The sequence below is a fragment of the Anguilla rostrata genome, chromosome 10 (genome assembly GCF_018555375.3).
Source record: "Anguilla rostrata isolate EN2019 chromosome 10, ASM1855537v3, whole genome shotgun sequence".
Classification (NCBI taxonomy): Eukaryota; Metazoa; Chordata; class Actinopteri; order Anguilliformes; family Anguillidae; genus Anguilla; species Anguilla rostrata.
This window is the reverse complement of record NC_057942.1, coordinates 37,024,313-37,129,001: the sequence shown is the minus strand read 5'-3', so window position 1 is coordinate 37,129,001 and position 104,689 is coordinate 37,024,313. Positions and strand designations below refer to the sequence as shown.

The 104,689-nt window shown below is 43.6% G+C and overlaps 7 protein-coding genes and 1 long non-coding RNA gene across 9 annotated transcripts; 5 read left to right on the top strand and 3 right to left on the bottom strand.

The window, feature by feature from the left end:
- Positions 1 to 6,412: 6,412 nt before the first annotated feature.
- LOC135264525 (uncharacterized) lies at positions 6,413 to 8,749 on the bottom strand. Its single transcript, XR_010332719.1, has 2 exons — positions 8,464 to 8,749; positions 6,413 to 6,578 (listed from the first exon to the last, which is right to left on the bottom strand). It is a non-coding gene; the product is annotated as an uncharacterized LOC135264525 (long non-coding RNA).
- A 5,848-nt stretch (positions 8,750 to 14,597) lies between these two features.
- On the top strand, positions 14,598 to 27,223 carry tmc1 (transmembrane channel-like 1). The gene is made up of 19 exons (XM_064296851.1): positions 14,598 to 15,030; positions 15,561 to 15,755; positions 16,314 to 16,404; positions 16,996 to 17,077; positions 17,344 to 17,450; positions 17,659 to 17,757; positions 18,099 to 18,241; positions 18,682 to 18,826; positions 18,969 to 19,163; positions 19,255 to 19,434; positions 19,632 to 19,784; positions 20,184 to 20,312; positions 20,641 to 20,708; positions 21,348 to 21,530; positions 21,585 to 21,611; positions 21,988 to 22,140; positions 22,442 to 22,520; positions 23,099 to 23,222; positions 23,478 to 27,223. The coding sequence occupies exons 1-19, from the start codon at positions 14,615 to 14,617 to the stop codon at positions 23,696 to 23,698; spliced, it is 2,790 nt and encodes a 929-aa protein (XP_064152921.1). The 5' UTR covers positions 14,598 to 14,614; the 3' UTR covers positions 23,699 to 27,223.
- Positions 27,224 to 27,292: 69 nt separating this feature from the next.
- Positions 27,293 to 41,926, top strand: tmc2b (transmembrane channel-like 2b). Its single transcript, XM_064296849.1, has 20 exons — positions 27,293 to 28,649; positions 29,096 to 29,137; positions 29,464 to 29,998; positions 30,733 to 30,885; positions 32,532 to 32,622; positions 33,015 to 33,096; positions 33,542 to 33,648; positions 34,237 to 34,335; positions 34,659 to 34,801; positions 35,190 to 35,337; positions 35,756 to 35,950; positions 36,740 to 36,919; positions 37,350 to 37,508; positions 37,744 to 37,872; positions 38,814 to 38,881; positions 39,164 to 39,403; positions 39,539 to 39,664; positions 39,826 to 39,904; positions 40,624 to 40,747; positions 41,178 to 41,926. Exons 1-20 carry the CDS (start codon positions 28,607 to 28,609, stop codon positions 41,420 to 41,422), a joined length of 2,988 nt encoding a protein of 995 aa, XP_064152919.1. The 5' UTR covers positions 27,293 to 28,606; the 3' UTR covers positions 41,423 to 41,926.
- Positions 41,927 to 42,111: 185 nt separating this feature from the next.
- Positions 42,112 to 55,016, bottom strand: LOC135233384 (aldehyde dehydrogenase 1A1-like). The gene is made up of 14 exons (XM_064296850.1): positions 54,894 to 55,016; positions 52,576 to 52,691; positions 50,491 to 50,595; positions 48,642 to 48,782; positions 48,086 to 48,211; positions 47,514 to 47,570; positions 46,253 to 46,381; positions 45,662 to 45,775; positions 45,457 to 45,559; positions 44,964 to 45,148; positions 44,019 to 44,183; positions 43,725 to 43,882; positions 43,241 to 43,315; positions 42,112 to 43,033 (listed from the first exon to the last, which is right to left on the bottom strand). Exons 1-14 carry the CDS (start codon positions 54,946 to 54,948, stop codon positions 42,961 to 42,963), a joined length of 1,602 nt encoding a protein of 533 aa, XP_064152920.1. The 5' UTR covers positions 54,949 to 55,016; the 3' UTR covers positions 42,112 to 42,960.
- Positions 55,017 to 60,228: 5,212 nt separating this feature from the next.
- On the top strand, positions 60,229 to 67,976 carry LOC135233382 (cytochrome P450 1A1). The gene is made up of 7 exons (XM_064296847.1): positions 60,229 to 60,541; positions 61,657 to 62,520; positions 63,144 to 63,267; positions 64,158 to 64,247; positions 65,118 to 65,241; positions 65,374 to 65,460; positions 66,145 to 67,976. Exons 2-7 carry the CDS (start codon positions 61,669 to 61,671, stop codon positions 66,425 to 66,427), a joined length of 1,560 nt encoding a protein of 519 aa, XP_064152917.1. The 5' UTR covers positions 60,229 to 60,541; positions 61,657 to 61,668; the 3' UTR covers positions 66,428 to 67,976.
- A 1,703-nt stretch (positions 67,977 to 69,679) lies between these two features.
- LOC135264501 (uncharacterized) lies at positions 69,680 to 85,975 on the bottom strand. Its single transcript, XM_064353220.1, has 23 exons — positions 85,606 to 85,975; positions 84,706 to 84,838; positions 83,668 to 83,862; positions 80,678 to 80,791; positions 80,228 to 80,331; positions 79,381 to 79,473; positions 79,005 to 79,127; positions 78,582 to 78,674; positions 78,312 to 78,372; positions 77,894 to 78,033; positions 77,357 to 77,587; positions 76,802 to 76,965; positions 76,319 to 76,437; positions 75,596 to 75,669; positions 74,952 to 75,041; positions 73,967 to 74,066; positions 73,641 to 73,833; positions 72,437 to 72,617; positions 72,198 to 72,257; positions 71,305 to 71,517; positions 70,740 to 70,942; positions 70,290 to 70,368; positions 69,680 to 69,954 (listed from the first exon to the last, which is right to left on the bottom strand). The coding sequence occupies exons 2-23, from the start codon at positions 84,803 to 84,805 to the stop codon at positions 69,907 to 69,909; spliced, it is 2,778 nt and encodes a 925-aa protein (XP_064209290.1). The 5' UTR covers positions 84,806 to 84,838; positions 85,606 to 85,975; the 3' UTR covers positions 69,680 to 69,906.
- A 1,460-nt stretch (positions 85,976 to 87,435) lies between these two features.
- anxa1a (annexin A1a) lies at positions 87,436 to 96,641 on the top strand. 2 transcript variants are annotated; one of them, XM_064296846.1, is made up of 13 exons: positions 87,436 to 87,583; positions 88,880 to 88,965; positions 89,602 to 89,689; positions 89,974 to 90,068; positions 90,877 to 90,990; positions 92,447 to 92,537; positions 93,060 to 93,139; positions 93,329 to 93,385; positions 93,491 to 93,584; positions 93,758 to 93,853; positions 95,167 to 95,225; positions 95,932 to 96,054; positions 96,441 to 96,641. In XM_064296846.1, the coding sequence occupies exons 2-13, from the start codon at positions 88,906 to 88,908 to the stop codon at positions 96,492 to 96,494; spliced, it is 1,011 nt and encodes a 336-aa protein (XP_064152916.1). In that variant the 5' UTR covers positions 87,436 to 87,583; positions 88,880 to 88,905; the 3' UTR covers positions 96,495 to 96,641. The 2 variants fall into 2 exon arrangements, with proteins under 2 accessions (XP_064152916.1, XP_064152915.1); XM_064296845.1 differs by having other exon boundaries at positions 88,880 to 88,980; positions 89,614 to 89,689.
- A 2,101-nt stretch (positions 96,642 to 98,742) lies between these two features.
- Positions 98,743 to 101,760, top strand: LOC135233375 (hibernation-specific plasma protein HP-55-like). The gene is made up of 5 exons (XM_064296834.1): positions 98,743 to 98,789; positions 99,313 to 100,074; positions 100,277 to 100,544; positions 101,122 to 101,269; positions 101,540 to 101,760. Exons 2-5 carry the CDS (start codon positions 99,315 to 99,317, stop codon positions 101,741 to 101,743), a joined length of 1,380 nt encoding a protein of 459 aa, XP_064152904.1. The 5' UTR covers positions 98,743 to 98,789; positions 99,313 to 99,314; the 3' UTR covers positions 101,744 to 101,760.
- Positions 101,761 to 104,689: the final 2,929 nt, after the last annotated feature.

Below are 104,689 nucleotides of genomic sequence, written 5' to 3'. Positions count from 1 at the left end.
TGAATTATGTTCAGTGATTTTGTTTAACCTTAAGCCACTGTGTATTTAGGGTGAATACATGAGAAAGACGTAAAAGCACTGCAGTTGGTTTTTTTGTGGGTTTGATGTACTCCACTACACCTCTTGATTTGTGTTATATATTCCCCATCAATATATGTTAACCAATTATTGTATTTTCCTATAAGACAGAGGTAACACTATATTCAAGGTACTTGCACATATTGGAGTCTTGAGCAAAGGTTGGTATTCTTGTATTTTATATTTCTACACCCACTAATCATTCATTAATTCACTAATTATGTTGTCTGATCCAGGACACCCTGTATTTAAGATTCATAGTGTAGTACATGACTAATGTATTCCTCACACTTACTATTGAGAGTGCTTGATTAATGCCCTTGTTATTACCCACAAGGCATGACCGTTCCTCAGAACAGATTGATATGTTTACCTTTCCGTCAACTTTTCAAGCTTGTCATGTGCCTCTTCCTTGAGTGGGTGCCACTATCATAGCAGTGTAGTGGTCTGAAATTCCTGAGAGGTAGAGTAACTCCAGACTTTCAGGGGCTCCTCTGCTTTTTCACAGGAGGGGGGGGGGGGGGGGGGGGGGGTGCAGCGGTGGGGGTTAGGCCAACGGAGGAAAAACAGATCTGGTTAGGCAAGTTCGAGCCTGCTGTCTATCTAGCAATATAGAATTTCCATCAGGTTATTTGACAGTGGCCCCTCGTTGGGAAACACCCGCACAGGCACAGTTGTTTCGGGCTCCTGGAAAGTTCTTTCACAATATATTCCAGGAGATTTACTGGAGATGTACTTTTTTTAACTACATGCAGTAGCATGCACTTGACTATTTCCTGTACTGTATATACATTTTTATTTTTTAATTTGGGCTTCTTTTGAAGTGTGTAATGTCACAATTTCATTTATGTTCTGCCCCAGAAGGCATATTTCGATACTTCTTTACTGCAAAGATGATTATTTTCCGCAGAGTAAGCAAATGCAGCCCATCTGTCTGCTGCAGTTTTACAAGCAGCCATGACTGCTGGCTACAAGCTCCCCCCCCCCTCCACCCATGGGAGATGGCTAATTAGCATTAAAAGGTATTCTCAGGCAATGCATTTGCCTCAAAAGTCTCCCGCTGTTCAGAAGTTGGAAACAGCACACGTGTAAGAGGATAGAGTAAACACAGCCGAGGGGGGGCGGGGGGGGGTCCAGCAAAATCACAATACAGTCCACAGAGCGAGTAGGGGCGAGGTGTTCTCTGTTTCTACTTGTTTCCGAACAGCTGTGACCTGTGGCCCAGTTGCCTGTGCAGCCCGTTTGAAGTTATTCTGGTTATACGGCCTATGAGTCCGCAAAACACGACACCTCAGGCCAACCCCCCCCCCACACCCCCCGCTCGGCGGGCATGTCCTTTCCATCACTGCCTGTCATTCTTTTGTTGCAGCCCCTCAAAAAGCTCTCTCTCTCTCTCTCTCTCTCTGAGGGGCGAGGTCAGTCAAAATTTGTGTTGATGATCTGGGAAAAGGGGTTTTTTTAAAAAATCTATACATATATATTTGAAGTATTTGTGTTTGGAGTAGTGTGTTTCATACTGTGTGTATTGGTGTTCTTTTTTGGTTCTTTTTATTATCAATATTATTTTTATTATTTTATTTTATTCTACTGTATTGAATTGACAATGATGTTCCAATAAAGGAGCATCAGAGTCTCTCTCTCTCTCTCTCTCTCTTTGTCACTCAGTCTCTGCTCACATGTCTTTCGCTCACTCAGCTGTTATGTGTCATCACAGGCTACTTTGTGATGTGAATCAGACGGGGCAGCAAACAAAACAAGCTGTCGAACTGCTACGCCCCTTCTCTCAGCAGCTGTTAATGCTGCTTTGTGGCCAGTGGCATGGGTAAACATGACCGTTCGTGTGTGTTTGTGTGTGTTTGTGTGTGTGTTTGTGTTTGTGTAAGATACTTGGCTACAACTGCAAAAACAATTTAGGCTGGGTGTGATTCTGTCCAGCATTACACTCTAGACAGATGTGAACTAGCTGTTTCTCAGGAGATATCATCTGTTTTGGTAGCAACACCAGGTGAAGGGAGGTGGGGGGGGGGGGTGACATCACTGCACCCTAATGGAACCAAACGGCACTATGGGAGTGTGATGAATGTAATGTTGACAGTGCACTTCTAATTATATTGGTGACTCTTAATGCTTCCGCAACGCCACTAATTTATGCATAGCCCATAATGACTGAAAAGAATGTATCTCGCAAAAGACAGGTGGCCCAAATGAATGACCTCGCTCACAAAGTCTACTATTGTCTCACTGCCTATGTACAGTATGCAATATTTGTACAGGGCACGGAGTGGGGTGTAGCATGAGGGCTGTGGGGAGGTGGTGGGGGAGGGGTGCAGGTGGGGGGGGGGGGTACTTGGCACAGTGTGGTTTGTAGCACAAGGTGCAGGGCTGTGCAGAGGTATTCCACGGTGACATTCCAGTTCCTGCAGAGGCCTAAAATTCTGGACAGCTCTGCCGGTGTGTCACAGGTCAGGCCAAGGGGCTGGCGGACGGGGGAGGATAGCGGGGTGTCGTGTGAAACCGCCTTCAGCAGCACCGTCGTTAATGGGATGTAGCCTTGAGAGCTGGAGAAACGCTTAGCCATTTACATAAGCTGTAGCGGACAGCGTGAGCTGTTTAGCGCATGTGAAACTCAGACCCCGCCCTGTCTGAAGAGAGCAGGATTTCCCTTTCTCTTCAGGCCCCCGCTAGACTGACCCTGAGGCTTGAGCGGGGTGACGAACTGCGATCCACCGCCGGATTACGGGGTGGTGGGGGGGGGGGTCAAGGGTACCGTCTAATCAACGGGGTATTCTAGGAAACGCGCTAAGTCAGGCCCGATATTCCTCAACCTCCCCTAACCCTCAGCTGACACCCCCCGGGCCCCTACCTCAAGCCCTCCTCGACCTGGAATTCCCTTCGCGGGCACCCCGGGACAGGTGGAACCTGTCTCCAGCCGAGGGAACCCGTCGCGCTTTTTTTTTTGCGTCTCCGCGGGTTACGCCGCATTCCGAAGCAGCCGATCACCCGCTGACTGGCGTCTCCGAGCTCCTCCGCCTGTGCAGGTAGCCTCCCGCGGGTGATTCACGCGGCAAAGCCCCGGCGATGATGTCAGGGAGCCGTCTGATAACCTGAGGGACAGGGTGCCGGTGACGATCGCGGCCTGCCAACTGGTTTTCTGACCTGCTCACCTGGATTTTTCGGTTTGCTCGGTTGTTTGTTTGTGGAAAAAACAGCCTGTCGGTTTGAAACCTGACAGATCAGCAGATGAGCCATATCACTGCGTCATAACAGCCGACTTAAATATTTTACTATTGTTTTGATTTGGGGAGGATATAAATTCAGTATTGGTTCGACAATTGCTCAGTAACTACAAACAATATTCAGCAATAAATATCAAATATTATCCAACATAATAAATATACAGATACAAAACTATTTGTTTGAAAAATGTCAACACATATGATGTCAATAATTGTGCTGTAAACTGAGTTAATGTTTGTACAGGGGCCTGACCAATAAAAAGCAGCATGCGTTTCACCTGACCAATCAGGCGCAGCAGGGCTTTATCATATTATTGCGCGTGCAGCTGCTTGAAGGCCAGGGTCCACACCAGGCCTGTGGCGGGATGCTAGGTCCGCAGAGCGAGGACTCGCATTACATTGCATTAAGACTGCATTTATTTGGCAGACGCTTTTATCCAAAACGACGTACAATAAGTGCATACCTAAGGTGAGTGCACTCTCCAGGCTTCTGCACTGTTCTGTAATGCCGTTGGCTGGCTGCATCTGCTCATGGGGCTCTCTCAGTGCACTCGTGGCCAAGCTCCAGATGAACACAAACAGAGAAAAGCCCCTTCGGGTAAAAGTTTAGTGGGGGGGAGATTAAATCTAAAGAAAGTTCAACCCCGCAAACAGAAAGCCAATTTCATACCAACAAACAGACTTTGCTCACAGCAAGTCGTGTTTCCCCCAACTGAATCATGGCGGAGCCTCTTCCATTCACCATTACACAGGAACCGCAGCCCTGCAGGTCTGAGCTGAAGCCTCACAGTGTGTCAGAACATGCACAGAAACCCCTAACTGTGGTAAGAAATTTCCGAACAGTGTGTAAGCGCGCTTCGGTTTGACCTGTTTCCTGTACTCATTCATGTGAGTGACTCAGTCTTGTCGCTGTGGCATGGTTGGCGGTAACTGAGAAGTGGGTGAGGAAGTTTGTGAAAGAGCCCATGCATGTGGATCCTGCTTTGTTCTCCTTTCCACCCACCCCCAACACACATACACACACACACTTCCTTTCCCTATGCCCCCCCCGAATGGCTTTCCTCTCTACCTCTGATTGGCTTTCTGCCGTGTCCCTCTGAGAGGCTTATATCTGAGAGGTCAAAGATTAACTGCACTCTCCCTACTCTTGGTTACACAGCAGGATGTGTGTAGTAAAGTGGCGTGTGTGCATGTGTGAGTGTATGTGAGAGTGTGCATGTGTATGCATGTGTGTATATGTATATATGAGACTGTATCTGAGTGTATGTATGTCAGAGTGTGTTTGTGAGAGTGTGTGTATATTCGTGGGTGTATGTGTGAGAGCGTTTGTGAGTGTGTGTATGCAAGGGTGTGAGAGAGAGAGAGGGGGAGAAAGGGGGGAGAGAGAGAAAGAGAGAGAGTGGATTGTGTGTGGATAGTTGAATAACAGTGCTCTTGTTGCTCCTGTAAGCAGCAGCGGTGGGAGCAGATGTCCATGCTCTGCTTTGTTTATATTTCCTCACGTGCAGTCGGCCTGGCCACGTGCACGAGCTCCTGTAGCAGCCTGGTCTCTTTCACCAGCCCCCCCATACAGTAAGACTGAGGGGCCCACTGCAATAACAAGCCCGCAGCCCCAGGGACCTGGAGTTGCAGGCTTAGCCTACCATTAGACCCTAAAAACAAATGCCTCTTACACAGACTGTCCTGCATGGGCAAGACCAAATTGAAAACAATAATGCTTCATTATTGACTCATTTGGAGATTTTTGGTTATCATGCCACAACAAAAAGACAGTATAATCTTTAGAAAGCACATATTATCTGTTGGATTAGGAAAGGATGATCAAAGCTCTTTCATAATATGAACAATCAGAGAGGGCTCGCAGAAAAGACTGGAAGGATACAGATGCATTAGAAGTGGTTAATTCGCTCAAATGCACGGTGGCACGTGCTTTAACGTGCTACTTTTGCAATCATTACTATCTCCAGGCGGTTAGCATTCCGAACATTTCACAACACCGCAACGAAAGTTCGCGCCTCTGCTTCCAGCACACCCAGGTACTTTTGTACGAACCAGTCAGGTAACAGAACACGCCGGTATCACAGAAGCAGCGCGTGAGTAATATCCGAAACTACCGTGGCGTCACTGTTTTCTTTTTTTTTTTCGCGCAAAGGGCCTCTTTTGTTAGCGCGTGCACGCAACACGAGGCAAAGCACGCGTTGAAAAACGTATGTTCCATGTACCGCTGTCCAGTCCCAGCTTCCAGTCATCGATTCTTTTATTTATGCCGCGCAGGAATAAGAGGCTTCTGTTCTTCCTATTCAGAACCGAGGGTCAATGAGAAGTCGCCGGGCCGTTAATAGCTGGTAGCTCTGCTGAATCAAGATAAAGAAAATTACAGCTTCATTAAAAGCTGGCAGCTCTATAGGCTATGGCCCCGAGATTTCAAAAGTTTTAAATAAAACATTTAAAGCTGTTTTCTTGATTGGCTGCCTTGGCAGATGTTCAAAATGTTTATTTAGTTCCCTGATTCAGACTCACATCAAAACATGGACGTTTCTGGTCCCAGGGATTCTCATTGGTTACGTGGATGCATGCATGTGGTTTGATATAGTTGATTCAGGTTTGGAAATTAACTGGAATGACGACGTGCATTGTATCTTCTGAGATGAAAGTTTAGAGTCCGTTTTGCCTTACACCCATCATTAACTCTCTCAACCATCCCTTTGAAACTGTGTGCAAATATAGAAATCCTTTTTTGTGTGTTGATCGTTGATTGTTGATCAGTCCCTATCTTCAATTTGTGCATTGAGCAAATCCACCTTGATTTTTGCTCTTTCAATGGACTTGTAATAATTAAAGTTTTTAAATTATTTAAAGTTGTTTTATGAATTTGTTACATCAGACTGTGGTCAGGGAGAGATACTTTAATCCTCTGCGCTAGAGACAAGGGTCTTTCAAAACTTGTATTTGCCTCTTTTCATAAACGCAAGGGACCTGTTCAAGCCCACACTGAGGTTGACTAAAATGGTCAAAACAGTGCCATTTTCACTGGTTTTGCTTCACATATGTTACAGTCAGTTCCTGACGAGTCACCACATAAAGCAAGAAAAACCATGTGCTTATAAAAGAGATGAATTTATTTACAAAAAGAAATAGTTATATTAACAAAGGGCAAAAAATAGAACATCGGCAGCATGGAACCCAGAGGGTTGCCATGGATTGAATCCTGTCTTGGACATCATGGGGCTCCTCATAAAAGGCTTCCTTCAGGTGCTGCCAATCCTGAAATTAAAGAAAAGCACAAAACATGGGAAAGCAAGACACCCGCACACTACTAGGGGCACCAGTGAGAGGGCACTTTAATTTGTGAGATCGACAAGAATACGTTGCCATAATAAACATCCATGGCCAACCAGGGCTGGGAGCATGTTTGGCTGTAATATGCACTTCATCCTGTTTTTCTTTGGAAAATAACTCAATCTGTGTTCAGTGTTAATGAAATTCATGTTCCAGAGAATTCCAGCTGAAACCGATTACTCTCTGTCAGCTCGTTTCTTCTCTGCTCAGTGCACCTCTCGTATATTTCCATGTCTTCCCGGCAGGTTCCAACGTAAAGGGACTTGCCGTTTGCTGAAGGGGTCATGGAGGGATAGTATCCCAGTTTAAAGGTATCCCAGCATTCACAGGGTTCACTCTTAGCCCCAGGTGGAGACAGATCAATCATGTTGTCAAAACACCTCACCTGACTTTATCTGAAGAATCCTTACCTGACCGTATGTGCAGACACCTGACCTGACCTTGTGTGCAGAGTCCTTACCTGACATCATCTGAAGACTGAAATAAATGTTGTAAACCTAGCAGTGGTCCAGAGGAAACGTTCAGTAATGTAGAAAATGCCAGAAAAAAAATGAAACATATTCATCATAGGATTTCATATTTTTGGACATTCTCTGCTGTGTTGATAACGATGATGGATTGTGTTCATATGACAGCTTACACTGCCTCCTGATGTTAACGTACTTTTCAGTGAAGGGGCGGGACTATACTTCAACCTCCAATCAAACGTGTAACACTCACCTGGGTGCCACTCAGCGGCCATGATGAAAAGATAACGTCAAGTAGCTACTTATAATATAGACTGAATGTAGTGTTGATACCCTACACATCGGGTACAGGTAAACATGTGAAAACAACAATCAATAAAGGCCAACCAAGCAACAGTTCAGAAGAAGCATTGACAGTGTCAATAGAAAGGTCAGTGACCAGGCAATAAAATCCGCTATATAGATTAGGTCCTAGTGGATGGATTTATCGGGAGAATAAGCCATTTGGAAGAATCTAAGTGCAGGCAAGACAACGACCGCTGTTTCTAGTTTGCGCTATTTAGGGGCGTAATTAAATGCCAGCTCGTTTGTCTTCCGGTAAACCCCCCGCTGTCTCCACGAATCCACCTCAGCTTGCGACATGAGAACTGCCTGAACCGCCACGATGAGGCCAGTGCTGATGCGGAGCCTGGTAACTTGGAAAAAGGAAGAAGTGATCGATAGCATGGAGCCGTCTGTCCCGTCGCTGGGCCAAAGCGGATCGGGTTGCGCTGAGAAGCTACCCTCGCCTCCCCGTGCAGAACGTTTCCTCTGCTCCTGCTATTTTTAGTGCAGGAACTCAATCTGGTGCCCCTGGCCACCTGTGAGAATTTTAAACCGTCATAATATGTTACTGCTTCCTTAGTCCCCATATACAGTACATATGCAGCGTGTGTGTGTATTTGAGGTGTCAGAGAGAACCAAGCCAGGTAATCACTACCAGTCTCTACATAAATGAAAGGTAAAATATCAGAAGCGATAAACATTGTGCAACGACATTTCTATTAATTGCTGGGATTTTTACTGAGTGCTTTCAGGTGCTTCCCAGAAAGTTGCTCTTAAAAAAAAAGAAAAAATCGCCATCCTGATTGAGAGTGCATAGTGCCCTCCTGTGGCCAATTTTGGGCACTGCATGTTTTGAACACAAAGAGAAGAGCGCGATTTGACGAGCAAACACTGATTCACCAGATCACTGGGTCTCGTGGGATTAGGGTCAAGTTAACCTTGATAGGACCAACACTGAAAAGGAACAACATTAGCAAAAAGTTTCATGTTTTTCCTTTTTTAAAAATTCCTTCACTCACTGAGATCAGCATATGATTTTCATCACTCCTGGTTTCCAGTTGATGTCTGGCTCCAAGGAGCATCTTTGAGACCCCGTTCAAAAACGATTTGGGCATGCTCAAAAAGCAGAATGTTCTGTTATGATTGGAAGAGTCATTGGGAGACATTTTGTGTGCATGTTGTGAGGGCCGGGGTGGTGGTGGGGTAACACAGCATTAAGTAAAACTATGTAATTTGCTGCATGCAGTGGTCTTCTCAGTCACCACACCTACAACAATCAGTAACCAGATGTTAATTTTTGTCCAGTTTCTGTTTTGAAACCTTTGCTCTTGAGTATGTCCCACGTGCTTCCTAATTCCCAGGAACTCTGGGTAATCCAAAACACAAAAGGCTCAGTTCACTTCACTGAGATGCCTGCAGGGCTTTTCAAGTAAGCTCTTTCTAGGAAGTGGTTTGCCTGTGGATGTGAGGCTGAGAGGAGAGACGTTATTTCCACATATTGGATTAGAGATCATGTTTCTGCAGGTTGTCACCTAGCTCCTCCCTCACTTTGAGGTATTCAATCAGCTGCTTCATTCTGACTGTTGAATTGACCCTCCTCCCCAGGTACTACAGGGGAGCTATGCCAATCCAGAGGAGAATGGTGTCTGGATGATGATAGTGGTAACCTGTGGGTGCCTGATGTGCAGTAATAACCCACGGAACCTAGGCTTAAAAACACACTTCCCATGATGAGATGGAACCAGTTGTGGCCTCCAGCACTGGGTTCCCAGAAAAAGTGGCACAGCCTGACCTGGATTCAAACATGCAAAACCTGTGATGGCACACCTTATGCCTTTGATGTCTTGTTGACTAAGCCGTTCAGGAGCTTGGCCTTACATGTTAAATTTAGTCTCTCACTCTTGTTTTCTCTCTCTCCCTCTCTTTCCCCTCCAGTGGATCGGTTTCCTTATGTGCCTGCGCCACCATTACGGCATCATCCTTTTGGCAAAGTCCTTGGTGCGCACTTCACCGCTCCCGCCCCCACACCCCATTCCAAAAATAAATAAATAAATAAATTCATAAAAGAACGCAAAGAAAAATCCCAATGAATAATTGAAGCGCAGTGAAATTGCGCTCTCCTCGGGTTTCTCCCGGTATTGTCCGGCATTGTCGCCCTATTAGCGCTAGTGAAAGGTCGCTGGGGTAAAAGTAAGCTGCTCGGGTTAAACGCTCATTACACGCGAGGTCGAGGGACCGTACCGGCTTTTCAGGGAAACGGTCTATCGGCGAAGGCCCAGGTGGAGGGCAATCCGGGACGATGCCGCACCAGAAGCTCATCACAGCCGAGAGCGACGGTAACGTTTCGACGTCTATTCGGTTTATTCGTCCAGTATCGATTTTAAAACATCTGATAACAGGCTATACTAGCACTCATGTTTAATTCTCGATCCCTTGCATTCCGTACGCGCTTCAATTCCCTGGGTTGTCTTTGCGAATCAGAATTGAGTGCGATAAGCTACCTGGTTAAGGTGACAACAAATCAAAATGGACGGATTTATTGATTAAATTCGATCTTGTCATTTTAGATGACAAGATCGAATTTACTTGTGTTCACCTTCTCTGTCTGTGGGATTCTTGGCTACCAATATTTTCTATTTTATGTCAGTCAGGAAGCTTATTGCTACTCTGCAGATAGACTATCAGAGATGATTTAACACTGCCAGAGTTGAATTAACACTAGAAATTTTGCCGGAGGAGCAGTCTCTCTCCCGCTCCCTCTCTACATATACATATGTGCGGGTGTATGTGTGTGTGAAAACATGTACCATATCCAGTCTGCTATATTGTACATGTACCAGTATCCATGTTGTCAGATGTGAAATTGTGCATATCAGTCATGTGACAGGGAAGAGAAAAAATGACTGGAATCCATTTACAGTAAAAGTTGATTTGCTTATGGAATTATCATATCCAGTATTGCTTGATATTAAAATTTCCAATATGACGCGAGGTTGCTTTTCTATTTATAATAATAACAGGTCATATTTATTGTGGCATTCTGAGACCAAAACATGAACTTAACAACCTTGTTTCTGAGTATGAGTCAATGGCTCTTCTGTCAGCTGTGAAATGATAATGGAGGGCGAAGCACTGTGCCAGGATTGATAATGATGTTGGACAAATTGGTTTTTCTGTTCTTGAGGCGCAGTCAATATGAGCTGCGGCGTGCGACCCAGAGCTGTTATTATCTCCAGTGTTCGCCCTTTCTGAGCTGGAGCTGATGAAAAGCCTGATTACGGTCAGATCCGTGACTGAAAGAAAGTGACCTTTGCCCTTTGACCTCCAGCACCCAACCCCCCCCTTTGAACATGCACATACACATACACATACACATATACACACACACACACACAGGTTCGCAAATTGGCCATGGATTATTCAACACACACACACACACACACACACACACACACACACACACACACTGGTTCGCAAAATTGGCCATGGATTATTCAACAGCCCCCCCCCCCCCTTGTCGTTAATACCCTCACTGGTCACAACTGAAGCCGTGTTGTACTGTGGGGGCGTATGAATCGGCTGTGTCTCACTAATGGCTGTGTTTTGCTGCTTGTATTATGGAGCACAGCACAGACAGTTATACTGCAGGTGAATTAATCTCTCACCCAAGGTCCCAATGAGAAGCACCCTGAAAATATAATCGTGTGTGCAAATGAGTACAAAAAATGCGTTGGTGCTGGTGGCACCAGTATCCTGTTTCCTTTAATCTGTCCTTTTTGTAATGACTGTCTACGACCCACTGGCTATAATAACGGGAAGGGGGGTGGGGTGGGGGGGGAATAACAGAACACTTCAACCCTCTCAGTTTCAAATATCAGCAACATTGACTTCATGTCCTCACCTTTCGGTTTCTTAACACATGAAATCCTTGAAGGCTTGAGAGCTCATATTTTATAAAACGTCTTCAAGCTGGAGGACTGATCTGGGATCAGTTTTTCCTTTTAGCGCATCCTGGATAAGGCTAGGATATGAAAATGGAAAACCTGATCCCAGACCAGCACTCCTGTTCTTATCTGTTTCTTGAATATCCTCCTAAGACCTGGCAATACATTTTTGTCCCCTGTAGGGGACATGAGTCTCTGGCCTTAGTCTCAAGTACCATGTATTCTGCTGTGTTAAAACCTACACTACATGGGGCATTTAATAAAAATAAAATAGTATTTTTGAAAATATTTTCACTGCAGCAGGTTTTTGTCATACAAGACACTTGTATAATGTCAAAAAAAAATAAATAAACTACTTTTTCTGCTGGGTGTCAACAGGATATCAGATATGGGCCCAGAACTGAAACAAACTTTCCAGAATATTTTAAAATGCACAAAGTTCAGAACTGGTGAGAAACATGCAAAAACTTCATCTGGGAATTCTATACATTTTTGCATTTGAATAATAGAATAGAAGACCAGAAGTAGCACTGAAGTTGCTGTTTTCTTATGTGCTAATGCATTTCGATTTTATAAAATAACCTTGACAAATGGAGGCGTCAGTCTGTGAAATGTTCTAATCAGACAGTGAAAAGATCAGCCTGAGGAAGTGATTGAAGTCTTTATCAAAGCTTAAAGGACATGCATAACTGCATAGGCGGCGTTGTCCCTGCTATTTGATGAGCATTTCACAGTAGCCTTCGCACATGATGTTCTCAAAACATTCTTTAAACTGTTAGGTGCTGTGGCAGATTCAAGAAGGCCATATATCACAATGGACCTTTATGCCTGAACTTAATGGTTGACCGATTCTGTTAAAATTACATTACCAGCGTACTGTATCATAAAAATCACCTAACTGCCATTTGAGGTAGGAACACATCGTTTGTGATTTCAAAATGAAATGAAATTGAATAAAACATTAATATTAAAATGGTAATAGAGCAAAGGGACATTTTTGCCATAAACAAATAATCACCATAACTTGTTCTTCCTTTTCTCTCTCTCTCTCTCTCTCTCTCTCTTTGCAGTCAGCATCGAGGTGGACAGCGATGCCAACCCTGCAGAGATCGGTGAGTTGAATTAGCATGATTAGATCAGAAGCACGTCCTATGTTACCATGCCCTACTTTTCCACTGTGTGACATTTTATTTTTATTTTTTTCACTAATTACCACTGATTTTTGTTCCACATGTGAGGGCAGGGTATATTCTGGGACAGACAGTGCAGACTGACTGGGATAGATAATTTATTTTGACCCTTGTTCTGTCCTCCCCTGCAGTCACAGTGACCTGTTTCTGTCCTGCTGGGCTTGGAAGTCATAGTATAATGTCATTGCCAGTTTTGTTCATATTACTAACGCATAATGATTGATTGAGCTTCCAGGACACTGTATTGGACACTTCAAATTTAAGCATGCTTATGGTGGACACACATGCAGTCATATCCATATCCATTACTGAATATACACACATGCACATATCCATTACTGAATATACACACATGCACAAGTGTGTGCACATACACGCATTAACAACTGAACATACACATGTGTATGCTGGTGAACACACACACACACACGCACACACAGGCACACACACAGAATACTGCTTTAATAGCACATTTAATTCCTTAAGCAAGTGCTTAAGAAGCCAGTTGATCACATTGTATCAGAGAAAAAGCATTTGTATCAAGGTAAATCTTCATATTCATAAAAAAATAAGGTAAATTTCACTTTTTATCCCTTTGGAATGGCAGGCTCTTCCGATTGTGATGTCATATCTAGGCCATATCCATTCACGATGGGGGGGGTCTATCTTTTATCCCGGACAGTGGCTACGCAGTGTCACAAAAGAAATCTGATCCGCGTACAATGACAGGAACTTACGACTTGTCACCCGCGGGGCTGTTTTGGCCCCGTGCCAGAGCAGTCTCGGGTAGCCAGGTCTGACTTCTGTGTCTCCACACGTCTCAAAGAAACCAACATCTCTCCACGCCCCCGGGCCAACAAGGAAAGATGACACGTTGAAGGTTTTCACGTAATTCAAATCTGTGATCTTCTTCCACATAAAAACATATGATGCGGGTTGCAGCCCTGTCATTCATTCTGAACAAACCGGTTGGGTTGGTATAATAGGTGTCTTCTGCTGGTGTCCATACAGGTGAACGCATCATAGAATGATTGATATCCATGTCAATCCACGATTGGTTCTCAAGTGTGCCCAACAAGAAAACACCAAATTAATGATAATAAGTTTAAGCTTTTTTTAGACAAGTTGTATTTGTTTTAAAACACAGAAGGACCCAGGAATGTAGGTCCTCTTGTTATAAAATTCTCCATCCGGTTTTGGGTCTGTAAGGTCCCTCCTGCAACATAACATAGTCATGTCTATCTGTGGCAAACGTTTTAAGCTGTGAAGACCGTGAATGAGTGTGACTGCATGTTGACTGGCTTTGGCTGCCTCTGTTGGTACTGCAATGCCTCTGATGAGGTCCAGTGTAGTGTTATATTGCTTATGAGTCCCCTAAGGCCAAACAGATGAACTTTTTATGCAAATGTAATGATGCATTAATGAAGACTTTGGAATTAGAATAAGAATGAGACTTTCCAGATCCGCTTCACATCGGTCTCTATGTCAGGAAAAAACCAGCAGATTTAACTTTCTAAATGACTCCAGGTGTGTCAGCACAGGAGTGGGAATTTTATTAAATAGCTTCATCTGTATGTTAATGGACAACAAATATTGACCTGAGGTCCTCTAATTAGTTTTTATTCAATTTAAATTTTACATTTTGTTTCTCTCTTCCCTTGATTTCTTTCCTCACCTTTTTCCCCTTTATATGCATACCTGTGGAGTGAAGAGCTGTTAATATTCTCTCCTAGTTCGTGCAAAGAGCTTCTCATGGATTCTTATTTTGTGGTATTTTTTATAGTAACTTCATATGTCAGGTTCATAACCTTACGATGCCCACCAGGAACCTTGTGCTGAACTGTAATGGGAACCTCCTGCTGCTTGCTTATTGGATGGGCTAATGGCCTGTTTCTTGTGACATTATCTCAGTTTGAAATGTGGTTGTCACCCAGCATATCATGAGGCCTGATGTTGGAGCTGTAGTCTGATGCTGAGATGTTAAAGGCCCATGCTTTCTTTCTGATACAGAAGTGGATTCAGAAGAAGAGCGGGAGATGGAGAGGGAGAGGGAGAGAGAGAGAGAGGGGGAGAGGGAGAGAGAGCGCAAATCACCCAGGAAAGGGAATTCACGTGGTGGGAAAGGAGCCAAAGGAGAGAAGGAGAAAACAAGGGAACATAGAGTCAAGAAAAAGAAGGCAAAGGAAGGGAAGATGAGAGATGAGGAATGGGAAGGAGAGGAGGAGACCCCCAAACGCAGGAAGAACCGCAAGAACGAGAAAACCAAGAAACAGAAAGAGGACAAGAAAGAAGATGAAGACGGAAAGTCCAGGAGGAAGAACACCAAGGACCGGCGAGCTAAGAGGGATGAGGAGAAGGAGAGAGAGAAAGAGAGTAAGGAAGCAAAAGAGAAGGATGAAAAGAAGGACAAGGACAGAAAAAAGAAGAAAAAGAAGAGAAGAGTGGTGACAAGGTAAGGGTGGATTTCTGTACTTGCACAAGTGTAGGGTTTCAGCTAAGGCGCTAGGCTAATGGAGGCCCAGGTGCAGTCCAACCTCAAGAGGCACTGTCTCCAGCTTTGTGGGGTAAATTTAAACAGATGTGTTTCACAAGGATTCTTTCACATGACATTTTGCTATTAAGCATCAGTAAATTCTGACCACAGTGAACAGACAAAAAACAGAACCACTTACCTAAACCACCCAGTTAAACACATAAAACGTGTTTTATATCCAGGGATCATAAACTCCAGTCCTGCAGGGCTGCAGTGTCTGTTTTTGTTGTTTCTTTACAACAAGCAGCCTATTTTGGTGTGTGGACCTTTAGCCTTAAGCACTGAAGTTGAATACACTGAAAAACAGCGGCCATTGTGGCTCTCCAGGACTGGAACTTCATGGTTAAGTCATTTCTCAGATGCTGAAAATTAAGAATGAAGAGCATCGCACTGTGATTGGATCTCAGCCTGGACGCACAAACACTGACATCATGCTGCAACCTCTGCAGCTCAGAATCTGAGGAGTCTTCTGAAGAGGACGAGGAGGAAGAGGAGGAAGAGGAGTCATCTGAGGAAGAAGAGGGAGTGACGCTCTCCCCAGAAGAGCTGGAGGCGCTTAAAGAGGCGGTGGAGGAGAGGAAGAAGACCATCGCCACGCTAAGAGCCAAACCCTTGCCCATGAGGAAGAAGCTGGTGACCCTGAGGTGAGACAGGAAATGAATCCAGCCTGGGTGGGACTCCCATCTCCATGGTGATTCAGTGTAGAGTGGTGATTTGTTAAATGCAGTTTTTTCTTAGTCGCTTTCCAAACAGCCTCTGCCAAATGTGTGAATTGTACATCATAATTGTAACATCCTTCTGAACTGAGCCTGCATGCTGATATCTCTCACTGTGCTTGGTGCTGTATACCTGATGTTACCTGCTGCCCATACACCTGCAGGTTTACCATGTGTACCGTATGTATTCATCACGCATTCTTAAGATCCAGGCGATTGTAATGTATAGTAATGTAATCATGAAACCATTCACATGGTCACATGGTTCGGAGGTGACCGGCTGACTGGCTGACCCTTTCCATGTGCGATCGCCCTTCTGGGTCACTTTGTCTGACCATACCGGCCTTCCAGGAGTGTAAGGTCATTCCGGTGTCTTCCCCAATGCCTGCTTAATAAAAGCACCCTAAATGTAACGTGATCTTGTTGCGGCGGCCATGTTCGGCCCTGAAGGATGGCAGCTTACGGCGCAAGTTTGTTCTCTTCCAGGGAATCCCAGGAGTTTGTGGAGAAATACGAGGGCGCTCTTGGCATGGGCAAGGGCAGGAAGCTGTACGCTTACAAAGTCAGGATGGTGAAGGTGGGAACCCTCCATTTAATATAAACAGATTTTATATTTCTGTCTGCTCTTTGTGCGAGAAAAGAGGGCGTGTTTTCCAGGGATAGAGCGTGCGATTCTATTGGTGGATACATGACTGACTGTATGCAGCTGCCACGTTTTTTGTCATTCACCAGTGAATAGGAACATTGTGGGGCACCAAGGTTTGGCAGGCCTGAGGAAGGAAGCCATTATGAGAAAATGGTGGCACTTCCTGTCTGTTCCCCGTCTTCTGCGGTTCTGAAGTGGCACTGATTAGTATGCAGGGACAACTTCCTCCGACACCAGGCTATTTGGTTTCTGCCCATCAATGGTGCATGCTGGGAAGTGTTTCTTATAACAGTTCATTAAGTGGGGGAGTGTTCAAAATCCAGTTCTCTACTTGCCCTGTCTGTGATCTGAAACAATGTCAGTTTTTACAGCAAATGAACACACACTCTAGAATATGTTGGCCATGTGTGCCCTTAAAGGAGTTCTGATTTCCAAGCAGTTAAATAGTGGTTGTATTTGTAATTGTTGTACGAGAGCGCCATCTATTGGTAAAAAGTGTGCCATTGCTGTATTCATTTACAGAAATGTATGAAGTTTCGGAGAGATTTTGAGAACTTCAGAACTGCCTGCATTCCCTGGGAAATGAAAATAAAGGAGATTGAAAGTAAGCTTAATTAAAGCCTTAATTGCAGTTACCCTTTTTTAACTAGGTTTCAGAGTGAGACAGACACTCCTGAATTGACCAAAGAGGTAATGACTGGCTGGACAGTTCTTGTATGTACAGCGAAATTTATATTGGCATCCAATACAAATAATTTTCCACTAGAGCCTATGTTTAATATTCCAGCTAACCCTCAGATATTGATGTTTTCCAATGGGACATGTTTGCCTTTTGAAGAATCTAAAATGGTGGAAATACTCCCTGTCTAGGCCATTTTGGCTCCTCGGTTGCCTCTTATTTCATCTTCTTGCGCTGGATGTACGGCATCAACATGATTTTGTTTGGGCTGACCTTTGGCCTTGTCATGGTGCCTGAGGTAAGAACATAAGAGCATTCTATGGATTATCTCTGCTGAAATAAATCTCTGTTTAAATATTTTGAAAACTCTGTTTTGGATGAGCTTATGTTTACCAACTATTACTACCACAAAATGCAAAAAAATTGTGTTTATATTTCTCAGGATTGGAGGTATTCTAATGAGTATAGAAGAGAGGGTGTTTTTTAAAGTCATGTGATCTGCCCAGGCACTGATGGGAAAGCCGTATGGCAGCATGCCCAGGAAGACCGTGCCCCGGGCTGAGGAGAACAGCGCCATGGACTTTGCCGTTCTGTGGGACTTTGGGGTGAGCACCGTCCAATGGCATCCTCACTGACCCCTACTGTCCAATAGCATCCATATCACCTCCTTCCACTGTCCAATATCATCTACATCATCTCCTCCCACTGTCCAATAGCACCAAAATCATCTCCTTCCACTGTCCAACTCCTTGTTTGCTTATATGGACAGCAGTAGGTCTTTAATAGGCTTTAGCAGGGAAAGAGCAGAATTGTCTTGCCCTTTAACACCATGGAATTAATTTTAAAAGTGTTTTGAAAAGCACTTAAAGATTTATGAATACCATTGCTTGTGGCTCAGATGTTAATGGAGGCTTATGTTGCCTGTCTGTCTGTCTGTCTGTGCCAGGGCTATGCCCAGTACTCTGTCCTGTTCTATGGGTTCTATAACAGCCAGCGTGCTATTGGCTGGCTCAAGTTCCGCATGCCCCTGTCCTACTTCCTGGTTGGAGTGGGGACTGTGGCCTACAGCTACATGGTGGTTATAAGAACGTGAGTACCTGTCACATCCCATGGGATGGTACGGCTTGTGTCTGACCTGCTGTGTTGTGTTGAACCACAAATCCTTGCTGTACTTCACTGCACAACAAAAGATATGATTATCCCACTAAGATAAAGATTAAGGGGAGGACCACTGAGCTACAGACAAATGGTCAGGGGTTATTCACTGGGTTCCTGCTCAGGAGCATGCTCCTTGATGTCTCTGAACTCTGCAAAGGTGTCAGAGAAATTAAACTGGGCTTGGAGGTTGCTGGTTCGATTCCCAGGTGGGGCATTACCGTGTCTCCTCTGAGTTAAGGCACTTTAACCTGATTGCCTCGACTAATATCTGACTGTATAAATAGAAGAACGGCAGCTATGGAAGCCACTCTAGATCAACTGGAGCTACTGCTAACTGCCTAAATATAAGGTAAATGCATGTCGCTTCGTAGCATGGCGCGGAACGCCAATGAGGAAATGGGCGGGGACGACACCAGCTTCAACTTCAGCTGGAAGCTGTTTACCAGCTGGGATTACCTCATCGGTAACCCGGAAACCGCTGACAACAAGTTCGCCTCCATCACCACCAGCTTTAAGGTATAGCTGTGAGTGGCCCCTTTCACCCTGGTGCTAAAGTAAGAGGTGTAAAATATAGCACAAAGCTGGAGGTACCCATGTGGAGAAGTCTTGTGTGTCCAGCTCTTGTTTCTCAGGGTCATTTCTGGGGTCGTTTTCCCAGGAGTCCATCGTGGAGGAGCAGGAGAGTCACAAGGATGAGAACATTCACCTGACCCGCTTCCTGCGGGTGCTGGCCAACTTCCTGGTCCTGTGCTGTCTGGCAGGAAGTGGCTATCTCATCTACTTTGTGGTCAGGAGGTCACAGAAGTTTGCCTTGGAGGGCCTGGAGAACCACAGCTGGTGGGAAAGGAACGAGGTAAAGAGTCATTTACATCCGCTTATCATTTATATCTGCGCACCTTCTTCTGCTGATGCGAGACTGCGTGTGCATGTGTGTGATGTCGCAGGTAAACATGGTGATGTCACTGTTGGGCATGTTCTGCCCGATGCTGTTCGACGTGATCAGCACTCTGGAGAACTACCACCCCCGCATCGCCCTCCAGTGGCAGCTGGGACGGATCTTCGCCCTCTTCCTCGGCAACCTCTACACCTTCATCATCGCCCTGATGGATGAGATCAACCTCAAGGTGCACCCGCTCTGTGTGTCACCCCAAAATATGATAGCATGATTATATGGTCAAAATATGATGTCACCCCAGGCTATGACACTGGTGCCCCTGGCCCCAAACACATAGCATGGGAGCCAGACCTCTGCAGCTGTCGCTAACAGGCTAGCTTGGGCATTATTCTTATCTGTGCATTAATCTCCTTTTGTGCTCTGCAGAGACAGGAAGAGGAAGTGGTCAAGTTGAACATGACTGTTTGGCAGACCAGTCTGTACAACGGAACGCTGTCGGCCAACAGCACTGTTCCCCCGGTAACCGTGGCCCCTGCCGACGTCCCCAGGGGCCCCTGCTGGGAGACGATGGTGGGACAGGTAATGCACGTGACAGGTGTTACACGCAGGCAATAAGATGTGTAATGGTGTCGCGATTATGTAATGAGCTTATATGGCATGTTATGAGCATGCTGTATATGTTGGGGCATGTTTTCTGAGAGTAGTGGGCCAATCACAACACGTTACACACTGTAAAGCACTTTACAGTGAAGCATGGAAGCTCACCGCAGGAAGCACTTATGTAGCGCCAAGGAAAAAGTAACCCTCTTTGATATTTTTAAATAATGAATATGAAAAACATGAGGTTATTTTAACTTTATATGATAAGAAACTGCAAAGTGTACCTGCACAGGTGTGTGAATGCTCTCAGTTTGGACAGAGGTGAGTGCCTCTCTGACCGTCTGTGTTTGCATTGACCCTGTCTTTCTGTACGGACAGGAGTTTGTTCGGCTCATCATATCGGACACGATGACCACGTACATCACGCTGCTGATCGGTGACTTCCTGCGGGCCGTCTGCGTCCGCTTCCTCAACTACTGCTGGTGCTGGGACCTGGAGTACGGCTTTGTGAGTCCTACAGACCGCCACAGACCACTACAGACATCTATAGGAAACACACTAGTACAAGATTGTTTCAGGCAGTTAAGGAGCACTACGGACCACTACAGATAACAGTATAAAATGGCATGCATGTGTGCACAAATTGCTACAGATCACTACTGGAAACAAACAGTGACTTGATGTACACTCTTATTCATGAGTTTTGGATAAGAACTAGATAGCATTATATGACATGTATATAAGATATGAAATACATGAAATATAAGATATTTATCGTATGAAGGAGAGTCTGTGTGTGATTTGGGGTCCTTGTCTCTTTTTTCCCAAATGAAAGCCGTCCTACTCAGAGTTTGATGTCAGCGGGAACGTGCTGGGGCTGATATTCAACCAAGGGATGATCTGGTAGGAATGTATGCTGGGTCGACTATCCCCAAACTACAAACACCGCTCATGCTGGGTCAACCATCCCAAAACCACACACAGTCCTCACTCTGGGTTAACAGACCAAAATACCTAATACCTGTATGACTCTGGGTACATGGGGTAGAGTCAGGGGGTGTGGCTGACAGGTGCTGGGGGGGGGGGTGGTTGGATGGGGAGACCATAGGGCAATCTGTCTTTAAGATAAAAAAAAAATAGCAAGAGCAGGAGGAAAACATTACTTGCGATGAGAGACAGGGACATCCAGTCCCAGACATAGAAAGAAAAAATCAATTTGAGTGGTAGCCAGTTTTTTCTGCGCCTGTCTGTTGCCATGGAAATACTTTGATTGACAGCATTTGTCTGTGCCCTCCGTTGCCCTGGTAGCTGCTTGATTGGCTGTGCCTCCCGGTGGTCTGTGCTTTTGCCTCCTCTCTGTATTACCATGGAAACCGCCTCTGAGTGATGGCTCTCTCTCTCTCTCTCTCTGTGGTGTTTATGTGTGTGTGTATGTATGCGCGTGTTTGTGTGCGTGTGTGTGTGCATGTTTGTGTGCGTACGTGTGTGTGTGTGTTTGTATGTGTGCGTACATGTGCGTGTATGTGTGTGAGCGCGGCTCAGGATGGGTGCGTTCTACGCCCCCTGCCTGCCTGCACTGAACGTGCTGCGGCTGCACGTCTCCATGTACCTGCAGTGCTGGGCCGTCATGAGCTGCAACGTCCCGCAGGAGAGGGTCTTCAAGGCCTCCGGGTCCAACAACTTCTACATGGCCATGCTGCTGGTCATCCTCTTCTGCACGCTGCTGCATCTAACCTGCTCATACGCCTCCTGATGCGCCCTTCGTCCCATCATCACCAGCCCCACCATCTACCTACTATGCTCACCATGTCATAGCCCCCTTCAGGTCACACTAATCAATCACCGAGCACATCCACCATCTTACTCTACTTATGCTCACCATTTGTTCCATAGCCCCTCATTCAGGCCAGACAAGCCAGTCACAGAACGTAACTACCATGTTGCTGTACACACACTGTCATCATACCATGAAAGCCAAACTAGTCAATCTCTGAATACACTCACCACGCAGTTTACCTCAACGCCATTATCTTCATACCCCACACGTTTCCAAATGAATATCTCAGATCAGAACATATCAGCCGTCTTCTTTGCATGTACACCATTGTGTCAAACAAAATTTATGTAAGTTTCATGTTTTTGCTGTAATATTGGAATAGTGCTCACGGTTGTGTCAACACACCTGTTCCTTCCCCCTTCCCTCTTTCAGTGGGAAGAACCGTATGTTCGACGTGATCCAGGAAACCCTGGAGAACGATTTTCCCGTGTGGTTCGGAAAGGTGTTCAGCTACGCCTCGAACCCGGGACTGATCCTCCCTTTCATTCTGCTCATGGTGTGAGTGCGCTTTAGACAGCCAACCAGGAGCCAGAAATAAGACATGTGACCAGCACGGGCACATCCAATTGGCAGAGCACTGTAAAACATTTTATGAAGGGGCATTTTATAAAGGGGCTTTACTTGTGTCGGTTACCGTGGGTTTTTTATTCATACACTTTGTAATGTAATAGTAGCATTTGAGTAACAGACATCTCCTGTGCATACCTCATAAATCCATCAACTGAAAAATTATGCTGTCATACTGTATTTTTTCAAGGTATATGATATATATATATATTTTTTTTTTTAATGTTTGCAGTTTAGCCATTTATTATCTGCAGTCCACATCCAAGACCTACAAGACCGCCAATGTGGAGCTAAAGAAGAAGCTTCAGGCCGTAAGTCATATTAACACACCATCGCGTTAACTCATGGATCAACAAACACAGACTAAAATATTTGCAGCTGAACTCTGATGCAAACTTAAAGCGCACAAAAGTTATATTAGCATTTTATATAATTTATAGTTATGTTTAGATCTTACACTTGAAGAATATCAGTACATGTTCAGTGTCTTAATGCTCAAGGCTTTTGGTTCAACAGATCCAAAAATGACTCACCTGAGTGATTGCCTGATCAAAAGTCCTTTCAGTGTTCTCTTTGGTTTTCAAGTACCCAGATTTACCAACAGGGGGCAGTCCTAACATAGTCATAACAAAGTCTGCCCATTCCGCACAGAAAAGATTGTCAGTTGGTCTCCAAAATTCCTCCAATCAGTCATAGCTTGTTGCACTTGTCACATGCAGTTTTATTTCTACACTGTAAGTAGGCACATGTAATCCAATAATTTAAATATTCTTTGCAAAAACCTAAGCTTTCCTGAAATAAGCAGTTTGATGTACACTTAGTACACGGTGAGCCACAAAGGGCCAGTGTATGGGAATAGAGGACTGATGTTCCAACGGCTTGTCCCCAGCAAAATGAGGAGAACAAGAAGAAGAACAAGAAGGCTGCCTTAAAGGCCGCGAGCGAGCTGGATGAAGCAAGAAACGCTGCCTCCTGTAGGCAGGAGGAGAACAATGCATCACTGAACAATAGAGGTGAGAGGCACCTATGAGTCTCATTTTGCTTTATTTAAATCTAAATGTGTACTTTTAGTTTAGGTTATACACTAAAACTGCAGTGTAGTCTGATATTCTATATAGTTTATGAAAATGGCTAATTTTAGGATTTTATTAAAATTGTTGTTATATGTTTGCCCTCTCCTCCCTATCCTTTGAATTTCCTCACTCCCTACTTCTCTCTTTCCCTCTTTCTCTCTCTCTCTCACCCCTCTCTCATTCTCTCTCTGACAGGGAACAGGAGAGAGAGCGAGAGATGCGAGCAGGACCAATCGAGGCAGCAGCTCCACCCCTCAAATGAGCGAGGGGGACGTCCCTCCGGAGCCCCGCCCTCCCGTGGCCCCGCCACCCGGCCGCCGCCTCCCCGTGGTCCCGGAGCGCAGGGGTACCTCCCCGGAAACCCGCGCCCGCTGGAACCCAGAATGCAACGGGGCCAAAACTCATACAGACGCTGACAGGTGTGACGCAGTCAAGGAGACGGGACACGATTTCAGGTGCTTTACGGGAACAGAAATGCTCTGCTTAGGTGATCTGGTGAAGACTGCGGGCTTCCAGATCACTGCCCCGACTCCTCCTTTTGAAAACACTAAAGAACAACAGAAGTATATTTGAAAAGCATATTTATCTTTTTATGTATCTATTTTTATAAGGAAGATACCATATTGAAAACTGTTCGTATTTTGGCAGTGTTTGTGTATGTACCCACTACATATTCAAAAATTTTTATCTGTAAATGTAAGAGCTCTTATTGGTGTACTGGGAGTCAGCGTCATGGCTGTCGATACACTTTTAGCAGGAATATGCACTGGGTGAGGACTGCAGGTAGGGGGCAGTCTTTTCTGCATTGTGCAAATCATTGTTCTTCTGAGGGACATGGGAAACATGTATCCTCCACCTACACCAGTAACACAGAGAGATAGAGCTGTCTCAATGTGTCTTCTCTTATCAAAAGCACAATGGAATTTTACAGGGCCATGGGAGTTGGCGACGATTTCATAATTTGCGCAGTTTGTATCACGGCTTGTACTTCATGCAGTGGAAAAACAAGGGGGCTTCAGGTGTGCGATTTACGATTTTATTTTGAGCCCCTGTTCCTACCCCCAGCCTCACACTCGTCCTTACCTGCCCCTTCACCAAGTGACAGAATTAGCAGGTGTGTTCGTCCAGGTACCTGAGTTGGGGGTACAAAGCCTGAACCATGAATTATTCATAGAGGAAATGGACTCCCTTGAAGCCTTCCTTTACATTGCAGCGTTTTAGTTAAGGAACCTGCATTAGAATAATGGAATTGGTTGAATATTTCAAAAGCCAATGTATCACTTGGCTGGGGCAGATAAGATCAGGTCACGGCAGGGAATGCTGCTAGTTGGCCACTAAGAAGTGCTGTCCAGTCCTGACTGAATAAGCCCAGTACATAACCGATCTGGTGGGGACTGTGATGTTTTTCATTTGGATGCTGAAAGGCAGGCCCTGCTCGTCTGTACTAATTATAGATCATGTGACACACTTTAAAGTGTTGAACACTTAACCCATTGTGTTCTGTCTTTCCCAAAGTGGCTGTCTATTAGGTTTTAAATGACTCCATTGACCACATTCTCCATGCTGTGTACAATCAGCACACCCTGAGGAACTTTTGGTACTAGTGCTCATGGGAAATGAAGTCCATTGTCAGCAGTTGTGTTGTACTTTGACACAAGCTCTGGACCAGACCTCCCTTGGGCATCAATGGAACATTTTGTCTGTTGAATTCAGCCCAGGCCAGGACCTCCCATGCAAATGAGAAACAAGCTGAGCGCGCTCGCATGCTCTAACGAACGAATGACATTTGGTCTCCGCTCTCAACATGGCATGGCTCCAGCTTTGCGGTAAGGGCAGCCAGTGGCTATGGAACCCAAGGACTAGCTCATGTGGTTCTTGTCAGTCAACTCCAGACAGGCGTGGCCAAGGGATCACGTCTTCCTTGTTGATTCTCCAATAAGATGAGATCGGATGTCCCAGGAGCAAAGCCTGCCCCTCTTTGCACTGATTGGAGTTTGTCTAACATTACATATATTTGGCAGCTAGAGTGACGTACAAGAAGTGCATATTGAAGGTCATTGGAACAACTACAAAACACAAGTCCGATAAGGTACTCATTATGTAACAGTTATCCATAGCCGTGAACACAATAAGTCCACTTCACACGGTAAGCATAGGCTAGGTCAGAGAGTAATATTAAGTCAAACTAGGAGGCAACGAGCCACAACATCAAGATAATGATACAAGTGCAATATAAGTGCTGTATGGAGGTGCATGTAATATGAAAGTGGTACACGAGGTACATGTGTTCCATAAAAGTGTTACAGATTGGAAGGGCCCTGTAGAGTGGGGATAGTTAGGTATAGTCTGAAGAGATGCGTCTTCAGACCATGGTGGAAAATGGTCAATGACTGAGAGGTTCGCAGAGGACCAGGGAGTTTGTTTCACCACTGGGGAGCTAGGGTGGAGAAGCTTTGTGGTTGGGTCGAGCGAGACCCATTTACCTGGATGGCACGAGTCCCTTGCATAGCCAGGCCCGTTCGATCCCCTGTGATGATTGACACCTGTCACTCAACATAAGGAAGCATAGCCGTATGTCAGTTTTATCACTGCCCCTCCAGAGGGGTAGCAGTCAATTTCATTTTTATGCAGCACATTCTGTGCAGAGTCATTTCCCCAAAAGATATATATAGCACGTTACATTTACCCAAATGCAGTTTAATTTCGCAAACAAAATGGACACTTACCAAGCTGTATTTTCTCATTTCAGACAACTTTATCATTTTGACATTATAGTTGGTCAAGTAATTCCATTAATAATTTAATGTTCATATAAAATTTATCACTGGTAATCATTAAGTATTTACTTTCAGCTGTGTCACCTGAGAACTTAAGAGGAAGTTTTTTTGTATGTGAAAGACAGATCAAAGATTACTTCACTGAGATTAAAATGCGGCTGTCAACACTAAAATTCATTGAAAACATAAAATTATCAATGTTGACACGCTAAAATAAATGGAAAGAACGTGTCCATGCATCATTTGAATAATTGTTTTTAATTTGGCATGTCATTTATTTTTGCATGCCAACAGCATTGTTGTATAATGGTTATATGCGCTGCTTTTGTGCGCCTAGAGTAAGTACACTACTTAACCTGAACTGTTTCAGTTCATATCCAGCTGTATTTATAGACTGTGTAAAATAATTAATCCAAAAGTTCCTCACTACGAGCGTTTGCTAAACGTAATATTTAGTAAATGTAATTAAAAGTGTTTGTGTCCATTTTAAGCAAAGTTATGCCTATTTGAACAAGTCCTAAACAAAAAGTATTAAAATTTTAAGCATGTTGGCATGAAGCAGGACATGTATGTTGCCTTATAATTGTTGGAATGTCTGTTGCCTTTTATTCGAGGAGAAATCGGAATTTATTTACATGGTTCAATTTTTATGTGAAAATGTATTCAATTTGCTGCATTACATGCTGCATTATTTGTTTTCTATGCGTGGCACGGCCTGCATCAGTAGTTTTCTGTTAACGTTTGTCCTTGCTGGGGTGCCAGGGCTGGCCTGGCACCCGCAAGCCGTCTCCTCGTGTCAGCGTCAACACGATGATAACACCTGCGCATCGCGATCTCACTTACGGGGTTATCTGTCGTTATAGTGTATCGTTTGTCACTTAGTTGACGTCTTTAACAGCGAGCGAAAAACCTAGACTACGTCGCATCCAAGAATTGAGATTGCGTACACTGCATCCCAAAAAATGTTAAGGACATAAGAGTAAAACAGCATTTGAAGAGAGGAACAGGCCATTCATTCCACTTATTGCTCATTTGAAGAACGAATGGCCTTGCCGTAGAAAATTTAAGGTGACGTCAACCGACTAAATGTAGGTTACATGAAAATATGGAGCGATTTGTGGGAGACTTGAATTGTGGATTATAGGATCAGGGTGGTTTTCTCGGGAACTGGAGAAGGACAGTGGGTGGGTGGTAAAGGGATTACAGAAGTGGACTGAAGTGGCAGGGTCGGGTTTCACGTTGATACCAGGCATAATTTGAGCAAGTGCAACGGCTTTGGTAGCATAGCATTAGTGGACAGGGTTCCTGTTTCTTTCCATTATTAATCAGGTCAGGTTGGACATGTTGCTCTGTCGAGAAACATGGGTTGGTCTAAATTAAATAGAGCACAGGTATAAAGAATATTACATGATGTTAAAAAAAAAAACTGAACTGATATATGGACTCTAATTTCAATCATGTTGCCTACAATGTGTTTAATGTAAGCTACTCGAAACATCAATACCAAAATTCTTCCCCCCACTGCGCAAAAATAATCAACCATTTATGATAATTATATGCCCCTTCATGTCTAAGCTTTTATTCAGTCTTTAAAATGTAACCACCTGTTCTATGGTTTGTAGGGCTGGTGTCCCTTGTAGCCTACTCATGATTGCGGGCAATACTGGGCACATGGATGCGAAGGTTTTGGTTGACAAACAAATCATTGGTTAAGATTTCTAAGGGGAAACTTTATACCTGGGTTTCTGCCAGCTGCGCTACGTTTCCAGCGTGGACATGATCTTTATGATGTAATGGATGCCAGTCCATTGTGCTCTGAAAGGACTCCTTTTAATCGGAAATCACGTCTACTTTCCATTACCACTGTGTGCGTTTGTGTTTCTCTCTCTTTCTCTTTTTCTCTCTCTCTCTCTCTCTCTGTGCGTGAGAGAGATATTCTGTGTGTATGTTTGTGCATGTGGGTATGTGTTTGTGCATGTGTGTGTGAGAGAGTGAGATTGTTTACGTGTTTGTATGTGTGTGTGTGTGTGTGTGTGTTTGTGTGTGCATGTGTGAGGAGAGAGAGAATAATTGTGTGCATGACTGCATGTGCTTTTGTGTGTGTGTGTGGGTGTTTGTGTGTGTGTGTGTGAGAGAGAGAGAGAGAGAGAGAGAGAGAGAGAGAGATTGTGTACTGTGCATGTGCATGTGTGAGGATGCTAATTGCCTACCTGTGTTTGAGCAGCAGTGTGTATGGATTTACGCATGTCTGCGTGCGTCACTCTGGTCACCTGTGCACTGGAAACCTCTGCGTGGTCTTTCATTTCAGGGCCCCTCCATTTCACATTCCCTTTTGTTTCACAACCGAACGCGGCTCAGATTATCATCTCCGTTGCCACGGCATTGGAGTCGTCGCCGTGGAGACACTGCGGCCAAACCCTAAACAGCAGGTGTGTCCGGGGCAAGTGAGCACATCGCATTCTCTTTGCGCCGCGAGTTCCCCTGTCAGTCAGTCTCAGCGTCCCCCTCATCCCGCCATCCCGCCATCCCGCGTGAAGCTGCGCAACGATGCCGCGAAGGAAAAGTGAAATCGAAATACGAATGGAAGAGGGTACGTACCATCTACACAGCAAAATGTCCTGTGCTAATTTAACTCTTAACAGAGTACATATGGTCCCATTTCGGGACCAGGGCAAGAGCCACGTGTACTCTGTAAGAGTTGATTTAACACTGGGCATTTTACTGTGTAAAGACATTTTTACATATGCCATTCTGTTTATTTTCTCTGTAAGTAAAGTTGAGAATAATCAGTGTACAGAAAAGTCAAGACACTGGTACTTCTTAGGCATCCTGCCTGCCTGATTATATTGTGTGTGAGGGTTATGGGTTTAAATCCATTTGAAAACACCAGAGTGTGTGCATCCTACAGGAACGAGTCTATTCCGCTGCTTGTTTGATGAGTATTTACAGCAGCGTCATGTCTTGTAATGTGTATTATATGATCACAGATGTATGTCGCTTGTGGTATTTGCTAACAACATGTTTTCTGAACCCCAGTTGGAATGGAAATTGATGGACAGGTGGAGAGCGAGGATGAAGGTGAGTTTATCTGAGTTTTAATTGGACAGGATGAGTGTTTTGAGATGGATTATGCTATGAATTACGCTGGTCAAATCTGGTCATGTATATTTATATTGACTTGGTAGGGCTGATAGGGTAAGCGACATAGAGCTTGGCGTAATGAGAAACATGGACAGATGTGTAGCATAATGGATACGCAGCTGTGCTTGTGGTTTTACATATTCTACATTTATACAGCTGGATATTTAAGTATCTTGAGTACAACAGCAGTGCTCCACCTGGGTTTTGACCCTGTGTGTGTGTGTGCGTGTGTGCGTGTGTGTGTGCGTGTGTGTGTACGACAGAGGAACCTGAAAGAAGAGTGAGGCCAAACAGGAGGCAACAGAGAGCCTCTCCGGCGGCTGGCAGGAACAATAAACCCGCGGGACGCAGGGGCAGGAGGGACCAGAGCGAGGAGGAGGAGGAGGAGGAAGAGGACCCGCCAAGGAGGAGAAAAGTTAGCAGGAAGAAATCCGCCAAGGCGCAGGACAGCGAGGAGGATGAGGAGGAGGATGAGGACCCGCCAAGGAGGAGAAAAGTTAGCAGGAAGAAATCCGCCAAGGCGCAGGACAGCGAGGAGGATGAGGAGAGCGGGGGCGAGCAGCGAAACAGGAGGAAGGGCAAGAAAGGGACCGGCAAGAAGAAGAAGGGGGCGCAGGACAGCGAAGATGAGAGCGAGGAAGAGGAGAAACCAAAGAAGGGGAGGAACGCGAAAGGAGGCAGCAAGAGAGAGAAGGAGGAGCAGAACAAGAGGGAGAAGACAGGACAGGGGGACGCCAAGGGGAAGGGGAAGGACAGAGGGAACGAGAAAGATAAGAAAAAGAAAAACGATCTCAGCAGGTGCAGTATCTTGTAACCCCGCCTTCCCTCCCCATGCCACACGCAGCAGGCCTGCAGGTGAATCCCAGACGCCTCAGCTCCGGGCCTCATGGGCCCTGTTAGACCGCAGAGGAACAGGCTCTGCCTCTCTCTGCTTTTAGGATGTGTGACCGGGCTTCAGTGAGTACATGAGTGAGTGAGTGAGTGAGTGAGTGAATGACATTTAGAATGTGTGTGGGAGTGTGTATGTTAGTGAAAGACTGAACATGTGAGTAAGTGAGTGAGTGAGTGAATGACATTTAGAATGTGTGTGGGAGCGTGTATGTTCATGAGTGAGTGAGTAGCCTATGTGAGGGAGTGAATGAGTAGGTGAGATTTAGAATGTGTGTGGGAGTGAGTATGTTAGTGAAAGACTGAACATGTGAGTAGGAGTGAGTGAGTGAATGACATTTAGCAATGTGTGTGGGAGCGTGTATGTTCATGAGTGAGTGAGTAGCCTATGTGAGGGAGTGAATGAGTAGGTGAGATTTAGAATGTGTGTGGGAGTGAGTCTGTTAGTGAATCAGTGTGTGAGTCAGTGAGTGAGTGAGTGAGACAGTCAGTCCGTCAGTCCGTCAGTCAGTCTGTGTGTCAGTGAGTCAGTGAGTCTCATGGGCTGTGTAGTCGTAGTCCGAGTATCGAAATGAACTCTTGAGAGAAACCCATCTGGGGCTGCAGTGGTCTCACCCCGCTCTGTGGCGCCTCTCTCCCGCCAGCTCCTCCGACTCGGACGGGGAGTCGGACGAGGAGGAGTCGCTGTCGGAGGGGGAGATGGCGCGGCTGAAGGAGGAGGTGGAGGAGAAGAAGAAGCTCATCTCCAACATGAGGAACAAGCCCTGGCGCATGAAGAGGAGGCTCAAGTGCTTAAAGTAACGGCTCTGTCCTGTCCCCTCTCACCACTGTCCTGCTAGCTGTTACCGCCATCCTGTTGCCCCTCTGACCAAAACACCTATTCGCCTCCCCCTGCCCCTCTATATACAGCCATCAATAGCTATAGAATTAGCACAGGTGACTTTGTTTTCTGCACTGTTTCAGTGTAAAATTCAGTCTTCTTTCAAACAAAGCCCAGCAGAAGAGAGGCTAACAGTTTTTTCTCCAGTACATTCACTGTTAATTGCTGCTTAACTAAAACAATCAAATTAAATTAATTAACTAAAATATTGCTAAATTAGTATTAAAGGCAAAATAAGTCTATTTAATAACTGTTTAAGCTGGTCTTAAGCAGTTTTGTGGTGCCGGCCCATGACCAAAGCCTTGATTGATCCGTTGCGAGGTTATGATATTGATGAATGCAGGGATGAGCCCAGTCTTATCTGCAGGCTGAAGTAGGGCTGGGCGAGGTTTCGCCTGAGATACTTTACACCTGCGAGCTCTCCCTCGTGTGCCTTCGCCTTAAAGGTGTTACCTGACAGATACCCAGCCCGCTAATGCTAAAAGCCTTCTGTTCGATTGTTATCTGCCCGTGATCCTGAGGTTACTGCGTCACCGTTGTAAAAACGTTGCGAGAACGCTTGCAGAACGCTGGGAGAACTGTTAGCAGGATGCTCGGGGTGAACAGAGCTAGTCCTGCACATAGGAAATTAAATGAAGAGCCAGCAGTTCATCAACGCACAGGCATTTTGTAAGATAGCTCTCTTGGAGACAGGCTTGTCATTTAATGAAAATGCCACTGTTGACATAATTGGAAACACGCAACTTGTTTATTAAGCAGTATTTTTAAGCGAATGTTTGGAACAAAATGTTGACAGAGGGGAATGACTGAGTGTCAGAGTCATGAAAGTCATTGTACTCACACTTAACACAAAGTATATATAGAGCATATATAACACCTTCATTAGCATGGTATATATATAAATATCTTTATAAATTATTCACAAGTTTTTGTGTGGAAATGTGAAGGGCTGAAATGAAGTCAGTTGACCTGGTGCTTATGTCACGTCTGAAAATGACATCTAACATAACTCACGGGGTCTTCCTTAACAAAGCCCTTGTTTCTCTTATGAATTAAATATGAAGCTGTCACGTCTTGTTAATGGTGTCGTACATGGCTCATGAATGCTTTAAGGACTGATTACGTAATGTAAACTTGTCCACAGAGGTTTATTTTAAAACTCTGCGTGATTACATTCATAAGGTTATATTTCTCATCTCTATGCTGCTTGTTTTATGCCTGCAATCTCTAAACCATGTTTTAAGAAATACCACCATAAGATCACCCTGTAAAACTGCTTGTGGGAGACCGACACAATAAAATGTTCAATGTTAAATTAACTCTTACAGAGTACGTATGGCCCCCATTGGACTCATATGTACTCTGTTAGAGCTGAATTAACACATGACATTTTATAGTGTAGATGAGCTGAATGACGCATTTTCATCATTAAACAACGCTTTGGGGTCCCGCATATTCTGATTACTTGCTTCCGCTCACTGGTTGCTACATGACCAGTTGTTATGGTTTATGTTTATTGAGAGATAGAAACTTGAAGTTTTTTTTTTTGCACTGTCCTTTCAGAGAAGCTCAGCAGTTTGTGGAGAAGTTCGAAGGGGCTTTGGGAAAAGGAAAAGGGAGGAAGCTCTACGCCTACAAAGTGATGATGACAAAGGTGAGCTCCCCGCAGTTTCAGTCGTTTACCTACAATCTTCTACTGCCCTTTCAGTTGTTATTAAAGTGCTCACCTCGTTTAATAGTACATGTTAACAACATTGCACTATAATTTAAAAAATCTGAAGTATGAGAGTGTCTAGCGTTAAGAAACCCAACAGCCATTGTAGAACTGTAATACTAAGGTGAAAGAAAAAAAAAATCCAAAATAATACTAAAGATAAAAGTGAAAAAATGAGTGACGAGAATTTAAGAAGTATGTCTAAATTAAGGATTACTAATACACAACTGTTCTACCCAGTAGTTGTTCTGTGACTGATTGTTTGAATCACCATGCTTTGGTACTGCTGTTGTCAGGCTGTTAAATCCAGTTGTTTTCCCCTTTCCTTTCAGAAATGGATCAAGTTCAACAGAGATTTTGAAAATTTTAAGACGGCATGCATTCCCTGGGAAAGAAAAATCAAAGAAGTTGAAAGTGAGTGTTCAGCAAAAGAAAATGGAGTTTAAAGCAGGAGGTCGAATTTATTCAGATGAGTAAGTAGCTGATGGAATGTAAGATAAGATAAGATATACTTTATTGAAACCCCGTGGGGTAATTTGTCCTCTGCATTTTGACCCATCCTAGTTACTTAGGAGTGCCACAGTGCAGCACTTAGGGGACCGACTCCAGTTCTGACGCCAGAGCCTTGGTCAAGGGCACCTAACATGCATGTCTTTGAGCGTGGGAGGAAACCGGAGTACCCGGAGTAAACCCACGCGAATACAGGGAGAACATGCAAACTCTGCGCAGAAAGGCCCCAAGCTGAGATTCGAACCTACGACCTTCTTGCTGTGAGGCGACAGTGCTAACCACTGTGCCACCGTGTCTGCCCGTGTGACATCTCACTCCGCTTGTCCGGCTGTTTCTCTGCTCTCTGCAGGCCATTTTGGCTCCTCTGTTGCCTCCTACTTCCTGTTCCTCCGGTGGATGTACGGGATGAACCTAGTCCTCTTCGGCTTCATGTTCGGCCTGGTCGTGATCCCTGAGGTGACGTGCAATAATAATCCCGTCTTTAAAAAAATGTCCTGTTTTCCCCTCATTGGCATGAAATGCTGCCTGAACATTCTTCATTTGTGAATAAACAAAGATACTCAAATATTACATGTACCCCATTCAAGCACTTTTGGTCATTTGTATTTGTCCTAATATTGTAGCTTGTTCTTCTACCTAGTTTAGCTTGGCATAAGTTAGGTCAGAATAGTGTTCACCGAACTGTGTTCTTGGCTTGAAATAGCTGTACAAAATTAGTTTCATACCTTATTGAACCTGTGTTTTGTAGTTGTCCATGACCATGAAATGCACTTTTGTATGTCGCTTTGGATAAAAGCGTCTGATAAATAAATGTAATGTAATGTAAATATGTTTGTTCAGTTACCAGTTAACGAGTTACCATGACCATGGTTATAACTTGGTTTGATGAATCGGGTGTTTTACTGACTGGCTATAACCAAAACCTTCCCCATATTTGCCTTCCAGACTGGATCGCTCTACTCTTGACAGCTCAATAGACTTGGGCTAGTCAGGCTGAATGGCCTGTCCTTGTCGTTAAACTCAGCTGTGTTTCTGTGCTTGCAGTTGTTGATGGGGCTTCCACACGGAACCATTCCCAGGAAGACGGTGCCCAGGGAAGAGCAGGCCAGAGCCATGGACTTCTCTGTCCTCTTAGATTTTGGTGTGAGGATCGTAACCTAGTGGCTCTACTTAAGTTTATGGTTCTATCATTATTATTATTATTTTTTCAGCAGAAAGAATTATTTGATTTTGACATCCCAGAAATGTAAAGTTTTCTGAACAGTTTTTATTACTTGATCACTGGGTATATATTAATATGAAGTGTTTTTTTGCATGTAATTTCTTATTTAATAAATAATTTCAGTGAGGTAACGTTCAAATATTAGTTTGGTTAGTTACATGTTTTTCTCCAATATGAAAAACATGTGTTGTTGTCATGACATGACTGGAATATACTGACCTAATCATTTAATTTTCCCCCACAGGGTTATTGCAAGTATTCTGTTCTGTTTTACGGTTTCTATAACGACCAGAGAACGATCGGCTTCCTGAAGTTCCGGCTCCCTCTGTCCTACCTGCTGGTGGGAGTCGGGTCCTTTGGATACAGCCTCATGGTTGTGATCAGAACGTAAGTGCCAGTAATTACAGGGGCGGGGATTCTGTCTTCCCAATATGGTGTCCTTCTGTGTTCTGGCACTAAATCCCAAAAGCGTTTCTGTTCTTCCTTGCAGACCCACATTAGATATGAACCTGCAGCCTCTGCACTTACTGGCCACGTGTTTTTCCTTCTTTTCTTATACTGCATTTATCATTTTCACAGCTGGTTATTGACTGAAGCAGTTCAGGATTATGACCCTTGCTTAAGAGTGCAACGGCAATGCTGTGTCTGGGATTTGAACCTGCAGCCTCTGAGAAACACCGCACTGCTCCCTGTGCATTTCCTAGCATCACACACAAATTATGCTTCATCCCGCACTAATTTCAGTGTTCTCTGCCCGTACCCCCCCCCCCCCCAGCATGGCTAAGAACTCTAACGAGGGGGGAGACGGAGGGGAGGACAGCGCCTTCACCTTCGCCTGGAAGCTCTTCACCAGCTGGGATTACCTCATCGGCAACGCCGAGACGGCCGACAACAAGTTCGCGTCCATCACCACCAGCTTCAAGGTAGCGGCGCCAACGCCGGGAACGCACAGTTCGTACCCCGCTGAGACGGCGGACATTTTTAAAAAAAGGAGAAACGGCGCCCGTGGGCATTGACCTTTAGATTAATGTGTTCCAGACCCTGAGATCCTGCATATTGGGCTTGATTGGGGGTTTTTTTTTTTTTGCTCTACTTTTGATTCCTTCACTCTGTAAAAGCATGCAAATGGCACGATACAAAACCAAGGATGGATTGACTAGTCGATGCTTCTGTGTGTTTGTTTTGTAGCCGAGCTCCCTGACCTGAATTCACTGAAAAAAAAGACTCCATTGGATTTACTCTGAATTAAACAATGCAATATTTCGATAAATTATTTTTCCTTAATTGTGCCAATTCTTTATAATGATGACCTTTGTTTGTTTTATTTGTAAATGGCCATAGGAATCTATTGTGGACGAACAAGAGAACCAGAAGGATGAAAATATCCATCTACGGAGGTTCCTGCGTGTTCTGGCCAACGTCCTGATAATCTGTAGCCTGGGAGGAAGTGGCTACCTCATCTACTATGTGGTGAAAAGGTCACAGGAGTTCGCCGACATGGATGCGGATCAGCTGACCTGGTTACAGAAGAACGAGGTAAAAGAAAATCATGACATCACTTCCCCCAACGCTGTTCTGAGCACCCCTGCGTGCACTGGCACTTTCTTCTTCCTGGCAGAACTTTGTCCCCAGAGCTTTTTTCCTGGTTCTTGGTCAGCAGCTGTGGTGATGTTGCATGTGCACTCTCTCTGGCCTGGTGGTGTTCTTAGCCAGGTCTATGTCGCTTTGCACCCTTGCGTTTACTCAGGTGTATGTGCTTATTTGTTCCTGCATTGTACGTTGTTGTGGTTTGGAGTGTCTGCTAAATTAAGCTAATATCATGTCTAAAGAGCTGTTAATGGAGAATCTGTGTAAAGATACAGTGTAAAATTAAGATAAACATATAGTATAGTATAGTATAGTATAGTATAGTATAGTATACTATAGCATTCTTGATTATTGTGTTATTGGCTGTTAATGCCACAGCACACAGGCTTCCTGGGGAAAGCCCTGAGTTGCGTCACATTTCAGAAATGATACTGTCATATTTCCATACAGAGAGTCTCAGCAGATGGCAGTGTTGGATCAAATTCACTTTTCAAAGAAAGACTCAGCTTCTTTTAAGCAGTCCAAGTACTCAAACATCTTTTTCCTCAGCACGTCAAGGTCCAAAAGTATTTTCTATGATTTAGATGTGAAGAATCAGAATGCGTACGAGTCTGTGTAAAAACCAAAAAAAATCTATAAAACAAAAAAAGAACAGATAATTTCCAAAATAATGTTGTGAATAGTATTGTTTTGTTTAGCTATTCTTAAAAGTAAGACCTTTTTTTTTTTTACTTCCAGGTTGAGTTTGTGATGTCACTGCTGGGGCTGGTGTGCCCGCCCCTTTTCGAGACGATCGCTGAGCTGGAGGAGTACCATCCCCGCATCGCCCTCAAGTGGCAGCTGGCGCGCATCTTCGCCCTCTTCCTGGGAAACCTCTACACCTTCCTCTTCGCCCTTTTCGACGAAGTGAACGCCAAGGTAACGAGGGCGCGTACAAACGAAGGGGGTCGGTGGCTTTGTCGCTCACCCGGGCTCACCTGGGCTGTCACTCAACCGGGCTGTGCCAAGTCAACCGGTGGGAGAGTCCATAATAATGAGGTGTGCGCTGGGGACATGCCAGGTAGCCTTCTGCTGTGTAGCCTGTTGTCAAAAACACTGACAGCCCTCAGAAATGCATATTCAAATAAGACGTGTAGATATAACTGAAAAATAAAATGGAGTAGAACTTTTTTGGCGTATAACTTCACATGAATAGTAGAACTTTGCTCCATAAAGCCTGCATACCGCAGCTATAAGCATGACATAAGGCCTGTCATAACCACTCATAACCACTCTCATATGTGGGAAGGGGTGTTTTCCTGATGTTTTTGTAAGATTGCGTTTTTTTTGGATGTTCTTTTCTTTCAAGCTGGAGAAGGAGAAGTCGATCAAAAACGCCACCGTCTGGGCACTGAACGAGTACTACGCCAATTACTCGCTGCACTACAACACCACGGACGTCCCGCCGCCCGACATCGACCCTGCCGACGTCATCCGCGGACCGTGCTGGGAGACCGCCGTTGGCATAGTAATGCTCGTTGGACCTTTCCCAGAATACACTGGATTGTAGTTCCCACGGTTCATACCTAATGATGTGTACATAGTGTTTTTGGTGCAATATTCAAAAATCTGTTAAATGGGACAGGTGTACATGCAAAACCTTGTAACTCTCCCCATTGTATTTTTGAACAAAGGATTTGCGATGTATTCTTACAAGTGTGATGTTTCTGTGAAAGTTTCATTTCAAATGTTTTCTTTTGCAGGAATTTGTGAAGCTGACCGTTTCTGACATCCAGGTGACGTACCTGACCATCCTGATCGGGGACTTCCTGCGGGCCCTGATTGTGCGCTTCCTGAACTACTGCTGGTGCTGGGACTTGGAGGCCGGATTCGTACGTGAGACGCGCCGAGACACGTCGCCCTTCACCCTTCACCCTCAATCTGCTCACCCTCCCTTTCCCCCCAAAATACCCACAAGTACCACTTCCTTTTTACAGCAGTGATATTCAGGTCTTAGTGACAGACAAATACTGTCATTATCTTTGTTAGCTTCATTTTCTGTCTGAGGGACAGAATTCTGACTTTAATTAGCGTTTGGTTTGTTTGTTTGCCAGTTGGTTTGGCAGTTTGATTTGCTGGTTTGGCAATGTGATTAGCTGTTTCTGCAGGTTGATTGCCACTTTTTCCTGCAGACAAGCATATTTGAATTTATTGTGAATTGCATGGACATCACGAAACACTGATTCCTAATTTCTGTTATTTACGTGATCTTTAAAAAAAATTGCGTATATTATTTTGTCTGGGTATCTTCACCTAAACCTTTCAGTGCATCAGAAGCTTACTTTGTGTGTGTGTGTGTGTGCGCGTGCATGCGTGTGTGTGTGTGTGTGTGTGTGTGTGCATGTGTGTACATGTGTGTGTGTGTATCCCTACCCCCCCCCCCTCCCCGGGTCCATTGTCCATGTCATTCAATACTGTGGGGTGACATCTGGCAGAGTACAGAGGCCAGCTGATCCCTCACGTCCAAGCTGACACAAGACACTGTCAGGTACAGGTAATTAAAGAGAGAGAGAGAGAGAGAGCGGGAGAGAGGGGAAGAGAGAGAGAGAGAGAGAGGGTGAAGAAGAGGAAAGGAGAGAGAGGCAGCTTGCAAATCTCTCAGAACCAAATAAAATTAAAAATTTTCTGTGTGACAAATTCTTCTTCTTCAAACTTACTTACCGCACCTTTAATCATCCATTTTAAACCAGTTGAGCAGGGCAATTAAAATAAATGATCGGAAGTAGTGTAATGTTACATTAACAGATATATGTTTGTTTCTGAACTGTTCTAGCCATCGTATGGAGAGTTTGATATCAGTGGCAATGTACTTGGACTCATCTTCAACCAAGGGATGATTTGGTAAGTATATATATTTTAAAAGACATGTAAATTTCACATAAACATATGTGTGTATGTGTGTGTGTAAATACAACACCACAGGATAGTACTAATGATTTGTTTTCTGGAAACTTTTGTTGGATGTTTCTAGGTCTTCTTACAGAGACAGTGTGTGACAAAGACAATTTATGGAAAAATAGGAAAAAATAGGAAGATTAGGAAAGCTTCTATCTGGCTGATGCAGGGCAGCCATTTTGTCCCGGGTCGTGTCCATCACAGAACATGCTCCCTTGCCTGTTTCAGGATGGGAGCGTTCTACGCCCCGGGATTGGTGGGGATCAACGTGCTCCGCCTTCTGACGTCCATGTACTACCAGTGCTGGGCAGTGATGACCTGCAATGTCCCGCACGAGCGGGTCTTCAAAGCCTCCCGCTCCAACAACTTCTACATGGGCCTGCTGCTGCTGGTGCTGTTCCTCAGCCTTCTGCCTGTGGTCTACACCATCATGACCCTGTCCCCCTCCTTCGACTGCGGCCCCTTCAGGTGTGTGTGTGTGTGCATGTGTACATACGTATGAGTGATCCTTAGGTTTGCGTGACTTGGTTTGCATTCTGTGTTATATTGGTCTGTGATTTATTTGTTTGATTGGTCTGTGATTTTCCTCAATTGTAAGAACAGTGGGAGGCAGAAGATGTATGATGTCATAATGGAGACCATAGAGAGGGACCTCCCGGCATTTATGGGGACTCTGTTCAGCTATGCATCTAACCCTGGACTTATCATACCAGCAGTGCTGCTCATGGTGTGAGTATAGAACACACACACACAGATCCAAACACAAATACAGTTATATTAAGATGTTAAGGACCCATTATGTTTTGTTGGTCATATATCATCTGAACATGTGTTTATGAAATAAACTGTGTATATTGACTGTGCCCAAATGTATTTATCATCACGGACAGCTTGGCCATTTACTACCTGAATTCGGTGTCAAAGGCTTATCAGAATGCTAATGCCGAACTGAAGAAGAAGATGCAGATGGTGAGTAGGAATGAAGCTAGCTCTTCAAATACAGCACAGAACTCTAACCACAAATAAAAACCAGATCAGAACTCTTAAATAACAGCTTGGAACTCTTCCTGAAAACCTAACGTAATGTTCCTGAAAATAATAACAATTCAGCATACGCCAACAAAACAGAGGAACGGAGAGGTATACTTATTTTGTTGTGACTGCAGTCCTACCACCAAACAGCATTCACCTGCACAATAAAAATATGAATGGCCGTGTAATGAAAGGTGACAGTTACAGTAAGAGACAGACTGATAGTTCACCAGCTGTGTTACCTGGGCAATGACCTACGATTGCAGACCTTCTGCAGCAATTTTCACAAATCAGTCGTGAATGTGTGCTTCGTTCTGTACTACTTCAGTTTTATGCGTTAGCGTGATGGTAGTGCATGCTTAGGAAGGGCTAGCTAGCTGGCTTGCTAGCTCATTAAAATATGAGGTACAGTAGCTTCGGGCTGCTGGCTGGCTCATCTGCGAACCCTTTCTTGGTTGAGGAGGAAGGTTGGGGTTGTATTGAGGGGGAACAACAGCTGAAATGATTTGGAATTGTGGTTCAGGAAATCTTCAGTTTTCTTGTCTTCATAAAACACCAGCTACTTTGCAGACAACGACTGCTTTCATCGACATTTAATTGAAACAAGCCGTGAAGCAGACCTGTCTCTCTGCTCTCCCACGCGGTTCTGTCTTCAGCAAAGAGACGAGGAGAAGAACCGGAGGAACAACAAGGACAGCACCAATCAGGTCATGAAGGATTTGGAGGACCTGCTCCCCAACAGGTCCCTCATGCCCCCGCCCGTCTCTGAGGAGCCTGAAGGTGAGCCCAAACCCAGCCCCCGAGGCCCCACCTCATCCACGCTGTGCTTTTTGTGAGCTAGCCTATTAAAGCTTGCAAAACAGGTCAATGCATATCAGCACCATTTTTGGGAATAGAATTGAGTGCATGTGCGTGTGTGGTAAAATTACATACAGGAAAGTGCACCAACTGCGATATGCACATGAAATTCTATTATTAAGTACACCTGGGTCAGATATTTGAAATACTTTAAACTTGTAGACTGCAGTCAGTTTTCCAGAAGATTACTCATGTTTTGATTGTTAGCATGTTTCATAGAAATTTCACATAATTTCTGAGTTTCTGCTGCAGTGTTTTTTTTGCATTTTTACCAGCATCTAACGAGTTAAAGTAAAGTAAAGTAATAAACCTTATTAGTTCCAGTAATGGGAAAGCATGTTCTTCTTCCAAGATAATGCAGTCGAGCAGGGGGCCAAGTCCAAGTCCCCTAAGGTATCCGGGAAACCAGGGGCAGCATCCAATGGGAAAGGAGGGGTCAACCTACAGAAGGACGTTTCTCTGGCCGCATCCAATCCCCGCGTGCCCGTGACCCGCCCCCCTGGGCCCCGGGACCCTGGACACCTCCCGGGACACCCTCGCATGCAGGGGCCCCCTCCCGGACGAGGAAGGGGGAGGGGACAGCCCCCTAGACGTTAGCAGAAGCACACACGCTCTCTCGCCAAGTCTTGGTCTCCCTCTAGTGTTTCTGCTTCATCTGGCTTATGGGGACTCTCAGGGTCTAGAGAGACACAAAGGCTTCAAAAACTGAAGAATGCCTCGGAAAGCACCCTGAAGCTTAAATGCAGTTACAGCGACCCAGCTTCCTGTATTTTCTTGTGACAACTGTCAGTGAGGTCAGGTGGAAACTGTAACTACACCATCAGAACATGCAAAGCATTCATACCTAATAACAGTAATGACAGTAAGCTGTACATAGTATGAATTAGCACTGCTGGATTGTGATGATGGATCAGTGGATGGGGTGTGATGATCTTGCCAATAGTTGTGTGAATGAGAGGGAACAACCAGAGGGAACACATTTATTTTGGGGAATCTGATTGGTCAGATAATTATCCAAACCATGACAGAACTGAGATGTAAATTTGAATCCATGGTTTATGTTGTGATCCCATCACATGCTGTATAAATCTGTACAAATCATTCTCGAAGGCAGCACTGTTGTTATTAATGTTTATTGGTGTTAATCTCCACTGCTAATAATAATCGGCTTCCTCTGTGTCAGTCAGTGATTCTGTTTGGAGTTGACAGACAATGGAATTAAGAAGTAATCACTTTTTTTTTTTTTTACATAGAATATGTTCACCCATTTGTGTGTAAGACTGATAGTGTATAAGTGTGAGTACACGTAGGCCCACACATAAGGTGGGTGGGTGGGGGTGGGGGCGCAGGGGATGAGAAAGCCTTCTGGGGCTCTGTTACTAGATAGGGCTCAGGGGACGACAAAAAAACAGTGGCCCTCGTCCTGTGATTAGCCCTCTACCCCGGCATGGCCACAATCACATTCTACTGTGGGGGGTAGTGGGGCAGGAAATAAAATGTGGTATTGGGCCCCCAAAAGCATAATTGTGTATGCGTGCTTGTGTATGTCTGACTGTGAATGTAAATAAAAATAACAATCAGCCTGTGGCAATGCACCATATTCATTATTCTGATTCGCTGTTGGAGTGTAATCTTACAGTCAGTCAGTGGTTGCTATCCAAGAATTAGACACGTGATTGTTTCCTTCACAACATTTTCAAAATACAAAACATTTACAGTAATACACATTAAAATATGTACAATGACAGTTTCCATTTTCACATGTTACCAGCCCCCCCAGCATAACTGAGAGGAGGTTTTGGCTCCGTAATTACAACCCTGTATGACCGTTCACACGGCTGTCACACGCAATCACGCAACACACTTCTCCCGGGGATCACACCAACGATCACGGTGAAGCGCTTCTTCACGACTGCAGCCTCTTTCAAGAATCACTTACGGCCTCACCTCGGCAGACTATTGTCAACTTGCTCATGCACATTCTAAGAATTTTTAAAAATATAATAGTAATATTAATGGCAACAATAATGATAATAAAAATAATAATGATATATTAAATCGCGTGGACCTCTTCATCTCCAGCGTGGACATGAGGAGTGGATGCTTCCAGCATGGCCCTTGGCACAGAGTCCAGTTTAGGAGTTCTTTTGCGGGATTTTGATGGTAACGGTCTTTACTTCTGTGTATTCTTGGAGACCATATTCACCCCTATAGCAAAGAGAATGGACATAATGGCTGTTTCTGAACCATGTACTAACCAATGAAGTTTAGCAGTACAATATTATATAAAATATTGCTAAAATCCGTGATTAAACAATCTAAACACATGTAAAGCATCACAGATGAAGATATTAATAATAATCTGATCGTCACATTGGCATCAGACGATATTAAATGTGAAAATGCAGAACTCACATTTCCCTTCCGTTTCCTGACATCTTAAAGCCACCAAAAGGAGCCTGGGAGCTCATGGCGTTGTAGCAGTTAACCCTGGATATAGAACAAGAGATTACTGAATAGCACCAGTGACTGTGTGCACTGAAACTTTGCTACAGTGCTGCTGTTACAGAGCTATATTCAATTCTGTATAAATATTTAGTCACTAGTAGCGATTTGCCGTTAAACATTTTTCTTGGAATGATAAAAATTACTCAGGTTGTAGAAATGCTAATACTTTGCTTATTAACACTGCTCTTGTTAAAATGGTATATAGATAATATTTTATTTTTTTAATAAAATTAACAGGATGTTAATTACAGGAAAAATACTGTCATGGGAAATTTTAATGTAAAAGTTTTAAAAAGAGAGGGCAGCTTTTAACCGGAGATACCCCTCTGGTTAGTCTGGGATCTATGGTAACACAGTGGGGTACGGTGGAAGTGTTTGGGGTTTTTCTTACCACACGGTGCCTGCTTGCAGTGCAGCGGCGATGGTAAGGGCCTTGTTGATGTCGTTGGTGAAGACCCCGGCCGCCAGCCCGTAGTGCGTGTTATTTGCCCTCTTAATGACCTCGTCTATGGTCCGGAACTTCATAATCTGCTGGACTGGTCCAAATATCTGAGGGTGGGGGGGGGGTGACCAGTCTATGTCAGACACTTCAAGCTGGCATAAGGTCAAATACAATGCAAACTTAATGCAGGTGACACACGTGTGTTGGATGTTTCGGTCCGTGTGTGTAGCGCAGTGTAGTTACCTCCTCCGTGGCGATGCGCATGTCGTCCGTGACGTCAGAGAAGACGGTTGGCTGGATGAACAGTCCCTTCTGCCCCCAGGCCCCGCCCCCGCACTCCAGTTTCGCCCCTTCCTTCTTCCCACTCTCAATCAGCTCCAGGATCTTATCAAACTGCACTTTATCAATCTGGGGTGGGGGAAAGAGACACTGTGAGGAACTTGTTTTGGAGAACAGCTCAGTTCCAGTCAATTTTAGTTCAATTCAGTACAATATAATTCAGTACAATTCAGTTAGATTCAATTCAATTCAAATCAGTTCAATTCAATTCAATTAAGCTCAGTTTCTGTTTCTGTGAATTTCTGTTCTGTTTTGTTTTTAAATACAACTTTACTCTCAACGTTCTTTACAATTTGGAACTGGCAGTTGCATCCACTGTTGTGCTAATCCGACAGCCACGACAGGATCATATAATACATATTATTAGCTTTTTCAACTGGTTTTCAGGCTGGATTTAATCCCCTTTCACCAGTTGAAGGGATCAGGTGACTGTGCTTTTATTCATGCTGTGTGAACAGTGGGCACACCCTCTCAGGAACTCTCTACAGCTCCACTATCCAGAGACAGAAACATTTAATTTCCTGATGCGATGTGAAGACTGAGGCCTGGATCCAATCAACAGTTGCACCTTGGACTCGAACATTGAATGTTTAACTTTTTTTCTTCACAAATACAGATTGACAAGTCAATTTTAATGATGGCTTTATTCACCAAAACTTTGCCATAGCAGAGGGAAAAGATCTGACTTTAACAGGTGTTACTTGAATTCAGGCTAATTCCTACACATAGCCACAGCCTATTGCGGCTATTTAGAGAGTGAGAAAGCTTGAATCGGCTGGCTAACTCTAGCCTGTGTCTGGTTACATTTGGTGGACAAGGAGCAGCTTTGTTGCCATTCTGGTGCCGTACCTGTGGACCCTGGTCCACCCCGGGGACCAGAGGGTTTCCCAGAACCCTCTTCTGGGCCTTCTCCACGCTCCTGCGGACGAACTCGTCGTAGATGGGCTCCTCCACGAACACCCTGGAGCCCGCCAGACAGCACTGGCCCTGGTTAAAGAACAGGCCATGGTGGGCCTCCTCCACCGCGTGCTCCACTGCGAAAAAAAAACAACACCGCCTGACACCTCCGTCCACCAGGGGGCGCACTCATGCACGCCACTCAGTTTAAAAACAGGAGTTCGCTCTTATCGGAGAACAGCCGATGTGTAAAGACTTTTCCTCTGTTTACCACCAGATTCTAAACACCTGATTCAACTAGTAAAGGCAATGGCTGAAGATCATGAATATTTCATTAGTTGAAACAGGTGTTTAAGCTGTTTTTTTTGTTGTTTTTTTTAAAAAGCCTGTAGATTGGATGCTCCTGATTTAAAAGAAATTGATACCTGCTACAGTAAAAACTTACAATCCGAGTCTGCAAACACGATGTTGGGACTCTTGCCGCCCAGCTCTAAGGTGACACGTTTGAGGTTACTGTCACCAGCAGCCTTCTTAACAAGCTTTCCAACCTGCAGCAGATGCACACAGCTCATAAATCACAACGATGCACAGAAATCATGCCAGTTACATGATCGGATAGGCAGTGTAGAAAATGTAGAAGTGTGCCATACATTGGTTGAGCCCGTGAACGCCACTTTGTCGATGTCCATGTGGTGGGAGATGGCATGGCCGGCGGTGGGCCCGTATCCCGGGACGATGTTCACTACACCAGGCGGAAATCCAGCCTGCATTCCGAAAAGACAGACAGACAGACAGACACACACACACACACACACACAGACACACACGCACGCATACACACACACACACACACGCAGAAACCAACGTGCACATACTAAGTCACTCCTGAAAATTGTGTCTGTATCACCACTGCTATTTCAGCAATAATCTTTGATCTGAATATAACTGAATTGCAACACATGCTGATGCATTTCACAAAAAGCCATAAACTCCAGCTTTCCACGTTCCAATGTTTACAAGGATAACATGATCCCTGGTGTGGAAACTAGCGAATCATTAACAGTTAATCACCATAGTCAGTTATCATTCTTGGTGGAAATTGTGCTTTAGGCTGATTTGGCTGTGGCACGATGGGCATGACCCAGGACAGCCCCACCCCCCGTACAGCCCCGCCCCCTAGACAGCCCCACCTCCCAGACAGCCCCACCCCCTGTACAGCCCCGCTCCCTGCCCCACCCCACCTCTTTGATGAGAGAGGCCATGTAGAGAGCGGTCAGCGGCGTCTGCTCGGCTGGTTTGATCACCACTGTGTTCCCACAGCACAGCGCCGGAGCGATCTTCCACGCAAACATCATCAGCGGGAAGTTCCACTGTGGGGGGAGGGGGGGTGGGACAGGATATCGTCATGGCAATGCGAGGATGAGGACTCCCTTGAAGTTTATTGGGGAAACTGTTTACTGGTCGGCAACGCTCTGGACAAGACAGTTATCACACAAGATGTGCAGGGCACATCGTTCACCTTCAACACACATGCCCACACACACGCCTTTACAAACACACACATCACACAACTTTACACGTACACACACACACACACCTTTCCAAACACACATCATACACCTTTTCACACACACACCCCTTTATCACATCACGCACCCTTATAGACACACACCACAGCCCTGTACATTCTAAGGGCCAGACTGCTTATCCTAAACAGAATACAGTGTGTGAGGTCATTTTTCTAATGCTTTGCCAACATTTTATCAGGTAACATATCAATGAGGGGCCAGTTAAGCTGCATGATTCAATGAAAGTAGACCGGAAAAAATATCTCCTTCGAACAATCTTCCTGTAACCTGCTTTTCAGGTTTCAGGAATGTTTTTTTTTCTTTTTCGTTTTCAGCTTCCTTGTGTCACACATTACTCCTCAGTCTTAGGGCTTGTGCTGTGTCTTTTTATTTGTTTGTTGTGTCTGTAACAGAGGTGGAAAGTCCAGGGTCAGAAAGTCCTGCCCATAAATGTAGCCAGCTAAATTCACTAATTACAGTTGTGTTACAGTATTACAGTCTTCTGGCTGAAGAACTGTGCAAAGGAGCAATTCCATGCGATTGGAACAAAATTCTGGGGAGGACTTTCATTTGTGGACCTGGATTTTCCACCTCAACCCCTTTTTTAACTCTCAGTTTATTACCTGTGCTTCCAAATTCCTGGGTTTTACATTACAGTGCAGAGTACGACTCAGCTAAAATGCTCAGCTAGCGAGCTAGCAATGCCAACAGACATTTATCAGTCAAATTTTTTACTTTATACATATTAAGGCGTGTTTGTGCGTGCTCAATAATAAGTTACGCAGCACAGAGACCTTATGCCCACAAAAGTCAAAGTTAGAATTAAAGTTAAGGTCAAATATTGAGTGCCATAAGTGCCACAGCTGGGAATCAAACCGGCAACCTCTGTGTTACAAGCCCAGATCCCTAACCAAAAACGGCATTGAGGACTTACCGGAATAATCTGACCACACACGCCAATTGGTTCATGCCGGAATGTGAAGTATTTCATCTAAATTATGAAGAGACTTCAGTATGACCGCAAAAAGAATAAAATCATAATAATTGTTTAAGACATGCTTCTTTTCAGAGTCCGATGAGTGTTATGGTGCTAAAGATTCCCACTTAAATCTGGCTTATATACAGGGCCGGTTCTAGGCACAGGCGACGTGCAATCGCCTACGGCGGCATCCGTTTGGAGGGGTGCCAACTGGTGGGGGTTGGGGGGGGGGGCCCAAACAAAGGAGTCCACAATTGCATCAAATCCCCACTCCCCCAATTGTAAGGATCGGAAAAAGCTAATGCGTTCTGCTCAGCACAATCACAATGACACACACACAAATGCATGCACACACACACAGCTATCCTGCTCACTGTCATTATTCTCACCTGCAGTAATCATAAAAACTCATGGCTACCATCCACCACTATGACAGTCACCCGGGTTAATCATAACTGTATGCCTCGCACAACTATAATTCCCACCTACAGCATTACCACTCTCAAACAGTCGTCGTACTCACCCACGGGGATCGTCTTGCCCTGAATCTTGTCGGCCCATCCCCCATAGTAGCGCAGTGTTTTGATCGTACCCATCAGATCCACAAAGTATGCCATCAGGAACAGCTTCCCCGAGTCCATGGACTCCAGAGTCTGAGAGCAACAGAAGCCAAAAAAAAAAAAGTAAGGGTAAAAACATTGTTTTAACCCTCTTGTAATTATTTTACAAGAGGGTTAAAACAGTAACTATAATATAATTCTTTTGTGTTTTATATGGATGTTAGCAATGCAAATTTGTACTATGGTTCTAGTTTGGCAGAAGTTCACTTACGTTTAGTGCTTTATTGATGCTGCACTTCCATTCACTGGTCTGTGAATGTTGCTTGCCAGGTCTGCCACTGAGGCTCATATAAATATTCTCTTTTATTATACGTTGTTGGGGATGAGACTGTCTGCTAAGTGACTGTAATGTAATTTAACGTCAATCGAAGGTACTGTAAATTAACGAAATGCGATTGGTCCGTGGCCCGTAATTATTTTGTCCTCCCCATGCCCCCCCACCCCCCCGCCCCCCGCGTCTCACGGCTAATTTCAGCTGGTCCCGCTCCACCAGGTCGGCCAGCTTGTTCAGCATCCGGCCCCTTTGCGAGGCATCCATCCGTCGCCACGGCGAGCCCAGCTGGAAGGCCTCCCTGGCGCATTTCACGGCCTTATCTATATCTCGCTGACGAAAGAAAGCAAACAAACAAAGCAAAACAGACAGAAAAGACTGTGAGCATCACACGAAAATTAAGCTTGAGACCTGTTGTCACACGAAATTTATGCTGTCTCGGCTCTATTTTATTGTCACCGGTACAAATCCACAAAACAACGATCTCAAAAATGACATCTTGTGCTTTTGTTAGAGATACACAAAATGCGGACTATTCCCTGGAATTAGTGTGAAACTGGTGTATACTGTCATTCTAGTATTAACGTGGCCCAAATTTTTAGGCCTGTGTCACACAGGATAGCTAAATACCAAGAGAGGCTACTTATCTGATTATTTTAATGCCACTAAAGGTTAGCAATTACAGGGAAGAACGTTTTAGTTTTGAGTGTCTGTGCAAAAACCTGCCGTAAACACATCCACGTGTCTCTCTCTCTCTCTCTCTCCCTCTCTCTCGGTCTCTCTCTCTCTTTCACACTCTCTTTCTCTCCCCTTCACGCGGCTCCTGTGCCCGTGGCGAAGAGCACGTGCGCCCCGCTACCCAGCGGACATCTGCTTCCCCAGCCCGTTCACGAAAGCGTTGCGCACCCAGAGCTCGTCTCTGATTACTAATCTGCTCGTTCCACTCGGACTGATTAAAAATAATTTTTAAAAAAACAGGAAAAAAATAAGGCGAAACACGCCACTGAGGGTTTAGCTGATAAGGGTGAGTGATTTTCTTCCTGTGCCTGAGGCCTGGGGTCTGCGTTTACACCCCCCACCCTAACCCCCCCTTCCAATATAACGGTCAATGCTGCGTTACTCTTCCATGTCACCATGCCCGTTCCAAACAACAAAGGTTAGCGCCCTTTATTAGGGCCAATTAAGTATTAGCGCCAGTGCTATTAACAGGTCCACGGCATCGCCCTGTCACGCTCGCACATGCAACTGCCCGTGGATTTCGGAAAACCGGAAAAAGAGAAAGAATTTGCAAAGGATAGCCAGGAGAATGATGTACAACATTTGGGGCAACAGAGGGGAAAAGCCATTTCTTCTCTTTTTATACCCCTCCAACCACAGTGGAATAGGAGTCAGCCTTTTCCTCCCATAACACTTGTCTTCCTTTTTAAAAAATCTTTCCTGGTGAGGCTGTTATAACACGCTTACGACAGGAGCAGGCGGTTTAAGGTCACGGGACGCCCTCTCCTGGCGGGAGGTCTGAACGGCGACAGCCTTCCTCTGAGGTCACCCCTGGGAATAAGCTTCAATCTGATTGGATGTGACTGGAGGGATCAAATCACCCCAGATTGGCTCAACCGAACACGCTGATATAAATCCGATATAATGAGAATATTTTGTCTTTTCTTATTTTATTTTTTTAATTCGGTGAAGGCCTCTGAGGTGACAAAGGAGATTACTGCACACTGCAGCCAATCAGGCTTAAGGATTCGTTAGTCTGTAGATGAACAACGACGCCAAATGAACAGAACATCCTGTTCTTTGGTTCTCATTTTGAGTGTAGATGGTTCAAGTAACTGAATGACCGATTCATGAACTTGTCGATCATTTGGTTAAAATATTAATTCATGAAATAACAGTTCAACTCACTGAATCAACACTGATATAGGTACTGTAAATTGACATATTTATTTGCTGAATAATTTTCATTGTCATAGTGGTATGGGAAGTGAACTTGATTTCTGGAGGTTGCAGACTCAGAAATGACCAATGCCAATAGACTTACTTGGACCCCTTCTTCTACTTCACAGATTAGTTCTCCATTAGCTGGGTTGTACACAGGAATCTTTCCTCCACAGCTGGATTCGTGCCACTCGTTGTTAATAAATATCTGGAACACACATCGTTTAATGTAAGTCACATAAGTCCATCATTAAAGCTTGCTAGAAAGCAATGATAACCCATGCTCACACTGACCTTTAGTACACTGTGAAACCTCCCTCCCTCCTCCAGAACTTAACGATAACGTACAGAACGATAACGTACTGTACAGTGTAGCGTGGTTCATTTCTGGGCCTTACGATGGAACTGCGAACCCTATCGACGAATCACACTGCAATGTGACTGTGATGTCACAATCACAATAAATAATGCAGTAGTATTTATGATGCAATTACAGCTCACATTAATGCCCTATTGGCCTTTCTCAATCAAATTTACAAAATAACTTTTGAGGTCACGCTTATGCAATAATTTAGTAATGTTAACAATATCACGATCACAATGATATTTCTAATATGAGCTGTAAACAGCAACTTAAAAGACTTTAAAAATTGAAACAAAAAATATTAAGAAATGCTAAATCATTCATCCTATTGTAGAGCAAAAAATCCAGGTGCAATAAACTTTTCATGCCACCAGACATGCACTGTACGTAGAAACTAATCTTAAAATAATCTAAATTGTGTAAATACAATTTTTTTTTTATTTTCCCAGTATTCACCAGTAGTATTGCTAAATCTCATAGAATAACATACCATAATGTGTCTTTGAGAATGCTTGTAATCCAATTTTATTATTTTGAGTAAAATTCCAGAATAGTATTTTATAAAGAATTATTATAAAAAATAAAAAATAAAAATAAAAATAAGTAAATAAAAAATAACCTGATTAATTAAGGGTAGAAAAGGTTTCAAGGAAATGAGAATCTACACTCAATCTGAATTAATTAATCTGTTAGTCAATATTAATGATATAGATATATCATTTTTTAATGACTGACATTAAGAAGTAGAGCTTTAATTATACACTATTCTGGAAGTTCACTCCCTGTAAATTTTTTCCCTTAGTTTTACATTCTCTTTTCATTGACATTAACAGCTACCAAACGTGAGCATCTATTTGCTAAAAAGCAGCACATCTGTGATTTTATGCTTTGTGAAATATGAATTTAATGTGGCCAAACCTTTTAAGTTAATCACTGACTTGTTAGATGCACATTCATGCTGTAAAAATAATAATAAGCAAAACACTGAAATCAGTCCCATAATATTGACAGAATAAACATTTATTCCTCGGTTGCTCGGGAACAGCATTTCATTTCCTCAGAGGGCCGATGAAAATCCCCTCCTTCAAGTTCACGAGGAAATATATAATGTACTAATATATGTTTATGATAAGCAATATTGCCATATGCAATGCCTATATGTGTGCATACAGTGTGAATGTGTGTACATTTCTGTCCAAGGCTCTGTTGGTAAACAATTACAATTTGCTCAGTTCTTTATTACTTTTCCTCATCCTGAGGAAGACCTCTATTTTATCAGACTACCAAGCTGGCGATTATGCATGTTTTCATTTAATTTATTTTTTTAAGTTTGATGCACAAATTAATTCCTGTTGAAGAAAAAACAACAGCACACCTCTGGCAAAATCTCTGATTGCCACTGTTTGCAGACTTCCTTCACAAACAGGGACTGCCTGTACTGTGCGGCTCAGAGTCATAAAACAATCAATGATTATCTCAATCACTTGCCAAAGGCTAGTGATAATAATAAATGCGTAAATTAATAAATCACTGTAGACTTTCAATAGAAAGCGAGCACCTGCCTGTTTTACTCAAGGTGTTCTGTGAGTAACACCAATGTGCAGCAGACAGAAACACATACATACATATATACCTGCTGCAGGTATGTGTAGTACAACGCACAGACTTTCCTAAAAGTCACTGACAGCACACGGAGAGTGCATGTGTGGTGTCAGCAGTAGTATAGAAAGTCCAGGCCCCGTTCTAGCTCACCGTGACTGCAGTCAGGAGTCATTCACAGAGAGCAGTTATTAGGCCCGCGGACGCGCGGTCGAGGCCACTGACCTTGGTGTGCGTGACCTTCAGGTCGGCGACGGGCGCGGGCAGGTCGGCGTCCGGCCCCGAGCGCTCGGGGTCATGGTTTCGGTCGTCTCCCGGGCTCATGGTGCGCTCCTGGCTCTCTGAAAGGCACAGGTGAAGCTCAAAGTGTCACGCCGGCGTCTCAAATAGCCTCCTCTCGCCCCCCCCCTCGCCCCCACTCGCCAGGCCGGGGGCAACCATTGGATGATGGGTGGGCCAACGTCCAGGGCTGATTTGCATAGCCGCGCGTGATTGGGTGAGGCCTCACGCTGAGCTGACGAGACTTTGCCCCCTTCTATCAAGGATACTTATTTTACATAAAAGGACGGGGTGTGGCCCGGGAGGTGGCCCATAAACGCAGTAAAAGATTGTGCGATGGGTCCATGTTTCCCTGCCGTGCAAACACACATTTCTACTTTATTTGTGCAGCCAAGATGACGCGGAACTGCCATACAGACATAGCGGGCTAGGCTAGCCCACACTGTGGGTAAATGGTGCTTGAGAAGGTGTCGTGCGCGAAGCTAACACCTGAAGACCTGTCAGTAAACTGGCCTTTCATCTTGGACTGTTGTGTAAGGCGAGACACATGCAGCACTCTAGCATTTTACGAGCCCATGAGCTCAGATAAGCGTTTAGGCACAAGGACCAATCTGCAAAGCTAAATGTGTGTGTGCAGCCATGTGTGAAGGTGCATGGAAACAGGTGTGTGTGCGTGTGTGAGTGCGTGCAAGTAGATAAGCGGCCTGAAATTGTTACTGTGTTATTACTGTGTCACTCTGCTGAAAATAATAATGTCCACAGGTTTTCATTGTCACCGGCAATCCCATTCAGGGTTGACCCCTAGAGCCCTGCCCAGTCACAGACAGCCCCTTGCTCAGGTACAGTTCAGGTATCAAGACCCCCCCCCCCTTCTCCTGCACACTAAATGGATTCAATGAATCGACAGTAAATCAGAAACCAGCTGGTAACCTTGCAAAGGCCTATAAACTACAATACCAAATAAAAGTCACTCATACGCTATTTCACTCAATCACTGTTCAGTAAGTAACTGTGGATCACAGCATTCATTTATTAATTGAATGCTATGTTATTTGAGGTCTATTAAAATATTTTACAAACCCTGAGGAGCCTTGATTGACTAATTTGAAAATCATTTTCTTTTAATTTGAGCTGTGAGGATGAGTGTATTTCTTTAAAGAAGAATGATTCCATTATTATTAGAAAATAATTTTTACAGCTTTGATGAAAATCATTTTGCTGTCAGTGTCACTGTAACTGACCCAGAGAGTTAGAAGCTTATGCTTTATCATTATACTTTATGAACAAAAACACACAACCAACGAAAACGGCACAGATTTTACTGTGGAGAATACGCTATGTGTGTTTTTGGAGTAGGCTGCACATTTAATACTGACCATCAGAGTATATTTATGTTATTGTTTTTTCTTTGCTGTCTATTCATGATAAAACTTTAAGTAAATTTACAATTGTAATTTGCATAAAGAATCAGAGCAAAAACCTGGACATATCCAAGTGTCATATTAAATGCTGAAATCTAAGACATACATTTTTTTTCAGTAACATAGCATCCATATGTGATTATTTTTGTTGGTATAATTTTACATATGCAAGGTGTATTGAGTGAGGTGCAATTATTAAACCTGCTCAAATGATAACCGGCTATAAAAATGAACTGTATACACAAGTCACAATAGAAAAAAACACAGGACGGCCCATGTGACATTTGAGATGCGATAAGTTATAATAAGTTACAATAAGTTATATAAGTTATAATTTTACTCCTCTGTATGTGGTTTTGATCTAAAATATGTTTGATTCCTTTTAGACAATAGACAATAGAGCACAGTGCTTCTCTCTGTCCTTTGCTTCCAGACTGCTCAGGAATTACGCAACAGCTTGAACGGAAAGCACAAACTGATTTCTGTGAAACATGAGAAATGTGAAAATGTTTGAGTGCACAGTAGACACTTCTCACTGTGCACAAATTCAATTAAGTAACAGTAATGCCTTTCAGTTTGTATCATGCCCAGGTAAAAATGACAAACGGGGTTTCAACAGGGTACTCTGAAAAATGAAAAAAACAGGGTTTCAACATCCAAACAAATCCACAAGTTGGAAAAATGAGGGGAATTTACTAAGCCAAAAAATAATCTGATAAAGGAAAAAAAAAAAAAAAGCTACAGTAAAGAAACACGAAACAAATGTCAACTGAATAACAGGCTAACAGTCCAGGTACTAAAGCTATAGAACCCATTCCAGGTTCACAGAAGGAACCCTCCTACCTCTACACGCTGGAGAATCCCCAGGAGTGTGGTTCTGGAGATAGGCGGCTGACATGGCGTCCCAGGCTCAGCTCGAAGCTGTGAAACCACAAGACTGTGCATAAAACACTTTCCCTCTCCGTGTATGTATATATACTCCTGGGCAAGGAGTCCAACTTACTGTGAGCTAGGAGGAAAATCGAGCTGCTTTTTTTTTTTTTTTTTTTTTTTGCCCGTCTCATCGGGGGCTGACGCTCGGAGCAAACATTTTAATCAGCATTGAATTGGAACCGATTCACACGATTCGCTTGGGAAAGGGGAGCTCATTGTACGGTACCCACAAGCTACCGCGGCCTCCTTCTCTCCCCCGACCGTGTAATGCGTATTGTCATTTTGACGTGGTGGCCACGTCTCTTTCCCCACCACCTCCACGCCGATCCAATCCACTTATTTTCGCCCAAAGGAAAATTTTAAAGAGGGAGAGGCTTTTTTTTTACACCACATCACAATTTTACACGCCGGTTTAAAGACAGTAAAACGTAATAATTGGGAAGATGTTTGCTTTGATAAAGAACCCCCCACCGGCTCGCTGTCTCCCCGAAACAATGAGATCACATAGCTGTGTCTGCTACCTTCCTATTTTGGGTTGTGTCTGCTCGAAACGCCACAGAAAGCCCTTTGAGAATTGCCCGTGGGCTCGGGACAACATAACCCTGGTGATTAACCCTAGTTAAAATAATGGCATGCACGAGTGAGTGATGTTGTGGAATTCTGAGATCTGAAACAAAAGGCAGGCCCATGTGCTGGTTTGTTCCCGCTTTGTAGTAGTGCTGGGTTATTGTAGGCTGCCTCTTTGTAGTGATGCAGAACGCTGGGTTATTGTAGGCAGGCCTGTTTGTTTGTACCTTATGGCTGCCTCTTTTTTTTTTTTAGTTTTCATTCGAAAGAAGAAGAAATAAAAAGAACATTGATTATTGTACTGCTGGATGAAAACGGCACTTACGGATTCCCTGGATGAGACATCAAACAAAAATCTTTACGACACTAATCAAAGAGTAAACTCTCGTCATTTTCAGGCATGCCTTGACGTAGGAAAATGTTTTTTATGTAATGAGAAAGGGGTTTCATGCAAAACATGTGCAGTCATTACTAATTCATTTGAAAGTTTTGGTAAATTAAAAAGTAATGCTCCACAAACAAGAAAATCCAAAATGTGAATGTACTCTATACCGTACATTTACCCTTACTGAGAGCTTGGCCGTTAACATGAACCAGCATTCTGTGTGAGTGTGTGTTGCTGCGTATGCCAATCTGCATGTGTGTGAGCATGCATGTATGGATGCATATGTGTACGTGCATCATCACGCTTGTGGTAGTATGTGTTTATGTGAGAGCGTAAGTGAATGTATCTGGTTGTTGTATGGGTGTGAATACATGAATGTGTGTGTGTGTGTGTGTATGTGTATGCACAGACCTGTGTGTGTGTGTGAGTGAGTGTGTGCATGTGTTATATGTCAGGTGTGTGTATGTGTGAGCATATGTGTGAGTGTGTGTGTGTGAATGTGTGCATGCTTGTATGTGCGTATGTGCGTGTGCATGCGTGTGTGTGCAAGTGTGTGTGTGTGCGAGCTTGTATGTGCGTATGTGCATGTGTGTATGTGCATGCGTGTGCTTGTGTGTGTGTGTGTGTGTGCGTGTGTGTGTGTGTGTGCGTGCGTGTGTGTGTATGTGCATGCGTGTGCTTGTGTGTGTGTGTGTGTGTGTGTGTGTGTGTGCGTGTGTGTGCGTATGTGTGTGTGTGCGTGTGTGTGTGTGTGTGCGTGCGTGTGTGTGCTTGTGTGTGCGTATGTGTGTGTGTGCGTGTGACAGACACTCTGTGCCCATACTTGCTCCTCTGAGTGGTGACGGTAACTGGGCGATACACTCGGGCTCGTGACAGCGGTAATGACATGCGAGAGGAGCCCGTGTGTGACGCGGGGCCCCTGGGGGTCAAAGGAGGCGCTATGTCCTGACAGGAGGGGGTGTTGCCTGATTGAGCCTGAGCAGACCTGATAGGCCCCTCTGGAAGAGACCAGAAGGGAGGGATTTTAGGAAGAGGAGAAGAGCCATCAGCTGGTTGTTTTATGTACTGTAAGGCTGGTTATGCTAAGCCAAGCCAATGATGAGTTAAAAAAAAAGAACAGGAAACATTTAAACAAACTAATAAACAATCTGTAAATCTGCAATGCAATACTTTATTCTCTATTTTATATTTTACTAGTTTTTTACTAATATGAAATACTTAAAACACCATTTTCACATTTTCAAGGTTACATGCTTTAAATAGCTGCTATGCATGTAATAACTAAACCTAAGAAATTAATATCTCTGCAGACATCAATTAATATTAAAACAATATACTGTAAAAATAAGGTAACAATAAAAAATGCCTCAGGTCAGAATTATTTAACACACGGCACTGATGAACATTGGACAATACGACCAATTAATTTGTTCCTAAACCCTCAGTGAAAGTGATTTGGGACACTGTGAAGCATTGGCGGCTGGATTTTGTGAGACTGACGCAAGCTAATTGCATGATTATTTAGGGTTGTTTAAAAACTTGTTTAGGTTCCGTAATTTTGCGCTGACACAGATTTTAAAACACATGCAGGTTTGGCTTGTCGTCATTTCATGGCTTCCCCCTGGTGAATTCACTGAATTCACGAGCACCTCCGAAAACATTCAAAATAAATCAAGAAAACTTCAGACTCAGACTCCCCGATCTCCATAATCTTATGTGATTCCATTCAGTAAATGTGTGCTATTTAACAAAATTGACACTGTGCGGACAAATTAAAAGTCCTTAAATCAATGGAATGGAATGTTTGGTCTGTTACACGAATATCTACTTGTGATGTAATGTGGCATTAAGAAAATTCGACACCGTTCGACAAAGACTGTGCCACAAAGTTATCACTTATAATTTAGTGCAAATACACCTTCTTGTAGAGAGCATTGAAAGTTGTATGGCAGTGGTCTTATTTGCTGGAAACATGCCATCTTTCCAGCTGGGGGAAATCTGCTGTCAGACATATTTTGTAAGGGCTTTCTAAGAACAAGCTGAACTCTAGAGACTCGTCAGCACTAGTAAGGACAGACGAGGATTTTACTACAATGTCATTCAGGATCTGCGTATTACCCACATCACCCTGCCCTTGTGTTCCCAACATGTTCTGCCCCTGGGCCCAACAAAATGAATGCTTGATTTGAGAAATGAAAGGTTTATCCTTCCATATTTTTGAACGGCAGATGACGACAAATATACATACCACGAATTGCTTCACGCCAAGCACTGAATCTGTAAAAAAAAATAAATAAATAAAAAAAACTAAAAACAAATTCACATTTTTTCCCCTAGTAAGGACATATGGTTTTCCTCAAAACCAATTCACCCTCCCCCTTTCTCACCGCCCATCCAAATGTTTTTTTTAATTTTTATTTTTTTAAACAAATGCGGAGTGAAGCTAAGGACTCTGTGGTGCAAATGCCTGAGGAAAGCAGTGTGTTCTGATTCTAATCACTTTCCAGGAGTTGGAACGGAACCCCCCCCCCCCACATTTCAGACACACGTGATTGGTTCCCCCACATGCCCTACCCATCTACAATTGGCTCAGAAATGCCTGACATTCCATACATTGCACTTTGGAAAGACGGATCCAGTGTTTTCTAGTTAGGCTTTTAATTTCTTGTGACTGTCATTGGAAAGCACATTCTATACAGTAAATTATTTTATACTGTGTCTTGTGACCTACCTCAATCCTCCTACAACCCAACAGTGGACCCCAACTTACAGTCTTACTTACAACACTAACACAATGTTACAAGCACAAACAAAACCACCCCACAGGTGTTACTATCCAGAAAAGAGTGAAGCAATTCCATCTCTGTAGAGATGAGCATGATCATGTCCGATTTATGGCAGACCTGTTTCTGTGTTCAGTTTTGCTCTCTAACACTGGATTCAATAATGTTAATGTTTTGATTCATCACACATGATGTAGGCCTAAATCAAGATCCCATTCATAGGGTGCAACAGCGTCATTCCAAATAGTGTAAAACCATGGATCTCTTGTCACTGAACTCCCTACCCTGCTCAGAAATTCTAAAATGTATTATTGCAGAATATGGTGTGCCATCTCTACGCTCTACATCAGTTTGCTACAAACATTAAATAGGGTAGGATTTCTCGGTTCCAAAGATTTCGGCCTTTTAGCCCAAAGGTGGCCAGTTCACATTCCCTCGCGCTGTCTCTTTCTCTATTCAAATTTGGAGTGAATGCGCCGCCATGTGGGGAATAATCGGACTAACAGTTTAGTCAAAGATGATGTCACGTAACCATGGTAAAATAAATTGAAAACCAGGTAAATTCGATCACCTGATATTCTATAAATTTAAAAATAACCTGGAATAACAATTTTTCTTCATGCGCCGTCATTAATTTTGTTTAAACTATGAAAGTAGAACATGGATAACATGGAACATGGATAATCAAAGTAAGTCGGTTTGACACACCATTTCAAACAGACGAACAGACAAAACGATTAAGGGGGGAGAAGACGGGAGGAGACAGTGTCCCGTCTTATATGTAGGCTATAGTCGCTACTCAAGATGAATAAGAGTAGGCTACAGCCGTTAACCGATATATTGTCTTAACCGTGCGGCCAAATATTATTTTGTCTGCCAAATCATTAGAAAGCCAGTAATTAAAACCAGTCTTCTCTATCTCTCTTTACAATGAAAATTGCTACTCTCATCTGGAAGGCATTACGCTCACTGTGCTAAATTCTGTTTCCTGGTTCATTTCTTTTGTTTCAGTCACTTGGATGAGTTTTCGGAATGCCTGTAGTAAACGTTTAAATGCGAAGTAAAATCGTCCTCTTGCAAAAAAACGTAAAAAATATGTTTATGTGCGGACGGATTAGGTAATGGGATCGAGTCAAATACTTGCCTGAGGTTTCTAAATCATACCAGACCAGTTTTGGAGAATAACCACATCCTCTGTCAGAGATCAACGTGGTTTATGAGATATAGTCTGTATCAACTTCCTCGAAAAGTCACACCACACTAGATCCAAGTTCAAATGGCCTGAGTCTGGAAAAAGTCTCTACATCATAACGATACGTTACGCCACTTGTTTCTTCGAAACGGAATTTTTCTTTTCTGCTTTACCGGGTGCAATTTCAGTGCGCCGCAGACTTTTGGCGTCGCGTGCTCTCAGGTCCTGTGCACAGGGATCTCTCCCGAATTGTCTGCGCTGTGTAATTATCGGTTAGGCAACACACACACACACACACACAAAAAATAAAACATAAAAATGCACATTTGAAAGAACACCACCTACAGCGAATAACAGACATTTCTTCATAGCCATGCCGAGTTTCAAAACAATGTCTAGAAAGAAAGAGAAAACATGCACTCAGCCGAGGCGACTGTGCGATTTCTGTATTTGCGTAAATACTCAGATCTCCCCACTACTCCAAACAGTTCCTGGCTCCGATTGCAATACTGTGGCGCTGCGTTGCAAGTCATGATACTCTCCAACTATTCACTTTGCAGGGGGTCACACAGCTTCTATAAAGGGAGTCTGGAAGCCACATAAGGAATAATCTCCTTTGGGGTGCTCCTCTGTAAGTATAATACATTTGTCTGTTATGCATAGATGTGGTGGTGCTGTTTTAAACTTAATTTTGATCTCAACCTCTAAATTATACTGTGATTTTCATGCTTTATGCCCTTTTGTTGGTGTTATAACGGGTCTGACAGACGCAACTGCGTCTGGGCTTTACCGCCGTTTGGGTAAGCGAGACACGTTTTGTCTAGTATTCAAAGGACAGCCTTACTGCAGGTTTAAATAGTTGGCGCGTCTATTTAACTGTCTCGTGAAGACCAGATAACTGATATGATTTGCCCGAGAGTGTTTTAAACTGTGTATACACAGTAAAATTTTCATTGTTAAGTGAAGTCTTACATATGGTTTTGCTCAGTTGAATTAACACTGCACATTTACAATGTAACGTGTGTACAGTAGCAGCTATTTATCCACTTATGGATTACAACAGCGGTCGATGCACACGAACTATCTTTATTAACTGTTGCGCCACTGAGTGTTGAGCAACACTCAGAATACATATAACGTCATATCACATATCTATTTAGCTTAGGCTAAACTGAATCTGCAAACGTTCAATATAGCAAGACAGGGAATGCATCCCAGAGTTCTGATTAACCTACTGGAAATCGACGCGTGCAGTGTTCATGAAATTCTGACACTCATAACATGCCTGGAATCAAATTAAATTCCCACGAATTAACAAAACACAAAACTGGGCTATATTTGTTAAGGAGAGAATGTTATACAGTAAAATTCACAGTGTTAAATCAACTCTTACAGAGTGCATACGGTCCTGCTCTGGTCCAGATTGGGACCTTATGTACTCTGTAAGAGTTGATTTAACACTGGTCATTTGACTGTGTACTTTCATAGATTCATACATAATAAATATAAAAGATTTTTTTGCATATACAGTATGCTTGTATTTTCTTACACTGTACATACAGTATACTCATCGGTCTCGCTCATTATAAATTAGGTGAATGCGCTAGTTCTCCTACATTGTAAGTCACCCTGGATAAGAGCATCTGCTGATTTACTCTAGTGTAGTCTTCCATATGAGGTTCATATATTTTATACCAATATATTTAACAAAAATGTTTGATCTGATTTCATGTTTTTCCTGTGAAGCATTTCAGGACCATGGAAACACTGGTGTGGAAGGTCTTGCTGGAGGACATGCTAACATCCACGTCCAGTTTGACGGTGGTGCTCTGCGTTGTCGTGGTGATCCTGCTGGCCCTGAGGGGCAGGGACTGCGGCGTCCCCGACGGGCAGAGCCCCCAGCGGCCCCCGGGGCCCACCCCCTGGCCCCTGGTGGGGAACCTCTTCCAGCTGGGGGACCAGATGCACCTGTCCCTGACCAGCATGCGGGCCGAGTACGGGGACGTCTTCCGCGTGAAGATGGGCTCCCTGGAGGTGGTGGTGCTGAGCGGCTACGGAACCATCCGGAAGGCCCTGGTGCGGCAGGGCGAGGCCTTCGCCGGGCGGCCCGACCTCTTCACCTTCTCCGCCGTGGCCAACGGCACCAGCATGACCTTCAGCGAGAAGTACGGCGAGGCCTGGGTCAGCCACAAGAGGATCTGCCGGAACGCCCTGCGCTCCTTCTCCCAGGCGGAGGCCCGGGACTCCTCCTGCTCCTGCCTGCTGGAGGAGCACGTGCGGGCCGAGGCTCTGAGGATGGTGGAGGATCTCCGGGGCAACGGCGGGGGCGAGGGCGCGGATCCCGCCGTACCGCTGGTCACGTCCGTCGCCAACGTGGTGTGCGCGCTCTGCTTCGGCAAGCGCTACGACCGCGACGACAAGGACTTCCTCAGCATCGTCCAAATCAACAACGAGGTGCTGCGCATCTTCGCCTCGGGGAACCTGGCCGACTTCTTCCCCGTGTTCCGCTACCTGCCCAGCCCTTCCCTCCGCAAGATGGTCCAGTACATACACAGGATGAACAGCTTCATGGAGAGGAACATCCAGGAGCATCTCACCACCTTTAACAAGGTAAACACACACATAATTATGAAAAAGCAATGTTTCTGTTAGCTTCATCAGATCGCTTCCCTTTCACATGTCTTATGCTGTTTTTTTCCTGCTTTCCTCTCTTTGCTAACACTCACCCGAGCTCATTTCTGGGGCGCAGTATGTCCTCATTACACTCTCCCATGAGCATTTAGACTATGTATGAACTCCAGGACCACAGGATGCAAAGCAACGCCATAACACAAACTGTCCACCTCTATATTTCATTTTGTGAAAAATTCGAAATGCTTAGAACTTGTTTTGCTGGCTCTCAGAAGGATAGACTAGTTGTCATTTACGTCTGATCAATCATAATTTAGTTTGGGTTGGGCTTCAATGAGAGGGAGCATTTAAAGCCAACTCTGCCACCAACCTGTAATGTAACGCTGGCCAGAACCAGTCAGGCTGATGGGAACAGAAGCTACTTCAGAAGCTAAGTTCTCATTGTAGATGCTTTAGAGCAGGGGTGTCAAACTCAAGTCCTGAAGGGCTACAATGCTACAATCTGCAGCTTCTCCAGGGCTGGCGTCAGACACCACTGCTCTGGTGAGTGACTGGGGGGCGAGACTAGGTAATGGGTGATTTTGTCTTTGCCTTTGGTGCAGAGCTGTATCCGCGACATCACAGATGCCCTGATCGCACTTTGTGAGGACAGGCAGGAGGACAGACAGACCGACATGCTCACCAACAATCAGATAGTGCACTCTGTCATCGACATTTTTGGGGCAGGTAAGAGAAGCCTACAGCTAACAGAGCTGTATTGGTCGCATACTGGTCTTGTTATTTACCAGGTACTTTGTGAAAAAAATTATCCACAACAAGACAGTTCTTTTCATACAGAGTGCCTGAGAAATTTTAACATAGTTGGCGGATGTGTGCATTGGCTCTTGCAAAACAAGCTCATTAGCAGGAGGGTGGAGCTTGTCCATACTCTGCTGTTATGCAACCGAAAACAGAATAAAAGTCTGCTGGCTATTCAACTTTGCTGAAAGCCTTCCTCAGGTTCTGTAGAAATCCTAAATGTGTTGAAAAGTGTGTTCCACACCTGTATAGATCTACATTTTTCATCATTTGTGTAAAGATTTACAGCACGGCTGGCCAACCCTGTTCCTGGAGATCTACCGTCCTGTAGGTATCCCCTCCAGCCCTAACAAAGCCCCACCTCATTCAACATCTAGAGATCTCAATGAGCTGTTTACTAGTGGAATCAGGGGTGCCAAAGTATGGAGACTACAGGATGGTAGATCTCCAGGAACAGGGTTGGCCTGATTTACAGTGTCACGTCCTGAGGCCTGTTTCTCTCGGTGAGGTGCCTTGCCAGAACACGCAGGAGCTGGAACCCTGTTCAATCCTCACGGGTGAATGACAGAGAGATGCCTGGGAAAGAAAATGACGTCTGCTCTTTGGGAAGCGGTCCAGGCAGCTGCTGGCGTCTAGCGAAAATGCTGTTTTATAGTTCCCCGGGTCTTGATTGCCGTTGGAGGGAGGATGGGGGTCAAGTTGGGGGAGGGGGGGGGGGGGGAGAGGGTGGAGTCCAGGATGGTGAGACTATAAACAGATTAACAATAATAATAATAATAATAATAATAATAATAATAATTGTTTTTGTTCTCTTTCAGGATTTGACACCATCATAGCAGGTTTACAGTGGAGTCTGCTCTACCTTATAAAGTTCCCTGACATCCAGGCTAAAATTAATCAGGAAATGGGTAATGTGCTTCCTGACCATGTGTTTACAAATAGGGAAATGGGTAATGTGCTTCCTGACCATGTGTTTACAAATAGCGTTTCACATAAGCATACCGTAGAAATGGTATATTTGTCTTGCTCTTGCTCATCTCTTGAAAATATAACTGTCCTGAAAAGATATGAACATACAGCATAGCATTTTCTCTAACAGAGTTGATGTAACACAACATTTTACAGCGCAGAAGCTCAAGGAGGAAATCATTTTATAGCTATTTCAATATAATTGCCTTTATATTCAGAATACAGTTGTCCACCATTTAGTTGATGAGTGTATTTCCTCTAATCTTCCAGTGCTGTTGAACATACATTTGTGGAAGTAATGCAATATATCAAGCGATTTAAGCAGCATTTTTATGATTAACCGTGGAAGTGTTGTGCATTTGGGAGTGGTGTATTTCAGTTAAACAAAACAATTCATATTTAATAAAAGTATGTCTTTCCGTGTCACAGAAATATATTTCCTTGTGCATTACTTTTGTGTTAAGTCTGTATCGCATGTAAGGAGGGGATGATTTATCAGGGCATCCTGTGCGCACGTGCGTCTCTGCCTTCCTTTTTAATTCTCCGCGGCGCACGAAAAGGTCGGACTCATTTGCTGAGTCTGGACTTTTCTTTTGAATCCGATGAACACTAACATAATGTGCCGAGTTTGCATTTTCCAGAACCAGAGTTTCTACCGTTTCTTTCGTTGCGGGTGGCGGCAGAATACATTACCAAATGATCGCTCGAGCGCTTTAGTCGTGTCTCCAGTACCCGCCTATACATCTTCAGTGTTGGAAATAAGGTTGGTTACAGGCACAACATTTATGTCTTTCTTTGTCTCGGTTTAGGTGAGAAGATTGGCTCCGACAGACTGCCGAGGTTTGAGGACAAACCCAACATGCCCTTAACGGAGGCTTTTATATATGAAGTATTCAGACACGCGTCGTATGTTCCCTTCACAATACCGCACTGGTAAGACAAGGCTATTAGTAATGTATCGCGTGCATTGTTTGTGTTTATCACATACTGGCTGTTGTTCATTCTTGTTAAATAAATCAGTGTGGCCTGTCGCCTTCTTTAGTCTTTCCCCTCTGTGTCTTTCAGCACCACAGACAACAGTGTCCTGAATGGATATTTTATTCCCAAAGACACCTGCATTTTCATCAACCAGTATCAAGTGAACCATGACACGTGAGTGCGGGCACACCTTGTCCTTATGGTATTGTGTGTGCAGTGCCTGTATGTGCAGGTAAATTCAAAAGTATTGCGACAGTTGTATGGTATTCAGTATACAGTATATGTACAGTTAAATGCAAAATCATTTGGAGAGTTGTGTGGTTGTTTTTCATCTGTATCAAATCAAATCTGTATTTCAAATCAAACAATGACAAGGAGGCAAAATTAGCAATATCTGCATTTATTTCATGTGTGTGTTTTTTTAAACAGACATTGAGCTATATTACAACAATACCATTCAGTTAGTCAAGTCCCCTTATTTCAGGTCAGCATAAATATTGAGACAAAGTAAGTTTTGACAAATTTAATGATCTGCAAGGTCAGTATTTTGTCGCACACACCTTACATTTGATGACTGAATTGAGTCTGCTACTCATGGACATCACTAAGTACCTGATGTAATCCTTTGAGATGCTCTGCCAAACTTTCACAAAAAACAACCACTTTCACACAGCTGTCTGAATACCACTAAATTTAACTGCATGTAAACTGTGTTTACTTATGAGGCAGACTTTATCTACAGTTGGACAAGGGTACAATGAGCCAGCCTAGTTCCAGCTCTACAGTGAGAAAGGGGTATAATGAGCTGGCCATTTTTAACCTTTGACTCAATTGCATTTGTTTGTTTCCTTTTTCCAGAGACTTATGGGGTGATCCTGGCTCGTTCCGGCCTGAGAGGTTTCTAGATGGCTCTGGGCATCTGAACAAGGACTTGACAGAAAAGGTGATGATATTTGGGATGGGTAAGAGGCGATGCCTCGGTGACAACTTTGCCCGGCTGGAGATGTTCATCTTCCTCACCACGCTTCTTCACCACCTCCAGATTGAAAATGTGCCAGGCCAGGAGCTCGACCTCGCTGCCGAGTTTGGCCTGACCATGAAACCCAAGCCATATAAGATTGCGGTCTTGCCACGCCGTTAACGCCATAGCCTTCTCTCATCAGGGTTAGCATAATAGCCTTGCTCTCACTAGCATTAGCATCATAGCCTTCCCTCACCAGGGTTAGCATAATAGCCTTCCTCTCTCTAGCATTAGCGCCATAGCCATCTGTCAACAATGTTAGCATAATAGCCTTCCACTCACTAGCATAAGCGCCATAGCCATATGTGCATTATAAACAAAAAGGAGGGCCCAAAAGAACAATTTATGAAGTATATTAAGTATGATTCCTACTTTCCATAATGTATATTTAATACCTTTATGAGGAGTTGCACAAGTACTTTCATGAGCAATTTCTCCTTTGCAAAACTTCTTGACAGTTTCCCAGCAAGAAACGTCTAAAATGTATCTAAAAGGAGTTCATTACATTGAAACATTCACATATTTTTTTTTTCGGAGATGGATAAGTGCACAGGGAACATTGCGTATCCTTAGCAATGAGTTCAGCGGGACAATGCCTGTGCGTCGGGGACTGTGTTCTTAACTCCGGGATTTAGGAACTGCCTTCGGCGTGTCTAAAGCTATTAGCTTAGCCAGTCTCTGCGCTAGCCGTCCTGCTCTCCTGTCATGACAGATTCTGTACGTCTTAATTATCTCCCCTCCTCCGGGCGCCGCAATTAGAATTAGTCTCTGTGTTTAAAAGGCCTTTTAAACACAGTCTTACAAAACAAGACCGCGAGGGGGGGGGGAATGAAATGGGGAACGAGAGAAATTGGGCTGAGATAAATAAATTGGAAAAGCGTGGTGGGAGATTTGGGCCGGAACTAAACGCCGTGACGGAATTTCATTAAATTAGACGGGATATCTTGACGAGTTAATCAAGCTCCGAGAGCCGGCATGAATTCGGCTGGCTCCTTCGCGGCGGGTTTTTGGCACGGGCCCGTCCCCTATGGAGCCGGTAGCTAGGCACAGAGAGAGAGAGAGAGTTTGGGGGAAAAAAAAACGACCACGGAGTAATTAAACCATCACAAATCACCAGAGCCCAAGGGGCTTCACAGGATCAAATTCTTACCTGACACCAAGGTGAGGGGGAGCTACCCTTGTAGCTGCAGTTAACCCCTCCGAATTAGGGCTTGTACATTTTAAATCTCCATCCGGTGTATTTTAGTTGTTTTACTTTTACATTCTACTGCAAAATTTTGATGTAGAAACCTATTTCTGAGTGTCTGTGCGAACACTTAAAATGGACAAGAGGGTTTTAGCATAATATGTCAGATTATTTAGGCCTGTATGTCTTTTTACAGAACATGTTGGTTAGAAGAATATGGATGTCACTAGTGTACATCATCACTAAGCACTTGTCTGTACAGTGATTTAATCTACGTATGATAATAGTGAATGAATGCTCTTTCAGATGGAGAAATATATCTATGCACCTTATGTCGTCTGTAACCATGTATGAATTGTATAGAATGTGTGCTTTAACACTTTTATAATGACAATACTACTGTATGTAATGGTTGTAGTCTATGAAAAGCAGCTCTGACAGTTAATGTACCTGTCAAATAAACTACAAGTCAAGCAAAACAAATCTGCTTTTTTGGTGGTTGTGATTTTTGACCCGAGATACTTGGCTCCCGTACAAGTTTTTGAGACGGCTTCCAGAAGCTACGTGCATGTGTCGTTGACATGTTACATGTTCATGACATGACATGTTCTTCACATGGGAATACTCCTGAGGTTAATTTCAGCGATGAAAGAAACACTAAGTGAACCCTTGTTGAATTTTTAAAATTATTATTTTAAATGATAGAAATCTATGTCTGTGTTTACTGTGAAGTTGCAAACAGAGAAAAATAAGCATTTTTTTTTTTGGTAAAGTGGATGGGAAGTTTAATTGGCAGAAATAGCGGCCGTCTTCGCATGAAGGAGAGACAGGACAGTCGGGCGGCCCTGGCCCTTTGTCCTCCGATAAGCTCCGTTGTCTTTCAATTTGTTCTGGAAGAGGGAGCGCGCAGTACGGGTTTAAAATGCACGGTAATTAATAATAACAGACCGCGTTGGGCGTGTGTGGAGTACATCTGCGCGGCGAACGCGAGAGAAAGAGAAAACAAGAAGAAGGGATGAGACCGGCAGACGGAGAAGAAACAAAAAGCGGGGTCGGCAAACGATAAACACGAACGCAAACGCAATTAATAAGGATTGGTTAGGCTCTGGGGAAAAAAAAGCTGCGGAGTTCCTCTGTAGAAGGAGGAAAGTCGTGCAGGTCGGCCCTACAGTATGCATCACGGACGTGTCCATCCAAAGGTCCGAAGACTGACTGGCTCCTCTCCGCCTGCCAGTACGCCTCTCCTTTTATTCGCGACGATAATGTGCGACTGTAGAGGGACCTACGGGGACGGTCGACACACAAAAAGAGGTTCTGTTCATTCGGGGGCCGGGTCAACCAGACGATTGGGAATCGCTGAACCACAACCTTCAGCATGGGGCTCGGGGAATTATTCTCGATGCGTGGGTTGCTTTCGCTACATGACGGGCACACACACACACACTCCCTTTATAAATGGAGCCGTGACTCCGATACAGCATTACCTCATCCTGTGGCTCCTGAAAAAATGCTTGTTGTCGGGAGAGAAATTCTCATAATCTCATAGTTACTCCTGAGTGACTTAGTTGGTGAAGGCGGTCACTCTCTCTCTCTTTCTCTCACTCTCTCTCTCTTTCTCTTTTTCTCTGTCTCTCTTTCTCTCCCTTCAGAAGCAGCCCGGTCGCTCTCTGAGATGCTTTTTCCCTTCCACAATTGAATCGCAGACTGGCAAAGTGACTTCATAATTGCCGCTGTCGGTCCCGTGATCCCAGGGCCCCCCAAGGGGGCCTCTCTCCGTGCTGCTATTCCTGGCGTTCCGCTCTCCCATTCCACTCCTGCACGCGATTCCCAGGACCCCGGTGCTGCCGGTCTCCTCCGTGCGGTCCTGTGCTAGTTTTTTTGGCGTGGATTTGTTTGCCTTGGAAAGGTGTCGGTGGTGCACAAATGTAGGAAAAAATTGGGAAACGCTTCAGCACATACACAGCATAAAATTTCTCCATGTTTTAAGTGAGAATGCCTTTGTGTTCCTGTAAAAGAAATGTTGGAATGCACAGAATACGTGCACACAGTCCAAACACATCAGTACTTCAATTATTGAAACAGAGACATCAGAACTATAACTTGAGTGAAACCCCACAGGATTATTCAAAATGCAGAATCCAAGTGAGTTGTACTTCAAGGAAAGAAGAAGGAACAACAAACTAGTACAATTAAAAATGCATTTATTTCATCATAGTCTAAATTGAATATACAAATATTTCAAAATATCAGCTGATAAATTCTCATCTTCAGTCACATCCGTACCAGTTTAGCGACATAATGCACTTAACAAACCAAATAACAAATAATAAAGTAAAGCTCTTCTGAACAACATTCAACATTTGTTCCGTGTATAGGAGAATGATAACGTTGATCAGACTGTTGAGTTAGGAAATCACACTTCCTCCTCCAAAGGCTGCCCTGATTTCAACTTCAGGATTATCTGAAAAGGAAACGCCGTAGGCGGGGTCAGAGAGCCATCGCCGGGGAGCTCGCTGCAGCAAAGCATCCCCGACACGTTTACAGACAAAGAAAGTACATTTTTGAATCCGGAACCAAGGAAGTCGTTAGAAAATATTGCCGTGAAATATTTCAGTAAACTAGCATTTGGTCTGAGCTTGATGCATGGTCTTACCTTGCATGTTCGAAGCACACATGGGCACTCATGTAACAGATGTGCAGCATGATTTGTTACATGATTTGTTGCCTTCATGTAGGTGTATGCTACTGTGTCAGATAGGTATTACATTGGCGGGTATATCAGCAGCAGTGACCTACCTCTTTGAGGTGAGTAATCTCTTTGCTCTCCAGGTTCTTCTGGGCACTGTTGGTTATGGCTTTGACCCGTGTTGCGTATCTGTGAGACCAAATGGTCCAAATGAGAGAAAAGCACGGTGAACATGTTAGCAAAGCACATTGTTGTGCCAGTAGAATAAAATCCATTATTGTTCTGTGCAAATGCACAGGAATTGACGTAAGGAATGGATTAATATTATATGCACATGCAGTGGAATTGACATAGGCAATGCATTAATGTTCTGTGCACATGCAGTGGAATTGACATAGACAATGCATTGATTTTCAATGCACATGCAGTGCACTACATTAACCTTAAATGCACATGTATTTATGGAAGTAACAAATGCATTGTATGCAGTCTCACTGAAAATGGAGGGAGTCAGGACAGGATGGTGGGGATCGGGGGTCAGAGGTCAGGGTGTGACTCACGTGAGGGACGTGAGAGTCTCCTCGGCGTTGCAGTCGGACGGGGACACGTTGACGAACATGAGCGTCTTGGCGTTTCCCCCCAGGGAGTCCTGCATGACCTGCGTCAGCTTGTTGTTCCGGTACGGTACGTGGGGCTGCTCCGAGGACAGGGCGAAGATCACGTCTCCCAGAGCGCTCAGGGACTTGTTGATAGAATTGGCTTCCTGGAAAAGAGAGAGAAAATGAGTTCCTTACAATGAAAAATAAAACCATGTTGTTATGTATAAATATGCAGTGAATATGCAAACCTCTAAAAATATTCTTTTTGCAAAAACAGGGGGAGGTCTTGCTTTTGCAATTGAAGAGCAGCAGGGTCTACAGGTTTTTGTTTACATCTTAAGATCAGCAGCAAGTCAGAAACACCAGTTGTGGTCAGTTAACTGTAATAAAGTGCTTTAATTGATAATTAAGTGGTGAGTAATGAGCAAATCCAGCACATCCCGTAGCTCTGTAGGACCAGGTTTAGCTGGCCCTGTCCAAACTGTTGTTTCTCTTGCCGTGCTGTAGGGGGCGCTGGTCAGCGCACCTTCAGCTGATCGTCTTTGGCTCCTGTCTTGGCTGCCCGCTCGCTCCCCGCCAGGTCTACCAGACTCAGCTTCCCATAGCTCACGCTCCCATTGGTCAGGTTGGTGCTCTCGACAGTGATCCCGATGATCAGGTGAGAGCGAGAGCTCTCCACATTCATCTCTGGAAATAAGTATACGCCCAGTTTACAAATGTTTGTGTGTTTTGTGTATTCCTAAAAATTACATACACACACTCACACAAATAGATTTTAGGATTTTATCAGAGTTAAAAGGAATCCTGAGGAAGCTAGGACATTGTGACCATGAAACATAAATCCGAGCTAGTGTCTGACATTTTATATTTAACATCTTAAAGCTCATAACTCATGGATACAACTACTTTGTATCATGTTGTATTGAAAGTAAGAAATGCAGAAAATTGGCACTATAAATGACCTGTACCTGCCATGTTATTTTTTACAACTGTGACTTAAAATCAGAAAAGAATGGACTAGAGGAAGAATCCCTGATCTCTGTCAAATAGGGTCCTGTTTTTGAAGTTCTCTTTGAGCACAGGGGTGCCAGACAAACTCCAGTCCTGGAGGGCCGTTGCGACTGCATATTTTTTATGGGTTTTAGGCCATTTTAGGGCCTGAGAACAAGGTGCGTGGACTCTTCCAGCCAATCAGTGACTTAGGTTAGGCCCTTAAGCTTTGACAGGCAGCCGAAGCCAGCAGGCGGTGCAGCCGTGCAGGACTGGGGTCGTGCTCGCTCTTCCTGACGGCGCGACCAGGTCTTGAAGTTCTGGCACCTGCTGGAACAGCGCAAAGAGCTCTCGGACAGCGACCGCGCCGCTCTCGGCCTGATGAAACAGACCTTTTTGCTCTTGATTCGATTTCTGTCAAAGCCTCGCAGGCTTGACTAAGAGGTCCAGCAGGCGCTCGTTGTAAAGCTCCAGCATGTAGGCCGAGACCTGGGGGAAAAGTAGAATGGACGGGATTGGGTCTTAGTACAGCTGAAACAGGCCAGGCGGATGATCACTGACTTGAGGCTGTCCTGTGTACAGAGGCTGTGTACAGAGGCTGTGCTACATACCATGTGTGCCTGCTAATGACAAACAGTGTATGGGGTGAACGCTGTAGCCTGCCGTACCTTGAAATCAAACTTGGCCGCATTCTCTTGGATGAGATCGAATATCTTCCGGAAAGTTCTGGGCATGATGCCAGGACTCCGTAGGTCTTTGTCGCCCACCATGGTGAAGGTCTTCCCCGAGCCCGTCTGCCCGTACGCGAAGATGCAGACGTTAAATCCATCCATCGCTGACTGGATCAACCTGGAAAATATGCACACAGCTTATTACTACACACTGTGATCGTTTATGACAGTGCCAACTTTGTTCCTGGTCCTGGCAGTCTGCAGGGTCTGCCGGTTGTTGTTGTTACTGTGCACTTGGTTGATCAATTAAAGCAGTCGATTACACAGTTAACTCACCTCACCTGGTTTCCTGGGTCCTAATTAATTGCTAAAATTCAGGCAAAAGGCGAAAACAAAAACCAGCAGACCCTGCAGCCCTCCAGGACCAGGACTGAAGATCACTGGCTTAAGATGTACATCTTTGGGGCAGATCCAGAGAACTGATCCCCTCCCAGTGAAGTCCTAGATCCAGCCTTGCAGTTATTATTACTACTGCTAACATTGCATTGCTACTACTGCTACTACGACTACACAGTAAAATGTTCAATGTACATCATTTCATCCTTCTGTTAAGAGTAAAGCACAGTCCTGCTGCTTCTGGTACTATTAGTACTGCTAACCCAACTAAAACTAAGTTGCTGCTATAAAACTAGGACCACTGCAATTACTAAGGATGTCCCTACTGCAACTGTTACTACCATTAATACTGGTTATATTCATTCTCTCTCAATCAGACAAGAATGTTTAACTGGGATAAGCGTTAATTAGGCTACCCTGCAATTTACTTCATTTTGTGTACAAAGAAGCTCAATTTCAGCATGGGTTTGTAGCCGCTGTTGAACACAGTGCTCTTATTCAGTCTGTTTTGACAGACTTAAGTAAGATGTCTCTGGTTTTTTGTTGGGGGGGGGGGAGAAAAAATGCTTTCCATGACAATGATACCGCGTTCCCATTTCTAAGCCACGGCGAGCTTTAGGGAAGCAATTTGCACGGCTGTCGCGCCACGGGAACCGTCTTCGCCGTGAAAGCCGACGCAGAGATCCCCGACGGGAAAAGCGAAAGCTCGGCGAACGCTTTCCCGCGGCCAATCACGCGGCTCCGTTTAATCCGGCAGCTGGAAAGCCAGCCAGCCAGCCCGGCGGACGCGTCCAGCGGGATTCACCTGCTTGTGTCCTGGAAGACCTCTTCCTGCGAGCTGGCCGTGCCGAAAACTCTGTCGAACTGGAACTCTTTCCAGCCCCGCGGGGTTTCCACGGCGACGGAGTACTCGTCCACGCAGTCGACCGCCGCTCTGCTCCCGCCGGCGGTCTCCGTTCTGCCCATGGGCCGTATGCGGCAGAACACTCGGATTTTGCCTACAGGGGACATGTCCATTAGCTATGACTCAGCATAAACATATTCAGTGTAAAAGGATGCTACTCCACTCACATACATAGCCTTTAAAGTCGATAAACTCAAAAAATCTCTAAATTCTGTACACAGTTTTACCTTTCATGTCCTCCACCATGTTGTAGTATTTTTTCCTCATGATTCGCTCTGAGTTGTAGTTTTCAATGATCCTCTTGTTCTCGTCTCTGACCTGCTGTAACTGCGGGTGAAATGAGAGAGGCTTGCACAGTGAAGCTCTGTATAGCTAACGAAGCAAGCCTTGTGCTTTGCAGGTTGTCTCTAGAAAATGCTTGCAACGTTCTGCAGAAAGTGCTCGAAGGGTGTTAAACTTTTCAAGGCACTGCAACACACGTGAAGTAGGATATTCATAACTACAGAACATCAATATATGTCATACTTTTGATTCAGGTTGAGGGTTGATTATAGAGACCTTGGTTTATGTCATTTCATTATGACATCACTCCACCCCCATCCACCCCCCCATGTCTGAATTGGTCCTTTTGATCTCTGTTGCCTTGGAACTTGGGGGTCTGAAGGGTTCCAAAGACACGCAACAGCCACGAGAGCTCACTTCCTGTGCCAGAGGGAAATGGCAGCGATACGCATTACATCATCCCTGCTGGATGCATGCTGGGTTGCGTGAGCGTGAGCATTTCATGGTTGGTCTGCACAGTTAGTCACATGAGCGTTTTACTGGGGGCACGGCACACCGCTGATGGATTACTGTAGTGAGGGAAATAGAGGCAAGCAAATGCCATTCTGACTCACTGGAACTAAAACGGTCATTGAATGCAGAGATTTCAAACCAAAAGGACCAGGACCCACTGATGAGTTAATTGAACATATGCGAGTGCACGGATTGGTCACAGTGAGTTTGGTAATTAAGAGCCTGATTTCCTAAAACCCTTAGCATGTGGAAAACCTTTTAGCACACGCAAAACTAATAAGATAACCGATGTTTGGTGCAAAACAAATACCATGACCAATCACTGGTTATGAAGCACTAATCTGAGTCACATGTCACTGCAGTAGAAATACAGGCCTACAGGGGGCGATGATGTTTAGGTCCATACACTGTACTTACCTCCGCCTGTACCTGCAGAAGCTGTTGACCCACAGATTTCACTCTCTCTGCAGTGAAATACTCGCTGTGTCTTACAGCCCCATCGAGACCCTGAAAAACACACAAACACACACACACACACACACACACACATACACAAGCACACGCACACACACCAACACACACTGGAATTCTTTATTTAGGTCCACATTTATAAGATATATTATAAAGGCCCAAATATATTTCAGTTGCTGTCTGTCTACTTGTGTGGCAGTGTAATAGTTATAATAGATACCAATAGAGATCTAACAATTCATGCACACACACATACACACAAATGTACACAAACTGTTATTACACTTGGGTTTTCAAAAGCTATTTCAAATGGGACTATAATCTTCTATTAGTGGGTCACTTACATGAGTTGCTGTACTCTGCTTCTGGTGAAAGAAACATTAAAAGGAAGGACGCTTTCTCTGTCCCCTTTCCCACTAGCTGTTTCTCCCTCTCTGCCTCTCCTCTCCCTCCATTTCTCTCTTTCTCAGTCTCTTTCACATATTCACTCTCCTGTCTCTGTGGCTCGCTTTTTTTCCTCTTTCTCTGCTCCTCTGTCTCTCTTTCTCTCTCCCTGCCTGTCTTTTTCTCTCTTGTTCTTTCATGCTCACTTGGAGGTTGTCCTGGTCCGGTTCTGGTCCTGGCTCAGCACAGCTGTGGCAGATTTCCCAGGCGCTGTCCAGTCCTGGGGACACCGGAAAGACAAACCCAAAGAGCCCTGACGTGCGACACAACGGGAATTACAATATTCCCCAATTTAATTTAATTTCACCCACATTTCCCCACCTGGGGATTAATAAAGTCTATCTTATTCTTATCTTATAACTTTCATGGACTATTTCAAGGATTTTACATACTAACTTTGACAACATACATCATTCATTTATACATGGAAATATGACAATAGGTTTCTCAGCCACTCATAAGCCAGTCTTTTATACTGCAAAGAGTGCAAAAGCACTGTACAGTGCTCCCAAACTTTATTAACTTTTTAATAAGTTTAGTATACATATTTATATATATATTTAATCTGGCCCCTCAGACCAGTGTTACTGCTTGTTTTATTTTCTATGTGACTGATGATCCATTAAGGCCACTTATTGGCCAGAGATTACATACACTCATCTGAGGTACCCAGGTTTACATCAATCCCTGATTAGAGGGGAGGAATCCATGTTGTATCTCCTTAATAGGTGATAGAACTGAACACCTGGAAGTTGATTGGATGCTGAAAGGGAACCTAGCAAATATATAGCACACACAAACATGAATTTGTGAATGCTATATACTGTATGCCTAGGTGTATTCCTGTGTGTCAGTGTGGAGTATTTTACCAGGCCTGGTTCCCTTTCTGATGCACTCCAGAGCGGTTTGAATGATTTCAACTTTCTGCAGTGTCATCTGGGACGTCTGAAGATCGGCTTGGTGCTCCTGGTTCTCGTCGCCCCTGCAGCTGAAAAGCACGTGTCACATTGTTAAGACTGCCTGAGGGATAAATGCAGAGAGAGACATGGGATTTGTGGCTAATTTCTAAGTGTTTTGCGAACATTTGGGACACATCTGGTTGTTAAGTCTGGCGTGTTCTGGCAGAAGATGACTGCATGCATCACAGAGGTGGGGGCTAAACATTAGTGGTGGTTCGTGTGAGTTCCCTTCCTTCCCTGAAAACTGCTTAAGATGTGTCATACATATCCATTACTATTATTAAGTATGCCAAACAACCACTGTATGCATCTCTGCATGGGGCCTAGAGTATATTAAAAGTGGGATATAGTTTTTTTCCTGATTCGCGGTCAATGGTCCCAGCGAATCCTAACCGCTCGACCATCGGGGTTCCCTCTTCAGCGCTTCCGTGTTCCGGCGGGGTCGTCTGCGGTCGCTCCAGGAATTCCCTGGCTCGCTCCAGCGCCAGCTGGTTCTCCTCAACCATGGAGTCCACCAGGAGCTTCGCCTCTGCTACTTCCACATAAACGCAGTGCGCCTGCAGCAAAAATATACACACTATTTCACCTTTATCTACTAAGACGCAAGTGTGGAACTCTGGCTGTATATGAACGACTGTCCATGGCAATTTCCAGAGTTGGGAATGTTGACTAACATCCTGCCAATGACTCATGTAATTGTATTGTCTTTTATGACATTAAGACATGTCACTGTTTTATAACCAGTCATAGCACTTCTGCACTCTATTCTGCTGTGGTAGTATTGTGTGTTGTTCTTAGTTATTATTGTGTCTGTCTTATGAATTGCCCGTCAGGGATAAATATTATTGAACTGAACTGAATGAAGTTAAATTGCCAGTGATGGGTACTGTGCAAAAAGTGCTTGGCAGGTCATTCTATGCTATGGTCATGGGTTCGAGCTGCTCTCACCTTATGCACGAGAGCGTTGAGCAGGGCTGAGCACCCCAGCCGTGTTGTGGGGGGTTGGTTTGGTTCCCCCTCCAGCCCGCTGCTGTCTGTGTCCCCCTGCAGAAGCTGCGTGATTTCCCGCTCTCGTTTGTACAAGCTCTCCTTCAGGACCTCTAGCCGGGCTTTGGCGCCCTCTAGAGGCAGTTTGCCACCAGCAGCCCCTTGAGTCTGTGCAGCTCTTTCGGTTCCTGACTGTGGAAGCAGGTGGAGCTTAACATTAGTCTGAGTCATAAGGAAGAGGAAAAAAATTTAAATAAAAAAAGGCTGTTGAACTTTCTTTCTAAAAAATATGGTAATATTATTTTCCATTTAAATGTAGCATGGACTTGCATTAAGCCTAAAAGTAATGACTTTTAACCTTATAATATGTGATCAAATCAGAGAAGATCCTGTGCTTACGGTTACATAAATGGGGTACAGCCAGGATTCAACCCAGTAACCCTCGGGTTCAGAGAGAAGGCCTCCCTCCAACAACAACCAACCCCTGCTCTTACTTACTCTCATTGGATTTTCCGCAGTGTTGTCTAGATCTGTACCACTGCTCTCCACGAGAGGGGGCTGTTCCTCAGCCTCAGCAGGCTTCAGCATCTCCTGAACCTTTCCTAGTTCTAGTCGAGTGATCTGCAGCTCCTGCAAGGCTACACAAGTGCATGGAAATTGAACTGTGTTCTGTCTATATCTGTGGCTATCACAGGGTTCATAGTCATTTAGCATACATATAGAATTACCAGATTGGTTACATTCCATCGTCATTAATAAGGTGTTTAAAGATTAAAAAACAATGACACTGCTGTGCAAATTTGTATTTTACAATATTTATGAGTTTTATCACTGTTGGCAATACTGTCATAGTCTTAACTTGATGAACAGAGAGTCAAAACAAACACAAATGTCACACACACACACACACACTTACTGGATGCCTGGTGGCTGTGTAGGAGGTCTAGCTTGGAGGAAAACAGATCTAGAATCTTGTTCTGCAATGTGAAACAGTAATGCATCCAGACATTTGAATTTGCATCACCTGGTTTCCACTTTCCCATTTTTCTTGTAGGACCTGTAACATTGATATTTTCAAAATCACCATACTTGTGTTGTTCTTATTATTTTTACTCATTAGATTCAGTTTCTGTTATGACCATACAAGGGCAAAAAAGAAAGGATGGACCAATGAAAACATGGCAACCTTCTCTTTGTCCCAATGAGTAGCCTCTGCTTTGATCTTGTCCAGGAGGTTGATCTTCTCCTCTATGTGCTTCTGGTTCTGGTCTTTCAGTGTCTGAGCCAATGGAGAAGAGGCGTGTACACCATAAGATAAGCCATTGAAGTCAACAAGCTATATTCATAAAACATAAACAACAGGCTGTATTCATGAAGCATTTACTGCTGAATGTTCTATTAATAAAACATTAACAAACAAGCAATATTTATACAGCTTTATCAGACACATGTGCAATTCATAAGCCATCAACAGTAACACGCTATTTTCATAAAATGAGTAGTGTCAACTTTTTCAGAGAACATTAACAGCAAAAGGTGACACATTCATACTTGCATGAAAAAAAACCACAAAACTGTACATGTTATGGAAAAGAAAATGAACTTTGACCTTCAGTCTCTCTTCCATATAGACATTTTTCTCCTCCACTCTTTCCTGGTAGGTGTCCAGCACTCTTTTTAAGGTATTGAGTTTGTTTTGGTAGTGCATTCTAATCTTCTGTATGGTTTTCTCCTAAAACACACAGAGATACACACATGGGAATATGCACACACACACACACACACACACAAACACACATAAACACCCACACACACACACACACACACACACACACAACAGCATGTTAAGAGCATGGATATCAGTATCATCATGTCTGCCAGTCTAGCTCATCATCCAGGCTCAGCTGTTGAAATGTGTCCACTCAGCAGTACTTTACATTATTTTTTCATTGTGCGCTTCTGTGCATCAGGTAACCTGCAGGCACCTGGTTCTGTTGGGAAGCCATCTGGAAATTCTCCTCCAGCTCCTGGACCATTTCCAGATGCCTGTTCCTCATTAGCTGCATGTCTTCGGCTATCTGTAGGGTGTGGAGCAGTAGTACCGGCCGAGAGACTTAGCAAAGGAAACTGGCCAAAGATATTTTAGAAGACGTGTAGAATAGTGCTACAGCGCCCAGTACTTTTTAATAACCGTCTTTTAAATATGTTATTATGTAAAGGCTCTACACTTAGAATGATCTTTCCCTACCCTGGGTGAGGTATTTCTTGGCCGTGTACATCTGTGTGGGTGTGTATGTGTATGTGTGGGTGTGTTTGTGTCAATGGGGCTTTGTCCACCAATGGGGAGAGAACATATGACATCATAATGCCCCCCCCCCCCCCCAAAGGACTGCTATCATATGATGAACCAAAGAACAGTGAGATAATTCTCTACAGAACACTGATTGTTTATATGTTGCAGGCATCAAAATATCTTCCATGCTTTTTAGTCACATGTTAGATGGGTGGACGTGTAAGCACATTTTTCTGTGTCTAAGACTCTGTGTTGAGACAAGGATTAGTCTGTTGATAAAGCACAGTTGGTATTATTTTAAGCATAGAGGAATGCCTTAAGTGGACTGAAAAGTCACACATTACTTCGATAAAGCATGGAAAGTAATGATGTTTCAGTGTTCAATCAAATTTGAAAGGTTGATTGCCCCTTTTATTGTGGGTTTGCATAAGAAAACATGTTACCAAGGCGATGGAACTTGATATACTTAATGGAACTTGTAAATCTGAAGCCACTGTTGTTTGTTAAGAGAAATGAAAGATTTAAATTGATGCCGGTACCTGTGTGATGCACAGCTTGGCAGAGTCGTAGGGGATGAATATCTTCACATCGTTCGAGCCTTCCTCCTCCCAGTCTCTTTGCCCTGCGCCAGCCGGATGGGTATCTTTGAGACACGGCGACAGTGGAGGACTGAGCAACGGGGGCACAGAACTGCCTGCGCTGGCCTGGCGTTAATACCAGAGGTCCACTGTGTGCTTTATACCTAAAGAACGCCAAACTCCACTCCTCACTCAGAGAGGCCGTTTAGGATTAGATTCTGAATTATTCTGGTTGGCAAATCCATACATGGGATTAAAGCATTAGGATTGGCAGAGGTATGCATGGGTACACTCAGACATACTCTTGGTTACATGCGCAAGTTCATGAACAGGTTACATGAATGATGAATGTAATCTATTTCGGTAGGATGAGCCGCTCAGTGGACCCACCACCGATCGTGCTTACAGTACCTTCTCTTGCTCCTGCGATGGCGTTCTTTCTCCGACCCGCTTTGACCCACTGCGTAAAGGCCGTCCACTTGGTTCTGCTCTTATTTAACCAGGAGTCTTTCCCCTCACAGAGAGCTTTGAAAAATAAAACACGCACAAACACTTTACTCTCCCCACTTATTGGCTCTTGGCATCCCTTTCACACGCCAGTTCAACTCGAGAACGGATCTGTAGAAATTTAACGAGGCTGGCCTAATTTATGGTCTTTACCAACAGAGGGCGCTTCTGTCAGGAAATGTACACGCACTGCGCACCGTCAGTGAATTCAAAGATGAGCCCTTTCATTTTGAAGGTCCAGGAAACTGAATTCTGTGAATTATTTGCTGATGTGTTGTTTTAATACTTTTTCGCATTCACAAACGGCTCTGATGTATTTCAAAATTATTCTTGCAAAAATAAATAAATAAATACATAAATAAATAAGTGAATAAGTTAAAGCCTGTGCTGCAAACTGGCTTGCGTTTCCACTTGGATAAAAGCCAGGTTTTCGGTGAGTGGGGTTAACTGGGTGTTAGTTATGTAACAAAAGCACTAAGCCCAGTGAAATCCTTCCTACATGTAATATGTAAATGATGCTCTTACCACTGTTTTGTGTGAGCAAAGCAAGCTAGGTTGAAAATGCCTAAGCATTGCCCCTTCTCTGGATGCAGAAAAAGCACTATGCTTTTTTCTTTTTGCCAAAAATGAAGAGACCTGCATGAAATGGGTTTTATTTTTGGAGCCCACAGACACTGCAATATTATAACCCATACAGTTAGTATTTGCAGTTCCCATTTTTGCCCGAAACTTGTCACAGATCAGATGCGTGCGTGGATAATTAAACAGCTTTCAAACTTAGCCATGTGGCATCAAAGCAAGATCTGGAGTTTCAGACTTGTGTAGAATCTAATGTTAGTGCACAGTGCTCAGTCTTACAATGTTATCACGCATTGAATGGTCTTCAGGTTAAACTATACAATGGTAAAGCCAGTTTATCTCGCTTTGTTTTATTTTGTCTGGTAGTGTAATGTTACTGCATGGGACAATCTGCCCTAACCGGCTCTGACCTAGCAACAAGACTTGACGTGTCTCACGGATGTGGATGTTCATGAGCACTGGATACACGCCCATCCTGTCCTCTACTGAACAGGTCACGCTAATCGAATAATGTTTATAACAATCTAATGGTTATAATTGGTTTAAAACTTGAAAGAAATATTAAGACAATCGATTGTCACTTCTGGGGAATATCACCACAATTTGAATCTAGTTTACTGGACCTTTAAATAAGCTTTTAGATATGACACGATGACTCAGGCATCCCTGGAGTGAAGCCAATGAAATTAAATAACTAAAGAAGACAATAATGACATGGTGTATGTAATAATTAGAACCACCCATATCATTATTTAAAGTACATCAGTGTGTACTCTGCCCAGAACAGAATCCAATCTGAAGTGTTTGTGCTGCTGGCATTCTCGAGGAAGCCAGAAGCGTTAAGCTTAGACCAGCCGATAAGCAAACAAAACTGGGCGGAGAAATTTTAAGCAAGAAAACCTTACAGCGATTCATAATAACCAGACAGCTCCGTACATTTCAATATCTCTTTAATTCTTTTGTTTTATACAGTTGGTTTATACAGTTTAGTTTAAGATTTCATACATTTTAATGCTGTACCATCATATCATACTCTTATTATTAAAATATTTTATCGTTTTAATATTCCTGTCAATCACAAGATGCACACATGCTTTTGAATGATCTTTACCAGGTTTATAATTTATAGTTATAAAATCTATAATTTTATATTTAAAAGCAAATTTTACTTTCACATTTATGCACTATATTTAATTAAAAAATTTATGACACATGTTCTTTTACCTCTACGTAAAGATTAGATAAATGCAGTCCTAGAGAAGTGGTAGCTAATCAAAGTCTGATTAGAAACAATGAATTATGAATTTATTTTCAGTCAAGGTTTCCACCACAACCTTGACTATATTGTGATTGGCCCAGGTGTGTCACGTGCTATTTGAGCCCAGGTATGTACATGTGTCAATGGAGCCAATCAGAGGAGTGTGGAATGTGCTGGAAGGCAAAAATCAAAGGTCCTCCTTATTTGAATGCAAATCAGTGAAACCTTCTGGACTGTGGACCTCTAGTACAACAGGGCAGCCTTGGTGAAGACCCATTTACCCATTTCTAATTAACACAGTCATGGGTATCACGTTGAATTTCTGAATTTGTGTTGTTGAGGAGGTCAGAGATCCAGCTTCACAGGGTCACGGGTGTTGTCGTTTTCCTGATGAGGGCCAGTTTGATGGCTTTCTTCATCTGTCTTGTGCACCCTCTCTCTGTATCTCTCAGCAGGTATCTATAATGTAATATGTGATGATCCTGATATCAGAAATTGAAATAATTTTAAAGAGATGTGGTAGGGATTGCTGCATTAGCACAAAGCAACCATCAGTCGTATTGGAATGTCAGCTTCTCCCTTTCAAGAGAAAACTATGCTTTTAATTCTATATTAGCATGTCTTATTTTAAGATGAAATATTTGGATGTGTTACCATATTTTACAATCATCCTCATCATCATCATCATCATCGTCATCATCAACAGCACCACTCACAGTGAAGGCCAGTGTGCCTGGCAGTTAAATGTTCCCCATAATTGAAATTCATTCAAATTTATTTTGAAAAAATCATTAGATATTTGACATTGAAACTCAGGGAAAGTTGTGCTCAGCCATGGCAAATACACACCAAGCAGGTTTATGGAAAAGTTCTGCATTAATTATTATTAATTCCAGGTTAATTTTCACACCAGCTGCTTTGAGCAAGACAATTTTCTGATCCGGGATCAGTGCTAGCCAGGCCTGAATTTTATTTTTATTTTTTGGTAATTATTTTTGCTCCTGGATGGAGGCAGCACAGGAACACTGCACCCCTGTTGAGCTGCTGAGGGGTTTACCTGGGACACTGTCTCTGTCCAGGTGGGTTTTGTGGACCGGGCAGGGCTGACGTCGCTGAACCTCCTCCCTCAGGTCTGGGACACTCCCTGGCAACTCCTCCAGGAACGTGGTTGAGTTGTGGGAGCGGCCTGCCTTACGGCCGGTCGCCATGGAAACATCGGAATCAGAGGGCAGGGCAGCGGTCTCCCAGGCACCTGAAACAGGCCAGAAAGTCAGAGATGTGGCCCAGAATGCAGCTGTTAAAAAAGAGCGGATCTGACACTCCCTCACAGCTAGCTAGATATCTGAAAGAAGGGAATTGTTACGGAATGCTGGAATTTTGCAGTCCTTTTTTTGTGAGATTGTTACCACTCACATTCCATGATTTACCGCCTTTCTTTGGTGTTGCCGAAAAGAGTTCATGGCCGCCCACCCTTCTATATAAATATTTTCTCTGAAACATGTCTTCTTGTCGGTTTGGAAAAGAACAAAAGCTGATTGAACAGGACTGGCGCGAGTGCCCTGGATTCAGTCCAGATATGGAGTCCTGGCGGTGTGTTCTGAAGGCGCTACTCTGTAACTCACTGTGAAACGGCTCGGTTAGGCACACAGCCCTGCATTCCTCTGACCGCACGCATTAATAACGCATACATACTGTATACATTAGTCTTATGCCACGCCACAGTTAAGGGAGGGGGACTGTAACTCGTGCTGTAGAATGCAATCCCATGAGGCACTGCTACTGTACTTTTCAAGGAGAAAATAAATTTCAAGCAGATGTCAATACCCTGAAATGCGCGATTTGAAAAATAGCGTGGACCGGTTCAATCGTGCGCTCCCCGCTGCCCAATTAAAGCCACTCCCTTCGCTTTCTGGAGAGGCCATCGTTGTCTCTCGCACTCGTGAGTAAAGCAAACAGACGGCTGAATGCAACTAGAAGGATGTAGGTGATTCACCTCCGAACAGGTTTAAGTTATGTTTATCTTGAATCTAAAACAGCTCACGTACAATTGAAACCCTGCGAACCGTGCGTAAGCGACGCCGAAAGCGGAACTTACGCTGTTTCGTGGCCGGGGCGACGGAGACGTTGCGGATTTTCTTCCCGAGGAAGGTCAGAGACAGCGAGACGTTCTCCGGTGCGGGTGAATTCACGTACATGACGGCTCGTGGATATGTGACTTGGTCCACAACCTGAAATGTGAAAACAGAAAAGTCAGCGAATGAAACCATGCATTATGTCATTACCATGGCAATGTCTTCTGGCACTTTTAATTACTATGCAATTTGTGACTGAATGGATGTGCTTGCCACATACTCTCATACTGTCTCAATGCTATAAATCATGCCATATAAAGAGTACTGCCTCCAAACATATTGTGTTCATCAGTTATATAAGAAAAAAACATGCACAGTCAATTTTGCACTGAAGTGAAAACTGAAGCTTTGACTGTACAGCCTGTTTTAGCCACAGACAAGCTAAAGCTATTAGTGAAATGCCTCGATACCACACCGATATCACCACACACCAATACTGCTTGTGTTAAATCAACTTCGTGTTCATCAGAGTCCAATAGGGATAATGTATACTCTAATAGAAGTAAAAGTACTAATTTGAACACAGAATTTTCTGTGTATACAATTAAACTTTAAATGATTTTAGCAACACATTATAGTTCCTGAGATACATTCACCAGCTCTCTGCCACATCCACCACAAAGAATAATTAGCAATATTTTCTATAAAGAGCAACAAATGTCATGGCACCATAATCACAGGCCTTATTTGCAAGACTCATTATGAACTTACCGCTTTCTCACATATATGCCTTACCATTCATTTTAAAATTCAAAATCAAGAGCCAATACAGAGAGATAAAGATGGATAAAACAATATCAACACAGCAACAGGAAATACAATATGCAATCCTGTTTCCCTTTTTTGCTTTGAAAAGAAATTACCTTGCAAAGGAAAATGACCCAGATAATCCCACAGTGCTGGACTTGTGGAGGAGCCTACAGGAAACGTAGAGGAAAACTGTGAAGATGTTTGTTTTTCATGGGAACCAAACTCTGGAAACGCTCGTTAAATATTAAAACCAGCCGATGGGATTTCAGCGGGTATTAGTTTGCCCGCGCGGCCGCCGCGGACTGTAAGCAGTCATCATGTTTCCTGTGTGTGAGATACAGATTGTAACCAGATCGCGTCGCTGGACCCAGAAGAACAGACCCCCCGCAGCGACAGCAGCATCCGGGGCAAGACTGCGTGACCCGACTCCGGTTCTGTGGGCAGGGACAGCACCCGCTCATCTCTCTCTTTCAGTACATCTCAATTCAGTAACGCTATCCTGCAGAGTAGGGTTGTCAAAGCATATAAAACACATGCAAAGTATATGACATGCAGCACCATTAACTATAACAATGCTATTTACCATATAGACATTCATAACTGAAAACAACAACAACAACAACAATAATAATAATAACAATAATAATAATAATCACCATCATCATCATCATCATCATCATCATCATAATGATATTCTATCAGGTACAGGCTGCATGTGTTCATTGTAGAATTCTCCATGACTTCATAAAATTTTAAGCATCTTAAATGGTCAGTCACTATGCCCCAGGAGGCGAGTGACTATGGGTGGAACTCAGGTATCACCTCCAGTCAAGACGTTGACTTGGCGTGTTCCCTGGTGGTGTGGAACTCTGCCAGCTAAAATTAGAAATACTGAAACAATGGCAGCTTTAAAAAAAACAAATTAATTTTTAGTGTATTCTCTTTAACTGTGCCTTTATGTAATCTGTATGTAAGGACATACACAAACACACACACAAACACACACCACACCAATACACACCCACACACAAATACACACAACACAAGCACACAATACGCACGCACTCACATAATTTGGCATCATTACACGACATTACATTTATTTGGCAGACGCTTATATCAAAAGCGACGTGCAACAAGTGCATACCGAATCAAGGGTTTACATCTTCTGTTAATCACAATTCAATAAATTCCAGTTCAACAAGTCCAAGAGGTAATTGTGGTGCATATCAAATCTGTCCAGGAACGACTACCATCAAAACGTGAGTGTGCGATGAAATGCACGATTTAGCCTACCCACATTGCATAGACATTCCATTGCACTCATATGTGCCATTATAATGCACAAAATGTAATCAGATGCTAGGTCATGGTGGGACACAGAACCGGGCTAACGAGTGGAGATACGCTGTAATCTCAGTAGGTGTGTTCACAGGTATTCAAAAATAATAACTGATGCAGAACAGTGAGCGGCCCTACTGTACAACTGAAATGAATGCTCAAGAGAAAACAGACACACGCGCACACACACATACAATTTTTTTTTTATTTTAACAGGAATATCTCAGGGATATCTTACGCAATTTTAATACACTGCACTGTTCTTGTCTTAACCTGTGTATTATTTATTAAAAGAATAAAATTATGACCACTTGCATGGTTCAATATTTTCCAGTAAAGATCTTTGCCCATTTTTAATAATATGAAAAATACAGTTGCTAATATTTTTGCAACTAATAACAATTGTTTGCAAACATAATACTAGTTATTTCTCATTGTAGAAAACGAATCATCATTTTTAAAGAGTACACACGTTCGCGCGCACACGCACAGAGAGAAATACAAAAGTTAGGTTTACAAGCGTTAAGTACAGTAGGCTACTTTCCTTTTTTCTTCACGTAATTAAACCCAGAACGTAATAAGATTTTTCCCCCAATGCGAGGCAACATTTTCCGTGGTCAGGGAAGGCCCACCACTGGGAGGGGACTTGGCCAACGCCCTTCGCAGGGCGCGGCTTCCTCAACATATATACCCGCGGAAAACTTGTACCACGCCCCTTGAATCTCACTCAGCGAAAACCATTCTCAATCGGTGAGATAAACGTCCTTCTTATATCGTTAACGTTTGAGGCTGGGATTATTGAACGTTATGTTATTTGTGCTTATAAATGCATTGCATTGAGTTAAAGGTGATTTGTTGCAGGCTGTGTCAAAACGTAGCCTATAGGTAGATTCGTTGGATTACTTAAAATGAAAGGGTTATGAATAAAGAATGAAAAAGTAACACATACGTATTCACACTTTTTTTCGTGAAGCCGGTGTGTTTGGTGTATTTTTTAAACTTAGAATTTTAATCTAGCTAGTTTTTTTCTCTCCACAAGCCTACTTTCTTCCTCAGATGGGTGTGACGTTGTTAGCCTACCTTATAAACATGAATGTTGCGTTAATGATGCTGATACACATTGGTTACACTACCCCCAACGTGACTGTTCCTTTGTTTAAACTGAGATGTTGCGGATTTTGTCGAAAGTTTCATAAATGGAAAGTGAACTGGATTTTGGGTGTGGCCGTAAAGTTTTCTCCGAAAATTTTCCTTTTAAGAAAAATAGCGATTGGGATCAGTGTGTTGAAAGGACAAAGAAAGAAGTTACGCTGACTAGAGTTTTAGATTTATTTTTCAAATAAAAGTTGAAAAAAACAATCCTTTTGGTTCTTAACGGTAACCTCCCAATTTAACTCTTGTGTAGGCTAATATGTGATCCAGGGGCTGTGTGTTTGGAAAGGAGTGGATCTGGTTGAAAATCATTAATTTCTGCATCGAATAGTTTGCCTGTTTATACAAAAACGCAATGTTTTATTTTCACATATTTGGGCCTCTTTGATTCTTTAAATTTTATCGGAAATAATTCTACTCACGAGGACACGCCGTCCACGGATACGGAGAATTGTGAGGATATGTGCCTTCAAATGATAACAGGGGAAATACTATAATGACGTGTTGGGCGAAGGTGCAAAATTGAGGACCTTTTACCTCTGCGGCAAACCAGAAGTCTCTTTTTGAATATCAGTACCGACAGCGTTCAAGTTCACGTTTTGTGGAAGACTGTTTTCCCACATGCGGTCTGTGTTCAGTGACCATGGCAACCGTGCGTCGCTTTGGGCTGGCACCACTGAACTGTATGGAACACATCTGTCCAGAATGTTTTTTTCTTTTTCTAAATTTTTATGTATATTTTTGTCTATTTACTGTGGGACAGACTACTTATTTCAACTGTTCTTCATGTCAGTGTTTTCCTTGTAGCTTGTCACATTTGTCACAAGTGTTGCATCTTTGCAGTAACTAATGTAATTTATGGGTTTATGTGTCTGTTTGTCTGTATACGTTTAGGTCCATTCTCAGAACCTCCCTCCAACATGTCTTTAATCAGCTCGTTCCTACAGCAGGTCGTCTACTTGGGGGGGTCTGATGACTCAGTAAGTATAGAAGTAGTCTTGGTTGCTCCTGGAAACAGTTAAGTGTTGTGTGTTTAAAAGTGGAAAATCTTACCCATCTGTGCACTGGAGAGAGAGAGAGAGAGGAGGGGCCAGGGAAGGAAGGAAGAGAGAGTGAGCAAGCGCGAGAGAGAGAGAGAGAGACGGAGCGTGAGCGAGCAAGCAAAAGCAAGAACGGCTAGACTAAAACCAGTGATTCAGAGTCTGGAATGTAAGCCACTCCCTTGAAGTACAGCAAATCCACTGGGTCAGAAAGAACTTACCTGCCTGTGTGCCTTTTTCTCTCTCCTGCGAACACATGCTAGACTGCCTGGTGCCTGACATAAATGCCTGTCATAGTTTTAGAAGTCTCTGATGTGAAAGAGGGCACAGAGCGATGGGATCTGACTGGAAATGAACAACCATTTTCATGATTAATTACAGTTAACCAGTCAAAACACCTGGCACTGAAAATGTGTATACCCACCCACGGAAACATACATAGGCACACATCATCCATGCGTGTGCACATTCAACCTTGCAAATGTGTATCATAACTGATAAAAAAAGAATATGGTTTAGAAAACTGAAGGATTGGCCTTGTTTCAGCCGTAACCCTGGCGCTGTGTCCATTTCTAGGCCGCTTCTCAGGGGACCGTGAAACCCGACCCAAAGTTCAGCCCCAGCGGCGATGTGGGTGTTCTGGATAAAGCCATCAAGGCTAAAGGTAATGTATGTCATGTGTGGTGATGAGAGAGAGTTAGCACTGTGACCATTTGACCTGCCTTGTACACACCAGTATACCGCACAAGCACATGGAGGAAGTAGCAGAAGATATGGCTTGTGAAACCTCAGCCCAGCTAATGATGGCTGTGTGTGCGTGTGTGCGTGCGGTCTTGGATACTAAATTTGGCTAGAGCACTGCGGTTACTGCACTCATGCCGTTGCAGTAAAAGCTCAGCGCTGGCCTGTTCTCAGTCAGTGTCTTAACCCCGCTTTCGCCCGGCCCAGGGGTGGACGAGAACACCATCATCGACGTTCTGGTGAAGAGGAGCAACGCCCAGCGGCAGCAGATCAAAGCTGCCTATCAGCAGGCCAGCGGAAAGGTGAGAGACACTGGGGGAGACGCGGGGGAGGCGCGGGGGAAATGTGAGGGAGACACGGGGGGAGACGCAGGGTAGATGCAGGGGAGACGTGTAGAGGAAAACAGGATCTCTCTGCTTGTTTTGACAATGCCAGCTGGACTTTAGGCCTGTGAGTGGTTTCTAACCAACTTGGAGGAGTGTCTTGTGCAAGACGACCTTATACGACCTTTTTATTTATTTTTTTGCAATGCCAGTACTATTTTTTGCATTGATTTTGGTAACTCTTACACTTGTGCTTGGTAAGCAAAAAATTTAAATAAAACCACAACAACAAAAAAAAAGAACGTTTAATTGCAAGTTTAAACTGAAGACAGCATCTGCAGCTTATTGCATCCATGCCTCTGTCTGTGGATCTTCCTCATCTTTCTCTTGTTTAGTCATCCTGCTGACATCCTCCTCCAAGCCCATAATGTTTAGTCAAACAACTAATGCAACGGTTCAAATTCCATTATGCAGAACAGGCAGGGCCACTTGAGGTCAGCATGGGGGTGTGTGTACTTGTGCATGTTTTTGATGTGTGCGTGTGCATGTATTTAATGTGTGTGTGTGTGTGTGTGTGTGTGTGTACATGTATTAAAATTTGTGTGTGTGTACATGTTTTGATGTGCGTGTGTACTTGTATTTGACGTGTGTGTAGGTGTATGTGTGGTTGTGTGCGTGCTTGTGTGTGTGCATGCGTGTGTGTGTGTGTGTTTGTACATGTATTTGATGTGTGTGTGTGCATGTTTGTGTGCGCGCATGTATTTGACGTGTTTGTGGGTTTTCGCAGCCTCTGGATGTGGCTTTGAAGGCGGCCTTGAAGGGGGAGCTGGAAGTCGTGGTTCTGGCCCTGCTGAAGACCCCCGCTCAGTACGACGCTGAGCAGCTCAAACTGGCCATGAAGGTGAGCACTGACCACACCCTCCTGCACCTGTGGTGACAGACAATCAGTGGACACATCTAACTGACAATAACTAATGTCTGTCAGTGGCACACTGATGCACTGTTGTATTTGTCGAACTTATGAATTCTTGTGTATAGGCTCCCTCCCCCACAATCTTGTGTGCGGGATTTTTTTTCTATCATTACTCATTGTGTTGGGTGTGTGTGTGTGTGTGTGTCTGTGTGTCAAAGGCTAACTGTTTGCTCTACAAGCCCTGGAGATTTAAAAAAAAATGGTTTTAAAGAGGAAGAGCGCCTACATTGTTCACTTTCACGACTTATTTAAAGACACGCCTGCTTCCTCACTCGGGCCTGCCTGCGGAATGCAGCACTGCCGCTATGCTGGTGTGATTGCCGTGGTTACCAAATGTGATTGTCGTACTGCGGTTTCGCAACCTTTTCCGGTTGCGTGTTGAAATTTTTGCTGGTGAGAGGTGGCGTTTGACTTTGCTCTGTTTGCCTGTTATGGTGGGGAGGTGGCATCTTTTTTTTTTTTTCCATCCAGTCAAGAGGACATCTAACCCCGAGCTGCCCAACCCTATTCCTGGAGATCTGTTGACCTGTGGGTTTTCACTCCATCCCTAACTAGGCACACCTCTTTCAACAGTTAGAGGTCTCGTTGAGCTGCTAATTAGCATAATCAAGCGTGCTAAATTACGGTTAAAACAAAAACCTAGGGGACAGTAGATCTCCAGGGAGACAGTTGGGCAGCCATTTTCTAACCTCATGATCATTTGACCCAGAGAGTCTTATTCTGTTCTGTTTTTTATTTATTTTAAAATTTTAATTTAACATAAAGAGCTTAACCCAAAGAGCCCCCAGCAGTCCCCTTCTTTTCTGTTCTCCTTCTGCTTGCTTCTCTGAATGTGAACAAGGTAATTTACATGCCTAATATCCTCAGACTGGATGTGTAAATTGAGCTGTTTGATAGGTCTGAACTCTTACTGTTAGTGGCTTGAAAACCAAAGACTTTTTTTGATACCTCCAGCACTGAAAATAAATAATGTTTATAAAAGCAAAGTAATGTTCTAGGGTCAATTGCAGTGTGCTTAACTGGAGTTGAAACCTCAGGTTAAAAACCTCTGGACCACAAAATGGCATTGCAACTGGAACAGCTAATCCTTATTCCACAGCTTTGGATAGCTGCTCCAGTTATGTAGGTCTGTGGTCTTGAGGTTTAAACATATTTACAAAAGCCAAGTTTATAATCTACTTTCAGTGCAAGAGGTATAAAAAAGTTCCTGGCTTTCAAGCCACCAACATAGTATATTTCAGCTACTTTTCCACATCCTGACACAAGAAGGCAGTTGCAGGTGTATCTGTTTAGGTATTTCAAGCCAGTGTATGGATCATAATTTATTTAGAAGCTTGAATGTATGCAGGAGTTTGAATTGCTGTGTTTGGTGTTGCTTTTTCAGGGTCTGGGGACAGATGAGGATACCCTGATTGAGATTCTGGCCTCCCGGACCAACAAGGAGATCCTAGAGCTAAAGAAAGCCTACAAGGAAGGTGTGTCACACCTGTGCACATTTAAATGAGCTGAACGGGCGGGTTGCTCACTTGTGCGGTTTGTGTGTTTGCGTAGACATGCATGTCTGTACATGCGCACGTGGTGTGTCTGCCTCTGTTTGTCTGTATGTGTGTGTGTGCTTGTTCGTCTGTGTCTGCATGTTTATATGAGCGCACATGAGTGTGTGCTCATGTACTGTGCATATGTACCATACATAGTGTGTGTGTGTGTGCTTGTTCGTTTGTGTCTGTGCATGTTTAATAGAGCGCACATGAGTGTGTGCTCATGTGCTGTGCATATGTGCCGTACTGTGTGTGTGTGTGTGTGTGCGCTTGTTCCTTTGTGTCTGTGCATGTTTAATAGAGCGCACATGAGTGTGTGCTCATGTGCTGTGCATATGTGCCGTGCAGTGTGTGTGTGTGTGTGTGTGTGTGTGTGTGTGCATACATGTGTGCAAAGGAGGCTGAACCCTCAGTGTTATCTGCAGTATGGACACTCAGAGCCCACATGTTTCTCTGCAGAATACAAGAAAGAGCTGGAAGACGACATCAAATCCGACGCTGGTGGAGACTTCAGGAATGGTCTGCTCGCCTTGTGCAAGGTGTGTGTGTTTGCGTGAGTTTTACGTCTGTCTGTCTCTTTGTTAACAAATTGAAGAGGATCCTCCCTGATCAAAACGGCGATTGTGGGGTGGGGTGGGGTGGGGGTGGGGGTGAGGGGGGCAGGCAGACAGACGACATTTCTTGTTGCATCACAGTGATACATCCACTCACTTCATTTTCCACCACAGGCCAACAGGAGTGAGGACAACACGGTGAACGAGCAGCGTGCTGACGAAGATGCGAGGGTGAGAGAACTCTCTCTCCGTGTGTGTGAGAGAGAGTGAGAGTGATGTTTTCTCCTGTCGCACCCAAAATGGACGTTCCTGGTCTGACCGCGTCTCCGCCCCCAGGCTCTGTACGAGGCCGGAGAGAAGAGGAAGGGAACCGACCTGTCCGTCTTCATCAACATCCTCACCACCAGGAGCGCCCCGCATCTCCGCAAAAGTGAGATCGCCGGGACAACGCTCGACTCTCACGCGCATCACAGGAACCAGAAGCTAATAGAATAAAATAAAAAATAAATATGTCATGTGTTTAATTGTGTGAGACTAAAATAAGCTATACAGTGGAATTTTAGGTGTATGTATTCAAGGTCATGTGTTCTCATCTCTTGCCAGCGTTCGAGAGGTACTCAAAGTACAGCAAAGTGGACGTCGGAAAAGCCATCGATCTGGAGCTGAAGGGGGACATTGAGACCTTGCTCACTGCTGTCGGTGAGTGGGCAGACTCCTGCAAATTCCCCTCAGAATGGCTGCCTGTTCCTAAAATTCTAGAAGGGGGAGTGGTGACACTGTTACCGAGCGGCTCCCGCTGATTCCAGGACTTTTGATAGGTTCCTCAGACTAACTTGTGGATTGTGATTGGACAGACCCTTGCTCTTCCCTCTCAGCCATGTCCCCAGTGCCCAATGCGTATCTACTGCTATGTGTGTGACTTCATTCTCCCTGTGAATGTGGTCCCAGTCTATACCAGCAAATGCCTTCACGGGCAACTTGTCAGATGTGTTTCTCTTAAGACGAAGGAGTTTTTCCATTTTTATGGAATTTCCTTGTTAAGATAAAGCATTCCTGAGTGACTCACAATGTTTATATAACAAACAAAAAAAACAGTATGGAAAAGGGAAGTGTGAGCAGCACAAGAACTATTTTGGGTCCTGAGGGTATTGCGTTTCACTCGTTAGGCTGTTGAGACCCTAGAACTGCAGGGTTATAACTAATATTTTGCCAAAGATGAGATCTTGATACAGGAATTCACACCTATTGTCCTTTGTTTACATAGTATATTAAAACCTGAAATTATGGTTTCCCTATGGTTCTCTATTCGTGAAAAAATTGGGGGAAGAAAGATGAACAGAAAGTGCAAAAGTTGCTAATTGTTAAAACCTATCAGAAATGTTCCTATCTGCCCACCAAGGGGCGCTATAGTGACATCCTACCACTAGATGTCACTGCTGAATCAAAAGGCCGGTGCCCTATCTATACATTTTTAAAGTCTTACACTACAAAGAATTGTATACATTCCTTTACTTTTTAAAATGGTAGTAAAGAATTGCAAATGAATGGTCCCCTTTTTTATTTTTCTAAGAATGTTGTTGTTGTTGTTGTTGTTGATGATGATGATGATGATGACCTTGAAACCACTACTACTATAACTAATAATAATAATGATAATAATAATTCTGAAAAACTGAGAAGCTTCCAAGATAAACTGACTACTAACTACAGTTAATTTTTCAAGAAAAGAACAGGAATTATACGTGGTACTGACTGCCTCTTCCTGACTGGAGTTCTAAAGCGTAATGCAGTGATACTGTATCCAAGCAACTTCCGCTGATTCCAGAATTTGAAAAAGATTCTGCAGAATAATTTGTGGATTGCATGTAAAAACAGAGAGTGGGATATTTGTTTGATGCTAAAGGCCTTTGTATGTAAAATGAATATGCAGGGTTATGGTTTTGTTTTTGAAGTGGTATTTTTCTCTTTTTTTTAACATTTCTGCTGCTGTTTTGTTGCCTTCCCTTCTGCAGTGATGTGTGCCGGGAATAAGCCAGCATTCTTTGCCGAAAAACTCAACCTGTCAATGAAGGTAAGCCTTCCATTGCTGTTGTACATATCAGTCAAATGGATTTTTGTCATTAGAACCTTAATGATGTATGATCTGCATCATTGCTGTACATGGACACCTGGTAGGCTCAAGGAGTTTGCTGGTTTAGTAAATGTTCAGGGGAAAAAAGCTATGGATTTTATTCTATTGCATTTCAGACAATTATAAATATTTGCAAAAGTTAGCCAGCGAACTCCATACATGGCCTGGCAAGCTGTTCTACACCAACACATTATTTGTGGTGGAAAAATATACTTCAGTGCAAATTTTATGAATTAATTTGTCTATTTCAATGACAGAACTCAACTTGAAATATTGAGTGCTGTCCACTTAGTGAATCCTCCTACAATTTGGAAAACCTCAGTCAACCCCTCCCACCTCTTTCCGCTTAATTTCGTTTTGCTGAGTCTGAACAGTTAAGTCTTTCTCCTGATCTTAGAGCATTAAGTTATTTGTTCATATCTTCCTGCTTTCATTCCTGTAACCAGTTTAGTTGCCCTCCTGAACAGTTCAGTCTCTATCCTGAATAGCTCTGTTCCGAATCCTGAATCCTCCCGAGATTCTGAATCCTATTTGAGTCACGAATCTTCCCCGAATCCCAAAACCATACCGAATTGGGAGTCTTTCCACCATTTCCTCCCCGGATCATGAATCTTCTGACCTCTCCCCTTTCCTGTGCTGAACCCAGGGGTCTGGCACCAGGACTAAAATTCTGACCCGGATCATGGTGAGTCGCTCTGAGGTGGACCTGGAGAGGATAAAGGAGGAGTACAAGAAGAAATACGGAAAGACTCTATACCAGGACATTCTGGTGAGCTGATATGCCCGAGGGTTGCCGGGTAACAGGTTTGACTGGAAATGTTATTTAATGTGCAAAACGTATGTTTGTTTGTTAACTACTGGATCAGGTATGATTTAAAGAAAAACAAAAATGGTGAATGACCACCATGATGGCAGTTATTCTTATTACACTTTTCAAAAGCCGTGATTGGATATATTGTACAGCCCTAATTGTATGCTCGCTGTCTTTGTGTGAGGGGAGGGGGGGTGTTTAAACATGCCATAGGGGGTTAAGAGATTGAGTAGAGGGGGTAGAAACAATGGCTATAGTAGGTTGATGCATTGAGTAGTAGTAGCAGTTGAAGCCGGTATTAGCATGATGCAATATGCTGATAATTCCTTTCATGTTATTTGAAGGATGACACCAAGGGGGATTACGAGAAGATCCTGCTGGCTATCTGTGGAGAATGAGAACTGATCCTCCTTACTCCGGGAAGAGGAAAAACAAAAATAGCATTTACTTATTCTGCTTTTCATACCCAGGACATGTGCATGGCAAGCATCAGTGGAGTCTGGATGACCAGTTATGTGCAAATAAAGTTCTTTATATTGATAGCATATTAGCCTGTCTGTGTCTTACTCAATACCTCGGTCACTCTGCGATAATTTGTTTCCCAACGTTTATTTGTTTTCATGTGACAATATTTGTGGCATGTAAAATATCTAAATTAAGAACGCACAGTAAAAACATGGCACTGTCACTTTAAAGAGCTTAATATTTGGTCTATAAGTATAACTATGGGAAGTAACTGTATTTATGTTGTCATTTACACTATTATGCTTTATGTGGCAATTTAGCAAAAAAAAGTTATTTACTCGTGAAATTCTGTGGGTTAGCCTGAATTGTTACTGAAGCTTTGCAGTTCAGCTACTCTGATTTTCACCTTAAGGTTTGTTATTTAAAAAGGAAAGATGGCTTCATTCAGAACTGCACGCACCCTAACCTTATAACCTCAGGGTGCTGTGTGTGTAAACCATGATGACGTCTGATACAGTATGTCTGGCCAAATTCTAGAGTTGGACTTTGCTAGGGAACAAATAGTCATTTTCTTCCCCTGGCTCGCTATCCTGTCTGGGTGTGGCTCTGATGGCAGATGGTGATACAAGCAAACTTAACCACTGGCCTATAACGTAACGGTGGCTGCTTGCTATAACCAATCAGATTGCTAGAAAGAAGTAACACACACTAACTTCAGAATGTCCAGAATACCAGCACCCATATCTCCGTAGGAGAGTGGCAGTCGATCTGTGCCATCTTTGGAACTGGTGGACCGAATACAACGGGACTACAACAGCTCCTGCTTTTGCCACTGAAAAGTATCCTGTGACTTTACTGTTAAATTTTGAGGAGGCTGAAGGTAGACCTGTCCCATGTTTGTGTTTTTCACAGTTGTGACAATATTTAAATAGCAGTCTACTGCATACATGTTTGGTTTGGCATTTACCCAATTAGTCTATGCCAAAGATTTCAACACAAGCCAGTTCTCCTGGATACAATCTATTACTGTGCTATATGACAAGACTCATGGACACCTCATTTAATATATGTAGCCACGATGGGGGTTATTATGAATATAATTTATATGACTAAATATCTGTAATTATTTCTCATTACTGCCGAAAGATTATGATTTGTAATTATTTCTCGTTACTGCCGATGGAAATGTAATTTCCGGAGCCACCATGACATAATTTTGACAGTGAAGCATGGAGGTAAAAAAAAGGTTCATAGAAAGATGAATAAGAACACAACCAATCGCAGGTATGAATCCTGGGACTACACGTTGACTTCATCAGTTCCAGTTTGCAAATCCATGTTAATAGAGAATGCTGAAAACACGGCAATATAGTGTAAAATACATTTTTATTGATTGGTTGCTGATAGTTATAAAATCAGTGGTGTAACACACGGGTGCTCTCTGAGGTGTAAGATGGGTGCTGTTCCAGCGGAGTTACAGAAAAGCCCTGTAGACCTGCTGCCACACACGTTATAGCATAGTGCTTAAACGGCTGTACTTCTTATGGTAAACTCGTAGTTCACTTTAAGATTCACGGCTGAGGTGCCGCCAGTCTTTCAATGCGTGCTCAAATCTAGCATGTTCCGAAAAAGGAGATTTGACTGAAAGGGCAACATTTCTAAACCGCAAAGCAACTTTTCGATTTCCGCCAATGCTTTTAATCATTCCCAGGGAGCCTTGCTAACATTGCTGGATAAAGATTGCACAAAACCGACAGTGCCTAGTTTTTGAGGCCCGTGGATTTCAACGTTTGACTTCCGATTACAATAAATTTAATATGTGAAAAATTTAAACTGATGGAAGTAGACAAAATTACACTCCCCTGGCTCTTCGCATGCGGTGAATTCCATACTGCTTTTTAGTTGGTATGTGTATCTATTATGAGCAGTGGGGGAATTTAAGTGAGGTGAAGAGTTGTGTCCTGGATGGGGCTTAATATATATGTATTTCATCACAGGCATTTAAAAACATATTTTATACTTAGTTTTGGTATGAGCCCCTCATTTATTTGCAAAATATCATGTTTAATTATCCCAGCGAATAACTTTGGCAGCATGTCTGTTTGTTGGTTAACGATTGCACAAATCCAATATGTGGTTTTGTTCAAAGTCTCATGCCTGAGCAAACTTAACGTGATATAAATTCAGCCATGAGGACACAGACGGACAGTGTCCATAACCAGAGTGAGGTGAGTTCCAAAATGATTTTCTTTCAAGTTGCAATTATTTGTTATAAGTAAGTGATGTGCATCTCTGCTTGATTGTTACTCGATTGTTACTTAATTGTTAAGTACTGCGTCTTCAGATGCATGTAATGGATCATTGTTTCTGGGGCTTGACATTAAGGTTTTGGCTCACCAGCCACTGTGGCAAGTGGTCTTATTATCCACATGTACACATCAATATTTGTATTTGAAGGAAAAGGGAACACACAAAAACATATTGGAATTGTGTGACTTTTTTGGAAATGTAATGTCAAATATATTTTTCACAGATGTATTTTTAAAATACATTTCATTATCTCAACAGTGGCCACAATATGCGTGTTTGCCAGTGTTGATGATATTGCAATGTATATTTAAATATTGTAGGATATTCCTTTTCCATTACATTTTCTTGCAATACTGAGCACATTAATTTTGAAAAAACTTAATTAATAGAAATAGTTTTTGTAATGATTTTAATTAAAATAATAATTATGTGTTTCGACAGTTATGAAGATGAGGGCTCTCCTGCTCTTGTGTGTCACACTGGCTGTGCTTTTGTCCATCGTTCAATGCGATAGGCAAAAGGGACGCACACCCCACCCCCGTCCCCATTCTGATGGGAACGATCATGATCATGGTCACGGCCATGGTCACGGTCATGGTCACAGTCATGGTCATGGTCATGGTCATGGGCACGGTCATGGTCATGGGCACTCGCATTCCCATGGGAAAGGGCATGATCACCATGCCAACGGAAGCCTGAAGATATACCAGGAGAACCGCGACTTTGCTTTCCGTCTGTACAAGCACATCTCCGCCCAGCCCGATTCTCAGTCCAAGAACGTTTTCTTCTCCCCACTGAGCGTGTCCGTGGCCCTGGCCGCTCTGTCCTTGGGGGCCAGAGGGAAGACGCACCAGCAGCTCTTTGAAGGTCTGGGCTTCAACAGCACAGACATCACTGAAGAGGAAGTGAACCAGGCCTTCCAACACATCCATCACAACCTCAATGAGAAATCAGACGTAGACCTCTCGCTCGGGAATGCACTCTTCATTGCACAAAACTTCAAGCCACGCCCTGAGTTCCTGGAGAGCATGAAACGCTATTACCTGTCAGAGGGTTTCAGCACCGACTTCAGCAAGACTGAACAGGCCAAGGAGCAGATCAATAAGTATGTGGATGAAAAGACCAAGGGTAAAATAACACAGCTGGTTGAGGATGTGGATCCCCAAACAGTAATGTATCTCATCAACTACATATACTTCAAAGGTGAGGGGCATGTTACATAGAGCCTCAGTTTGAATCCTTTTCAAAACAGGATTTTTTCAAATATATGGTTAACTTTAGATGCCTGTCTAGAAATCAACAGTTTTGTTTTTTGTAAATCTGTAATACATTCTGGTCACTGTGCCTGTTCAGTGTTTGTCTTGTAAGCTTTCTTTAAATAACACATTTACATTGTTTCCTGCAGGTAAATGGGAGATTCCTTTTGATCCCAAAGCAACCAAGGAAGACCAATTTCATGTTGATGATAAAACAACCGTTCCTGTTCAGATGATGTATGAAGAGGACGATTTCCATGTTTTCCATGATGAAGAGATCTCCACTCACGTTCTCCAGCTGCATTATAATGAGTCTGTCTCAATGATGCTGGTCCTTCCGGAGAAAGGATTGCAGGGTCTGGAGGAAGTAGTCTGCAAAAACCATTTATGGAAATGGATCAGATCTGTGAAGAAGAGGTAGCCTTTTTTAATCAAGTGGATTTAGAATGTGGACCCACAACACACAAATATCCTTCTCATATGGGAAAATGACAACTTGTTTACTAAGTTTGTTAAAAATGTTTAAAAACAGCAAATATTACAACATAAGAACAAAGCTGTTAATTCTGATGAAAACAGGTCATGTGTAAACAGTCTTTTGATGTGTGCCTCAATCTATCTAACGTACAAAAAAGCGATTTGACTCAAAAGGCAACATTGATTAATTGCAAAGAAACTTTTCAATTTCTGCCAGTTCTTTTGTTATCCTTGTTTAGCATGCATGGTAAAAAGTGATATAAATTTTCAAACTGTGCAATATATTATGTAGTACAGTTTGTAAAAAAATGTATGTAAGATTTAGAACACGCATTATCTGCTTTTATTTCTTCTTGTACTGTTTTAGTATTTCCAATACATCTACCTCTGTTTTACAGAATGCACTGATATTTGGGACATGGACATGTTTTTATGTTTTGTAGTGAAGCCAGTGAAGTGTTGAAAATTATATTTATTTATATTATCCTTAATTGTGCTACCTATGTTACCTTCACAGGAAGTACATGGTGTTTGTTCCAAAACTTTCCCTGAAGACCTCGTATCAGTTGAAAGACATCCTGTCTGGAATGGGAATCACTGACATATTTGAGCCTACTGCAGACCTCAGTGGAATATCAGAGGGTGGGAAATTGGTTGTATCTAAGGTAGGAAAAACCTGAAACTCTCTAAAAAAAAAATGAGGGCCAGCACAAAGACGTTATTTCTTCATATTCCTCCTGGATAAAATAAAGTGCACTGACTTTCTTCAAAAAAAAAAACTGTACCAAAAAGCCTGTCTTGTGCTGGTACTGTAAATACATCCCAGCCAGTAAATTAGCTTTCCCTGTATGACGAGGCTATTTACTGCATATCTTACAAACACAGCATGTTCAATATGTCTGTATTTCTGAAGTATGTGTGCTGTGTTTCGCTAGGTTGTTCACAAAGCTACCCTAGACATGGATGAGGCTGGAGCAACAGCGGCCGCGGCAACGGGAGTCGAAATTATGCTGACTTCAGCCCAATTCCCTAGCACCCCTGTCTTGAAGTTCGACAAACCTTTCATGGTTTTCGTGCTCAATCGCGAAACCAGAAGTGTACTGTTCATGGGCAAAATTGTGAACCCAGCAGAAAAATAAAATGATTGTACTATGAACATGTGTTGATTTCATTGAACTGACAAATACTGTAAATACCACTGTGGAAAAGCAATGATTTCCATTTCAAGATTTCTAACACTACAAACAAACCATTACTGACAAAAGAATGCATACAGGGGAGTTCTCATTTTCACTTTGATATCAGTACCTGAAAAGTACTGCATAAATATAATCTATTATTATTGTTATTATTATTATTATTATTGGTAGTAGTAGTAGGAGTAGGAGTAATAGGAGTAGCAGTATTGCTCTCTTCAGAGTATACCCCCAGGAAAACAGTCATTAACCTTTTTTTACTGCAAATTAATTGATTTTTATTTCTGGGAGTTGGCTGCTTATGTTGTAATTTATTTATTTTATTGTTTTGCTCACTAAAATAATAAATGGTCTAACCAGGTAAGGATGTGATTTTGTAATCTGTTAGTAAAAGCAAATATTAGAACTAATTAGTCTCTAATTACCCTACCTGTATGTCTTTGGACTGTGGGAGGAAACTGGAGTACCTGGAAGAAACCCATGCGAACACACAGAGAGGTCCAGGCCGGGATTCAAACCCAGCACCTTCTTGCTGTGTGATGACCTCTTGATATTAATTATTATTATTACCCCCCAAGCAAGTCAATTGATTGTTTGTTTATTTATTTATTTATTTATTTACCGCACCTTAATTAATTTGTATTTCTGGGAGTGCTTAGTCAGCACCTAACCTTTAGCAAGGGACAGTATGTTATTTAAACCAGAATAACATAGTTAATGTCCTTTAGCTAACATTAGCTGCAATTTTATGTTTGCTGCTGATGAGTTAGTCATAACAAATATTTTCTTATCAGAATGTAGAGCTAGGTACTTGTTAACTGGACAGCTATCTGGCTACGTAGATACTTGGCAACAGAAATGTTTTTTTATTTGGTTTGGGTTAACTGTTAGAGTTAACGACCATTCATTACTGACCATTGATTCCTGGTATGAAAGATAAAAGCTATGAGGAAAGACTGAAGATACTTGTCCTCTTCAAGCTTAGTAAAAGGAGACTCAGGGGTGATTTGATTGAGGCTTTTAAATTAATAAAGGGGACCAACAAAGTGAACCACTAGATATTCTTCAGGTTGAGTTCTGTTAGTAGAACTATGGGACATAAATGGAAATTAGCAAATGGTAAATTCCATACAGCCATTGCCAGCAGCCATACCTCCATGCACTCTGCTCCTGCCAAATGGCTGAAGCTAAGCAGGTGTGGGCTTGGTTAGTACTTGGATGGGTGACCACCAGGGAATACTGAGTTGCTGCTGGAAGTGGTGTTGGGTGGGCCAGCAGGGGGCAATCTTCCCTCTGGTACAAATAAACCCCAATGCCCCAGTGCAGTGACGGGGACACTGTGCTGTAGTTGATGCCGTCTTTTGGATGAGACGTTAAACCGAGGTCCTGACTCTCTGTGGTCACTAAAGATCCCATGACACTTATCGCTAAGAGTAGGGGGTTCCCCGGTGTCCTGGCCAAATCCCAGATCTGGCTCTCGCAAACTTGCCACTAAAAATCATCCCCAGACTTAATTGGCTAAATAAATGTTCTCTCCCTCTCCACCTTCGCTAATGTGTGATGAGCGTTCTGGCGCAAATTGGCTGCTGTGCATCACCCAGGTGGGTGCTACACATTGGTGGTGGGTGAGGTGAGTTCCCCTTCACTGTAAAGCACTTTGAGCATTTGGAAAAGTGCTATATAAATGTAATTAATAATAGGAAGAGTTTTTTCATGCAGAGAGTAGTCAATGTGTGGAATAGCCTGTCAGGTCATGTAATAGAGACAGAAACTCAAGACTAGGCTTGATACAGTGTTAGATACTATCTAGTCTGTAGGTAATCAGAGCACTAATTCAGTTAGGAAAATGGCGAGCATTGTTGGGCTGAATGGCCTGTCTCATCATTATGTTATGTTATGTTATGTTGCATGCATAAGCAATGCAGCTGACGCTACTTTACATTGTGTTACATTACATTTATTTGGCAGATGCTGTTATCAAAAGTTATGCAATAAGTGCACACCGAACGTCCTTGGGACTACTTCAAAACGCAGGTCCGATAAGCTACAATTCCCATTATGTAACAGTTATCCATAGCCATGAACATATGCCCCAAAGGGATATTTCACTTAAAGGGCAACATTTATGAACTGCAAAGAAACTTTTCGATTTCTGCCAATTCTTTTGTTTAATTATTCCCAGCGATAGCCTTGTTAACATTGCTTGAGAAAGATTGCACAAAATCAACAATGGATGGTTTTTAAAGTCAATGGAGTTCAAAGTTTGACCTCTGATTAAAGTAAAGTTGACAAATTCAAATTTCCACATGATGGCAGGAGAGGACATTTCAGATCCTTAGTATCATGGATACAGTGAGTTCCATACATCCATCCATCCATTATCTATACCCGCTTATCCTGAGCAGGGTCGTGGGGGGTGCTGGAGCTGATCATTCATTGGGCGAGAGGCAGGAATACACCCTGGACAGGCCGCCAATCTATCGCAGAGCACACACACCATTCACTCACGCACTCATACCTATTGCCAATTTAGAGTCTTCAATTAGCCTACCTGCATGTCTTTGGACTGTGGGAGGAAACCGGAGTACCCGGAGGAAACCCATGCAGACACAGGGAGAACATGCAAACTTCGCACAGAAAGGCCCCAAGCCGCGATTCAAACCTACAACCTTCTTGCTGTGAGGGGACAGTCCACTGCACCACCGTGCCACCCGAGTTCCTTACAAATTTTTAAATTTCCTTCTGCAGATATGTGTATATGTCATCGCAAGCAGGGGAATTTAAAAGAGCTTAAGGGTTTTATGCTGGATGGGGCTTTACACATGCCTTTATCATGTATTTAATGAAATGTATTCAAATATAGGCTATTTTATTTATACTTTGTTTTGG

Coding starts and splice junctions, on each gene's coding strand:
- LOC135233375 (XM_064296834.1), top strand. CDS start 99,315: ATGAAGATGAGGGCTCTCCTGCTCTTGTGTGTCACACTGGCTGTGCTT. Junction 100,545..101,121: donor ATCAGATCTGTGAAGAAGAG/GTAGCCTTTTTT, acceptor TTACCTTCACAG/GAAGTACATGGTGTTTGTTC. Junction 101,270..101,539: donor GGAAATTGGTTGTATCTAAG/GTAGGAAAAACC, acceptor GTGTTTCGCTAG/GTTGTTCACAAAGCTACCCT.
- tmc1 (XM_064296851.1), top strand. CDS start 14,615: ATGGAGAGGGAGAGGGAGAGAGAGAGAGAGGGGGAGAGGGAGAGAGAG. Junction 15,031..15,560: donor AAGAGAAGAGTGGTGACAAG/GTAAGGGTGGAT, acceptor CAACCTCTGCAG/CTCAGAATCTGAGGAGTCTT. Junction 16,405..16,995: donor ACAAAGTCAGGATGGTGAAG/GTGGGAACCCTC, acceptor ATTCATTTACAG/AAATGTATGAAGTTTCGGAG.
- LOC135233382 (XM_064296847.1), top strand. CDS start 61,669: ATGGAAACACTGGTGTGGAAGGTCTTGCTGGAGGACATGCTAACATCC. Junction 62,521..63,143: donor ATCTCACCACCTTTAACAAG/GTAAACACACAC, acceptor CCTTTGGTGCAG/AGCTGTATCCGCGACATCAC. Junction 64,248..65,117: donor TAAAATTAATCAGGAAATGG/GTAATGTGCTTC, acceptor GTCTCGGTTTAG/GTGAGAAGATTGGCTCCGAC.
- LOC135233384 (XM_064296850.1), bottom strand. CDS start 54,948: ATGTCAGCCGCCTATCTCCAGAACCACACTCCTGGGGATTCTCCAGCG. Junction 50,596..52,575: donor TGAAGGTCACGCACACCAAG/GTCAGTGGCCTC, acceptor TGTGTGTTCCAG/ATATTTATTAACAACGAGTG. Junction 44,184..44,963: donor GGGTGGACCAGGGTCCACAG/GTACGGCACCAG, acceptor CCCCCACCCCAG/ATTGATAAAGTGCAGTTTGA.
- LOC135264501 (XM_064353220.1), bottom strand. CDS start 84,805: ATGTACGTGAATTCACCCGCACCGGAGAACGTCTCGCTGTCTCTGACC. Junction 77,588..77,893: donor CTGCGGAAAATCCAATGAGA/GTAAGTAAGAGC, acceptor CTGCTTCCACAG/TCAGGAACCGAAAGAGCTGC. Junction 74,067..74,951: donor TTCTGCAGGTACAGGCGGAG/GTAAGTACAGTG, acceptor TTTCACCCGCAG/TTACAGCAGGTCAGAGACGA.
- tmc2b (XM_064296849.1), top strand. CDS start 28,607: ATGCCGCGAAGGAAAAGTGAAATCGAAATACGAATGGAAGAGG. Junction 37,873..38,813: donor GGGACTTGGAGGCCGGATTC/GTACGTGAGACG, acceptor GAACTGTTCTAG/CCATCGTATGGAGAGTTTGA. Junction 38,882..39,163: donor TTCAACCAAGGGATGATTTG/GTAAGTATATAT, acceptor TGCCTGTTTCAG/GATGGGAGCGTTCTACGCCC.
- anxa1a (XM_064296845.1), top strand. CDS start 88,906: ATGTCTTTAATCAGCTCGTTCCTACAGCAGGTCGTCTACTTGGGGGGG. Junction 90,991..92,446: donor AGCTCAAACTGGCCATGAAG/GTGAGCACTGAC, acceptor TTGCTTTTTCAG/GGTCTGGGGACAGATGAGGA. Junction 93,386..93,490: donor GTGCTGACGAAGATGCGAGG/GTGAGAGAACTC, acceptor CTCCGCCCCCAG/GCTCTGTACGAGGCCGGAGA.